Raw genomic sequence first — 144,179 nt, forward strand, 5'->3', positions numbered from 1 at the left:
AGTGTAGTCATAGCATAGTGTAGTTATAGCATAGTGTAGTTATAGCATAGTGTAGTCATAGCATAGTGTAGTTATAGCATAGTAGTCATAGCATAGTAGGCATAGCATAGTGTAGTTATAGCATAGTGTAGTTATAGCATAGTGTAGTCATAGCATAGTAGGCATAGCATAGTGTAGTCATAGAATAGTGTAGTTATAGCATAGTGTAGTCATAGCATAGTGTAGTTATAGCATAGTAGTCATAGCATAGTAGGCATAGCATAGTGTAGTCATAGCATAGTGTAGTCATAGCATAGTGTAGTTATAGCATAGTGTAGTCATAGCATAGTGTAGTTATAGCATAGTGTAGTTATAGCATAGTGTAGTCATAGCATAGTGTAGTTATAGCATAGTAGTCATAGCATAGTAGGCATAGCATAGTGTAGTTATAGCATAGTGTAGTCATAGCATAGTAGTTGTAGCATAGTGTAGTTATAGCAAAGTGTAGTCATAGCATAGTAGGCATAGCATAGTGTAGGCATAGCATAGTGTAGTCATATCATAGTAGTTATAGCATAGTGTAGTCATAGTGTAGTAGGCATAGCATAGTGTAGTCATAGCATAGTGTAGCGATATGTTTGTATAACAAATGTGAAATTCGACATAAAATACCAATTATTAGCTGGTGTATCTTCATTGTCCCACTGATCGTCTCCAGGTGACCTGGTAGGAGGGCGTCGATGCTCTCCATCTCCTCCGCTGAGATATATACGAGCTGGGTAGCGGACTGATCTTTAACAGTTCCTCAGTGTTCTCCATTTGGGAGGTCCTTGTCTTGAGGCACTATTCCAGCCGCTCGTCTTTTCACAGCTGCTCCTAACATCAGCTGGGACTTTAACATGTCCGGCTTCTAGGAAATTACACGTAACTCTCTGGAAGCCCATTTCAGAGGGAAGGGTGGAGAGATAGTAGAAATAATTTTTTAGACCTATACTGGGTTGTAGGCCCATCACCCAATGGGCAGAGCTCATGGAAGTAGGCCAGTGTTTTTGAGAGATGGGCCCAGATAACAGAGGGGTCATGCCGCATAGAAGAGCAAAGTGAAACTATCATTTGTGGTAATATCCAACACAGGTGTGGAGGGTCACCTGCTCATGAGAATCACCAAAGTGAACTGCCTGGATTTTTTATTTAACCTTTATTTAACTAGGCAAGTCAGTTAAGAACAAATTCTTATTTTCTATAACAGCTTAGGAACAGTGGGTTAACTGCCTTGTTCAAGGGGCAGAATGACAGATTTCTTACCTTGTCAGCTGTGGGATTCAATCTTGTAACCTTTTGGTTACTAGTCCAACGCTCTAACCACTAGGCTACCTGCCGCCCTGATTTCACTGGTGTATTTACACAGGTAGTTCTCTGCAAAGTCAATATGCACAATGATCTCCTCTTTCCCCAGATTCTCAGTTTGGAGTATTGGTGTCGAATGTTGTACACGCGTTTCTCCAACTTCTCTTTCAATCCTTTTGGAGAAGTCCTCCAGTGGAATCTGCAGTGTGCCACATACCTTTTCTTTTACTGTCAAATGTACAGTGAACTTCTCCATGTTTCCCTCTTTGTTTTTCCTTCTCTCTCTCTCTCTTCAGCTTTGTTTTTCCACTCAAACCACCATGTCTGCTCAGCACCATCAAAGTCAGATGTTTTAAGCTCTTTCGCTTGGCAAAGGGAGAACTCTGTTTACATGCACTCTTTCTTCAGGTTCTGACAGCACAGAGACTCAATAAGGTTCTGACAGCGCAAAGACTCAATAAGGTTCTCGCAGCACAAAGACTCAATAAGGTTCTCACAGCACAAAGACTCAATAAGGTTCTCACAGCATAAAGACTCAATAAGGTTCTCACAGCATAAAGACTCAATAAGGTTCTCACAGCACAGAGACTCAATAAGGTTCTCACAGTACAGAGACTCAATAAGGTTCTCACAGCACAGAGGCTCAATAAGGTTCTCACAGCATAAAGACTCAATAAGGTTCTCACAGTACAGAGACTCAATAAGGTTCTCACAGCACAGAGACTCAATAAGGTTCTTACAGCACAGAGGCTCAATAAGGTTCTCACAGCATAAAGACTCAATAAGGTTCTCACAGTACAGAGACTCAATAAGGTTCTCACAGCATAAAGACTCAATAAGGTTCTTACAGCACAGAGACTCAATAAGGTTCTCACAGCACAGAGACTCAATAAGGTTCTCACAGCACAGAGGCTCAATAAGGTTCTCACAGCACAAAGACTCAATAAGGTTCTCACAGCACAAAGACTCAAGGTTCTCACAGCACAAAGACTCAATAAGGTTCTCACAGCACAGAGACTCAATAAGGTTCTCACAGCACAGAGACTCAATAAGGTTCTCACAGCACAAAGACTCAATAAGGTTCTCACAGCACAAAGACTCAAGGTTCTCACAGCATAAAGACTCAATAAGGTTCTCACAGCATAAAGACTCAATAAGGTTCTCACAGCACAGAGACTCAATAAGGTTCTCACAGCACAGAGACTCAATAAGGTTCTCACAGCATAAAGACTCAATAAGGTTCTCACAGCACAGAGACTCAATAAGGTTCTCACAGCACAGAGACTCAATAAGGTTCTCACAGCACAAAGACTCAATAAGGTTCTCACAGCACAAAGACTCAATAAGGTTCTCACAGCATAAAGACTCAATAAGGTTCTCACAGCACAGAGGCTCAATAAGGTTCTCACAGCACAGAGGCTCAATAAGGTTCTCACAGCACAAACACTCAATAAGGTTCTCACAGCACAAATACTCCAGGTTCTCACAGCACAAAGACTCAATAAGGTTCTCACAGCACAGAGACTCAATAAGGTTCTCACAGCACAAAGACTCAATAAGGTTCTCACAGCACAAAGACTCAAGGTTCTCACTGCATAAAGACTCAATAAGGTTCTCACAGCATAAAGACTCAATAAGGTTCTCACAGCACAGAGACTCAATAAGGTTCTCACAGCACAGAGACTCAATAAGGTTCTCACAGCACAGAGACTCAATAAGGTTCTCACAGCACAGAGACTCAATAAGGTTCTCACAGCACAAAGACTCAATAAGGTTCTCACAGCACAAAGACTCAATAAGGTTCTCACAGCACAGAGACTCAATAAGGTTCTCACAGCACAGAGACTCAATAAGGTTCTCACAGCACAGAGACTCAATAAGGTTCTCACAGCACAAAGACTCAATAAGGTTCTCACAGCACAAAGACTCAATAAGGTTCTCACAGCACAGAGACTCAATAAGGTTCTCACAGCACAGAGACTCAATAAGGTTCTCACAGCATAAAGACTCAATAAGGTTCTCACAGCACAAAGACTCAATAAGGTTCTCACGGCACAAAGACTCAATAAGGTTCTCACAGCACAAAGACTCAAGGTTCTCACAGCATAAAGACTCAATAAGGTTCTCACAGCATAAAGACTCAATAAGGTTCTCACAGCATAAAGACTCAATAAGGTTCTCACAGCATAAAGACTCAATAAGGTTCTCACAGCACAGAGACTCAATAAGGTTCTCACAGCACAGAGACTCAATAAGGTTCTCACAGCACAGAGACTCAATAAGGTTCTCACAGCACAGAGGCTCAATAAGGTTCTCACAGCACAGAGACTCAATAAGGTTCTCACAGCACAGAGACTCAATAATATGATGCTGTAGTTTGTCCACCATGAACGGGACGTTGGCGTGTGTCCCTATCCTGGACTGTTGGCTTGACAACCCAAAAGGACATCTTTTAAAGAATTCATAGTAGGAAATTTGAATTTCTGAATATTCTCTCTTAAACTTCTGATAAAGGTTCTGAATTGTGCCATTCAAGAAGTGCTTCTGCTTTTTTTCTTCTTGTTCCTCGTTAGTGTGTCCTTTCTCCCTGTTGTTGCTCTGCTGTTGTCATCACGTTCAGTCTAGGGATTTTCTCTTCTGTGGCTGTGCTAATTCTGTTACAATGATTTTTCCTGGAGTATTGAAGACTTGATGGCCTGTTTTCATTTGCCCTCTTTGCCTTTGCTGAAAAACCAAATTCTCTGTTCGTGGCTTTGACCAGGCCATACTTTCTCAGGATATTGCCTCTGAGCATTTTTGAAGCCACTTGTTTGTCTTTGGCACTGCACATTTTTTTAATACTTTTGTTTTAACTCTGCAATGATGGCATTTTAAAACAATAAAATCCTTCTCAAGTTCTTTCGGAGTTCCCTTCATTTGCTGTTTTGTCTTTGTCTTTGGGGAATCTTGTCTCTCCATTTTGTTCATCAGTCGATCATACCTTTTTTTGTATTTCTCAGCTTTCCGTAAAGCATTATCAAGTTTGACGTTTGTCATACTAAGATCTCTGTATACTTTTGAGCGACCTCTTCCAACACTTTTCCTTCCAGCAAGTATTTGACTTCTCATTCCTGTTGCAGACAATGAGGAAGGGGTATCAGGATGTGCATCAGGGGCAGGTAAGTCAGGGGCAGGTAAGTCAGGGTCAGGTAAGTCAGGGGCAGGTAAGTCAGGGGCAGGCATGATGGCCTCATGTTCTGGCTGCAAGTCATCTGGTGACTGAGGTGGTGTGGTGCCTAATGGGTAGGTCTCCATGAGGTGGTGTGGTGCCTGATGGGTAGGTCTCCATGAGGTGGTGTGGTGCCTGATGGGTAGGTCTCATGAGGTGGTGTGGTGCCTGATAGGCAGATCTCCATCTGGTGACTGAGGTGGTGTGGTGCCTGATGGGTAGGTCTCCATCTGGTGACTGAGGTGGTGTGGTGCCTGATGGGTAGGTCTCCATGAGGTGGTGTGGTGCCTGATGGGTAGCTCTCCATCTGGTGACTGAGGTGGTGTGGTGCCTGATGGGTAGCTCTCCATCTGGTGACTGAGGTGGTGTGGTGCCTGATGGGTAGGTCTCCATGAGGTGGTGTGGTGCCTGATGGGTAGCTCTCCATCTGGTGACTGAGGTGGTGTGGTGCCTGATGGGTAGGTCTCCATCTGGTGACTGAGGTGGTGTGGTGCCTGATGGGTAGGTCGCCATCTGGTGACTGAGGTGGTGTGGTGCCTGATGGGTAGGTCTCCATCTGGTGACTGAGGTGGTGTGGTGCCTGATGGGTAGGTCGCCATCTGGTGACTGAGGTGGTGTGGTGCCTGATGGGTAGGTCTCCATCTGGTGACTGAGGTGGTGTGGTGCCTGATGGGTAGGTCTCCATTGTAACTGTTCTCTTTAAAGTCTGTCTTCTATTCCGTTGGTTGCATTTCCATTTTCATCTCTTGTTTCTTTGTTCTCGCTTTGTAAGCTCAGAGATAGATTTCACTTCTTCCTTCTCTGTTTTCTTCCAGTATCTCTCCCTGTCTTTTTGCAGATGTTCCTGGTATCGTATAGGATCATTTTTAAATTTTGTTTCTATATGTCTGTGACCTCTGTGCTGTTTTATGTGGCATCTTGTGCACACCTTGGAGCATTTTGTATTATTCATTTAAAACATGATTAAATTAGCCTAAAGTAAAAAAATAAATAAAAGTAAAGTCAAAACAAATAAGATAAAGGATTTGTGTCATTTCCACCACACTTACGTTTGTGATGGAAATGACATTTCTAAAGTTTCTGGAGAAAATTGACAGACTGCTTAGCATGCTTTGATTAGTATTACAGCTAGCATATCGTTTACACTAAATACATAAAATATACAAAAAATGTAAAACTTCTACCACAAATTAAATAAATTATAGCCTGTTTGGAAATGACTGACAATTTAAAAAAAATACACTGCTCAAAAAAAGGGAACACTTAAACAACACAATGTAACTCCAAGTCAATCACACTTCTGTGAAATCAAACTGTCCACTTAGGAAGCAACACTGATTGACAATACATTTCACATGCTGTTGTGCAAATGGAATAGACAACAGGTGCAAATTATAGGCAATTAGCAAGACACCCCCAATAAAGGAGTGGTTCTGCAGGTGGGGACCACAGACCACTTCTCAGTTCCTATGCTTCCTGGCTGATGTTTTGGTCACTTTTGAATGCTGGCGGTGCTTTCACTCTAGTGGTAGCATGAGACGGAGTCTACAACCCATACAAGTGGCTCAGGTAGTGCAGCTCATCCAGGATGGGACATCAATGCGAGCTGTGGCAAAAAGGTTTGCTGTGTCTGTCAGCGTAGTGTCCAGAGCATGGAGGCGCTACCAGGAGACAGGCCAGTACATCAGGAGACGTGGAGGAGGCCGTAGGAGGGCAACAACCCAGCAGCAGGACCGCTACCTCCGCCTTTGTGCAAGGAGGAGCAGGAGGAGCACTGCCAGAGCCCTGCAAAATGACCTCAAGCAGGCCACAAATGTGCATGTGTCTGCTCAAACGGTCAGAAACAAACTCCATGAGGGTGGTATGAGGGCCCGACGTCCACAGGTGGGGGTTGTGCTTACAGCCCAACACCGTGCAGGACGTTTGGCATTTGCCAGAGAACACCAAGATTGGCAAATTCGCCACTGAGCACATGTGACAGACGTGACAGAGTCTGGAGACGCCGTGGAGAACGTTCTGCTCCCTGCAACATCCTCCAGCATGACCGGTTTGGCGGTGGGTCAGTCATGGTGTGGGGTGGCATTTCTTTGGGGGGCCGCCAAGCCCTCCATGTGCTTGCCAGAGGTAGCCTGTCTGCCATTAGGTACCGAGATGAGATCCTCAGACCCCTTGCGAGACCATATGCTGCTGCGGTTGGCCCTGGGTTCCTCCTAATGCAAGACAATGCTAGACCTCATGTGGCTGGAGTGTGTCAGCAGTTCCTGCAAGAGGAAGGAATTGATGCTATGGACTGGTCCGCCCGTTCCCCAGACCTGAATCCAATTGAGCACATCTGGGACATCATGTCTCGCTCCATCCACCAACGCCACGTTGCATCACAGACTGTCCAGGAGTTGGCGGATGCTTTAGTCCAGGTCTGGGAGGAGATCCCTCAGGAGACCATCGGCCACCTCATCAGGAGCATGCCCAGGCGTTGTAGGGAGGTCATACAGGCACGTGGAGGCCACACACACACTACTGAGCCTCATTTTGACTTGTTTTAAGGACATTACATCAAAGTTGGATCAGCCTGTAGTATGGTTTTCCACTTTAATTTTGAGTGTGACTCCAAATCCAGACCTCCATTGGTTGATAAATTGGATTTTCATTGATTATTTTTGTGTGATTTTGTTGTCAGCACATTCAACTATGTAAAGAAAAAAGTATTTCATAATATTATTTCATTCATTCAGATCTAGGATGTGTTATTTTAGTGTTCCCTTTATTTTTTTGAGCAGTGTATATATTATTTTACCTTTATTTAACTAGGCAAGTCAGTTAAGTACAAATTCTTATTTTCAATGATGGCCTAGGAACAGTGGGTTAACTGCTTTGTTCAGGGGCAGTTAACCCAAAATATTCTCTACACAAGCAATATTTACCTCGATTTTTCTTCAACTTCTGGACATCCCATCTGGAACAACTGTCCGCAGCAGCCATGTGCTTCAGTGCCACAATATGTTTCCATGGTAACTAAATTAACATTCTCTTGAAAAAAACTTTATTGTCGAGGAATTTGTCCTCAGTGGTGGAAATGACACCACCTCCCAAAGGACAGGTTTATTTTGTGTAAAAAGCAATATAAAAGGGCATACTCACAATAAATATTGATATAGATTTGATTTTATTGACTCTTTCTGTAGTACATAACATCAGAATGACCTTCTTGATCCTAATCAGTCAGGTTTCAAGACTGGGCATTCAACTGAGACTGCTCTTCTCTGTGTCACGGAGGCTCTCCGCACTGCTAAAGCTAACTCTCTCTCCTCTGCTCTCATCCTTCTAGACCTATCTGCTGCCTTTGATACCGTGAACCATCAGATCCTCCTCTCCACCCTCTCCGAGCTGGGCATCTCCGGCACCGCGCACGCTTGGATTGCGTCCTACCTGACAGGTCGCTCCTACCAGGTGGCGTGGCGAGAATCTGTCTCCGCACCACGTGCTCTCACCACTGGTGTCCCCCAGGGCTCTGTTCTTGGCCCACTCCTATTCTCGCTATACACCAAGTCACTTGGCTCTGTCATATCCTCACATGGTCTCTCATATCATTGCTATGCAGATGACACACAATTAATCTTCTCCTTTCCCCCTTCTGACAACCAGGTGGCGAATCGCATCTCTGCATGTCTGGCAGACATATCAGTGTGGATGACGGATCACCACCTCAAGCTGAACCTCGGCAAGACGGAGCTGCTCTTCCTCCCGGGGAAGGACTGCCCGTTCCATGATCTCGCCATCACGGTTGACAACTCCCTTGTGTCCTCCTCCCAGAGTGCTAAGAGCCTTGGCGTGACCCTGGACAACACCCTGTCGTTCTCCACCAACATCAAGGCGGTGACCCGATCCTGTAGGTTCATGCTCTACAACATTCGCAGAGTACGACCCTGCCTCACACAGGAAGCGGCGCAGGTCCTAATCCAGGCACTTGTCATCTCCCGTCTGGATTATTGCAACTCGCTGTTGGCTGGGCTCCCTGCCTGTGCCATTAAACCCCTACAACTCATCCAGAACGCCGCAGCCCGTCTGGTGTTCAACCTTCCCAAGTTCTCTCACGTCACCCCGCTCCTCCGCTCTCTCCACTGGCTTCCAGTCGAAGCTCGCATCCGCTACAAGACCATGGTGCTTGCCTACGGAGCTGTGAGGGGAACGGCACCTCCGTACCTTCAGGCTCTGATCAGGCCCTACACCCAAACAAGGGCACTCCGTTCATCCACCTCTGGCCTGCTCGCCTCCCTACCTCTGAGGAAGCACAGTTCCCGCTCAGCCCAGTCAAAACTGTTCGCTGCTCTGGCACCCCAATGGTGGAACAAGCTCCCTCACGACGCCAGGACAGCGGAGTCAATCACCACCTTCCGGAGACACCTGAAACCCCACCTCTTCAAGGAATACCTGGGATAGGATAAAGTAATCCTTCTAACCCCCCCCCCTTAAAAGATTTAGATGCACTATTGTAAAGTGGTTGTTCCACTGGATATTATAGGTGAATGCACCAATTTGTAAGTCGCTCTGGATAAGAGCGTCTGCTAAATGACTAAAATGTAAATGTAAAATTATATCATGTGTAATTATTAATGTTTTCTCATAGAAAAACATAGTAGAAACTTAAAAGTCTGGGTCAGGGACAAGGGCAAAATATTGAAATTGAGGTATAAAATGCATCTGAAAAGTAGCTAAAATCCTTTACAGAGAAGTGTTTAAAAAAGTATGGGGTAATTCCAGTGTGAACTTAACATACAAATATTAGTATTTGTTTTCTTTTTTTATAAAATCCCCAAAATTGACGCGAGGACATGGAAGTGCCCGTAGTTGTTGCAGAATCACCCATTCAAGAGCATGCCGAGTCTCAACCGATAGAGGGCACAAAAACACAAAAACCTCACATGATGTAAAGTAGGGTCTAAGCTACAACATATTCATATACTCGTTTTTAGATAGTTGACGTTAAAGGTTAAACGTCATAATTATTATTTTATTTTTTTAAATCTTCAAGAAACTATATAATAGTTTGACAATCCTATTTGTAAGATTTTAAATGATCTCAACCTTTTGGATGTCTCATGGTATGGTGAAGTATGCAACATGGGTCTTCTTTGAGAACCTGTATCTCCTGAATGTTTTGGTTATTCAGGGGGGAAAAAAGTCTATCTGCTTCTCTGTCGGCAGCCCAGTCTGTCCGCTTCTCTGTCGGCAGCCCAGTCTGTCCGCTTCTCTGTCGGCAGCCCAGTCTGTCCGCTTCTCTGTCGGCAGCCCAGTCTGTCCTCTTCTCTGTCGGCAGCCCAGTCTGTCCGCTTCTCTGTCGGCAGCCCAGTCTGTCCGCTTCTCTGTCGGCAGCCCAGTCTGTCCGCTTCTCTGTCGGCAGCCCAGTCTGTCCGCTTCTCTGTCGGCAGCCCAGTCGGTCCGCTTCTCTGTCGGCAGCCCAGTCGGTCCGCTTCTCTGTCGGCAGCCCAGTCGGTCCGCTTCTCTGTCGGCAGCCCAGTCTGTCCGCTTCTCTGTCGGCAGCCCAGTCTGTCTGCTTCTCTGTCGGCAGCCCAGTCGATCCTCTTCTCTGTCGGCAGCCCAGTCTGTCTGCTTCTCTGTCGGCAGCCCAGTCTGTCCGCTTCTCTGTCGGCAGCCCAGTCTGTCCGCTTGTCTGTCGGCAGCCCAGTCTGTCTGCTTCTCTGTCGGCATCCCAGTCTGTCCTCTTCTCTGTCGGCAGCCCAGTCTGTCTGCTTCTCTGTCGGCATCCCAGTCTGTCCGGTTCTCTGTCGGCAGCCCAGTCGGTCTAATATTAGCAGGGATACTGGCCTCTCTTCTAGGCCTGGACCACTTCTATATGGCTGTCTCTCTGTCTCTCTCTCTGGCTCTCTGGCTCTCAAAGTAAGGGAGTGTTAATGAGGGATGTATGGTCTTATTTAACGACATACAGAACCAGTCAAAAGTTTAGACACAGCTACTCATTCCAGGGTTTTTCTTTATTTTTAATATTTTATACATTGTGAAGATATCAAAACTATGAAATAACACATATGGAATTATTTAGTAACCAAAAAAGTGTTAAACTAATCAACATATTTTACATTTGAGATTCTTCAAAGTAGCCACTCTTTGTCTTGATGACAGCTTTGCACACTCAAGGCATTCTCTCAACCAGCTTCATGAGGTAGTCACTGAAATGCATTACAATTAACAGGTGTGCCTTCTTAGAAGTTAGTTTGTGGAATTGATTTCCTTCATAATGCATTTGAGCAAATCAGTTGTGTTGTGACAAGGTAGGGGTGGTATACAGAAGATAGCCCTATTTAGTAAAAGACCAAGTCCATATTATGGCAAGAACAGCTCAAATAAGCAAAGAGAAATTTTAAGATGAAGGACAGTCAATCCGGAAAATGTAAAGAACTTTTAAAGTTTCTTCAAGTGCAGTCGCAAAAACCATCAAGTGCTATGATGAAACTGGCTCTCATGAGGATCGCCACAGGAAAGGAAGACCCAGAGTTACCTCTGCTGTTGAGGATAGGTTGATTAGAGTTACCAGCCTCAGAAATTGCAGCCCAAAGAAATGCTTCACAGAGTTCAATAACAGACACATCTCAACATCAACTGTTCAGAGGAGACTGTGTGAATCAGGCCTTCATGGTCGAATTGCTGGAAAGTAACCACTACTAAAGGACACCAATAAGAAGAGACTTGCTTGGGCCAAGAAACACGAGCAATGGACATTAGACCGGTGGAAATCTGTCCTTTGGTCTGATGAGTCCAAATTTGAGATTTTTGGTTCCAACCGCCGTGTCTTTGTGAGACGCAGAGTAGGTAAAAGGATGATCTCCGCATGTGTGGTTCCCACCGTGAAGCATGGAGGAGGAGGTGTGATGGTGTGGGGGTGCTTTGCTGGTGACACTGTCAGTGATTTATTTAGAATTCAAGGCACACTTAACCAGCATGGCTACCACAGCATTCTGCAGCGATACGCCATCCCATCTGGTTTGCGCTTAGTGGGGCTGTCATTTGTTTTTTAACAGGACAATGACCCAACACACCTCCAAGCTGTGTAAGGGCTATTTGACCAAGAAGTAGAGTGATGGAGTGCTGCATCAGATGACCTGGCCTCCACAATCACCCGACGTCAACCCAATTGAGATGGTTTGGGATGAGTTGGACCGCAGAGTGAAGGAAAAGCAGCTAACAAGTGCTCAGCATATGTGGGAACTCCTTCAAGACGGTTGGAAAAGTATTCCAGGTGAAGCTGGTTGAGAGAATGCCAAGAGTGTGCAAAGCTGTCACCAAGGCAAAGGGTGGCTACTTTGAAGAATCTAAAATATATTTTGATTTGTTTAACACTTTTTTGGTTACTACATGATTCCATATGTGTTATTTCATAGTTTTGATGTCTTCACTATTATTCTACAATGTAGAAAATAGTTTAAAAAAAAGAAAAACCCTTGAATGAGTAGGTGTCCAAACTTTTGACCTGTACTGTATGTATAGTTCAACCAATAACATTTTATCATAGACTGACAAGGTTCATGTCTCTGATATTTACATTTTAATCATTTAGCAGATGCTCTTATCCAGAGCGATTTACAGTAGTGAATGCATACATTTCATACTTTTTTTTTCTTCTTCTCCGTACTGGTCCCCCGTGGGAATCGAACCCACAACCCTGGCGTTGCAAACACCATGCTCTACCAACTGAGCCACACGGGGGACTTCAATCAATAGCTTTTTTATCATAGACAGACACGTTTCATGTCTCTGAAATCTTCAATCAATAACCTTTTTATTTTTTCTGCTATTGGTACCTCTATTGTCTAATCTCTCTCCTCTCCTCCTCCTCCTCCTCCTCCTTCACCTCCTCCAGGCAGCCACCAGCCTGCCCCACTGCCACCTCTCCACTGCTCCTCTCTAATCCCTGTCCTCTGCTTCTCCCTGAGGCTGGTGCTGTGGCTGGGTAGGCTAAAGGACTCATGGTGCTCTCTACCCTGGCTGCTGTTTATCTCCCTGGCCTCACACCACATCAGAGACGGGGTTCGCCATGGCCTGTGGGTGTTGTCCATTCGGCAACATGGCCCCCCATTTCCTATTGGCTGTATGCGAGCATCACAGCCACCCTGCCACACCTGTGCTCTGTGCTCATGTACCTGAATGGAACTAGAGACGTGATCTCCACCAAGCACGGCATCGCCATCGACGTCTGAGGGACAGGAAGGGCCGACACTATTGATCAGAGGGGGCTGCTGAGGGGAGGACAGCTCATAATAATGGAATGGTAACCATGTGTTTGATGTATTTGACCCCACGCCACTGATTTTGCTCCAGCATTAAGGCGCTATTGGCGCATCCCTTTTATCGTGCATTACTGTTTTACTTAATTAAAGGTGCATTACTTTTTTACTTAATTAAAGGTGCATTACTTTTTTACTTAATTAAAGGTGCATTACTTTTTTACTTAATTAAAGGTGCATTACTTTTTTACTTAATTAAAGGTGCATTACTTTTTTACTTAATTAAAGGTGCATTACTTTTTTACTTAATTAAAGGTGCATTACTTTTTTACTTAATTAAAGGTGCATTACTGTTTTACTTAATTAAAGGTGCATTACTTTTTTACTTAATTAAAGGTGCATTACTTTTTTACTTAATTAAAGGTGCATTACTGTTTTACTTAATTAAAGGTGCATTACTGTTTTACTTAATTAAAGGTGCATTACTTTTTTACTTAATTAAAGGTGCATTACTTTTTTACTTAATTAAAGGTGCATTACTGTTTTACTTAATTAAAGGTGCATTACTTTTTTACTTAATTAAAGGTGCATTACTGTTTTACTTAATTAAAGGTGCATTACTGTTTTACTTAATTAAAGGTGCATTACTTTTTTACTTAATTAAAGGTGCCAGGTCAAATTCCTGGTGTGTGTAAATGTACTCGGTAATTAAAGGTGATTCTGGTAGTCATCAAGGGCCTATAGGCTCTGGTCAAAAGGAATTCAGTATGTGGCTCAGTTGGTAGAGCATGGTGTTTGCAACGCCAGCATGGACTTCCCAAGGATCCCGTTTAGACTTTTCCATCCCACAATGCCTCAGCCTCACTCATCTCCTTCACACCATGGGAGTGATGACTTCTTTTACTTCTCCTCCACCGCCTCCCTACTGAACTGCCTCATCCTCCCTCCCCCTCCCTCCTCCCTCCCTCTCCTCCTCCCTCTACCTCCTCCCTCCCTCCCCCCCCCCCCCCCTCCCTCTCCCTCCCTCCTCCCTCCCTCTCCCTCCCCCTCCCTCCCTCCCTCTTCCCTCCCTCCCTCCCTCCCTCTTCCCTCCCCCTCCCTCCTCCCTCTCCCTCCTCCCTCCCTCTCCCTCCTCCCTCCCTCTCCTTCCACTGCTCTCCACTCATTATGTATGAAGCTGAAGGTCGTAGGGAACAGAGCAGTACATGATGAAGCTGAAGGTCCTAGGGAACAGAGCAGTACATTATGAAGCTGAAGGTCCCAGGGAACAGAGCAGTACATTATGAAGCTGAAGGTCCTAGGGAACAGAGCAGTACATTATGAAGCTGAAGGTCCTAGGGAACAGAGCAGTACGTTATGAAGCTGAAGGTCCTAGGGAACAGAGCAGTACATTATGAAGCTGAAGGTCCCAGGGAACAGAGCAGTACGTTATGAAGCTGAAGGTCCTAGGGAACAGAGCAGTACATTATGAAGCTGAAGGTCCCAGGGAACAGAGCAGTACATTATGAAGCTGAAGGTCCTAGGGAACAGAGCAGTACATTATGAAGCTGAAGGTCCTAGGGAACAGAGCAGTACATTATGAAGCTGAAGGTCCTAGGGAACAGAGCAGTACATTATGAAGCTGAAGGTCCTAGGGAACAGAGCAGTACATTATGAAGCTGAAGGTCCCAGGGAACAGAGCAGTACGTTAAGAAGCTGAAGGTCCCAGGGAACAGAGCAGTACATTATGAAGCTGAAGGTCCCAGGGAACAGAGCAGTACATTATGAAGCTGAAGGTCCCAGGGAACAGAGCAGTACGTTATGAAGCTGAAGGTCCTAGGGAACAGAGCAGTACGTGGTGACGGATCACCACCTCAAGCTGAACCTCGGCAAGACGGAGCTGCTCTTCCTCCCGGGGAAGAACTGCCCGTTCCATGATCTCGCCATCACGGTTGACAACTCCCTTGTGTCCTCCTCCCAGAGTGCTAAGAGCCTCGGCGTGACCCTGGACAACACCCTGTCGTTCTCCACTAACATCAAGGCGGTGACCCGATCCTTGTAGGTTCATGCTCTACAACATTCGCAGAGTACGACCCTGCCTCACACAGGAAGCGGCGCAGGTCCTAATCCAGGCACTTGTCATCTCCCGTCTGGATTACTGCAACTCGTTGTTGGCTGGGCTCCCTGCCTGTGCCATTAAACCCCTACAACTCATCCAGAACGCCGCAGCCCGTCTGGTGTTCAACCTTCCCAAGTTCTCTCACGTCACCCCGCTCCTCCGCTCTCTCCACTGGCTTCCAGTCGAAGCTCGCATCCGCTACAAGACCATGGTGCTTGCCTACGGAGCTGAGGGGAACGGCACCTCCGTACCTTCAGGCTCTGATCAGGCCCTACACCCAAACAAGGGCACTGCGTTCATCCACCTCTGGCCTGCTCGCCTCCCTACCTCTGAGGAAGCACAGTTCCCGCTCAGCCCAGTCAAAACTGTTCGCTGCTCTGGCACCCCAATGGTGGAACAAGCTCCCTCACGACGCCAGGACAGCGGAGTCAATCACCACCTTCCGGAGACACCTGAAACCCCACCTCTTTAAGGAATACCTGGGATAGGATAAAGTAATCCTTCTAACCCCCCCTTAAAAGATTTAGATGCACTATTGTAAAGTGGTTGTTCCACTGGATATTATAAGGTGAATGCACCAATTTGTAAGTCGCTCTGGATAAGAGCGTCTGCTAAATGACTTAAATGTAAATGTAAATGTACGTGATAAGTGTTTCTTATTGGATGAAGCCTCCTGATGCTGCCTGATATTAAGTGATGGTGTAGTACATTAGGCCATGACGTATTAACATGATATGTTTTTAGGAAAGCCTGAGGTGTGGGGAAGTCCAGGTGCATGATTGGGCCTGTTAGGGCTGTTGTTGTGTTGAGATCTGTTTAAATCCATATAGTCCAGGGATGATTAGTTTTAGAGTGACACTTTTTTAAACATTCCTTTAATAGGTTCATATTTTGTGATCATGACATTTAACTTCTAGTAGTTTCTGTCTTTCACATAATCTGTTGTTGATGAGGGAAGTGCTGCAGCCATGACCTGCAGGTGGCGTCAATGAGTCAAGTTGAATGCATTTGCCATGTGTAAGGACAAGCAGTATGAATGAATTTGCCATGTGTAAGGACAAGCAGGATGAATGAATTTGCCATGTGTAAGGAATAGCAGGATGAATGAATTTGCCATGTGTAAGGAATAGCAGGATGAATGAATTTGCCATGTGTAAGGAATAGTAGGATGAATGAATTTGCCATGTGTAAGGAATAGCAGGATGAATGAATTTGCCATGTGTAAGGAATAGCAGGATGAATGAATTTGCCATGTGTAAGGAATAGCAGGATGAATGAATTTGCCATGTGTAAGGAATAGCAGGATGAATGAATTTGCCATGTGTAAGGAATAGCAGGATGAATGAATTTGCCATGTGTAAGGAATAGCAGGATGAATGAATTAGCCATGTGTAAGGACAAGCATGATGCATGAATTTGCCATGTGTAAGGAATAGCAGGCTATTAGCAGGCTATCCTCTAAGACATTGTCTTAGGGGGGCTGTAGCAGGGTGTTGGAGCTGTAGCAGGGTGATGGAGCTGTAGCAGGGTGTGGGTGTTGGAGCTGTAGCAGGGTGTTGGAGCTGTAGCAGGGTGGTGGAGCTGTAGCAGGGTGTTGGAGCTTAACAGGGTGTTGGAGCTTAGCAGGGTGTTGGAGCTGTAGCAGGGTGATGGAGCTGTAGCAGGGTGATGGAGCTGTAGCAGGGTGACGAAGCTGTAGGAGGGTGATGAGCTGTAGCAGGGTGATGGAGCTGTAGCAGAGTGTTGGAGCTGTAGCAGGGTGTTGGAGCTGTAGCAGGGTGATGGAGCTGTAGCAGGGTGATGGAGCTGTAGCAGGGTGTGTGTGTTGGAGCTGTAGCAGGGTGATGGAGCTGTAGCAGGGTGATGGAGCTGTAGCAGTGTGTTGGAGCTGTAGCAGGGTGATGGAGCTGTAGCAGGGTGATGGAGCTGTAGCAGGGTGTTGGAGCTGTAGCAGGGTGATGGAGTTGTAGCAATGTGTTGGAGCTGTAGCAGGGTGGTGGAGCTGTAGCAGGGTGTGTGTGTTGGAGCTGTAGCAGGGAGTTGGAGCTTTAGCAGGGTGTTGGAGCTGTGGCAGGGTGTTGGAGCTGTAGCAGGGTGATGGAGCTGTAGCAGGGTGATGGAGCTGTAGCAGGGTGTGTGTGTTGGAGCTGTAGCAGGGTGATGGAGCTGTAGCAGGGTGATGGAGCTGTAGCAGGGTGTTGGAGCTGTAGCAGGGTGATGGAGCTGTAGCAGGGTGATGGAGCTGTAGCAGGGTGTTGGAGCTGTAGCAGGGTGATGGAGTTGTAGCAATGTGTTGGAGCTGTAGCAGGGTGGTGGAGCTGTAGCAGGGTGTGTGTGTTGGAGCTGTAGCAGGGAGTTGGAGCTTTAGCAGGGTGTTGGAGCTGTAGCAGGGATATGGAGCTGTAGCAGGGTGTTGGAGCTGTAGCAGGGTGTTGGAGCTGTAACAGGGTGATGGAGCTATAGCAGGGTGGTGGGGCTGTAGCAGTGTGTTGGAGCTGTAGCAGTGTGTTGGGGCTATAGCAGGGTGATGGAGCTGTAGCAGGGTGTTGGAGCTGTAGCAGGGTGTTGGGGCTGTAGCAGGGTGTTGGAGCTGTAGCAGGGTGATGGAGCTGTAGCAGGGTGATGGAGCTGTAGCAGGGTGTTGGAGTTGTAGCAGGGTGGTGGAGCTGTAGCAGGGTGTTGGAGCTGTAGCAGGGTGATGGAGCTGTAGCAGGGTGATGGAGCTGCAGCAGGGTGATGGAGCTGTAGCAGGGTGATGGAGCTGTAGCAGGGTGATGGAGCAGCAGCAGGGTGATGGAGCTTAACAGGGTGTTGGAGCTTAGCAGGGTGTTGGAGCTGTAGCAGGGTGATGGAGCTGTAGCAGGGTGACGGAGCTGTAGGAGGGTGATGAGCTGTAGCAGGGTGATGGAGCTGTAGCAGAGTGTTGGAGCTGTAGCAGGGTGTTGGAGCTGTAGCAGGGTGATGGAGCTGTAGCAGGGTGATGGAGCTGTAGCAGGGTGTGTGTGTTGGAGCTGTAGCAGGGTGATGGAGCTGTAGCAGGGTGATGGAGCTGTAGCAGTGTGTTGGAGCTGTAGCAGGGTGATGGAGCTGTAGCAGGGTGATGGAGCTGTAGCAGGGTGTTGGAGCTGTAGCAGGGTGATGGAGTTGTAGCAATGTGTTGGAGCTGTAGCAGGGTGGTGGAGCTGTAGCAGGGTGTGTGTGTTGGAGCTGTAGCAGGGAGTTGGAGCTTTAGCAGGGTGTTGGAGCTGTAGCAGGGTGTTGGAGCTGTAGCAGGGTGATGGAGCTGTAGCAGGGTGATGGAGCTGTAGCAGGGTGTGTGTGTTGGAGCTGTAGCAGGGTGATGGAGCTGTAGCAGGGTGATGGAGCTGTAGCAGTGTGTTGGAGCTGTAGCAGGGTGATGGAGCTGTAGCAGGGTGATGGAGCTGTAGCAGGGTGTTGGAGCTGTAGCAGGGTGATGGAGTTGTAGCAATGTGTTGGAGCTGTAGCAGGGTGGTGGAGCTGTAGCAGGGTGTGTGTGTTGGAGCTGTAGCAGGGAGTTGGAGCTTTAGCAGGGTGTTGGAGCTGTGGCAGGGTGTTGGAGCTGTAGCAGGGTGATGGAGCTGTAGCAGGGTGATGGAGCTGTAGCAGGGTGTGTGTGTTGGAGCTGTAGCAGGGTGATGGAGCTGTAGCAGGGTGATGGAGCTGTAGCAGGGTGTTGGAGCTGTAGCAGGGTGATGGAGCTGTAGCAGGGTGATGGAGCTGTAGCAGGGTGTTGGAGCTGTAGCAGGGTGATGGAGTTGTAGCAATGTGTTGGAGCTGTAGCAGGGTGGTGGAGCTGTAGCAGGGTGTGTGTGTTGGAGCTGTAGCAGGGAGTTGGAGCTTTAGCAGGGTGTTGGAGCTGTAGCAGGGTGATGGAGCTGTAGCAGGGTGTTGGAGCTGTAGCAGGGTGTTGGAGCTGTAACAGGGTGATGGAGCTATAGCAGGGTGGTGGGGCTGTAGCAGTGTGTTGGAGCTGTAGCAGTGTGTTGGGGCTATAGCAGGGTGATGGAGCTGTAGCAGGGTGTTGGAGCTGTAGCAGGGTGTTGGGGCTGTAGCAGGGTGTTGGAGCTGTAGCAGGGTGATGGAGCTGTAGCAGGGTGATGGAGCTGTAGCAGGGTGTTGGAGTTGTAGCAGGGTGGTGGAGCTGTAGCAGGGTGTTGGAGCTGTAGCAGGGTGATGGAGCTGTAGCAGGGTGATGGAGCTGCAGCAGGGTGATGGAGCTGTAGCAGGGTGATGGAGCTGTAGCAGGGTGATGGAGCAGCAGCAGGGTGATGGAGCTTAACAGGGTGTTGGAGCTTAGCAGGGTGTTGGAGCTGTAGCAGGGTGATGGAGCTGTAGCAGGGTGACGGAGCTGTAGGAGGGTGATGAGCTGTAGCAGGGTGATGGAGCTGTAGCAGAGTGTTGGAGCTGTAGCAGGGTGTTGGAGCTGTAGCAGGGTGATGGAGCTGTAGCAGGGTGATGGAGCTGTAGCAGGGTGTGTGTGTTGGAGCTGTAGCAGGGTGATGGAGCTGTAGCAGGGTGATGGAGCTGTAGCAGTGTGTTGGAGCTGTAGCAGGGTGATGGAGCTGTAGCAGGGTGATGGAGCTGTAGCAGGGTGTTGGAGCTGTAGCAGGGTGATGGAGTTGTAGCAATGTGTTGGAGCTGTAGCAGGGTGGTGGAGCTGTAGCAGGGTGTGTGTGTTGGAGCTGTAGCAGGGAGTTGGAGCTTTAGCAGGGTGTTGGAGCTGTAGCAGGGTGTTGGAGCTGTAGCAGGGTGATGGAGCTGTAGCAGGGTGATGGAGCTGTAGCAGGGTGTGTGTGTTGGAGCTGTAGCAGGGTGATGGAGCTGTAGCAGGGTGATGGAGCTGTAGCAGGGTGTTGGAGCTGTAGCAGGGTGATGGAGCTGTAGCAGGGTGATGGAGCTGTAGCAGGGTGTTGGAGCTGTAGCAGGGTGATGGAGTTGTAGCAATGTGTTGGAGCTGTAGCAGGGTGGTGGAGCTGTAGCAGGGTGTGTGTGTTGGAGCTGTAGCAGGGAGTTGGAGCTTTAGCAGGGTGTTGGAGCTGTAGCAGGGTGATGGAGCTGTAGCAGGGTGTTGGAGCTGTAGCAGGGTGTTGGAGCTGTAACAGGGTGATGGAGCTATAGCAGGGTGGTGGGGCTGTAGCAGTGTGTTGGAGCTGTAGCAGTGTGTTGGGGCTGTAGCAGGGTGATGGAGCTGTAGCAGGGTGTTGGAGCTGTAGCAGGGTGTTGGGGCTGTAGCAGGGTGTTGGAGCTGTAGCAGGGTGATGGAGCTGTAGCAGGGTGATGGAGCTGTAGCAGGGTGTTGGAGTTGTAGCAGGGTGTTGGAGTTGTAGCAGGGTGGTGGAGCTGTAGCAGGGTGTTGGAGCTGTAGCAGGGTGATGGAGCTGTAGCAGGGTGATGGAGCTGCAGCAGGGTGATGGAGCTGTAGCAGGGTGATGGAGCTGTAGCAGGGTGATGGAGCTGTAGCAGGGTGATGTAGCTGTAGCAGGGTGATGGAGCTGTAGCAGGGTGATGGAGCTGCAGCAGTGTGTTGGAGCTGTAGCAGGGTGTTGGAGCTGTAGCAGGGTGTTGGAGCTGTAGCAGGGTGATGGAGCTGTAGCAGGGTGTTGGAGCTGCAGCAGTGTGTTGGAGCTGTAGCAGGGTGTTGGAGCTGTAGCAGGTTGATGGAGCTGTAGCAGGTTGATGGAGCTGTAGCAGGATGATGGAGCTGTAGCAGGGTGATGGAGCTGTAGCAGGGAGTGGGTGTTGGAGCTGTAGCAGGGTGTTGGAGCTGTAGGAGGGTGGTGGAGCTGTAGCAAGGTGTTGGAGCTGTAGCAGGGTGTGGGTGGTGGTAACTGTTGACTACCTCTGAGAACATCCTGGATAGACATTCTCTCACAATTAAAAAAACGGTGAGGTATTCAGGACTATCTGTCCTCATAGCAGAATCCACATGCATGTAGAAGTGTCTAGAAACATTATATCCTTATTTAGAATAAAGGTGACTCCAAAATGACACAATACATGATTTACCATTCATTATTATTGGGTAAATGATCTAAAACACAACCAAAACAAATAACAAATGCATCCAACAGTAAAAAATGTCACTGTCCCAATTCTTTCAGAGCTCACAGTATACAGGGCCCAGGGTGTCCATGTAGGATGTAGGGGGACACCCTGGGCCATCTGCTGCATTAAGAGCTTCATATCAATGACTGGGGAACTGTGCAGTGGAACAACCTCTAAAAATACCAGAATATAATTATGAACTACATTTAGTTCTGCTGGTTAGAGATAGAACACAGAAGAAGCTTCAATAGGATCCATGCATCGCTACTAGCTCGAGAGAACCTCAAAGACACCCAGCGAGGCTTTAACTTTGTGTAAAGGCACCTTGTGTTTCCCATGACTACACAGCGATGTAAAGAACTGGGAAATGACTTCGCTGTCCTTTAGAGCAGAATTAACGCTGTGTGATGTTGATGGGACGGAGGACAACTGATGTCATGCTGGTTATAAGTGGTAGAGACCTCTCATAAATGGGTGATTATGACAGTTACTCCATCAGGTCTTCTTGCTCCAGGTGGGGCAACCACGTCACTTCTGGTGGGGGTCGGGGGGAGAAGATAATTGTTCCCAGACCAATGTAACCTCAAGCTACCCACATTAAGTTATGACATCATCCTGACACTGTCTGTGACTGGTCAGCATGGAAATGACAGGACTCCTCTTTCTCATCCGTTGGCCAATAGCAGCGGCCTTGCTGAGTGTTCCTTCTCTTCTTCTGCTGAAGTCAAGAGAATGACAACCTGTCTATAACCTCTAAATAACGTTTATAACCTCTTTATAACCTGTTTATAACCTGTCTATAATGCCGACCGGTCTATAACTTCTCAATAACCTGTCTATAACCTGTTTATAACCTGTTTATAACCTGTCTATATTGCCAACCGGTCTATAACTTCTCCATAACCTGTCTATAACCTCTTTATAACCTGTTTATAACCTGTCTATATTGCCAACCGGTCTATAACTTCTCCATAACCTGTCTATAACCTCTTTATAACCTGTTTATAACCTGTCTATATTGCCAACCGGTCTATAACTTCTCCATAACCTGTCTATAACCTCTTTATAACCTGTTTATAACCTGTCTATATTGCCAACCGGTCTATAACTTCTCCATAACCTGTCTATAACCTCTTTATAACCTGTTTATAACCTGTCTATATTGCCAACCGGTCTATAACTTCTCCATAACCTGTCTATAACCTCTTTATAACCTGTTTATAACCTGTCTATATTGCCAACCGGTCTATAACTTCTCCATAACCTGTCTATAACCTGTTTATAACCTGTTTATAACCTGTCTATATTGCCAACCGGTCTATATATCAGTAATGCTTTTTGCTTTATCAAATTGGCAAACTGTTTCTTCTTCTCCTCCTCCTTCAGCATTCCAATAGTCACAATATGAGTGAAATGAATAAAGGACCATCGTCAGGGAAAACAATGTGAACCTTGTTCAGTCAGTCAGAGGAGGAGACAGACAGATACTAATCTCTCCTTCCTTTGACTTCATGTTTACTGGTGCTGTACTGTCACTGAGGCCCACAACCAATCAGAAGAGGTTCAACTCCAGTGGGAGGAGTCAGTCAGTCGGTCCATCATGTCTGTCTGTCGGCAGGCAGCGACCAGGCCAAGCACTCACTCCAGATGGGTTGTTGGCAGGGTGGTGAGACTCCTGGGAGGTTGTGGGTAGTGTGTTGTGGACGCTGCAGACAGCTAGTGGAGGTATGGCCTGGTGGAGAGGAGGGGCCCTATAAGGGCTGAGAGGATGGGCCAACCTAGGCTGAGGAGAGAAGGGAGGAGGAGGAGGAGGGGGAGGGGGAGGGAAGTTGTAGAGAACAGGAGAGGAAGGAGGAGGGGGAGGGAAGAAGAGAGAGGATGAGGAGGGGGAGGAGGGGGAGGGAAGTTGTAGAGAACAGGAGAGGAAGGAGGAGGGGGAGGGAAGAAGAGAGAGGAGGAGGAGAGAAGAGAGGAGGAGAGAGGAGGAGAGAGGAGAGGAGGAAAGAGAGGAGGAGAGGAGAGAGGAGGAGAAAGGAGGAGAGAAGAGGACAAGAGAAAGAAAAGAGGAACAACAGAAATCACATCATAGTTAAGGTTATAGTCAAAACCATATACACAGATAGAAACATAGTTAAGGTTATAGTCAAAACAATGGCTGCTCAGGGTTGTAGTAAAAGTTATACCACAGAGTTACTGGTTCATAGTAACAGCTCTGGTGGACATTCCTGCAGTCAGCATACCAACTGCACGCTCCCTCAAGATCTGTGGCATTGTGTTGTGTGACAAAACTGCACCTTTCTTGGATCTTTTATTTCAGCTCATGAAACCAACACTTTACATGTTGCCTTTATATTGTTGTTGAGTATAGATGATGATCCCTGCTGTAGGCCACTCAGTGCTGGTTCTGTATTACTGTGCAGCACATTGGAGCAGGACAACGGTCCCTACTGCACAGGAAAACTCAACTCCTACTGTTTCACTATTTCAGCCAGAGACAACATTCCCCTTACCAACATTCCCCTAACCCCAACCACCACACCCAGCCCCAGAGGATGTCCTGCTCTGGAACCACCTAGACATTATCCAGGCTAATAAACCTGTCCTGATCTAGAACCACCTAGACATTATCCAGCATTATCCAGGCTAATAAACCTGTCCTGATCTAGAACCACCTAGACATTATGCAGCATTATCCAGGCTAACGAACCTGTCCTGCCAGCAGGATAACTCAGTTGTAGAACGCTACAGTAGAATACCACTTCAGTACAGAGCCATATTACACTACAGCAGGGCTCTACAGCAGGGCTCTACAGCAGGGCTCTACAGCAGGGCAGGACTCTACAGCAGGGCTCTACAGCAGGGCAGGACTCTACAGCAGGGCTCTACAGCAGGGCTCTACAGCAGGGCTCTGCAGCAGGGCTCTGCAGCAGGGCTCTACAGCAGGGCTCTACAGCAGGGCTCTACAGCAGGACTCTACAGCAGAGCAAGGCTCTACAGCAGGACTCTACAGCAGGGCTCTACAGCAGGTCTCTACAGCAGAGCAGGGCTCTACAGCAGGACTCTACAACAGGGCTCTACAGCAGGGCTCTACAGCAGGACTCTACAGCAGAGCAGGGCTCTACAGCAGGACTCTACAGCAGGGCTCTACAGCAGGACTCTACAGCAGGACTCTACAGCAGAGCAGAGCTCTACAGCAGGGCTCTACAGCAGAGCAGGGCTCTACAGCAGGACTCTACAGCAGGGCTCTACAGCAGGGCTCTACAGCAGGACTCTACAGCAGAGCAGGGCTCTACAGCAGGACTCTACAGCAGGGCTCTACAGCAGGACTCTACAGCAGGACTCTACAGTAGAGCAGAGCTCTATAGCAGGGCTCTACAGCAGGGCTCTATAGCAGGGCTCTACAGCAGGGCTTACAGCAGAGCAGAGCTCTACAGCAGGGCTCTACAGCAGGGCTCTATAGCAGGGCTCTACAGCAGGGCTTACAGCAGAGCAGAGCTCTACAGCAGGACTCTACAGCAGGACTCTACAGCAGGACTCTACAGCAGAGCAGAGCTCTACAGCAGGGCTCTACAGCAGGGCTCTATAGCAGGGCTCTACAGCAGGGCTTACAGCAGAGCAGAGCTCTACAGCAGGACTCTACAGCAGGGCTCTACAGCAGCCGTAGAGTAGAGAGGGTCTGTAACAACATGTAGTGACATTGATAGGGTCTGACTCACTTCAGATATGCAGGACTTCATCTTCAACATTGAGGTCAGTTCCTGTCGTGTCACATTGTCCCGCCTCCATTGCCTCACCCTAGACAACAAACATAAAGATATTTCAACATGAAGGAATTGTTCAATCAGAGAACATAGTAAACTGATTTAGACACACAGGAGGACATATCTCACCACATGAGGACAAATAGAGAGGACAACAGGGCTATGATGATGACAGCAAACAGGGACAGAAATATCACCACTCCCAGACTACCACCATCATCCTCCGAATCTAGAGGAGCGAGAGATGAGGAGAGAGAGAACAGGAGAGAGAGAACAGGAGAGAGAGATGAGGAGAGAGAGAACAGGAGAGAGAGAACAGGAGAGAGAGATGAGGAGAGAGAGAACAGGAGAGAGAGAACAGGAGAGAGAGATGAGGAGAGAGAGAACAGGAGAGAGAGATGAGGAGAGAGAGATGAGGAGAGAGAGATGAGGAGAGAGAGAACAGGAGAGAGAGATGAGGAGAGAGAGAACAGGAGAGAGAGATCAGGAGAGAGAGATGAGGAGAGAGAGATGAGGAGAGAGAGAACAGGAGAGAGAGATGAGGAGAGAGAGATGAGGAGAGAGAGAGAACAGAAGAGAGAGATCAGGAGAGAGAGAACAGAAGACAGAACAGGAGAGAGAGAGATCAGGAGAGAGAGAGAACAGAAGACAGAACAGGAGAGAGAGATGAGGAGAGAGAGAACAGGAGAGAGAGAACAGGAGAGAGAGATGAGGAGAGAGAGAGAACAGAAGAGAGAGATGAGGAGAGAGAGAGAACAGAAGACAGAACAGGAGAGAGAGAGATCAGGAGAGAGAGAGAACAGAAGAGAGAGAACAGATGCCTCACAAGTCCTCAACTGGCAGCTTCATTAAATTGTACCCGCAAAACACCAGTCTCAACGTCAGCAGTGAAGAGGCGACTCCGGGATGCTGGCCTTCTAGGCAGAGTTGCAGAGAAAAAGCCATATCTCAGACTGGCCAATAAAAAGAAAAGATTAAGATGGGCAAAAGAACACAGACACTGGACAGAGGAACTCTGCCTAGAAGGCCAGCATCCCGGAGTCGCCTCTTCACTGTTGACGTTGAGACTGGTGTTTTGAAGGGTACTATTTAATGAAGCTGCCAGTTGAGGACTTGTGAGGCGTCTGTTTCTCAAACTAGACACACTAATGTACTTGTCCTCTTGCTCAGTTGTGCACCGGGGCCTCCCACTCCTCTTTCTATTCTGGTTAGAGCCAGTTTGCGCTGTTCTTCGAAGGGAGTAGTACACAGCGTTGTACGAGATCTTCAGTTTCTTAGCAATTTCTCGCATGGAATTGCCTTCATTTCTCAGAACAAGAATAGACTGACAAGTTTCAGAAGAAAGTTATTTGTTTCTGGCCATTTTGAGCCTGTAATCAAACCCACAAATGCTGATGCTCCAGATACTCAACTAGTCTAAAGAAGGCCAGTTTTATTGCTTCTTTAATCAGAACAACAGTTTTCAGCTGTGCTAACATAATTGCAAAAGGGTTTTCTAATGATCAATTAGCATTTTAAAATGATAAACTTGGATTAGCTAACACAACGTGCCATTGGAACACAGGAGTGATGGTTGCTGATAATGGGCCTATGTAGATATTCCATTAAAAACAGCTGTTTCCAGCCACAATTGTCATTTACAACATTAACAATGTGTACACTGTATTTCTGATCAATTTTATGTTATTTTAACGGACAAAAAATGTGCTTTTCTTTCAAAAACAAGGACATTTCTAAGTGACCCTAAACTTTTGAACGGTAGTGTATATAGAGACTGATATATGCAGAGACTGATGTCCCTGTGGCTCAGTTGGTAGAGCATGGTGTTTGCAACGCCAGGGTTGTGGGTTCGATTCCCACGGGGGGCCAGTACAAAAATGCGTGAAATGAAAATCAAATGTATGAAATGTATGTATTCACTACTGTAAGTCGCTCTGGATAAGAGCGTCTGCTAAATGACTAAAATGTAAATGTAAAAATACAGAGACTGATGTATACAGAGACTGATGTATACAGAGACTGATGTATACAGAGACTGATGTATACAGAGGCTGATGTATACAGAGACTGATGTATACAGAGACTGATGTATATAGAGACTGATGTATACAGAGACTGATGTATACAGAGACTGATGTATACAGAGACTGATGTATACAGAGACTGATGTATACAGAGACTGATGTATACAGAGACTGATGTATACAGAGGCTGATGTATACAGAGGCTGATGTATACAGAGACTGATGTATACAGAGACTGATGTATACAGAGACTGATGTATACAGAGACTGATGTATACAGAAACTGATGTATACAGAGACTGATGTATACAGAGGCTGATGTATACCGAGACTGATGTATACCGAGACTGATGTATACCGAGACTGATGTATACCGAGACTGATGTATACAGAGACTGATGTATACAGAGACTGATGTATACAGAGACTGATGTATACAGAGACTGATGTATACAGAAACAGAAGATATGTTTTGTTCTGGCTTAGAAAAAGCGACTTACTCTCTGACTTGGCTGTAGAGAGCTCTGCATCTACAGGGCCGGTTTGTTCAGTTGGATCTGCTGTGCAACCTGTGGGATTCAACACATAATGCTGCTGTCTTTCACAAATATCACCGCTGACCAGGTAACCGTGTAACACCACGGAGAAACTAAAGTCTATTCAAACACTGTTCTGGGGTCTAATAAAGGTCCAGTTGTAGACCGTTTACACTGCAGTATATAGGGAATAGAGGGCCATTTGGAACAGTGTGTAGTATGATGTACTAGTGTGTAGTATGATGTACTAGTGTGTAGTATGATGTACTAGTGTGTAGTATGCAGTAGTATTCTCACCGCTCCACGGCCAGGTCTGCAGCAGGGGACTCCACTCACTCCACCGGCTGTCTGGGTTGATCTCGTCCTGGGCTCTCACCTGCAGCTGGTGGGCGTGACCTGCTAGGGCGTCGGTTATTAGCAGGGCACTGGCCTTAGACTCCACCTGGGGGGGAAAGATGGATGAAGGTAGATAAAGTGAGAGAGGTCTACACTCAGAAGATAGAGAGAGTAAAGGACTGAGTGTAGATCAAACACAGTCAGATAGGAGGACTGACTGTAGACCACAACACAGTCAGAGAGGACTGACTGTAGACCACAACACAGTCAGAGAGGACTGACTGTAGACCACAACACAGTCAGATAGGACTGACTGCAGACCACAACACAGTCAGAGAGGAGGACTGACTGTAGACCACAACACAGTCAGATAGGAGGACTGACTGTAGACCACAACACAGTCAGAGAGGACTGACTGTAGACCACAACACAGTCAGAGAGGAGGACTGACTGTAGACCACAACACAGTCAGAGAGGAGGACTGACTGTAGACCACAACACAGTCAGAGAGGAGGACTGACTGTAGACCACAACACAGTCAGAGAGGAGGACTGACTGTAGACCACAACACAGTCAGAGAGGACTGACTGTAGACCACAACACAGTCAGAGAGGAGGACTGACTGTAGACCACAACACAGTCAGAGAGGAGGACTGACTGTAGACCACAACACAGTCAGAGAGGACTGACTGTAGACCACAACACAGTCAGAGAGGAGGACTGACTGTAGACCAAAATTCAGTTTGTATTAAATCATATAATGTAGTTAGTGGGTAGGATAGTATAGGAACTAATATAATGTAATTAGTGGGTAGGATAGTATAGGAACTAATGTAATGTAATTAGTGGGTAGGATAGTATAGGAACTAATATAATGTAATTAGTGGGTAGGATAGTATAGGAACTAATATAATGTAGTTAGTGGGTAGGATAGTATAGGAACTAATATAATGTAATTAGTGGGTAGGATAGTATAGGAACTAATATAATGTAATTAGTGGGTAGGATAGTATAGGAACTAATATAATGTAATTAGTGGGTAGGATAGTATAGGAACTAATATAATGTAATTAGTGGGTAGGATAGTATAGGAACTAATATAATGTAATTAGTGGGTAGGATAGTATAGGAACTAATGTAATGTAATTAGTGGGTAGGATAGTATAGGAACTAATATAATGTAATTAGTGGGTAGGATAGTATAGGAACTAATATAATGTAATTAGTGGGTAGGATAGTATAGGAACTAATATAATGTAATTAGTGGGTAGGATAGTATAGGAACTAATATAATGTAATTAGTGGGTAGGATAGTATAGGAACTAATATAATGTAATTAGTGGGTAGGATAGTATAGGAACTAATATAATGTAATTAGTGGGTAGGATAGTATAGGAACTAATATAATGTAATTAGTGGGTAGGATAGTATAGGAACTAATATAATGTAATTAGTGGGTAGGATAGTATAGGAACTAATATAATGTAATTAGTGGGTAGGATAGTATAGGAACTAATATAATGTAATTAGTGGGTAGGATAGTATAGGAACTAATGTAATGTAATTAGTGGGTAGGATAGTATAGGAACTAATATAATGTAATTAGTGGGTAGGATAGTATAGGAACTAATATAATGTAATTAGTGGGTAGGATAGTATAGGAACTAATATAATGTAGTTAGTGGGTAGGATAGTATAGGAACTAATATAATGTAATTAGTGGGTAGGATAGTATAGGAACTAATATAATGTAATTAGTGGGTAGGATAGTATAGGAACTAATATAATGTAGTTAGTGGGTAGGATAGTATAGGAACTAATATAATGTAATTAGTGGGTAGGATAGTATAGGAACTAATATAATGTAATTAGTGGGTAGGATAGTATAGGAACTAATATAATGTAATTAGTGGGTAGGATAGTATAGGAACTAATATAATGTAGTTAGTGGGTAGGATAGTATAGGAACTAATATAATGTAATTAGTGGGTAGGATAGTATAGGAACTAATATAATGTAATTAGTGGGTAGGATAGTATAGGAACTAATATAATGTAGTTAGTGGGTAGGATAGTATAGGAACTAATGTAATGTAATTAGTGGGTAGGATAGTATAGGAACTAATATAATGTAATTAGTGGGTAGGATAGTATAGGAACTAATATAATGTAGTTAGTGGGTAGGATAGTATAGGAACTAATATAATGTAATTAGTGGGTAGGATAGTATAGGAACTAATGTAATGTAATTAGTGGGTAGGATAGTATAGGAACTAATATAATGTAATTAGTGGGTAGGATAGTATAGGAACTAATATAATGTAATTAGTGGGTAGGATAGTATAGGAACTGACTAATATAATAGAGAGATGGGGAGACAGTATGCTGAATAGAGGAACTGATGGTAGACCAGGTGAATACAGGAACTGACGGTAGACCAGGTGAATAGAGGAACTAACGGTAGACCAGGTGAATAGAGGAACTAACGGTAGACCAGGTGAATAGAGGAACTAACGGTAGACCAGGTGAATACAGGAACTGATGGTAGACCAGGTGAATAGAGGAACTAACGGTAGACCAGGTGAATAGAGGAACTAACGGTAGACCAGGTGAATAGAGGAACTAACGGTAGACCAGGTGAATAGAGGAACTAACGGTAGACCAGGTGCTGAATCCTACAGGACGGTAGCGGAGCTGGAAGCGGAGGGGGAAGGGCACAGCGTCGTGGAGCCAGGAGGCAGGGTACGTCCAGTACACCTGGAGCCTCATGGGATATCCCACCATCCCCACTGCTGTTACTGCCTCTGGGGGGTCTGGCTGCACTGTAGACACACACAGAGAGAGAGGGAGAGGGGGGGTTGAGAGAGAGAGAGAGAGAGAGGGGGGGTGAGAGAGAGAGAGATAGAGAGAGGGGGGGTGAGAGAGATAGAGGGGGGTGAGAGAGATAGAGGGGGTGAGAGAGAGAGAGGGAGTGAGAGAGAGAGAGGGGGGTGAAAGAGAGAGAGAGAGGGAGTGAGAGAGAGAGAGGGGGGTGAAAGAGAAAGAGAGAGAGAGAGAGAGAGAGAGAGAGAGAGAGAGAGAGAGAGGGGGGGGGGGGGGGTGAGAGAGAGAGGGGGGGGTGAGGAAAACACTATTAAAGGTACACAAACACACAGAAGGCAGTTGAGAATCAACAACTTACACTTGTGATGACTGAAGACACAAAATGACAAGGTTATTAAATAAGGCTAGGGTAATAAGACAGACAGACTGTCCAGATGACAGGTTAACCTACAGACACACTGTCCAGATGAGACATTGACCTACAGACACATACACACAGCGGGAAATGTGAAGGTGACCTACAGAGCTCATGGAACTTGACCTGTATGATGGTGGTCTGTGACCCCAGAGGGTTGGTCTCTGTGATGTTGATGTAGTGGTAGAGCTGCCACATGGTAGGGTCTGTTATGGTGCACTGCTGCTGGGGAGGGGACGACAAAACACACATCCTCACCTGGCTCTTATTACCCCTGGAGGGGGAGAGAGGACAGGAGAGGAGAGGAGGAAGGAGAGGGAGAGAGGACAGGACAGGACAGGAGGAAGGAGAGGGAGAGAGGACAGGACAGGACAGGAGGAAGGAGGGGGAGAGAGGACAGGAGAGGAGAGGAGGAAGGAGAGGGAGAGAGATGGTTATTCACTTGTGGTGCTGCTGGGAAGGAGACACTCCTGGAGGACAGAGAGATCAATTAATTATTGTAAGTATCAAGCTCCCTGTCAAACTGAGTCTGTAAGTATCAAGCTCCCCGTCAAACTGAGTCTGTAAGTATCAAGCTCCCCGTCAAACTGAGTCTGTAAGTATCAAGCTCCCTGTCAAACTGAGTCTGTAAGTATCAAGCTCCCCGTCAAACTGAGTCTGTAAGTATCAAGCTCCCTGTCAAACTGAGTCTGTAAGTATCAAGCTCCCCATCAAACTGAGTCTGTAAGTATCAAGCTCCCATCAAACTGAGTCTGTAAGTATCAAGCTCCCCATCAAACTGAGTCTGTAAGTATCAAGCTCCCCATCAAACTGAGTCTGTAAGTATCAAGCTCCCCATCAAACTGAGTCGGTAAGTATCAAGCTCCCCATCAAACTGAGTCTGTAAGTATCAAGCTCCCCATCAAACTGAGTCGGTAAGTATCAAGCTCCCCATCAAACTGAGTCTGTAAGTATCAAGCTCCCCGTCAAACTGAGTCTGTAAGTATCAAGCTCCCCGTCAAACTGAGTCTGTAAGTATCAAGCTCCCCGTCAAACTGAGTCTGTAAGTATCAAGCTCCCTGTCAAACTGAGTCGGTAAGTATCAAGCTCCCCGTCAAACTGAGTCTGTAAGTATCAAGCTCCCTGTCAAACTGAGTCTGTAAGTATCAAGCTCCCTGTCGAACTGAGTCTGTAAGTATCAAGCTCCCCGTCAAACTGAGTCTGTAAGTATCAAGCTCCCCGTCAAACTGAGTCTGTAAGTATCAAGCTCCCCGTCAAACTGAGTCTGTAAGTATCAAGCTCCCCGTCAAACTGAGTCGGTAAGTATCAAGCTCCCCGTCAAACTGAGTCTGTAAGTATCAAGCTCCCCGTCAAACTGAGTCTGTAAGTATCAAGCTCCCTGTCAAACTGAGTCGGTAAGTATCAAGCTCCCCGTCAAACTGAGTCTGTAAGTATCAAGCGTCTCAGGGAATGAGTGCTGATCTAGAATAAGCTCCTCCATGTTACTATGATCTGAAAGGAAAACATGATCCTACTCTGAGGGCGTTTTCACATATAGTCCTCTTTAAAATAACCCATCTCAGTTCTCTTTAAAGTGAATTCTGGGGGCGAAGCAGAAATCAGTTCTCTTTGTGTTCACACTGCATTTGAATTAGGACTCAACTCTTTTGCCAGTTTACTTCACCTATTTTGTGAACCGAGTCCTCTTTGCATTTACATTGCTATGTTTAGAAAGGAACCAAGATCTTTTTCCAAAATTCCCACAATGCACTGTGGGTTTTTACAAAGTGCAGGACAAGCCATTCCATCAGAACGCATTATTGGACAGCTAGACATGTCTACTGCCATTTTGGAAGCTATTCAATTGCATTTAGTTGAAATATGAGACATAGTAATTGTAATCAGAAGATACTATTAGCATGTACATTTGATTGGTAACAGAATACATGACCAAAAGTATGTGGACACCTGCTCATCGAACATCTCAATCCAAAATCATGTGCATTAATATGGAGTTGGTCCACCATTTGCTGCTATAACAGCCTCCACTCTTCAGGGAAGGCTTTCCACTAGATGTTGGAACATTGCTGAGGGGACTTGCTTCCATTCAGCCACAAGAGCATTAGTGAGGTCGGGCACTGATGTTGTGTGATTAGGCGTGGCTCGCAGTGTGCTTTCCAATTCATCCCAAAGGAGTTCGATGAGGTTGAGGTCAGAGCTCTGTGCAGGTCAGTCAAGTTCTTCCACACTGATCTCAACAAAGCATTTCTGTATGGACCTCACTTTGTTCAGGGGGCATTGTCATACTGAAACAGGAAAGGGCCTTCCCCAAACTGTTGCCACAACGTTGGAAGCACAGAATCATCTAGAATGTCATTGTATGCTGTAGCGTTAAGATTTCTCTTCACTGGAACTAAGGGGCCTGAACCGTGAATAACAGCCCCAGACCATTATTCCTCCTCCACCAAACTTTACAGTTGCCACTATATATTGGGGCAGGTAGCGTTCTCCTGGCATCCACCAAACCTAGATTAGTCCGTCGGACTGCCAGATGGTGACGCTTGATTCATCACTCCAGAGAACACGTTTCCTCTGCTCCAGAGTCCAATGGTGGTGAGCTTTACGCCACTCCTGCCGATGCTTGGCATTGCGCATGGTGATCTTAGGCTTGTGTGCGGCTGCTTGGCCATGGAAACCCATTACAGCAGTAGTCTAGTGTGAGGGGTTATAACATTAGTCTAGTGTGAGGGGTTATAACAGTAGTCTAGTGTGAGGGGTTATAACAGTAGTCTAGTGTGAGGGTTTATAACAGTAGTCTAGTGTGAGGGGTTATGTCAGTAGTCTAGTGTGAGGGGTTATGGCAGTAGTCTAGTGTGAGGGGTTATAACAGTAGTCTAGTGTGAGGGGTTATAACAGTAGTCTAGTGTGAGGGGTTATAACAGTAGCCTAGTGTGAGGGGTTATAACAGTAGTCTAGTGTGAGGGGTTATAACAGTAGTCTAGTGTGAGGGGTTATAACAGTAGTCTAGTGTGAGGGTTTATAACAGTAGTCTAGTGTGAGGGGTTATAACAGTAGTCTAGTGTGAGGGGTTATGTCAGTAGTCTAGTGTGAGGGGTTATGTCAGTAGTCTAGTGTGAGGGGTTATAACAGTAGTCTAGTGTGAGGGGTTATAACAGTAGTCTAGTGTGAGGGGTTATAACAGTAGTCTAGTGTGAGGGGTTATGTCAGTAGTCTAGTGTGAGGGGTTATGTCAGTAGTCTAGTGTGAGGGGTTATAACAGTAGTCTATTGTGAGGGGTTATAACAGTAGTCTAGTGTGAGGGGTTATAACAGTAGTCTAGTGTGAGGGGTTATAACAGTAGTCTAGTGTGAGGGTTTATAACAGTAGTCTAGTGTGAGGGGTTATAACAGTAGTCTAGTGTGAGGGGTTATAACAGTAGTCTAGTGTGAGGGGTTATAACAGTAGTCTAGTGTGAGGGTTTATAACAGTAGTCTAGTGTGAGGGGTTATAACAGTAGTCTAGTGTGAGGGGTTATAACAGTAGTCTAGTGTGAGGGGTTATGTCAGTAGTCTAGTGTGAGGGGTTATGTCAGTAGTCTAGTGTGAGGGGTTATAGCAGTAGTCTAGTGTGAGGGGTTATGGCAGTAGTCTAGTGTGAGGGGTTATGGCAGCAGGGGGCTCAGACCACCTCTCAGTTCGGTTCGCTTCGGGGGATCAGACCACCTCTCAGTTCGCTTCGGGGGAACAGACCACCTCTCAGTTCGGTTCGGGGGATCAGACCACCTCTCAGTTCGCTTCGGGGGATCAGACCACCTCTCAGTTCGCTTCGGGGGATCAGACCACCTCTCAGTTCGCTTCGGGGGAACAGACCACCTCTCAGTTCGCTTCGGGGGATCAGACCACCTCTCAGTTCGCTTCGGGGGATCAGACCACCTCTCAGTTCGCTTCGGGGGATCAGACCACCTCTCAGTTCGCTTCGGGGGATCAGACCACCTCTCAGTTCGCTTCGGGGGATCAGACCACCTCTCAGTTCGCTTCGGGGGATCAGACCACCTCTCAGTTCGCTTCGGGGGATCAGACCACCTCTCAGTTCGCTTCGGGGGAACAGACCACCTCTCAGTTCGCTTCGGGGGATCAGACCACCTCTCAGTTCGCTTCGGGGGATCAGACCACCTCTCAGTTCGCTTCGGGGGATCAGACCACCTCTCAGTTCGCTTCGGGGGATCAGACCACCTCTCAGTTCGCTTCGGGGGATCAGACCACCTCTCAGTTCGCTTCGGGGGATCAGACCACCTCTCAGTTCGCTTCGGGGGATCAGACCACCTCTCAGTTCGCTTCGGGGGATCAGACCACCTCTCAGTTCGCTTCGGGGGAACAGACCACCTCTCAGTTCGCTTCGGGGGATCAGACCACCTCTCAGTTCGCTTCGGGGGATCAGACCACCTCTCAGTTCGCTTCGGGGGATCAGACCACCTCTCAGTTCGCTTCGGGGGATCAGACCACCTCTCAGTTCGCTTCGGGGGAACAGACCACCTCTCAGTTCGCTTCGGGGGATCAGACCACCTCTCAGTTCGCTTCGGGGGATCAGACCACCTCTCAGTTCGCTTCGGGGGATCAGACCACCTCTCAGTTCGCTTCGGGGGATCAGACCACCTCTCAGTTCGCTTCGGGGGCTCTTTTGTTCACAAGAATTGTCTGAAAACACCCTGAGACGCTTCATACATACTTCATGATGATACTTCATGTCTCAAATGTTCTTCTGCTTGAGTTGCTGCACCTCATAGAATATTATCTCATAACTGTTGATGAGTTCCTGCACCTTGTTAAAATCAGAGTACCGGCACCTATTGCAGTTCATGTCAAGCACTGGCCTAAACATGCATTCAGATGGAAATCATAGCCAGTAGCAGAAAGTGGTTGGAAAGAGATATACACTACTGTTCAAAGGTTTGGGGTCACTTAGTTTGGAGTCACTTAGTTTGGAGTCACTTAGTTTGGAGTCACTTAGTTTGGGGTCACTTAGTTTGGAGTCACTTAGTTTGGAGTCACTTAGTTTGGAGTCACTTAGTTTGGGGTCACTTAGTTTGGGGTCACTTAGTTTGGAGTCACTTAGTTTGGAGTCACTTAGTTTGGAGTCACTTAGTTTGGAGTCACTTAGTTTGGAGTCACTTAGTTTGGAGTCACTTAGTTTGGGGTCACTTGTTTTTGAAAGAAAAGCAATTTTTTTTTGTCCATTAAAATAACATGAAATTGATCAGAAATACAGTGTAGACATTGTTAATGTTGTAAATTACTATTGTAGCTATAAAATGGCTGATTTTTAATGGAATATTTACATAGTTGTACAGAGGCCCATTATCAGCAACCATCACTCCTGTGTTCCAATGGTACGTTGTGTTTGCTAATCCAAGTTTATCATTTTAAAAGACTAATTGATCATTAGAAAACTGTTTAGCAATTATGTTAGCACAGCTGAAAACTGTTGTGCTGATTTTAAAGAAGCAATAAAACTGGCCTTCTTTAGACTAGTTGAGTATCTGGAGCATCAGCATTTGTGGGTTCGATTACAGGCTCAAAATGGCCAGAAACAAAGACCTTTCTTCTGAAACTTGTCAGACTATTCTTGTTCTGAGAAATGAAGGCTATTCCATGCAAGAAATTGTCAAGAAACTGAAGATCTCATACAACGCTGTGTACTACACAGGACCTGTGGACTTGTGGACCTGTGATTCTACACAAATGTATATTTTGAAACAATGCCGTTGTGGTCATTTTTAAGAATTGTTTGGCAACTCTGAGTGTTTAATAAAACTGATAACTGAGCGTTTTATAAACCTGATAACTGAGTGTTTTATAAATCTGATAACTGTGTGTTTTATAAACCTGATAACTGAGTGTTTTATAAACTTTATAAACCTGATAACTGTGTGTTTTATAAACCTGATAACTGAGTGTTTTATAAACCTGATAACTGAGTGTTTTATAAACCTGATAACTGAGTGTTTTATAAACCTGATAACTGAGTGTTTTATAAACCTGATAACTGTGTGTTTTATAAACCTGATAACTGAGTGTTTTATAAACTTTATAAACCTGATAACTGAGTGTTTTATAAATCTGATAACTGAGTGTTTTATAAACCTGATAACTGAGTGTTTTATAAACTTTATAAACCTGATAACTGAGTGATTTATAAACCTGATAACTCGGAGTGATTTATAAACCTGATAACTGAGTGTTTTATAAACCTGATAACTGAGTGTTTTATAAACCTGATAACTGTGTGTTTTATAAACCTGATAACTGAGTGTTTTATAAACCTGATAACTCGGAGTGTCTACATAATCTTAATTGTCTGGACTGAATGGAACTTTACACTGCCCCCATTTAAAATGTTCCCTATTTTTGCATATCTTTGATCCTGAATGTTATCAGATCCTCAACCAAAACCTGATATTAGATAAAGGGAACCGGAGTTTACAAATCATTATTTTTAAAAACATATTATATTTATTTAATTAACAAAGTTATGCAACACCCAATTTCCCCTGTGTGAAAAAGTAATGTCCCATTACACTCAATAGCAGGTTGTGCCACCTTTAGCTGCAATGATTCCAACCAAACACTTCCTGTAGTTGTTGATCAGTCTCTCACATCACTGTGGAGGAATTCTGGCCCACTCTTGCATGAAAAACTAATTTAACTCAGCTACATTTGTGGGTTTTCAAGCATAAACTGCTCGTTTCAAGTGCTGCCACAACATCTCAAATTGGGATTAGGTCTGGGCCTTTGACTAGGCCATTACAAAACGTCATATGTGTTGCTTTTTAGCCATTTTCATGTAGACTTGATTGTGTGTTTTGGATCATTGTCTTGCTGCATGACCCAGCAGGGCTTCAGCTCCCAGACGGATGGCCTGACATTCTCCTGTTGAAGTCTCTGACACAGAGCAGAATTCATGGTTCCTTCTATTAAGGAAACACCTGGATGATCCTCAAGACTTTTGTGAAGAATGTTCTATGAACAGACGAGTCAAAAGTATAATGTTTTTTTGGGACGATATGGGTTCCAGTATGCCTGGCGAAAACCAAACACTGCATTCCACAGTAAGAACCTCATACCAACGGTCAAGCATGTAAACAGTTGTGATGTATATTTGTAATGTGATCCTGCCTTGTGTGTTGCTTAATGTGAAATAAAAAATAAAATGTTGATTTTTTTTTTAAAGATACTGTTCACAGCACTCGGACTCCCGAGTGGCGCAGCGGGCTAAGGCCCTGCATCTCAGTGCTGGAGGAGTCACTACAGACCCTGGTTCAGCGGTCTAAGGTACTGCATCTCAGTGCTGGAGGAGTCACTACAGACCCTGGTTCAGCGGCTGGAGGAGTCACTACAGACCCTGGTTCAGCGGTCTAAGGTACTGCATCTCAGTGCTGGAGGAGTCACTACAGACCCTGGTTCAGCGGCTGGAGGAGTCACTACAGACCCTGGTTCAGCGGTCTAAGGCTCTGCATCTCAGTGCTGGAGGAGTCACTACAGACCCTGGTTCAGCGGCTGGAGGAGTCACTACAGACCCTGGTTCAGCGGCTGGAGGAGTCACTACAGACCCTGGTTCAGCGGTCTAAGGCTCTGCATCTCAGTGCTGGAGGAGTCACTACAGACCCTGGTTCAGCGGCTGGAGGAGTCACTACAGACCCTGGTTCAGCGGCTGGAGGCTTCACTACAGACCCTGGTTCAGCGGTCTAAGGCTCTGCATCTCAGTGCTGGAGGAGTCACTACAGACCCTGGTTCAGCGGCTGGAGGAGTCACTACAGACCCTGGTTCAGCGGCTGGAGGAGTCACTACAGACCCTGGTTCAGCGGTCTAAGGCACTGCATCTCAGTGCTGGAGGAGTCACTACAGACCCTGGTTCAGCGGTCTAAGGCACTGCATCTCAGTGCTGGAGGCGTCACTACAGACACCCTGGTTTGAATCCAGGCTGTATCCCATCCGGCCGTGATTGGGAGTCCCATAGGGCGGAGCACAATTGGCCCAGCGTCGTCTGGGTTCGGTCGGTGTAGGCCGTCATTGTAAATAAGAATTTGTTCTTAAATGACTTGCCTGGTTAAAAAAATAAATAATAAGATTTGGAAAAAGTCCCATGTAAGAGAAATAAAAAGCTTGGCTCCCTGCTCATCAGTCTCTTCATTCATAATTTGATAATGACTATAGGCTTTCTATTAATAATATATCAGACTATTCTCAATTCAATCATGTAATCTTTGTTTTTAAGTTTACATCTATAAAGGCCTATGCGTGTTCTGCAGTTAGTTCCACTGATATCCTGTCTGTGATCCAGTAAAACAGAGGCCTGTTGTGACCTGTCCAACGGCATGGCACTACGTTCTAGTTCAGAGCTATAGCCTACGGTTTATTGTGTGTGTGTGTGTGTTGTGTAGGCTGTGAGTCGCTTGTGAAATGCAACAGGCATGAATTTACATTGTAAATAAATGGTCTGTGAAATCAGGTGTTACTGGTGTAATTCTATGTTTTAATTATGATTTTAGCGCTTCAATTTCTGCCCACCAAACGTTTTGCAGGCCCATCCACCAACGGGTTTCTGGCTACGCTACCCAAGCTTACCTATAGGAGGTGTGGTACAGGGCTGGTAGGTGGGTCTTCACAGACTCCACCCATGAACACAATACTAGGCTGTGATTGGGCACAAGACAGGAAATGCTGAGCAGCCCGGGAGGATCTGAGGAAAAAGAGATGAGAAATAATTAATCACATGATCAACACCACAAGAAATACATCTCAAAGCTGTATTTCTGTATGTTGATGCTGTATTTCTGTATTTCTGTATGTTGATGCTGTATTTCTGTATGTTGATGCTGTATTTCTGTATGTTGATGCTGTATTTCTGTATGTTGATGCTGTATTTCTGTATGTTGATGCTGTATCTCTGTATGTTGATGCTGTATCTCTGTATGTTGATGCTGTATGTTGATGCTGTATCTCTGTATGTTGATGCTGTATTTCTGTATGTTGATGCTGTATCTCCGTATGTTGATGCTGTATCTCTGTATGTTGATGCTGTATTTCTGTATGTTGATGCTGTATGTTGATGCTGTATCTCTGTATGTTGATGCTGTATTTCTGTATGTTGATGCTGTATTTCTGTATGTTGATGCTGTATTTCTGTATTTCTGTATGTTGATGCTGTATGTCTGTATGTTGATGCTGTATGTTGATGCTGTATTTCTGTATGTTGATGCTGTATGTCTGTATGTTGATGCTGTATCTCTGTATGTTGATGCTGTATTTCTGTATGTTGATGCTGTATTTCTGTATTTCTGTATGTTGATGCTGTATGTTGATGCTGTATTTCTGTATGTTGATGCTGTATCTCTGTATGTTGATGCTGTATCTCTGTATTTCTATATGTTGATGCTGTATCTCTGTATTTCTGTATGTTGATGCTGTATCTCTGTATGTTGATGCTGTATCTCTGTATTTCTGTATGTTGATGCTGTATGTTGATGCTGTATGTTGATGCTGTATTTCTGGATGTATTTGCTGTATTTCTGTATGTTGATGCTGTATTTCTGTATGTTGATGCTGTATTTCTGTATGTTGATGCTGTATTTCTGTATGTTGATGCTGTATTTCTGTATGTTGATGCTGTATGTTGATGCTGTATTTCTGTATGTTGATGCTGTATCTCTGTATGTTGATGCTGTATTTCTGTATGTTGATGCTGTATTTCTGCATGTTGATGCTGTATTTCTGCATGTTGATGCTGTATCTCTGTATGTTGATGCTGTATTTCTGTATGTTGATGCTGTATTTCTGTATTTCTGTATGTTGATGCTGTATTTCTGTATTTCTGTATTTCTGTATGTTGATGCTGTATTTCTGTATGTTGATGCTGTATCTCTGTATGTTGATGCTGTATTTCTGTATGTTGATGCTGTATCTCTGTATGTTGATGCTGTATCTCTGTATGTTGATGCTGTATCTCTGTATGTTGATGCTGTATTTCTGTATGTTGATGCTGTATGTTGATGCTGTATTTCTGTATGTTGATGCTGTATTTCTGTATGTTGATGCTGTATTTCTGTATGTTGATGCTGTATTTATGTATGTTGATGCTGTATTTCTGTATGTTGATGCTGTATTTCTGTATGTTGATGCTGTATGTTGATGCTGTATCTCTGTATGTTGATGCTGTATTTCTGTATGTTGATGCTGTATGTTGATGCTGTATTTCTGCATGGTGATGCTGTATCTCTGTATGTTGATGCTGTATTTCTGTGTGTTGATGCTGTATCTCTGTATGTGTGAGAGATTCAGTCTTTCTGAGGATAGATGTACCTGTGAAAGATACACAACAATACAATAAACATATTATAATGAGGGGATTCCTCACAGCTCAATCTGTTAGAGCAATATCTAATAATAGGAGAAGCTTTTCCTCTCTGGTCCCACCCCTCTCAGGGATAGAGGGGGGAGGATAGAGGGGGAGGAGAGAGGGGAGGAAGGAGAGGGGGAGGATAGAGGGGTGAGGAAAGAGGGGGAGGATAGAGGGGGGAGGAAAAAGGGGGGAGGATAGAGGGGGGAGGATAGAGGGGGGAGGATAGAGGGGAGAGGAAGGAGAGGGGGGAGGATAGAGGGGAGAGGAAGGAGAGGGGGGAGGATAGAGGGGGGAGGATAGAGGGGGAGGATAGAGGGGGGAGGATAGAGGGGAGAGGAAGGAGAGGGGGGAGGATAGAGGGGAGAGGAAGGAGAGGGGGGAGGATAGAGGGGAGAGGAAGGAGAGGGGGGAGGATAGAGGGGAGAGGAAGGAGAGGGGGGGAGGATAGAGGGGGAGAGGATAGAGGGGGAGGATAGAGGGGAGAGGATAGAGGGGGAGGATAGAGGTGAGAGGATAGAGGGGGGAGGATAGAGGGGAGAGGATAGAGGGGAGAGGGGGGAGGATAGAAGGGGGAGGATAGAGGGGAGAGGAAGGAGAGGGGGGAGGATAGAGGGGAGAGGATAGAGGGGGGAGGATAGAGGGGGAGGATAGAGGGGGAGGATAGAGGGGAGAGGATAGAGGGGGAGGATAGAGGGGGAGGATAGAGGGGGAGGATAGAGGGGAGAGGATAGAGGGGAGAGGATAGAGGGGGAGGATAGAGGGGAGAGGAAGGAGAGGGGGGAGGATAGAGGGGGGAGGATAGAGGGGGAGGATAGAGGGGGGAGGATAGAGGGGAGAGGAAGGAGAGGGGGGAGGATAGAGGGGAGAGGAAGGAGAGGGGGGAGGATAGAGGGGGGAGGATAGAGGGGGAGGATAGAGGGGGGAGGATAGAGGGGAGAGGATAGAGGGGAGAGGAAGGAGAGGGGGGAGGATAGAGGGGGAGGATAGAGGGGAGAGGATAGAGGGGGGAGGATAGAGGGGAGAGGAAGGAGAGGGGGGGAGGATAGAGGGGGAGGATAGAGGGGAGAGGATAGAGGGGGAGGATAGAGGGGAGAGGATAGAGGGGTGAGGATAGAGGGGAGAGGAAGGAGAGGGGGGAGGATAGAGGGGAGAGGAAGGAGAGGGGGGAGGATAGAGGGGAGAGGAAGGAGAGGGGGGAGGATAGAGGGGAGAGGATAGAGGGGTGAGGATAGAGGGGAGAGGAAGGAGAGGGGGGAGGATAGAGGGGAGAGGAAGGAGAGGGGGGAGGATAGAGGGGGAGGATAGAGGGGAGAGGAAGGAGAGGGGGGAGGATAGAGGGGAGAGGATAGAGGGGGAGGATAGAGGGGGGAGGATAGAGGGGAGAGGATAGAGGGGAGAGGGGGGAGGATAGAAGGGGGAGGATAGAGGGGAGAGGAAGGAGAGGGGGGAGGATAGAGGGGGAGGATAGAGGGGGAGGATAGAGGGGAGAGGATAGAGGGGAGAGGATAGAGGGGAGAGGAAGGAGAGGGGGGAGGATAGAGAGGAGAGGATAGAGGGGGGAGGATAGAGGGGGAAGATAGAGGGGGAGGATAGAGGGGGAGGATAGAGCGGAGAGGATAGAGGGGAGAGGGGGGAGGATAGAAGGGGGAGGATAGAGGGGAGAGGAAGGAGAGGGGGGGAGGATAGAGGGGAGAGGATAGAGGGGAGAGGATAGAGGGGGAGGATAGAGGGGAGAGGATAGAGGGGGGAGGATAGAGGGGGAGGATAGAGGGGGGAGGATAGAGGGGGAGGATAGAGGGGAGAGGAAGGAGAGGGGGGAGGATAGAGGGGGGAGGATAGAGGGGAGAGGAAGGAGAGGGGGGAGGATAGAGGGGAGAGGAAGGAGAGGGGGGAGGATAGAGGGGGGAGGATAGAGGGGGAGGATAGAGGGGGGAGGATAGAGGGGAGAGGAAGGAGAGGGGGGAGGATAGAGGGGAGAGGAAGGAGAGGGGGGAGGATAGAGGGGGGAGGATAGAGGGGGAGGATAGAGGGGGGAGGATAGATGGGAGAGGATAGAGGGGAGAGGAAGGAGAGGGGGAGGATAGAGGGGGGAGGATAGAGGGGAGAGGATAGAGGGGGGAGGATAGAGGGGAGAGGAAGGAGAGGGGGGGAGGATAGAGGGGGAGGCTGGAGGGGAGAGGATAGAGGGGGAGGATAGAGGGGAGAGGATAGAGGGGTGAGGATAGAGGGGAGAGGAAGGAGAGGGGGGAGGATAGAGGGGAGAGGAAGGAGAGGGGGGAGGATAGAGGGGAGAGGAAGGAGAGGGGGGAGGATAGAGGGGAGAGGAAGGAGAGGGGGGAGGATAGAGGGGGAGAGGATAGAGGGGGAGGATAGAGGGGAGAGGATAGAGGGGGAGGATAGAGGTGAGAGGATAGAGGGGGGAGGATAGAGGGGAGAGGATAGAGGGGAGAGGGGGGAGGATAGAAGGGGGAGGATAGAGGGGAGAGGAAGGAGAGGGGGGAGGATAGAGGGGAGAGGATAGAGGGGGGAGGATAGAGGGGGAGGATAGAGGGGGAGGATAGAGGGGAGAGGATAGAGGGGGAGGATAGAGGGGGAGGATAGAGGGGGAGGATAGAGGGGAGAGGATAGAGGGGAGAGGATAGAGGGGGAGGATAGAGGGGAGAGGAAGGAGAGGGGGGAGGATAGAGGGGGGAGGATAGAGGGGGAGGATAGAGGGGGGAGGATAGAGGGGAGAGGAAGGAGAGGGGGGAGGATAGAGGGGAGAGGAAGGAGAGGGGGGAGGATAGAGGGGGGAGGATAGAGGGGGAGGATAGAGGGGGGAGGATAGAGGGGAGAGGATAGAGGGGAGAGGAAGGAGAGGGGGGAGGATAGAGGGGGAGGATAGAGGGGAGAGGATAGAGGGGGGAGGATAGAGGGGAGAGGAAGGAGAGGGGGGAGGATAGAGGGGGAGGATAGAGGGGAGAGGATAGAGGGGGAGGATAGAGGGGAGAGGATAGAGGGGTGAGGATAGAGGGGAGAGGAAGGAGAGGGGGGAGGATAGAGGGGAGAGGAAGGAGAGGGGGGAGGATAGAGGGGAGAGGAAGGAGAGGGGGGAGGATAGAGGGGAGAGGAAGGAGAGGGGGGGAGGATAGAGGGGGAGAGGATAGAGGGGGAGGATAGAGGGGAGAGGATAGAGGGGTGAGGATAGAGGGGGAGGATAGAGGGGAGAGGATAGAGGGGTGAGGATAGAGGGGAGAGGAAGGAGAGGGGGGAGGATAGAGGGGAGAGGAAGGAGAGGGGGGAGGATAGAGGGGGAGGATAGAGGGGAGAGGAAGGAGAGGGGGGAGGATAGAGGGGAGAGGATAGAGGGGGAGGATAGAGGGGGGAGGATAGAGGGGAGAGGATAGAGGGGAGAGGGGGGAGGATAGAAGGGGGAGGATAGAGGGGAGAGGAAGGAGAGGGGGGGAGGATAGAGGGGGAGGATAGAGGGGGAGGATAGAGGGGAGAGGATAGAGGGGAGAGGATAGAGGGGAGAGGAAGGAGAGGGGGGAGGATAGAGAGGAGAGGATAGAGGGGGGAGGATAGAGGGGGAAGATAGAGGGGGAGGATAGAGGGGGAGGATAGAGCGGAGAGGATAGAGGGGAGAGGGGGGAGGATAGAAGGGGGAGGATAGAGGGGAGAGGAAGGAGAGGGGGGGAGGATAGAGGGGAGAGGATAGAGGGGAGAGGATAGAGGGGGAGGATAGAGGGGAGAGGATAGAGGGGGGAGGATAGAGGGGGGAGGATAGAGGGGGAGGATAGAGGGGAGAGGAAGGAGAGGGGGAGGATAGAGGGGAGAGGATAGAGGGGAGAGGGGGAGGATAGAAGGGGGAGGATAGAGGGGAGAGGAAGGAGAGGGAGGGAGGATAGAGGGGAGAGGATAGAGGGGGAGGATAGAGGGGGAGGGGAGAGGGGAGAGGATAGAGGGGGAGGATAGAGGGGAGAGGAAGGAGAGGGGGGAGGATAGAGGGGAGAGGAAGGAGAGGGGGGAGGATAGAGGGGAGAGGATAGAGGGGGGAGGATAGAGGGGGAGGATAGAGGGGGAGGATAGAGGTGAGAGGATAGAGGGGGGAGGATAGAGGGGAGAGGATAGAGGGGAGAGGGGGGAGGATAGAAGGGGAGGATAGAGGGGAGAGGAAGGAGAGGGGGGAGGATAGAGGGGAGAGGATAGAGGGGGGAGGATAGAGGGGGAGGATAGAGGGGGAGGATAGAGGGGAGAGGATAGAGGGGGAGGATAGAGGGGGAGGATAGAGGGGGAGGATAGAGGGGAGAGGATAGAGGGGGAGGATAGAGGGGAGAGGAAGGAGAGGGGGGAGGATAGAGGGGGGAGGATAGAGGGGGTTGATAGAGGGGGAGGATAGAGGGGGGAGGAAGGAGAGGGGGGAGGATAGAGGGGAGAGTGAGAGGAAGGGAAGCCTTACATCCTAGCCGGAGTCTGGTGGTCTGGATGAGGAGTCCCTGTTCGTCATGGCAGCTGTAGTTACCCTCGGCGGCGAGTTCTGCGTGCACGAGGACCAGACGACCGTCTGATGTCACTCGGTGCTGCCATGGCAACACGGAACTCCTGTTCAGACGCCACTCCACGGACGTCCTAAAGAGACATTATGACATCACTGTGTTTACTGGCGGTCAGACAACCACACACCAACACAGACACGCACACAAATACACAAAGGTTCAGTCAGACACACAAATAGACAAAGATACAGTCACAGTTACTAACAGTCAGAGAAAATAAACAGCCGCACACTAACTCCACAGGGCCAGTCAAAAGGCAGGGACTGAGCATTACTCTAAGTCAAAGGGTACTGTAACATTAGCTCCAGGGGAGAGGACAATATCTCCTAAATTAAACTGACTCCCCGGTGTCATGCATTGGGAACATACTGATACAGACTGACTCCTAGTGTGTCGTACGTGTCCAGCTCTGATACAGACTGACTCCTAGTGTGTCGTACGTGTCCAGCTCTAATACAGACTGACTCCTAGTGTGTCGTACCTGTCCAGCTCTGACTGACTCCTAGTGTGTCGTACCTGTCCAGCTCTGACTGACTCCTAGTGTGTCGTACATGTCCAGCTCTAATACAGACTGACTCCTAGTGTGTCGTACGTGTCCAGCTCTAATACAGACTGACTCCTAGTGTGTCGTACCTGTCCAGCTCTGATACAGACTGACTCCTAGTGTGTCGTACGAGTCCAGCTCTGATACAGACTGACTCCTAGTGTGTCGTACCTGTCCAGCTCTGACTGACTCCTAGTGTGTCGTACATGTCCAGCTCTAATACAGACTGACTCCTAGTGTGTCGTACCTGTCAGCTCTGACTGACTCCTAGTGTGTCGTACGTGTCCAGCTCTGACTGACTCCCAGTGTGTCGTACGTGTCAGCTCTGACTGACTCCCAGTGTGTCGTACGTGTCCAGCTCTGATACAGACTGACTCCTAGTGTGTCGTACATGTCCAGCTCTAATACAGACTGACTCCTAGTGTGTCGTACATGTCCAGGTCTAATACAGACTGACTCCTAGTGTGTCGTACGTGTCCAGCTCTGACTGACTCCCAGTGTGTCGTACGTGTCCAGCTCTGATACAGACTGACTCCTAGTGTGTCGTACATGTCCAGCTCTAATACAGACTGACTCCTAGTGTGTCGTACATGTCCAGGTCTAATACAGACTGACTCCTAGTGTGTCGTACCTGTCCAGCTCTGACTGACTCCTAGTGTGTCGTACATGTCCAGCTCTAATACAGACTGACTCCTAGTGTGTCGTACGTGTCAGCTCTGACTGACTCCCAGTGTGTCGTACGTGTCCAGCTCTAATACAGACTGACTCCTAGTGTGTCGTACCTGTCAGCTCTGACTGACTCCTAGTGTGTCGTACGTGTCCAGCTCTGACTGACTCCCAGTGTGTCGTACGTGTCCAGCTCTGATACAGACTGACTCCTAGTGTGTCGTACATGTCCAGCTCTAATACAGACTGACTCCTAGTGTGTCGTACATGTCCAGGTCTAATACAGACTGACTCCTAGTGTGTCGTACGTGTCCAGCTCTGACTGACTCCCAGTGTGTCGTACGTGTCCAGCTCTGATACAGACTGACTCCTAGTGTGTCGTACATGTCCAGCTCTAATACAGACTGACTCCTAGTGTGTCGTACATGTCCAGGTCTAATACAGACTGACTCCTAGTGTGTCGTACCTGTCCAGCTCTGACTGACTCCTAGTGTGTCGTACATGTCCAGCTCTAATACAGACTGACTCCTAGTGTGTCGTACGTGTCAGCTCTGACTGACTCCCAGTGTGTCGTACGTGTCCAGCTCTGATACAGACTGACTCCTAGTGTGTCGTACATGTCCAGCTCTAATACAGACTGACTCCTAGTGTGTCGTACATGTCCAGGTCTAATACAGACTGACTCCCAGTGTGTCGTACGTGTCCAGCTCTGATACAGACTGACTCCTAGTGTGTCGTACATGTCCAGCTCTAATACAGACTGACTCCTAGTGTGTCGTACATGTCCAGGTCTAATACAGACTGACTCCCAGTGTGTCGTACCTGTCCAGCTCTGATACAGACTGACTCCCAGTGTGTCGTACCTGTCCAGACCCTCTAGAGAACATAGTGATACAGACTGACTCCTAGTGTACCATACCTGTCCAGTGCATCTCTACACAGCAGCGTGACGTTTGACCCAAGCCTCCCGTACTGAACATCTGAAACGAGACAGGAGAGAGAGACAGGAGAGACAGGAGAGAGAGAGACAGGAGAGAGACAGAAGAGAGAGACAGGAGAGAGAGAGACAGGAGAGAGAGACAGGAGAGAGAGAGACAGGAGAGAGAGACAGGAGAGAGAGAGACAGGAGAGAGAGAGACAGGAGAGAGAGAGACAGGAGAGACAGGAGAGAGAGGGAGACAGGAGAGAGAGACAGGAGAGAGAGAGACAGGAGAGAGACAGAAGAGAGAGACAGGAGAGAGAGAGACAGGAGAGAGAGAGACAGGAGAGAGAGAGACAGGCGAGACAGGAGAGAGAGAGACAGGAGAGACAGGAGAGACAGGAGAGAGAGACAGGAGAGAGAGAGACAGACGAGACAGGAGAGAGAGAGACAGGAGAGAGAGACAGGAGAGAGAGAGGAGAGACAGGAGAGAGAGAGACAGGAGAGAGAGACAGGAGAGAGAGACAGGAGAGAGAGACAGGAGAGAGAGAGACAGGAGAGAGAGACAGGAGAGAGAGAGACAGGAGAGAGAGAGGAGAGAGAGACAGGAGAGAGAGAGGAGAGACAGGAGAGAGAGACAGGAGAGAGAGACAGGAGAGAGAGACAGGAGAGAGAGACAGGAGAGAGAGACAGGAGAGAGAGAGACAGGAGAGAGACAGAAGAGAGAGACAGGAGAGAGAGAGACAGGAGAGAGAGAGACAGGAGAGAGAGAGACAGGCGAGACAGGAGAGAGAGAGACAGGAGAGACAGGAGAGACAGGAGAGAGAGACAGGAGAGAGAGAGACAGACGAGACAGGAGAGAGAGAGACAGGAGAGAGAGAGGAGAGAGAGACAGGAGAGAGAGAGGAGAGACAGGAGAGAGAGAGACAGGAGAGAGAGACAGGAGAGAGAGACAGGAGAGAGAGACAGGAGAGAGAGAGACAGGAGAGAGAGAGACAGGAGAGAGAGACAGGAGAGAGAGAGGAGAGAGAGACAGGAGAGAGAGAGGAGAGACAGGAGAGAGAGACAGGAGAGAGAGACAGGAGAGAGAGACAGGAGAGAGAGACAGGAGAGAGAGACGTTAGATGTTGTGTCTGCAGTGTGTAGCTACTGTTAGCAGTGCTGTAAACAGTTAGTTTTCCGATCATACGTCTTCAGTCTAGTCAGGATTTGCAAGCAACAGAACTACTGTTTGCAGCCTTATATACAGGGCCTTCAGAAAAGGATTCATACCCCTTGACTTATTCCACATTTTGTTGTGTTACAGCCTGAATTTAAAATGGATTAAATATGTTTTTTTTTCTTGCCCATCTACACACAATACCCCATAATGACAAAGTAAAGCAAATGTCTAAAAACATTGAAAATGAAATACAGAAATATCTAATTTACATACAATAAATATTCACACCGAAGTCAATACTTTGTAGAAGCACCTTTGGCACCAACTACATGTTTTAATCATCTTGGGTATGTCTGTTTCAGCTTTGCAGTTCTTGATTTGGGGATTTTTTTCTCATTCTTCTTTGTAGATTTTCTCAAGCTCTGTTAAGTTAGATGGAGAGCGGTGGTGAACAGCAATCTTCAAGTCTTTCCACATATTTTCAATAAGTCTAGGCTTTGGCTGGGCCACTCACGCACTTTCACATTCTTGTTCTGAAGCCATTCCAGCATTGCTTTGGCTGTATGCTTGGGGTCATTGTTCTGTTGGAATGTAAATATTCACCCCAGTCTAAGGTCGTTTGCACTCTGAAGCAAGTTCTCATCAAGGATTTGCCTGTATTTGGTTCCATTCATTGTTCCCACTATCCTTACCAGTCTCCCAGTCCCTGATACTGCCACCACCATGCTTCACGGTAGGGATGGTGTTAGACGGGTTTTCCAACAGTCTTGAAGCTGTGCCTGGTTTTCTCCAGATGTAGCGCTTTGCATATTTTCTCATCTTTTGCCTTATGATCTCAGTCTTTCATGTGGCTTTTTGCAAACTCCAGGCGTGCTGTCATGTGCCTTTTTCTCAGGAGAGGCTTCCATCTGGCCACTCTCTCATAAAGTCCATATTGGTGAAGTGCTGTGATCCTTCTGGCAGGTTCTCCCATCTCAGCCAAGGAACTCTGTAATTTTGTCAGAGTGGTCATTGGGTTCTTGGTCACCTCCCTGACCAAGGTTCTTCTTGGTCTGGGCCGTTCCGTAGATGGAGAGCACTGTGATCTTGGAAACTTTCAACACACAAGAAATTGTTTAATATCCTTCCCCAGGTACTGTATATGCCTCATCACAATTCTATCATGGAGCTATAAGGACAGTTCCATGGACTTCATGGTACAGTTTCTGCTCTGACATGCACTGTCAACTGGACCTTATATAGACAGGTGTGTTTCTTTCTAAATCATGTCCAAACAATTGAATTGGCCACAGGTGGACTCCGATCAAGTTGTAGTGACACCTCAAGGATGATCAAAGGAAATTGGATGCACCTGAGCTCAAATTGAAGTGTCATAGCAAAAAGGTGTGAATACTTACAGTACCAGTCAAAGGGTTTGTCTTTATTTTGTATTATTTTCTACATTGTGGAATAATAGTGAAGACATCAAAACTATTAAATAACACATATGGAATCATGTAGTAACCAAAAAACGTGTTAGAGAAATCAAAATATAGTTTATATTTGAGATTCTTCAAACTAGCCACCCTTTGCCTTGATGAGGAATGCTTTTCCAACAGTCTTGAAGGAGTTCTCACATATGCTGAGCACTTGTTGGCTGCTTTTCCTTCACTCTGTGGTCCAACTCATCCCAAGCCATCTCAATTGGGTTGAGGTCGGGGGATTGTGGAGGCCAAGTCATCTGATGCAGCACTCCATCACTCTCCTTCTTGGTCAAATAGCCCTTACACAGCCTGGAGGTGTGTTGGGTCATTGTCCTGTTGAAAAACAAATGATAATCCCACTAAGCGCAAACCAGATGGGATGGTGTATCGCTGCAGAATGCTGTGGTAGCCAGGCTGGTTAAGTGTGCCTTAAATTCTAAATAAATCAACGACAGTGTCACCAGCAAAGCACCCCCCACACCATCACACCTCCTCCTCCATGCTTCACGGTGGAACCACACATGCAGAGATCATCCTTTCACCTACTCTGCGTCTCACAAAGACACGGCTCTTGGAAGCAAGAATCTCAAATTTGGACTCATCAGACCAAAGGACAGATTTCCACCGGTCTAATGTCCATTGCTCGTGTTTCTTGGCCCAAGCAAGTTTCTTCTTCCTATTGGTGTCCTTTAGTTGTGGTTTCTTTGCAGCAATTCGACCATGAAGGCCTGATTCACCCAGTCTCCTCTGAACAGTTGATGTTGAGATGTGTTTGTTACTTGAACTCTGTGAAGCATTTATTTGGGCTGCAATTTCTGAGGCTGATAACTAATGAATTTATCCTCTGCAGCAGAGGTAACTCTGGGTCTTCCTTTCCTGTGGTGGTCCACATGAGAGCCAGTTTCATCATAGCACTTGATGGTTTTTGCGACTGCACTTGAAGAAACTTTCAAAGTTCTTGACATTTTCTGGATTGACTGACCTTCACTGACCAGTAATGATGGACTGTTGTTTCTCTTTGCTTATTTGAGCTGTTCTTGCCATAATATGGACTTGGTCTTTTACCAAATAGGGCTATCTTCTGTATACCACCCCTACCTTGTCACAACACAACTGATTGGCTCAAACACATTAAGAAGGAAAGAAATTCCACAAAATAACTTTTAACAAGGCACACCTCTTAATTTATATGCACTCCAGGTAACTACCTCATGAAGCTGGTTGAGAGAATGCCAAGAGTGTGCAAAGCTGTCACCAAGGCAAAGGGTGACTACTTTAAAGAATATCAAATATAAAATATATTTTGATTTGTTTAACACTTTTTTGGTTACTACATGATTCCATGTGTAATTTCATAGTTTTTATGTCTTCACTAATTATTGTACAATTTAGAAAATATTACAAATATAGAAATACCCTGGAATGAGTAGGGTAGTAACAGAAGTAACAGTAGAAACAGTAGTAACAGCAGTAACAGTAACAGCAGTAACAGTAGTAACAGTAGTAACAGTAACAGTATTAACAGTAGTAACAGTAACAGTAGTAACAGCAGTAACAGTAACAGCAGTAACAGTAACAGCAGTAACAGTAACAGTAGTAACAGTAACAGTAGTAACAGTAACAGTAGTAACAGTAACAGTAGTAACAGTAGTAACAGTAACAGTAGTAACAGTAACAGTAGTAACAGTAAAAGTAACAGTAACAGTAGTAACAGTAACAGTAGTAACAGTAACAGCAGGAGCAGTAGTAACAACAGTAACAGTAACAGTAGTAACAACAGTAACAGTAACAGTAACAGTAGTAACAGTAGTAACAGTAACAGTAACAGTAGTAACAGTAGTAACAGTAACAGTAACAGTAGTAACAACAGTAACAGTAACAGTAACAGTAACAGTAACAGTAGTAACAGTAGTAACAGTAACAGTAGTAACAACAGTAACAGTAGTAACAACAGTAACAGTAGTAACGGTAGTAACGACAGTAACAGTAGTAACATTAGTAACAGTAGTAACAGTAGTAACCATAGTAACCATAGTAACAGTAGTAACATTAGTAACAGTAGTAACCGTAGTAACCGAAGTAACAGTAGTAACATCAGTAACAGTAGTAACAGTAGCAACAGTAGTAACAGTAGTAACAGCAGTAACAGTAACAGCAGTAACAGCAGTAACAGTAGTAACAGTAACATCAGTAACAGTAGTAACAGCAGTAACAGTAACAGTAGTAACATCAGTAACAGTAGTAACAGTAGCAACAGTAACAGTAGTAACAGTAACAGTAGTAACAGTAACAGTAGTAACAGTAGTAACAGTAACAGTAACCGTAGTAACAGTAACCATAGTAACAGTAACAGTAGTAACATCAGTAACAGTAACAGCAGTAACATCAGTAACAGCAGTAACAGTAGTAACAGTAACAGTAGTAACAGTAACAGTAGTAACAGCAGTAACAACAGTACAAGCCGTAACAGTAGTAACAGTAACAACAGTAACAGCAGTAACAGTAACAACAGTAACAGCAGTAACAGTAACAACAGTAACAGCAGTAACAGTAACAGCAGTAACAGTAACAACAGTAACAGCAGTAACAGTAACAGCAGTAACAGTAACAACAGTAACAGCAGTAACAGTAACAACAGTAACAGCAGTAACAGCAGTAACAGTAACAGTAGTAACAGTAGTAACAGTAGTAACAGTAGTAACATTAACAGTAGTAACAGTAGTAACAGTAACAGTAGTAACAGTAACAGTAGTAACAGTAGTAACAGTAACAGTAGCAACATCAGTAACAGTAGTAACAGTAGTAACAGTAACAGCAGTAACAGCAGTAACAGTAGTAACAGTAGTAACAGTAACAGCAGTAACAGCAGTAACAGTAACAGTAGTAACAGTAGTAACAGTAGTAACATTAACAGTAGTAACAGTAGTAACAGTAACAGTAGTAACAGTAGTAACAGTAACAGTAGTAACAGTAGTAACAGTAACAGTAGTAACATCAGTAACAGTAGTAACAGTAGTAACAGTAACAGTAGCAACATCAGTAACAGTAGTAACAGTAGTAACAGTAACAGCAGTAACAGCAGTAACAGTAGTAACAGTAACAGTAGTAACAGCAGTAACAGTAGTAACAGTAGTAACAGTAACAGTAGTAACAGTAGTAACAGTAACAGTAGTACCAGTAGTAACAGTAACAGTAGTAACAGCAGTAACAGTAACAACAGTAACAGTAGTAACAGTAACAGTAGCAACATCAGTAACAGTAGTAACAGTAGTAACAGTAACAGCAGTAACAGCAGTAACAGTAACAGCAGTAACAGTAGTAACAGTAGTAACAGTAACAGTAGTAACAGCAGTAACAGTAGTAACAGTAGTAACAGTAACAGTAGTAACAGTAACAGTAGTAACAGCAGTAACAGTAGTAACAGTAGTAACAGTAACAGTAGTAACAGTAGTAACAGTAGTAACAGCAGTAACAGTAGTAACAGTAGTAACAGCAGTAACAGTAACAGTAACAGTAGTAACAGCAGTAACAGTAACAGTAACAGCAGTAACAGTAGCAACAGTAGCAACAGTAGTAACAGTAGTAACAGTAGTAACAGTAGCAACAGTAGTAACAGTAGTAACAGCAGTAACAGTAACAACAGTAACAGTAGTAACAGTAACAGCAGTAACAGTAACAGCAGTAACATCAGTAACAGTAGTAACAGTAACAGCAGTAACAGTAACAGTAGTAACAGCAGTAACAGCAGTAACAGTAACAGCAGTAACAGCAGTAACAGTAACAGCAGTAACAGCAGTAACAGTAGTAACAGTAACAGCAGTAACAGTAACAGTAGTAACAGCAGTAACAGTAGTAACAGTAACAGCAGTAACAGTAACAGTAGTAACAGTAACAGCAGTAACAGCAGTAACAGTAACAACAGTAACAGTAGTAACAGTAACAGCAGTAACAGTAACAGCAGTAACAGCAGTAACAGCAGTAACAGTAGTAACAGTAGTAACAGTAACAGCAGTAACAGTAGTAACAGTAACAGTAGTAACAGCAGTAACAGTAGTAACAGTAACAGCAGTAACAGCAGTAACAGTAGTAACAGTAACAGCAGTAACAGCAGTAGTAACAGTAACAGCAGTAACAGTAGTAACAGTAACAGCAGTAACAGTAGTAACAGTAACAACAGTAACAGTAGTAACAGCAGTAACAGTAACAGTAGTAACAGCAGTAACAGTAGTAACAGTAGTAACAGTAACAGCAGTAACAGTAGTAACAGTAACAGCAGTAACAGTAGTAACAGTAACAGCAGTAACAGTAGTAACAGTAGTAACAGTAACAGTAGTAACAGCAGTAACAGTAGTAACAGTAGTAACAGTAACAGTAGTAACAGTAGTAACAGTAACAGTAACAGTAGTAACAACAGTAACAGTAACAGTAGTAACAACAGTAACAGTAACAGTAACAGTAACAGTAGTAACAGTAGTAACAGTAACAGTAGTAACAACAGTAACAGTAGTAACAACAGTAACAGTAGTAACGGTAGTAACGGCAGTAACAGTAGTAACATTAGTAACAGTAGTAACAGTAGTAACCATAGTAACCATAGTAACAGTAGTAACATTAGTAACAGTAGTAACCGTAGTAACCGAAGTAACAGTAGTAACAGTAGTAACAGTAGTAACAGTAGTAACAGCAGTAACAGTAACAGCAGTAACAGCAGTAACAGTAACAGCAGTAACAGCAGTAACAGTAGTAACAGTAACATCAGTAACAGTAGTAACATCAGTAACAGTAACAGTAGTAACATCAGTAACAGTAGTAACAGTAGCAACAGTAACAGTAGTAACAGTAACAGTAGTAACAGTAACAGTAGTAACAGTAGTAACAGTAACAGTAACCGTAGTAACAGTAACCATAGTAACAGTAACAGTAGTAACATCAGTAACAGTAACAGCAGTAACATCAGTAACAGCATTAACAGTAGTAACAGTAACAGTAGTAACAGTAACAGTAGTAACAGCAGTAACAACAGTACAAGCCGTAACAGTAGTAACAGTAGTAACAGTAACAGCAGTAACAGTAACAACAGTAACAGCAGTAACAGCAGTAACAGTAACAGTAGTAACAGTAGTAACAGTAGTAACAGTAGTAACATTAACAGTAGTAACAGTAACAGTAACAGTAGTAACAGTACTAACAGTAACAGTAGTACCAGTAGTAACAGTAACAGTAGCAACATCAGTAACAGTAACAGTAGTAACAGCAGTAACAGTAGTAACAGTAGTAACAGTAGTAACAGTAACAGTAGTAACAGCAGTAACAGTAGTAACAGTAGTAACAGCAGTAACATCAGTAACAGTAACAGCAGTAACAGTAGTAACAGTAACAGCAGTAACAGCAGTAACAGTAACAGCAGTAACAGTAGTAACAGTAACAGCAGTAACAGTAACAGCAGTAACAGTAACAGCAGTAACAGCAGTAACAGTAACAGCAGTAACAGTAGTAACAGTAACAGCAGTAACAGTAGTAACAGTAGTAACAGTAACAGCAGTAACAGCAGTAACAGTAGTAACAGTAACAGTAGTAACATCAGTAACAGTAACAGCAGTAACAGCAGTAACAGTAGTAACAGTAGTAACAGTAGTAACAGTAGTAACAGTAACAGTAGTAACAGCAGTAACAGTAGTAACAGTAGTAACAGCAGTAACATCAGTAACAGTAACAGCAGTAACAGTAGTAACAGTAACAGCAGTAACAGCAGTAACAGCAGTAACAGTAACAGCAGTAACAGTAACAGCAGTAACAGCAGTAACAGTAGTAACAGTAGTAACAGTAACAGCAGTAACAGTAGTAACAGTAACAGCAGTAACAGTAGTAACAGTAACAGCAGTAACAGTAACAACAGTAACAGTAACAGCAGTAACAGCAGTAACAGCAGTAACAGTAACAGCAGTAACAGTAACAGCAGTAACAGCAGTAACAGTAGTAACAGTAGTAACAGTAACAGCAGTAACAGTAGTAACAGTAACAGCAGTAACAGTAGTAACAGTAACAGCAGTAACAGCAGTAACAGTAGTAACAGTAACAGCAGTAACAGTAGTAACAGTAGTAACAGTAGTAACAGTAACAGCAGTAACAGCAGTAACAGTAGTAACAGTAGTAACAGCAGTAACAGTAGTAACAGTAGTAACAGTAACAGCAGTAACAGTAGTAACAGTAACAGCAGTAACAGTAGTAACAGTAACAGCAGTAACAGTAGTAACAGTAACAGCAGTAACAGTAGTAACAGTAACAGCAGTAACAGTAGCAACAGTAGTAACAGTAACAGTAGTAACAGTAGTAACAGTAACAGCAGTAACAGCAGTAACAGTAGTAACAGTAGTAACAGCAGTAACAGTAGTAACAGTAGTAACAGTAACAGCAGTAACAGTAGTAACAGTAACAGCAGTAACAGTAACAGTAGTAACAGCAGTAACAGTAGTAACAGTAGTAACAGTAACATCAGTAACAGTAGTAACAGTAACATCAGTAACAGTAACATCAGTAACAGTAGTAACAGTAACATCAGTAACAGCAGTAACAGCAGTAACATTCTTAACGTCAGTAACAGCAGTAACAGCAGTGACAACAGTAACAGTACTATAATTTACTGTTTATATTTTGGACACCTTTTACTTTTACTTCACTACATTCCTGAAGAAAATAATGTACTTTTTATTCCATACATTTTCCCTGACAACCAAAAGTACTAGTTACATTTTGAACACATCAAGACAACATCCCTGGTCGTCCCTACTGCCTCTGATCTGGAGGACTCACTAAACAGAGAACATCCCTGGTCGTCCCTACTTCCTCTGATCTGGAGGACTCACTAAACAGAGAACATCCCTGGTCCTCCCTACTGCCTCTGATCTGGAGGACTCACTAAACAGAGAACATCCCTGGTCCTCCCTACTGCCTCTGATCTGGAGGACTCACTAAACAGAGAACATCCCTGGTCGTCCCTACTGCCTCTGATCTGGAGGACTCACTAAACAGAGAACATCCCTGGTCATCCCTACTGCCTCTGATCTGGAGGACTCACTAAACAGAGAACATCCCTGGTCATCTCTACTGCCTCTGATCTGGAGGACTCACTAAACAGAGAACATCCCTGGTCATCCCTACTGCCTCTGATCTGGAGGACAAATGCTTCATTTGTAAATGATGTCTGAGTGTGTGGAGTGTGTCCCTGGCTATCTGTAATGATGTCTGAGTGTGTGTGTGCCCCTGGCTATCTGTAATGATGTCTGAGTGTGTGGAGTGTTCCCCTGGCTATCTGTAATGATGTCTGAGTGTTGGAGTGTGCCCCTGGCTATCTGTAATGATGTCTGAGTGTGTGTGTGCCCCTGGCTATCTGTAATGATGTCTGAGTGTGTGTGTGCCCCTGGCTATCTGTAATGATGTCTGAGTGTGTGTGTGCCCCTGGCTATCTGTAATGATGTCTGAGTGTGTGTGTGTCCCTGGCTATCTGTAATGATGTCTGAGTGTGTGGAGTGTCCCTGGCTATCTGTAATGATGTCTGAGTGTGTGTGTGTCCCTGGCTATCTGTAATGATGTCTGAGTGTTGGAGTGTTCCCCTGGCTATCTGTAATGATGTCTGAGTGTTGGAGTGTTCCCCTGGCTATCTGTAATGATGTCTGAGTGTGTGTGTGTCCCTGGCTATCTGTAATGATGTCTGAGTGTGTGGAGTGTCCCTGGCTATCTGTAATGATGTCTGAGTGTGTGTGTGTCCCTGGCTATCTGTAATGATGTCTGAGTGTTGGTGTGTGCCCCTGGCTATCTGTAATGATGTCTGAGTGTGTGGAGTGTTCCCCTGGCTATCTGTAAATGATGTCTGAGTGTTGGAGTGTTCCCCTGGCTATCTGTAATGATGTCTGAGTGTGAGTGTGTCCCTGGCTATCTGTAATGATGTCTGAGTGTGTGTGTGCCCCTGGCTATCTGTAATGATGTCTGAGTTTTGGAGTGTTCCCCTGGCTATCTGTAATGATGTCTGAGTGTTGGAGTGTTCCCCTGGCTATCTGTAATGATGTCTGAGTGTTGGAGTGTTCCCCTGGCTATCTGTAATGATGTCTGAGTGTTGGAGTGTGTCCCTGGCTATCTGTAATGATGTCTGAGTGTTGGAGTGTGTCCCTGGCTATCTGTAATGATGTCTGAGTGTTGGAGTGTTCCCCTGGCTATCTGTAATGATGTCTGAGTGTTGGAGTGTTCCCCTGGCTATCTGTAATGATGTCTGAGTGTTGGAGTGTTCCCCTGGCTATCTGTAATGATGTCTGAGTGTTGGAGTGTTCCCCTGGCTATCTGTAATGATGTCTGAGTGTTGGAGTGTTCCCCTGGCTATCTGTAAATGATGTCTGAGTGTTGGAGTGTGCCCCTGGCTATCTGTAAATGATGTCTGAGTGTTGGAGTGTTCCCCTGGCTATCTGTAATGATGTCTGAGTGTTGGAGTGTGCCCCTGGCTATCTGTAAATGATGTCTGAGTGTTGGAGTGTTCCCCTGGCTATCTGTAATGATGTCTGAGTGTTGGAGTGTTCCCCTGGCTATCTGTAATGATGTCTGAGTGTTGGAGTGTGTCCCTGGCTATCTGTAATGATGTCTGAGTGTTGGAGTGTGTCCCTGGCTATCTGTAATGATGTCTGAGTGTTGGAGTGTTCCCCTGGCTATCTGTAATGATGTCTGAGTGTTGGAGTGTTCCCCTGGCTATCTGTAATGATGTCTGAGTGTTGGAGTGTTCCCCTGGCTATCTGTAATGATGTCTGAGTGTTGGAGTGTACCCCTGGCTATCTGTAAATAAACAGGAAAACAGGCCATCTGGAGCTTAATAAGGGTTCATTGCTAACCTGTAGCCCCAACAGGTTAATAAGGAATGTGAAATAATTTATACTTTTACTTTTGATACTTCTGTTTATTTAAAACCAAATACTTTTAGACTTTTTACTCAAGTAATATTTTACTGGGTGACTTTCACTTTTACTCAAGTTTGACAATTGGGTACTTTTTCCACCACTGCCCACTCACATGCACACACTCCTTCTCTCTCTCTCTCCTCTCTGGACTGTAGAGGGCCTGCGGTACCTAGGGGAAGCAGTCCGCATTCACCGTCTGCAGAACAGCATTCACCGCAAACCCACAACGTTCTTCACATTTCTGCCTCAACTCCAAGCCAGCGGGATCTCTGCCATATGAATACAGGAGGGAGTGTGTGTGTTTGTGTGTCTGTGTGTGTTTGTGTGCGTGTGTTTGTGTGTGTGTGTGTGTGTGTGTGTGTGTGTGTGTGTGTGTGTGTGTGTGTGTGTGTGTCTCTGTGTGTGTGTGTGTGTGTGTGTGTGTGTGTGTGTGTGTGTGTGTGTGTGTGTGTGTGTGTGTGTGTGTGTGTGTGTGTGTGTGTGTGTGTGTGTGTGTGTGTGTGTATTCTTATCCTGTAATCTGCTGGCTGGGTAAAATAGAACACTGTATAAGAATGTAATAATAAATACTAGAATCAATATATTAAAAAATATATATTTAATCCATTTTGAATTCAGGCTGTAACACAACAAAATGTGGAACAAGTTAAGGGGTATGAATCCTTTCTGAAGGTACTGTAGGTAGCTGGGCCTGTTACTCAGAACAGAACACAGTAGGGCTGATGGGTTGAGTTGATCCAACTGGACCAGTCTGTTACTCAGAACAGAACACAGTAGGGCTGATGGGTTGAGTTGATCCAATTGGACCAGTCTGTTACTCAGAACAGAACACAGTAGGGCTGATGGGTTGAGTTGATCCAATTGGACCAGTCTGTTACTCAGAACATAACACAGTAGGGCTGATGGGTTGAGTTGATCCAATTGGACCAGTCTGTTACTCAGACTGCAGTGCGTTGTATTTTTAAAATAAAACAAGTGCGCAATTTTATGCTAAGCAGCATCAAATCAAATGTATTTATATAGCCCTTCATACATCAGCTGATATCTCAAAGTGCTGTACAGAAACCCAACCTAAAACCCCAAACAGCAAGCAATGCAGGTGTAGAAGCACGGTATGAGCCTTTCACAGAGTCACGTTGCTAAGCAGGATGAGCCTTTCACAGAGTCACGTTGCTAAGCAGTATGAGCCTTTCACAGAGTCACGTTGCTAAGCAGGATGAGCCCTTCACAGAGTCACGTTGCTAAGCAGGATGAGCCCTTCACAGAGTCACGTTGCTAAGCAGTATGAGCCTTTCACAGAGTCACGTTGCTAAGCAGTATGAGCCCTTCACAGAGTCACGTTGCTAAGCAGTATGAGCCTTTCACAGAGTCACGTTGCTAAGCAGGATGAGCCCTTCACAGAGTCACGTTGCTAAGCAGGATGAGCCCTTCACAGAGTCACGTTGCTAAGCAGTATGAGCCCTTCACAGAGTCACGTTGCTAAGCAGTATGAGCCTTTCACAGAGTCACGTTGCTAAGCAGTATGAGCCTTTCACAGAGTCACGTTGCTAAGCAGGATGAGCCCTTCACAGAGTCACGTTGCTAAGCAGGATGAGCCTTTCACAGAGTCACGTTGCTAAGCAGTATGAGCCTTTCACAGAGTCACGTTGCTAAGCAGGATGAGCCCTTCACAGAGTCACGTTGCTAAGCAGTATGAGCCTTTCACAGAGTCACGTTGCTAAGCAGGATGAGCCTTTCACAGAGTCACGTTGTTTACATCCATGTTAGTTTCGATTATGGGGTCATGGGTTAGAGGTTGGGGTCCGGAGTTAAGGTTACCCTCATCGGTCTATATCTCGGATTGGGTGTTGATGGTAGACAGGGCAGGATGGGTAATAGCGATGGGTAGTGGTTAGGGTAGGGGTCAAGGGTCAGACTTTAGGGTTACCTTCATTGGTCCATATCTCTGATTGGGTGTTCACGGAGGAGGAGCAAAGGAGGAGGAGTAGACCAATGACTATCAGACCACAGGGACAGGACATGAGACCGGGCATCTGGGGAGAGACAGAGAGACAATCTGAGGACAGGACACGAGACTGGGCATCTGGGGAGAGACAGAGAGACAACCTGAGGACAGGACAAGAGTCCAGATGGCTATCGTTATCGCATCTCAACAGTCCAGATGGACTATATCATTATCTCATTTCACTAATGACACTTTAATAGGAGAGGAAGCCGAGGTTAGTGTCTGAGTGTTACAGAGACACACACAGAGAGAGAGAGAGAGAGAGAGAGAGAGAGAGAGAGAGAGAGAGGAGAGAGAGAGACTAGAGGTCGACCGATTAATCGGAATGGCCGATTAATTAGGGCCGATTTCAAGTTTTCATAACAATCGATAATCGGTATTTTTGGCCACCGATTTGCCCATTTTTTTTTTTTACCTTTATTTAACTGGGCAAGTCAGTTAAAGAACACATTCTTATTTTCAATGACGGCCTAGGAACACTGCCTTGTTCAGGGGCAGAACGACAGATTTTTACCTTGTCAGCTTGGGGATGCAACCTTACGTTAACTAGCCCAACGCTCTAACCACCTGCTTTACGTTGCCAAGGTAAGTTGCTAGCTAGCATTAAACTTATAAAAAACAATCAATCAATCATAAACACTAGTTAACTACACATGGTTGATGATATTACTAGTTTATCTAGCCTGTCAAATCAAAATCAAATTTATTTATATAGCCCTTCGTACATCAGCTGATATCTCAAAGTGCTGTACAGAAACCCAGCCTAAAACCCCAAACAGCAAGCAATGCATGTGAAAGAAGCACTGTCCTGCTTTGCATATAATCGATGTGGCGCGCGTTCGCGAAAAAGGACTGTCTTTGCTCCGACGTGTACCTAACCATAAACATCAATGTCTTTCTTAAAATCAATACACAAGTAAATATTTTTAAACCTGCATATTTAGTTAATATTGCCTGCTAACATGAATTTCTTTTAACTAGGGAAAATGTGTCACTTCTCTTGCAACAGAGTCAGGGTATATGCAGCAGTTTGGGCCGCCTGGCTTGTTGGCGAACTGTGAAGACACTTTCTTCCTAACAAAGACAGCCGACTTCGCCAAACGGGGGATGATTTATCAAAAGCGCATTTGCGAAAAAAAGCACAATCGTTGCACGACTGTACCTAACCATAAACATCAACGCCTTTCTTAAAATCAGTACACAGAAGTATATATTTTTAAACCTGCATATTTAGCTAAAAGAAATCCAGGTTAGCAGGCAATATTAACCAGGTGAAATTGTGTCAGTTCTCTTGCGTTCTCTTGCACGCAGAATCAGAATCTGTCTCGTTGCGAACTAATTTGCCAGAATTTTACGGAACTATGAAATAACATTGTAGGTTGTGCGATGTAACAGGAATATTTAGACTTATGGATGCCACTCCGTTAGATAAAATACGGAACGGTTCCGTATGTCACTGAAAGAATAAACATTTTGTTTTCGAGATGATAGTATCCGGATTTGACCATATTAATGACCTAAGGTTTATTATATTATAGTTAAGTCTATGATTTGATATTTGATAGAGCAGTCTGACTGAGCGGTGGTAGGCAGCAGCAGGCTCGTAATAGTCAAAGGTATATGGTTTAGAGAGAAATAGTCGACGCGTCATAATTCCTATAATAACTTGCGGCTGAACTTGACAGGGGTTCCTTCATTATTTTACCGTTCATGTCTTCCATAGAGAACGTCTTGATCTACTTCAAATAAGGTCTGTGTTTTGTGCTTAAACCGCCTCGGCGTTCTGATACCCGTGTAAATCTCACTAGGTAACGTTTGTCAACATATTTTCTTAAATCCACTCTACAAAAAAAATGATCTTCGCTTATATTGATCAGAGTTATATCCTATGGATATCTACACAGTTATAAACCTGGCAAGGTGGTGTAAGCCTAAACCAAACACAGCCCTTATTTTAAGTTAATAAAAAAATATCCTATGGAATAAATGAAAGAACCGCTTTTCAGATTTTGCTAGAAGGTGTCATGGGATTTATGACACTTTGATAGTCAATTCTTACCGTTATTAAAATAGGATTTCCTGCATATAGAAATTACAGTTTTTGTTTTCAGCATTCATCACAGGTAACTTAAACTCTATTTTTATTATTCAAACAGTTGAGAGTATTTGTCTCCTAAGCAGACTCTTCAGTATCGTTGTCACTTCAGAGCTGTGTGTGTGTGTGTATATATATATATATATATAAAAAAAAAATCATAATAATAAATCGGCCGATTAATCGGGATCAACGTTTTCGGTCCTCCAATAATCGGTATCAGTATCGGCGTTGAAAAATCATAATCGGTCGACATCTAAGAGAGACAGAGACACACAGAGACACACAGAGAGACACAGAGAGACAGAGAGAGACAGAGAGACACAGAGAGACACAGAGACAGAGAGACACACAGAGAGAGACAGAGAGACAGAGACAGAGACAGAGAGACACAGAGACAGAGAGACACAGAGACAGAGAGACACACAGAGAGAGAGAGAGAGAGAGAGAGACAGAGAGAGACACAGAGACACAGAGACACAGAGACAGAGAGACACACAGAGAGAGAGAAGAGACACAGAGACACAGAGACAGAGAGAGAGAGACACACAGAGAGACAGAGAGAGACACAGAGACACAGAGACAGAGAGAGAGACACACACAGAGCGAGAGAGAGAGACACACAGAGAGAGAGAGAGACAGAGAGACACAGAGACAGAGACAGAGAGAGAGAGAGAAAGAGAGAGAAAGCTTCTTCCACTTTCCCCAACGCACAAGTGGTTATCTCCACCCTGCCACCATACAGCGGGTGAATGAAAGCATTTCCAGGGACTGTGCCTCAAAACCTAATGTCTCCCTGGTCCACCACTCCACCCTGGACTTGAACAGCCTTTATGACCAGGTCCACCTGCAATGCCCAACGCAGGAGATGAGAAGCCCCATCCTGAAACAGGCCCAAGCCCCATCCTGAAACAGGCCCAAGCCCCATCCTGAAACAGGCCCAAGCCCCATCCTGAAACAGGCCCAACCCCCATCCTGAAACAGGCCCAACCCCCATCCTGAAACAGGCCCAACCCCCATCCTGAAACAGGCCCAACCCCCATCCTGAAACAGGCCCAACCCCCACTATTACACCCGCCCAACCCCCATCCTGAAACAGGCCCAAGCCCCATCCTGAAACAGGCCCAACCCCCATCCTGAAACAGGCCCAACCCCCATCCTGAAACAGGCCCAACCCCCATCCTGAAACAGGCCCAACCCCCACTATTACACCCGCCCAACCCCCATCCTGAAACAGGCCCAAGCCCCATCCTGCCACCTAAGAGGTATGTATCAGATGCTCAACATGATCTGCTCACACCTACTGTAATGGTCCGATCCTGTAATGTTCTGGCTAGAAATGAATAAGGAAATGATCTCAACAGAGAAATATTTATTCATTTGTGCTACCTAAAGTGCATTCGGAAAGTATTCAGACCCCTTGACTTTTTCCACATTTTGTTACATTACAGCCTTATTCTAAAATTGATTAAATCAATGCATTTCCTCATCAATCTACACACAACACCCCTATAATGACATCACAATACCCCATAATGACATCACAATAGATTTTACATTTACATTTTAGTCCTTTAGCAGACGCTCTTATCCAGAGTGACTTATAGTAGTGAATGCATACATTTCATTTCATGCATTATTATTTTTTTGTTTTTGTACTGGCCCCCGTGGGAATTGAACCCACAACCCTGGCGTTGCAAACACCATGCTCTACCAACTGAGCCACAGGGAAGACCTGCAATACCCCATAATGACATCACAATACCCCATAATGTCAAAGCAAAAACAGGCTTTTAGAATTTTAGCAAATGTATAAACAAAAACAGAAATACCTTATTTACATAAGTATTCAAACCCTATTTTATGAGACTCGAAACTTAGCTCAAGTGCATCCTGTTTCCATTGATCATCCTTGAGATGTTTCTACAACTTGATTGGAGTCCACCTGTGGTAAATGCAATTGATTGGACATAATTTGGAAAGGCACACACCTGTCTATATAAGGTCCCACAGTTGACAGTGCATGTCAGAGCAAAAACCAAGCCAGGAGGTCGAAGGAATTGTCCGCAGTGCTCTGAGACAGGATTGTGTCGAGGCACAGATCTGGCGAAGGATACCAAAACCTTTCAGCAGCTTTGAAGGTCCCCAAGAACACAGTGGCCTCCATCATTCTTAAATGGAAGAAGTTAGGAACCAACAAGACTTTTCCTACAGCTGAATGCTCAGCCAAACAGAGCAATCAGGGGAGAAGGATCTTGGTTAGGGAGGTGACCAAGAACCCGATGGTCACTCTGACAGAGCTGCAGAGTTCCTCTGTGGAGAACCTTCCAGAAGAACAACAATCTCTGCAGCACTACACCAATCAGGTCTTTATGGTCGAGTGGCCAGACTGAAGCCACTCCTCAGTAAAAGGCACATGACAGCCCGCTTGGAGTTTGCCAAAAGGCACCTAAAGGACTCTCAGACCATGAGAAACAAGATTCCCTGGTCTGATGAAACCAAGATTGAACTCTTTGGCCTGAATGCCAAGTGTTACGTCTGGAGGAAACCTGGCACCATCCCTATGGTGGTGAAGCATGGTGGTGGCAGCATCATGATGTGGGGATGTTTTTCAGGGACTGGGAGGCTAGTCAGGATCGAGGAAAAGATGAACGGAGCAAAGTATAGAGAGATCTTTGATGAAAACTTGCTCCAGAGCGCTCAGGACCTCAGACTGGGGCGAAGGTTTACCTTCCAACAGGACAACGACCCTAAGCACACAGCCAAGACAACGCAGGAGTGGCTTCGGGACAAGTCTCTGAATGTCCTTGAGTGGCCCATCCAGAGCCTGGACTTGAACCCGATCGAACATCTCTGGAGAGACCTGAAAATAGCTGTGCAGCGAAGCTCCCCATCCAACCTGACAGAGCTTGAGAGGATCTGCAGAGAAGAATGGGAGAAACTCCCCAAATACAGGTGTGCCAAGCTTGTAGCGTCATACCCAAGAAGACTCAAGGCTGTAATCACTGCTAAAGGTGCTTCAACAAAGTACTGAGTAAAGGGTCTGAATACTTATGTAAATGTGATATTTCAGTTTTTATTTTTAATACATTTGAAAAAAATGTCTAAAAACAATGTTTATGCTTTGTCATTGTGGGGTATTGTGATGTCACACCCTGATCTGTGTCGCCCTTCTTCCCCATTATCCCCTGTGTACTTAACCCTGTGTTCTCTGTTTGTCTGTTACCAGTTCGTCTTGTTTGTTCCAGTCAACCAGCTTTTTGCATCTCAGATCCTGATTTTTCCAGTCTCTCTTTTTCTCTCCCTCCGGGTATTGACCCTTCCCTGTCCTGACTCAGAGCCCGCCTGCCTGACCACTCTGCCTGCCCATGAGTATTGAACCATTGTTAATTCAACGTGGTCTGCATCTAGGTCTTACCTTCATACCTGATAGATGAGGGGAAAAAAAACAATTTAATCCATTTTAGAATAAGGCTGTAATGTAACAAAATGTGGAAAAAGTTAAGGGGTTTGAATACTTTCCACATTTTTTATTTATTTCACCTTTATTTAACCAGGTAGGCAAGTTGAGAACAAGTTCTCATTTACAATTGCGACCTGGCCAAGATAAAGCAAAGCAGTTCGACAACATACAAAAACACAGAGTTACACATGGAGTAAAACAACATACAATCAATGATGCAGTAGAATAAAAAAAATAAAAAAAATAAGACTATATACAATGTGAGCAAATGATGTGAGATAAGGGAGGTAAAGGCAAAAAAATGCCATGGTGGCAAAGTAAATAAAGTATAGCAAGAAAAACACTGGAATGGTAGATTTGTAGTTTGAAGAAAGTTCAGAGATAAAATATAAATAATATGGTGCAAAGGAGCAAAATAAATAAAATAAATAAATACAGTAGGGGAAGAGGTAGTAGTTTGGGCTAAATTATAGATGGGCTATGTACAGGTGCAGTGATCTGTGAGCTGCTCTGACAGCTGGTGCTTAAAGCTAGTGAGGGAGATAAGTGTTTCCAGTTTCAGAGATTTCTGTAGTTCGTTCCAGTCATTGGCAGCAGAGAACTGGAAGGAGAGACGACCAAAGGAGGAGTTGGCTTTAGGGGTGACCAGAGAGATATACCTGCTGGAGCGCGTGCTACAGGTGGGTGCTGCTATGGTGACCAGTGAGCGGAGATAAGGGGGGACTTTACCTAGCAGGGTCTTGTAGATGACCTGGAGCCAATGTGTTTGGCGACGATTATGAAGCGAAGGCCAGCCAACGAGAGCGTACAGGTCGCAGTGGTGGGTAGTATATGGGGCTTTGGTGACAAAACAGATGGCACTGTGATAGACTGCATCCAGCTTGTTGAGTAGGGTATTGGAAGCTATTTTGTAAATGACATCGCCGAAGTCGAGGATTGGTAGGATGGTCAGTTTTACGAGGGTATGTTTGGCAGCATGAGTGAAGGATGCTTTGTTGCGAAATAGGAAGCCAATTCGAGATTTCACTTTGGATTGGAGATGATTGATGTGAGTCTGGAAGGAGAGTTTACAGTCTAACCAGACACCTAGGTATTTGTAGTTGTCCACAAATTCTAAGTTAGAACCGTCCAGAGATGTGATGCTGGACAGGCGGGCAGGTGCAGGCAGCGATCGGTTGAAGAGCATGCATTTAGTTTTACTTGTGTTTAGGAGCAGTTGGAGACCACGGAAGGAGAGTTGAATGGCATTGAAGCTCGTCTGGAGGGTTGTTAACACAGTGTCCAAAGAAGGGCCAGAAGTGTACAGAATGGTGTCGTCTGCGTAGAGGTGGATCAGAGATTCACCAGCAGCAAGAGCGACATCATTTATGTATACAGAGAAAAGAGTTGGCCCAAGAATTGAACCCTGTGGTACCCCCATAGAGACTGCCAGAGGTCCAGACAGTAGGCCCTCCGATTTGACACACTGAACTCTGTCAGAGAAGTAGTTGGTGAACCAGGCGACGCAATCGTTTGAGAAACCAAGGCTACTGAGTCTGCCGATGAGGATGTGGTGATTAACAGAGTCAAAAGCTTTGGCCAGGTCAATGAATACGGCAGCACAGTATTGTTTCTTATCGATGGCGGTTACGATGGCTGAGGTGCACCCATGACCAGCTCTGAAACCAGATTGCATAGCGGAGAGGGTGCGGTGGGATTCGAAATGGTCGGTAATCTGTTTGTTGACTTGGCTTTCGAAGACCTTAGAAAGGCAGGGTAGGATAGATATAGGTCTGTAGCAATTTGGGTCAAGAGTGTCACCTCCTTTGAAGAGGGGGATGACAGCAGCTGCTTTCCAATCTATGGGAATCTCAGCCGACACGAAAGAGAGGTTGAACAGGCTAGTAATAGGGGTTGCAATAATTTCGGCAGATCATTTTAGAAAGAAAGGGTCCAGATTGTCAAGCCCAGCTGATTTGTAGGGGTCCAGATTTTGCAGCTCTTTCAGAACATCAGCTGAATGGATTTGCACTGCAAATGCAAATGCAATTGCAAATGCACTGTATATATCAACAAATTGGCTAGGGCATTAGAACAGTCTACAGCACCTGTCCTCACCCTACTAGAATCTGAAGTCAAAAGTTTGACTGTTTGCTGATCTGGTGCTTCTGTCCCCAATCAAGGAGGGCCTACAGTAGCACCTAGATCTTATGCACAGACCTGGGCCCTGACAGTGAACCTCAGTAAGACAAAAATAATGGTGTTCCAAAAAAGGTCCAGTTGCCAGGACCACAAATACAAATTCCATCTATACACAGTTGCCCTAGAGCACACAAAATACTACACCTACCTCGGCCTAAACATCAGCACCACAGGATATTTCCACAACGCTGTAAACAATCTGAGAGACATGGCAAGAAGGGCCTTTTACGCCATCAAAAGGAACAAAGAGTTCGACATCCCAATTAGGATCTGGCTAAAAATACTTGAATCAGTTATAGAACCCGTTGGCCTTTATGGTTGTGAGGTCTGGGGTCCGCTCACCAACCAAGAATTCACTAAATGGGACAAACACCAAATTGAGACTCTGCAAAAACATCCTCTGTGTACAACGTAAAACACCAAATAATGCATGCAGAGCAAAATTAGACCGATAACCGCTAATTATCAAAATCCAGAAAAAGAGCTGTTAAATTCTACAACCACCTAAAAGGAAGCGATTCCCAAACCTTCCATAACAAAGCCATCACCTACAGAGAGATGAACCTGGAGAAGAGTCCCCTAAGCAAGCTGGTCCTGGGGCTCTGTTCACAAACACAAACAGACCCCACAGAGCCCCAGGACAGCAACACAATTAGACCCAAACAAATCATGAGAAAACTAAAAGATAATTACTTGACACATTGAAAAGAATTAACAAAAAAACTGAGCAAACTAGAATGCTATTTGGCCCTAAACAGAGAGACACAGTGGCAGAATACCTGACCACTGTGACTGACCCAAACTTAAGGAAAGCTTTGGCTAGGTACAACCTCAGTGAGCATAGCCTTGCTATTGAGAAAGGCCACCGTTGGCAGATCTGGCTCTCAAGAGAAGACACACTGGCCATAACATGAGGTGGTAACTGAGCTGCACTTCCTAACCTGCTACAAATGTATGACCATATTAGAGACATATATTTCCCGCAGATTACACTGATCCACAAAGAATTTGAAAACAAATGCGATTCTGATAAACTCCCATATCTACTGGGTGAAATACCACAGTGGGACATCACAGCAGCAAGATGTGACCTGTTGCCACAAGAAAAGGGCAACCAGTGAAGCACAAACACCATTGTAAATATAACCCATATATATTTATTTTCCCTTTTGTACTTTTTGCATATCATTACAACACTGTATATAGACATAATATGACATTTGAAATGTCTTTATTGTTTTTGAACTTCTGTGAGTGTAAAGTTTACTGTTCATTTTTATTGTTTATTTAACTTTTGTTTATTATCTATTGGACTCACTTTGGCAATGTAAATATATATGTTAAACATGCCAGAAAAGCCATTTGAACTGAATTGAATATGATTGTCTCGTATAAATAATAAATAAATAAATACAAATCATTATTTGGGCATCTTACCTAAGAAATGCTGACCTATTGACCACCAGCCAATAGACCACCAGCCAATAGACCACCAGCTACCAGCCAATAGACTACCAGCTACCAGCCAATAGACCACCAGCCAATAGACCACCAGTCAATAGAGTTACACTAATATATACTCACTGTTCAGATAGAGACTGGCTAACTAGTACTAATATATACTCACTGTTCAGATAGAGACTGGCTAACTAGTACTAATATATACTCACTGTTCAGATAGACTGGCTAACTAGTACTAATATATACTCACTGTTCAGATAGAGACTGGCTAACTAGTACTAATATATACTCACTGTTCAGATAGAGACTGGCTAACTAGTACTAATATATACTCACTGTTCAGATAGAGACTGGCTAATTAGTACTAATATATACTCACTGTTCAGATAGAGACTGGCTAACTAGTACTAATATATACTCACTGTTCAGATAGAGACTGGCTAACTAGTACTAATATATACTCACTGTTCAGATAGAGACTGGCTAATTAGTACTAATATATCCTCAATGAAAGGCGTTCTGTGACTCAGGAGAGGCGATCTGACTCAGGAGAGGCGTTCTGACTCAGGAGAGGCGTTCTGTGACTCAGGAGAGGCGTTCTGACTCAGGAGAGGCGTTCTGACTCAGGAGAGGCGATCTGACTCAGGAGAGGCGTTCTGACTCAGGAGAGGCGTTCTGACTCAGGAGAGGCGATCTGACTCAGGAGAGGCGATCTGACTCAGGAGAGGCGATCTGACTCAGGAGAGGCGTTCTGACTCAGGAGGAGAGAGTGGAGCTGAGAAGCTGGTACACATTCACTGCTTTACCAGGGAATAGACAGACAGACGGACAGACTTTAAATACAGGGCAGGACAGAGGTTGCAATATGTATGTATTGGGTTCTGCTTTGTTTAGTCCTGCACACAGACACACTGTACTTTACCACAGCTTTGATATTTAAAATATATTATTGTAAGTCCTAAAGATAAAGATCAACATACATCATTACCATCAAGGACAAAACTACACAAATCAATGAAACGCAATGACGTACCATAAACTGTGCGACTAATAGTCAATGTTATGCAATCAATCCCTGTACCTACAGTATAAAAGCCAGCTCAGCTGTTCTTTACAACCTCAGGCAAACAGACACACTGTATCACAGCTTTGGTGTTTTTAGAGTAACACACATTATTAGACTTGGCCTACTTGGACTTGGACAACTATTACCATCAAGGACAAAGCAGCACAAATCAGTGTCATGCAGTCAATCCTGCACCTAAAATTAGAATGTCCCAATCTGTTCTTTACACCCACAGAGCAAACAGAACATGAAGGTAAGCTGAAGTCTAAAAACAACACTGAGGGAAAGCAGGTCTCCTCTAACAGAACGTGAAGCAGATACATTAAGTACCTGTTATTCATATTTTCCATCATTTCATAATTCATAAACATAATTTGTTTCGTGTCAAAAATACGGTGTTGCTATGTCAAATGGTTTTGTTGTACAGTGGGCAAGAAAAAGTATGTGAACCCTTTGGAATTACCTGGATTTCTGAATAAATTGGTCATAAAATTTGATCTGATCTTCATCTTAGTCACAACAATAGACTAACATAGTGTGCTTAAACTAATAACACACACATTATTGTATTTTTCTTGTCTATATTGACTACATCGTTTAAACATTCACAGTGTAGGTTAGAAAAGGTATGTGAACCTCCTAGGCTAATGACTTCTCCGAAAGCTAATTGGAGTCAGGAGTCAGCTAACCTGGAGTCCAATCAATGAGACAAGATTGGAGATGTTGGTAAGAGCTGCCTTGCCCTATAAAACACTCACAAAATGTGAGTTTGCTATTCACAAGAAACATTGCCTGATGTGAACCCTTCCTCGAACAAAAGAGATCTCAGAAGACCTAAGATCAAGAACTGTTGACTTTCATAAAGCTGGAAAGGGTTGAAAAGTATTTCTAAAAGCTTTGATGTTCATCAGTCCACGGTAAGACAAATTGTCTATAAATGGAGGAAGCTCAGCACTGTTGCTACTCTCCCTAGGAGGGGCCGTCCTGCAAAGATGACTCAATGAGGTTAAGAAGAATCCTAGTGTCAGCTAAAGACTTACAGAAATCTCTGGAACATGCTAACATCTCTGTTGACGAGTCTACGATACGTAAACACTAAACAAGAATGGTGTTCATGGGAGGACACCACGGAAGAAGCCACTGCTGTCCAAAAAAACCATTACTGCAAGTCTGAAGTTCACAAAAGAGCATCTGGATGTTCCACAGCACTACTGGTTAAATATTACGTGGACAGATGAAACTACAGTTGAGTTGTTTGGAAGGAAAACACAACACTATGTGTGGAGAAAAAAAGGCACAGCACACCAACATCAAAACCTCATCCCAACTGTAAAGTATGGTGGAGGGAGCATCATGGTTTGGGGCTGCTTTGCTGTCTCAGGACCTGGACAGCTTGCTATCATCGACGGAAAAATGAATTCCCAAGTTTATCAAGACATTTTGCAGGAGAACGTTAGGCTATCTGTCCGCCAATTGAAGCTCAACAGAAGTTGGGTGATGCAACAGGACAACGACCCAAAACACAACAGCAGAATGGCTTCAACAGAAGAATATACACCTTCTGGAGTGGCCCAGTCCTGACCTGAACCCGATTGAGATGCTGTGGCATGACCTCAAGAGAGCAGTTCACACCAGACATACAAAGAATATTGCTGAACTGAAACAGTTTAGTAAAGAGGAATGGTCCAAAATTCCTCCTGACCGTTGTGCAGGTCTGATCCTCAACAACAGAAAACGTTGGGTTGAGGTTATTTCTGCCAAAGAAGGGTCAACCAGTTATTAAATCCAAGGGTTCACATACTTTTCCCACCCTGCACTGTGAATGTTTACACGGTGGGTTCAATAAAGACCTGAAAACGTATAATTGTTTGTGTGTTGTTAGTTTAAGCAGACTGTGTTTGTCTATCGTTGTGATCTAGATGAAGATCAGATCAAATTTTATGACCGATTTACGCAGAAATCCGGGTATTTCCAAAGGGTTCAGATACTTTTTCTTGCCACTGTATTTCAGTCTTCTGTGATGTACATAAAGTGTAATATTGGGATGCAAACTACAAATGTAATACATTTCAACTTTATATCTGTCATGGTACAGCTGTCTTTCTGTTAAACCCATAACCATGTGTGTGAGGCGGATACTTTTGTTTCAAAGTAGATTGATTTAAGATTACCCAGAAACACTCTGTGGGACCCTGATTTAGCCCACGAAAAGGTTCTAAGGAAGCTTCCATGAACAAGTGTTGGAACACTTCCAACTACATTGATGATTTTCATTGGCTGATACAGAATTTGTTATAAGGAATAATCACTACCACCTGGTGAGGTTAGCATAGCGATAAATGTGCCAGGTTATGTAATGGGAACAGCTAACATGTAGCTTTTCATCACGTACAACTATGTGAACAATTTTATTTGGCTGATGATTAAACTTAACCTTGAAAACAAACTTTTTTTTTTTATGTTCACAAGTATGGCCCACATGTCCCTAATGGCACCATATTTTCTACATAGTCCATGGGGCCCTGGTCAAAAGTAGTGCACTACATAGGAAATAGGGTGCAATTCCGGACGTATTGATTGATTGACGGTGTTCCACCACGTCCGCAGTGGAGCTGCTGATTTTTAGCAGAAAAAAGGTAAGAAGCCTGGCTCTAGTCTGTACTACTGATGGCTCTATAGTAGCCTGGCTCTAGTCTGTACTACTGATGGCTCTATAGTAGCCTGGCTCTAGTCTGTACTACTGATGGCTCTATAGTAGCCTGGCTCTAGTCTGTACTACTGATGGCTCTATAGTAGCCTGGCTCTAGTCTGTACTTTAGATGGCTCTATAGTAGCCTGGCTCTAGTCTGTACTACTGATGGCTCTATAGTAGCCTGGCTCTAGTCTGTACTTTAGATGGCTCTATAGTAGCCTGGCTCTAGTCTGTACTACTGATAGCTCTATAGTAGCCTGGCTCTAGTCTGTACTACTGAATGCTCTATAGTAGCCTGGCTCTAGTCTGTACTACTGATGGCTCTATAGTAGCCTGGCTCTAGCCTACACTTCTGATGGCTCTATAGTGGCCTGGCTCTAGTCTGTACTACTGATAGCTCTATAGTAGCCTGGTTCTAGTCTGTACTACTGATGGCTCTATAGTAGCCCGGCTCTAGTCTGTAGTACTGATGGCTATAGTCTGTACTTCTGATGGCTCTATAGTAGCCTGGCTCTAGTCTGTACTACTGATGGCTCTATAGTAGCCCGGCTCTAGTCTGTAGTACTGATGGCTCTAGTCTGTACTTTAGATGGCTCTATAGTAGCCTGGCTCTAGTCTTTACTACTGATGGCTCTAGTCTGTACTACTGATGGCTCTAGTCTGTACGACTGATGGCTCTAGTCTACACTGATGGCTGTATAGTAGCCTGGTTGCAGTCTGTACTACTGATGGCTGTATAGTAGCCTGGTTGTAGTCTGTACTACTGATGGCTCTATAGTAGCCTGGCTCTAGTCTGTACTACTGATGACTCTATAGTAGCCCGGCTATAGTCTGTACTACTGATGGCTCTAGTCTGTACTTTAGATGGCTCTATAGTAGCCTGGCTCTAGTCTGTACTACTGATAGCTCTATAGTAGCCTGGCTCTAGTCTGTACTACTGATGGCTCTATAGTAGCCTGGCTCTAGTCTGTACTTTAGATGGCTCTATAGTAGCCTGGCTCTAGTCTGTACTACTGATAGCTCTATAGTAGCCTGGCTCTAGTCTGTACTACTGATGGTTCTATAGTAGCCTGGCTCTGGTCTGTACTCCTGATGGCTCTAGTCTGTACTCCTGATGGCTCTAGTCTGTGCTCCTGATGGCTCTATAGTAGCCTGGCTCTAGTCTGTACTACTGATGGCTCTAGTCTGTACTACTGATAGCTCTATAGTAGCCTGGTTCTAGTCTGTACTTCTGATGGCTCTATAGTAGCCTGGCTCTAGTCTGTACTACTGATAGCTCTATAGTAGCCTGGCTCTACTGTACTACTGATGGCTCTATAGTAGCCTGGCTCTAGTCTGTACTACTGATGGCTCTATAGTAGCCTGGCTCTAGTCTGTACTACTGATGGCTCTAGTCTGTGTTCCTGATGACTCTAGTCTGTGCTACTGATGGCTCTAGTCTGTGCTCCTGATGGCTCTAGTCTGTACTCTTGATGGCTCTAGTCTGTACTCCTGATGGCTCTAGTCTGTACTCCTGATGGCTATATAGTAGCCTGGCTCTAGTCTGTACTACTGATGGCTCTATAGTAGCCTGGCTCTAGTCTGTACTACTGATGGCTCTATAGTACCCTGGTTCTAGTCTATACTTCTGATGGCGCTATAGTGACCTGGCTCTAGTCTGTACTACTGATGGCTCTATAGTAGCCTGGTTCTAGTCTGTACTTCTGATGGCTCTATAGTAGCCTGGCTCTAGTCTGTACTACTGATGGCTCTATTGTAGCCTGGCTCTAGTCTGTACTACTGATGGCTCTATTGTAGCCCGGCTATAGTCTGTACTACTGATGGCTCTAGTCTGTACTTTAGATGGCTCTATAGTAGCCTGGCTCTAGTCTGTACTACTGATAGCTCTATAGTAGCCTGGCTCTAGTCTGTACTACTGATGGCTCTATAGTAGCCTGGCTCTAGTCTGTACTCCTGATGGCTCTAGTCTGTGCTCCTGATGGCTCTATAGTAGCCTGGCTCTAGTCTGTACTACTGATGGCTCTAGTCTGTACTCCTGATGGCTCTATAGTAGCCTGGCTCTAGTCTGTACTACTGACGGCTCTATAGTAGCCTGGCTCTACTGTACTACTGATGGCTCTATAGTAGCCTGGTTCTAGTCTGTACTACTGATGGCTCTATAGTAGCCTGGTTCTTGTCTGTACTACTGACGGCTCTATAGTAGCCTGGCTCTAGTCTGTACTACTGATGGCTGTATGGTATCCTGGCTATAGTCTGTACTCCTGATGGCTCTATAGTAGCCTGGCTCTAGTCTGTACTCCTGATGGCTCTATAGTAGCCTGGCTCTACTGTACTACTGATGGCTCTATAGTAGCCTGGCTCTAGTCTGTACTACTGATGGCTCTAGTCTGTACTACTGATGGCTCTAGTCTGTACTACTGATGGCTCTAGTCTGTACGACTGATGGCTCTAGTCTACACTACTGATGGCTGTATAGTAGCCTGGTTGTAGCCTGTACTACTGATGGCTCTATTGTAGTTTGGTTCTAGTCTGTACTACTTATGGCTCTATAGTAGCCTGGTTGTAGTCTGTACTACTGATGGCTCTATAGTAGTTTGGTTCTAGTCTGTACTACTGATGGCTGTATAGTAGCCTGGTTGTAGTCTGTACTACTGATGGCTCTATAGTAGCCTGGTTGTAGTCTGTACTACTGATGGCTCTATAGTAGTTTGGTTCCAGAATAGTATCCACCTCACACACATGGTTATGGGCTTAACAGAAAGACAGCTGTACCATGACAGATATAGAGTTGAAATGTATTGAATTTGGAGTTTGCATCCCAATATTACACTAGTAGTCCAGGTGATCAAACTAACACCAGACCATATAACTGGGCAGCAGTCCACACACACTCTACACACACAGACACACTCTACACACACAGAGACACAAACATACACACACTCTACACAGACACTCTACACAGACACTCTACACAGACACACACACACACACACACACACACACACATTGTAATGTTAAGGTACTGTGAATTTTATACTGATGTGGTATAAGAGAGTAATAATGTATTATTGTAATAATGTAATAATTATTGATGAATTTCTAACCCTGTTTGGACCCCAGGAAGAGTAGCTGCTTTGGCAGCAGCTAATGGGGATCCTAATTAATACTAAATACTATATAAACAAAAGTATGAAAGCAACACGTAAAGTGTTGGTCCCATGTTTCAAGAGCTGAAATAAAAGATCCCAGAAATGTTCTATACGCACAGAAAGCTTGTCTACAATTTAGTGAAAAATGTGTTGCCATCCCTGTTAGTGAGCGTTTCTCCTTTGCCAAGATAATCCATCCACCTGACAGGTGTGGCATATCAAGAAGCTGATTAAACAGCATGATCATTACAGAGGTGCACCTTGTGCTGGGGAGAGTAAAATGCCGCTCTAAAATGTGCAGTTTTGTCACACAACACAATGCCACAGACGTCTGAAGTTTTGAGGGAGCGTGAAATTGGCATGCTGACTGCAGGAATGTCCACCAGAGCTGTTGCCAGATAATTTAATGTTAATTTCTCTACCATAAGCCTCCTCCAATGTCATTTTAGAGAATTTGGCAGTACGTCCAAACACAGACCACATGTAACCACTCCAGCCCAGGACCTCCACATCCGGCTCCTTCACCTGTGGGATCGTCTGAGACCAGCCACCCGGACAGCTGATGAAACTGAGGAGTATTTCTGTCTGCGATAAAACCCTTTTGTGGGGAAAAACGAATTCTGATTGGCTGGACCTGGCTCCCAAGTGGGTGGGCCTATTCCTTCCCAGGCCCAGTCATGTGAAATCCATAGATTAGGGCCAAATGCATTTACTTAAATTGACTGATTTCCTTATATGAACTGTAACTCAATAAAATCGTTAAAATTGTTGCACGTTGCGTTTATATTTTTGTTCAATACCTGTCAACACCTCACCTTGCGAGGATAATGGCGCTGAGCCTTTTAAAAAATGAAATAATGAGTTGGAAAACTTTGCGTGGGTTCTTTCAACATTCCTCCATACAGAATCCTTTCACCATTCCTCCATACAGAATCCGTTCACCATTCCTCCATACAGAATCCGTTCACCATTCCTCCATACAGAATCCGTTCACCATTCCTCCGTACAGAATCCGTTCACCATTCCTCCATACAGAATCCGTTCACCATTCCTCCATACAGAATCCGTTCACCATTCCGCCATACAGAATCCGTTCACCATTCCTCCATACAGAATCCGTTCACCATTCCGCCATACAGAATCCGTTCACCATTCCTACATACAGAATCCGTTCACCATTCCTCGATACAGAATCCGTTCAACATTCCTCCATACAGAATCCGTTCACCATTCCTACATACAGAATCCGTTCACCATTCCTCCATACAGAATCTGTATGGAGAATCCGTTCACCATTCCTCGATACAGAATCCGTTCACCATTCTTCCATACAGAATCCTTTCACCATTCCTCCATACAGAATCCGTTCAGTTGATTGTGGAAGTCTAATAGCCCCGTAACATCAAAGATCCACCAGCATATTTTACAGTAGGCGTGGGCTTATTTTCTGCTCGTTCTCATTTGGACTCATGTCATGTGACCATGGCACCGGTTCCAATCCAAGTGAGTTTATCAAACTCTAGGCGTTCACATTAGTTGGATGACATGAAAATAGAGCTCATTGGCCACTCACACACCAGTGGTGGGTTTGGCGTCAACATGAAAACGCGTGAGCCCCTCACCCCTACTGTAAAATATGCTGGTGGACGTTCATGATGTTCTGGGGCTATTCTACTGCCACTGGTCCTGAGGTCCTTGTTAAGGTCAACAGCATCATGAACTTTACCCAGTACCGGGATATTTTTAGCCAAAAACCTTTTGTCTCCAAGACTTGAAACCCATTGAAAACCTGTGGTTTGAATTGAAGAAGGCAGTCCATAAGCACAGATGATGTTATCAAATGGAGGAATGGTTATCCAGTTATCCTCGAAAAGTGAGGTATTGAAAACAGAGGTGTCAGTCATTTTTAACCTTACCCTTTTGAGATAACTAAATCTCTTTCTCTGAGCAATTGTATTAGTATAAAATAATAACATTTCCAAATGTTTTTGGAGCATACAATATAGCTCAATATTTTCATTATTTATTTTATACAGTCATTTTTGTTAATCTATATCAATGGTGTTAATCATTTCGGGCAACACGCTGTATATCTGATGTTTAATGATTTACAATATGATTTATAAGGGATACAATAGCGTTTCGACTTGCTAAAAGTTATTATAAACAATAACAACGATGCATTTGAAAAATAAAAGTTTTCATCTTTCTTTACAATTTCAGTTGGGTTTAAACCCTTAAAAACACAACATTGCAGGGAGCAATAGTGTGGCTGGATAATTATTGAATACATTTTATCACGATTAAAACTTCAGGATTAGCAGATCGCCTGGAGCTTGGAAAATTCATTATTTCACAATCAATACATTACAATCGGCAAAACTTATCCAAACAGACAAGGTTGAGAAATTAATTTCCTTCTGTGGAAATGGATGAAGCCCAGTGGAAATATCGAGATGTCTCGTCTCCTACACAGGCTACACAGTCCGAAAAGTTTTAAATCACTACACTCAGCCGTCCAAATTCATCATCTGTGTCTAGACTTCTAACTTTCGCACCATAAATAGACATTCATTCGAATAGGATAAACCTTACCTTTAATATCTTCAAAAGTTAAACGGGCATTTTCGAGTGATCGTGATCCATGGCTTCGACTTTGTCGAGTTTTACCTTGCGAACCGTAGACAGTCTTCTCCTGGACAAGCGGAGCCGTGAGACGGTGCCTTCAGCGCTGCGGAGCGGATCCCATTGGAGGAACGGAGCGTCAATAAGGAAGAGGCCGATACGGTACTTCCTGTGTAAAGGGATTGGGGGGCAGGACCCCGGTGTGTGTGTGTGTGTGTGTGTGTGTGTGTGTGTGTGTGTGTGTGTGTGTGTGTGTGTGTGTGTGTGTGTGTGTGTGTGTGTGTGTGTGTGTGTGTGTGTGTGTGTGTGTTTATAAAGAGATTAGGGGGGGCAGAACCTGGAGCAGATTTAACTCTTTAATGTGGCATGAGAAAGACACGGCTCACCTGTTCTATAAATAACCATGGGTAGTAATAGGCCCATAGTCTATCAGCTGTAAAGAGATAGGGCTCTACAGTAGTTTACTATAGATTACAATGCAATATAGTATAATATAATACATTATAATATAATAGAGAATAAGATAATATAGTATTATAGAACAGAGTATATTACAGCACATTTACATAACATTTACGTCATTTAGCAGACGCTCTTATCCAGAGCGACTTAGAAATTGGTGCATTCACCTTATGATATCCAGTGGAACAACCACTTTACAATAGTGCATCTAAATCTTTTAAGGGGGGGGGGGGGTTAGAAGGATTACTATATCCTATCCTAGGTATTCCTTGAAGAGGTGGGGTTTCAGGTGTCTCCGGAAGGTGGTGATTGACTCCGCTGTCCTGGCGTCGTGAGGGAGCTTGTTCCACCATTGGGGTGCCAGAGCAGCGAACAGTTTTGACTGGGCTGAGTGGGAACTGTGCTTCCGCAGAGGTAGGGGGGCCAGCAGGCCAGAGGTGGATGAACGCAGTGCCCTTCTTTGGGTGTAGGGACTGATCAGAGTATAATAGTGTATAATAGAATAGAGTATATTGCAATAGATTATAATAAAATAGAGTATAATAGAATATAGTATAATAGAACAGAGTATAATAGATTATAGTATATTATAATCGAGTATAATAGATTATAGTATAATATAATAGAGTATAATAGATTATAGTATATTATAATAGAGTATAATAGAATAGAGTATAATATAATATAGTATAATTGAATAAAGTTTAATAGAATAGAGTAAAATAGAGTATAGTATAACAGAATAGTGTAGAATAGAATAAAGTATAATATAATACAGTATAATAAAATCTAATATAATATAATAGAGTATAATAGAATATAGTATAATATAATAGAGTATAATAGAATATAGTATATTGGAATAGATTATAATAGAATAGCATAGAATAGAGTATAATAGGTTATAGTATAATAGAATAAAGTATAATAAAATATAGTATAATAGAAGAGAATATAGTCTAATATAATAGAGTAGAATAGAATATAGTATAATATAGTATAATAGAATATAGCATAATATAATAGATTATAATACAATATAGTATAATATAATAGAGTACAATAGAATAGAGTACAATAGAATAGCGTAGAATAGAGTATAATAGAATATAGTATAACAGAATACAGTATAGTAAGGCCTCCTAAGTGGCGTGGCAGTCTAAGGCACTGCATAGGCTACACAGTCCGCAGTGCTAGAGGCGTCACCACAAACCCGGGTTCGGTCCCGGGCTGTATCTCAACCGGCCTTGATCGGGAGTCCCATAGGGTGGAGCACAATTGGCCCAGCTTCTTCCAGGTTAAGGGAGGGTTTGGCCAGGGGGGCTTTACTTGGCTCATCACGCTCTGGCTCTGGCTCATCACACTCTGGCGTGACTCACCTCGGTCATCAGGTGAACGGTGTTTCCTCCTCCACCTAACCCCAGAGTTGCTGCTCCTCCACCTAACCCCAGAGTTACTGCTCCACCACCTAACCCCAGAGTTACAGCTCCTCCACCTAACCCCAGAGTTACTGCTCCTCCACCTAACCCCAGAGTTACTGCTCCTCCACCTAACCCCAGAGTTACTGCTCCTCCACCTAACCCCAGAGTTACCCCTCCTCCACCTAACCCCAGAGTTACTGCTCCACCACCTAACCCCAGAGTTACTGCTCCTCCACCTAACCCCAGAGTTACTGCTCCTCCACCTAACCCCAGAGTTACAGCTCCTCCACCTAACCCCAGAGTTACCCCTCCTCCACCTAACCCCAGAGTTACTGCTCCTTCACCTAACCCCAGAGTTACCCCTCCTCCACCTAACCCCAGAGTTACTGCTCCTTCACCTAACCCCAGAGTTACTGCTCCTCCACCTAACCTCAGAGTTACCCCTCCTCCACCTAACCCCAGAGTTACTGCTCCTTCACCTAACCCCAGAGTTACCCCTCCTCCACCTAACCCCAGAGTTACTGCTCCTTCACCTAAGCCCAGAGTTACCCCTCCTCCACCTAACCCCAGAGTTACTGCTCCTTCACCTAACCCCAGAGTTACTGCTCCTCCACCTAACCCCAGAGTTACCCCTCCTCCACCTAACCCCAGAGTTACTGCTCCTCCACCTAACCCCAGAGTTACCCCTCCTCCACCTAACCCCAGAGTTACTGCTCCTTCACCTAACCCCAGAGTTACTGCTCCTTTACCTAACCCCAGAGTTACTGCTCCTCCACCTAACCCCAGAGTTGCTGCTCCTCCACCTAACCCCAGAGTTACTGCTCCTCCACCTAACCCCAGAGTTACTGCTCCTCCACCTAACCCCAGAGTCACCCCTCCTTCACCTAACCCCAGAGTCATTGCTCTTTCACTCAATGCCAGAGTCGCTCTCTCTCCACTCTCTCTCCCCATTCGAGAGTCATAGTTACTGCCGCCGTTTACACGCGCTTCATTGAATTTCTTCACTTTGACTTTGATGAGCACCCCCGGCGAGACGGGGCTTGTCTCCTTTGAATGTCAGCCATTTGACATTCGGTTGAGCCGCATGGCGGAGGAGACTCTTTTCCGGCTTTCAGACTGGCCGTCTGTCGACCTACTAGTCATCGATGTGCTACGCACTACTTACTTGGAGAAGAGACCCAAAAACAGACCCTGTGTAACGGCTGTCTACGGAAGAAGTGGACCAAAATGCGGCGGAGTTAGGGTTCGTCATTTTTAATGTTACGAACACTATGCAATTAACAAAACAACAAAACTGACAGCCAACACAGTCCTGTCAGGTGCAACAACAGTGACAAGCACAATTACCCACACCACACAACGGAAACGTAGGCAACTTATGTGTGACTCCCAATCAACCACAACCCTCTACAGCTGTGCTTGATTGGAAGTCACACGGCCAAAATTAAATGAAACAATAAAACACTTACTCCCTTCTGCCACGTCCTGACCCAACTACACCCTCTACTGGTCAGGACGTGACAGTACCCCCCCCTCAAGGTGCAGACCCCGGGATGCACCTAAAAAAAGGAAAACACAAAAAAAATCCCCAACAAAAAGGAACACCTAAACAATAAGGGAGGGAAGGGAGGGTGGCTGCCGTCACCGACGGCACTGTGCTACACCCTCCCTCCCCAACCCACCTATCCTGGAGGTGGCTCAGGTGCAGGACGTGGACCTCGCTCCACCTTCGGCGTCGCCCACTCTGTTGGCGCCGATCGCTGCGCCGGGCAGACGGGCCACTCGGGCTGACCCTGGCAGACGGACCACTCGGGCTGGGTCGGAAGGCATGCGGGCCACTCGGGCTGGGCCGGAAGGCATGCGGGCCACTCGGGCTGGGCCGGAAGGCATGCGGGCCACTCGGGCTGGGCCGGAAGGCATGCGGGCCACTCGGGCTGGGCCGGAAGGCATGCGGGCCACTCGGGCTGGGCCGGAAGGCATGCGGGCCACTCGGGCTGGGCCGGAAGGCATGCGGGCCACTCGGGCTGGGCCGGAAGGCATGCGGACCACTCGGGCTGGGCCGGAGGGCAGGAGGACCACTCGGGCTGGACCGGAGGGCAGGAGGACCACTCGGGCTGGACCGGAGGGCAGGAGGACCACTCGGGCTGATCCTGACAGGCCGGGCACCCTGGCAGATCAGGGCAGGCGGGCACCTCTGGCAGAACCGGGCAGTCCGGCCACTCTGGCAATACAGGGCAGTCCGGCCACTCTGGCAGAACAGGGCAGTCCGGCCACTCTGGCAGAACAGGGCAGTCCGGCCACTCTGGCAGAACAGGGCAGTCCGGCCACTCTGGCAGAACAGGGCAGTCCGGCCACTCCGGCAGAACAGGGCAGTCCGGCCACTCCGGCAGAACAGGGCAGTCCGGCCACTCCGGCAGAACAGGGCAGTCCGGCCACTCCGGCAGAGCAGGGCAGTCCGGCCACTCTGGCAGAACAGGGCAGTCCGGCCACTCTGGCAGTTCAGGGCAGTCCGGCCACTCTGGCAGTTCAGGGCAGTCTGGCCACTCTGGCAGCTCCTGACTAGTGGGTGGCTCTGGCGGCTCCTGACTGGCGGGCGGCTCTGGCAACTCCTGACTGACGGGCGGCTCTGGCGACTCCTGACTGACGGGCGGCTCTGGCGACTCCTGACTGACGGGCGGCTCTGGCGACTCCTGACTGACAGGCGGCTCTGGCGACTCCTGACTGACGGGCGGCTCTGGCGACTCCTGACTGACGGGCGGCTCTGGCGACTCCTGACTGACAGGCGGCTCTGGCGACTCTTGACTGACGGGCAGCTCTGGCGACTCTTGACTGATGGGCAGCCCTGGCGACGTCGGACTGGGATGACGCACTTGAAGCCTGGTGCGTGGTGCTGGTACTGGACGTACCAGACTGGGAACACGTACCTCCAGGCTAGTGCGGGGAGCGGGAACAGGACGAGTCGGACTGGGCTGACGCACTTCCGGGTCCGCACGAGAGACAGGAACTGGAAACACCGGGCTATGGAGGCGCACAGGCGGTCTTGATCTTACCTCCTGCACAACCCGTCCTGGCTGGATGGAACTAGTAGCCCTGTACAAGCGGGGTGCTTGTACAGGGCGGACTGGGCTGTGCAGGGGCCTGATGGTAGCCGTGCGTAGAGTGGGAGTTGGGTAGCCTGGTCCTCGGAGGCGTACCGGCGACCAGATGCGCTGGATGCCCACACTAGCACGGCACCTGCGAGGGGCTGGAATAACGCGCACCGGACTGTGCATGCGTATGGGTGAGATAGTGCGCTCTCAGCGAAACATGGCGCCCTCCACCTCATACGCTCCTCCATATAACCACGGGTAGCTGGCTTCTGGCTCTTCCTTGGCCTAGCCAAACTACCCTTGTGCCCCCCCCAAAAAAAATATTGGGGGTGCCTCTTGTGCTTCAACGCCAGTCGTGTTCCTCGGAAACGTTCCCGGTCCTTACCAGCCATTCTCCATGGGCCCTCTCCGGCCATAACTTGCTCCCATGTCCATCTCTCCCGTTTGTCCAATTCAAAATCCCTCTGCTCCTTCCTCTGCTGCTTGGTCCTTGTTTGGTGGGAGATTCTGTCACGGATTTCGTCGTCGTCAGACGATATGGCGAAATCATCGTCGGAAAAGGAGGACCAATATGCAGCAGAATTGTGTTTGTTCATTTTGAACATTTATTAGACTCAAAATGAACATACAAAATAACAAAACAAACTCACGATATAGACAGTCTTCTCAGGCTCACATACGCTAGACAAGAAACAATCTCCCACAAATGACAAACACAAACACACCCTAATATATGGGACTCTCAATCAAAGGCAAAGAGAAAACACTTGCCTTCAATTGAGAGTCCCAACCCCAATTAATCAACCATAGAAACACACTCACTAGACTCCACATAGAAATACATAAACATAGACCATAAACCAAAAACCCGGAAATACTAAATCAAACGCCCTTTTACCAAAACACCACCCCGAACCACAAAAAACAAATACCCTCTGCCACGTCCTGACCAAACTACAATGACAATTAACCCTTATACTGGCCAGGACGTGACATGCCGACTTCACTTACAGAACTCTCCCTGGGGAGCTCCCTAACACATCGAACCCTTCTCCACTTCGGCCTTCAAATTTCTCGTTTGAATATTTGCTACTACCACCAAGATCACCCAACGCCAGAGTCACTCTTTCTCCTCTCCCTCCCCTCTCTCTCTCCCCTCCCCTCTCTCTCCCCTCCCTCTCACATCCATAGAGGGTGGAAGCAGACTGAAGACATTGAGGGTGACAGCAGACTGAAGACATTGAGGGTGACAGCAGACTGAAGACATTGAGGGTTACCTACGCCAGATATTCTCACCATCACACACATACGTACTACATAAGTATCTGTATTTAATTTTACAATTGATATTGTTCACAACTTTTACTTTTACTTCACTACATTCCTAAAGAAAATAATGTACTTTTTACTCCATACATTTTCCATGACACCCAAAAGTACTCGTTACATTGTGTATGCTTAGCAGGACAGGAAAATAGTCCAATTCACCCACTTATCAAGAGAACACGTGGTCATCCCTAATGCCTCTGATCTGGCAGAATCATTAAACACACATGTTTTGTTTGTAAATGATGTCTGAGTGTTGGAGTGTGCCCCTGGCTATCCATAAATAAATAAAAATCAAGAAAATGGCGATGTCTGGTTTGCTTAATATAAGGAATTTTTAATTATTCATACTTTTAGTTTTGATACTTACAGTGCATTCGGAAATTATTCAGACCCTTTTACAAATGTATTAAAAATAAAAACGGAAATTACATTTACATCAGTATTCAGACCCTTTACTCAGTACTTTGCTGAAGCACTTTTGGTAACGATTACAGCCTCAAGTCTTCTTGGGTATAGTGCTATGAATTTGGAAAACACCTGTATTTGGGGAGTTTCTCCCAGATCCTCTCAAGTTCTGTCAGATTGGATGGGGAGCGTACAGCTATTTTCAGTTCTCTCCAGAGATGTTAGATCGGGTTTAAGTCCAGGCTCTGGCTTGGCCACTCAAAGACATTCAGAGACTTTTCCCGAAGCCACTCCTGCATTGTCTTGGCTGTGTGCTTAGGGTCGTTTTCCACTGAAAAACACCTCCAGATGTAATGCTTGGCATTCAGGGCAAATAGTTCAATCTTGGTTTCATCAGACCAGAGAATCTTGTTTCTGATGGTCCTTTAAGTGCCTTTTGGCAAACTCCAAGCGGGCTGTCATGTGCTTCTACTGGCCAATCTACCATAAAGGCCTGGTTGGTGGAGTGGTGCAGAGATGGTTGTCCTTCTGGAAGTTTCTCCCATCTCCACAGAGGAACTTTGGAGCTCTGTCAGCTCTTGTCTGATCTTGATCACTACCCTGACCAAAGCCCTTCTCCCCCAATTGCTCAGTTAGGGCCTGGTGGCCAGCTCTAGGAAGAGTCTTGGTGGTTCCAAACTTCTTCTTCCATTTAAGAATGATGGAGGCCACTGTGTTCTTGGGGACCTTCAATGCTGCAGAAATGTTTTGGTACCCTTCCCCAGATCTGTGCCTCAACGCAATCCTGTCTCGGAGCACTATTGACAATTTCTTTGACCTCATGGCTTGGTTTTCGCTCTGACAACTGTGGGTCCTTATATAGACAGGTGTGTGCTTTTCCAAATCATGTCCAATCAATTGAATTTACCACAGGTGGACTCCAATCAAGTTGTAGAAACATCTCAAGGATGAACACTGGAAACAGGATGCACCTGAGCTCAATTGTTTGTCTCATAGCAAAGGGTCTGAATACTGATGTAAATGTGATCTTTCAGTTTTTTATGTTTAGTAAATTTGCAAACATTTTTAAACATCTGTTTTGCTTTGAAATTATAAGGTATTGTTTGTAGATTGATGAGGGGAAAACATTTATTTAATACATTTTAGAATAAGGCTGTGATGTAACAAAATGTGGGAAAATGGATGTGGTCTGAATACTTTCCGAATGCACTGTAATTCTATTTTAGCAACTACATTTACTTTTGATAGTTCACTATATTTAAAACCAAATACTTTTAGACTTTTACTCAAGTAGTATTTTACTGGGTGACTTTCACTTTTATATGAGTCATTTTCTAATCTGGTATCTTAATAGAAGGTATTTTGCCTTTTGGTAGGCCGTCATTGTAAATAAGAATTTGTTCTTAACTGACTTGCCTAGTTAAATAAAGGTTAAATAAAATACAATCTAAATACTCAAGTATGACAAGTGGGTACTTTTTCCAACACTACACTACACTACACTACACACACACACACACACACACACACACACACACACACACACACACACACACACACACACACACACACACACACACACACACACACACACACACACACACACACACACACACACACACAGAGCGTCTTAAAAGGCGTTTTAACACCAGATTTGTTGTGTGTGTCTGCAGAACACGCCTGGTTAAATTTGGACATAAACATTGTTTAGGGCAGAGAAGTCTCACTGTCTAATTTATTCTGCTTCCTGGGTAACAGCTTTGTTTAGGGGAGAGAAGTCTCACTGTCTAATTTATTCTGCTTCCTGGGTAACAGCTTTGTTTAGGGGAGAGAAGTCTCACTGTCTAATTTATTCTGCTTCCTGTGAGAACTGACTGGAATAACATTCAGGATGATATTCCTCTCCTCTGGGTCTCTGGGTTGTAGAGACATTTTCTGTGTCCTTAATGGCACCACACTCCCTATGTAGTGCACTACTTTTGACCAGGGAACATGGTCCCATTTGGAATGTACCACTCTGACTGTTCTAGACAGGGAACATGGTCCCATTTGGGATGTACCACTCTGACTGTTCTAGACAGGGAACATGGTTCCATTTGGAATGTACCACTCTGACTGTTCTAGACAGGGAACATGGTTCCATTTGGAATGTACCACTCTGACTGTTCTAGACAGGGAACATGGTTCCATTTGGAATGTACCACTCTGACTGTTCCAGACAGGGAACATGGTTCCATTTGGAATGTACCACTCTGACTGTTCTAGACAGGGAACATGGTTCCATTTGGAATGTACCACTCTGACTGTTCCAGACAGGGAACATGGTTCCATTTGGAATGTACCACTCTGACTGTTCCAGACAGGGAACATGGTTCCATTTGGAATGTACCACTCTGACTGTTCCAGACAGGGATTTTACTGTATGTTATTTCAAACAGCATCTTCTTAGCCTGGTTCTGAGACACTCTACTCAGATGGAAAATATGAACAATAATGCTAGCTGGCAGTTGTGGTGTCAGCTTCTCTGGACAACACAACAACAATAAGACATAATAAAATATAAGAATACCAACATAAATGGTAGTAGAATAGAATAAACAGTTTAGCATCAAGATAATGCAGGAAGGCACAATTTATGGTCCAATATTTCCATGTGTTTTGGGGAAGGGAGTATTTAGAAATCGTAATAAGATTCTGGTAGAGGCTGTTGTGGTGTGTGTGTGTGTGTGTGTGTGTGTGTGTGTGTGTGTGTGTGTGTGTGTGTGTGTGTGTGTGTGTGTGTGTGTGTGTGTGTGTGTGTGTGTGTGTGTGTGTGTGTGTGTGGTGTGTGTAGCATGAATTCTTTGTTAGGTGTGTTGTTGGTGCGTGTGTGTATGTTGATTAAAAAAATACAGATTATTTCAAGGGAGCGAAAGTTTATTTGTTCGAGGTGAATAGGACTTGACTTGCTGGTAATGTGATTATTTTCCACATCAGGATGACAATTCGAGAGTGAGAGAGTGAGAGAGAGAGAGTGAGCCTTGAGAGAGAAAGAGAGAGAGAGAGCCTTGAGAGAGAAAGAGAGAGAGAGAGTCTTGAGAGAGAGAGTGAGAGAGAGAGTGAGCCTTGAGAGAGAAAGAGAGAGAGAGAGCCTTGAGAGAGAAAGAGAGAGAGAGTGAGAGAGAGAGAGAGAGAGCCTTGAGAAAGAGAGAGAGAGTGAGAGAGAGAGCCTTGAGAGAGAGAGTCTTGAGAGAGCGAGAGAGCTAGTGAGAGAGTGAGCCTTGAGAGAGAGAGAGAGAGAGAGAGCCTTGAGAGAGAAAGAGAGAGAGAGAGCCTTGAGAGAGAAAGAGAGAGAGAGAGTCTTGAGAGAGAGAGTGTGTGAGAGAGAGAGAGAGAGTGAGAGAGAGAGTCTTGAGAGAGCGAGAGAGAGAGAGCTAGTGAGAGAGAGAGTGAGAGAGAGAGTGAGAGAGAGAGCCTTGAGAGAGCAAGAAAGAGAGAGAGCCAGACAGAGAGAGTGAGTGAGTGAGTGAGTGAGTGAGTGAGTGAGTGAGTGAGTGAGTGAGTGAGTGAGTGAGTGAGTGAGTGAGTGAGTGAGAGAGAGAGAGAGAACCTTGAGAAAGAGAGAGAGAACCTTGAGAGAGAGAGAGAACCTTGAGAGAGAGAGAGATAGAGAGAGACAGAGAGAGTGAGAGAGTGAGTGAGTGAGTGAGTGAGTGAGTGAGTGAGTGAGTGAGTGAGTGAGTGAGAGAGAGAGAGAAAGAGAGAAAGAAAGAAAGAGAGAAAGAGAGAGAGAGAGACTCCCTCTATTGATGAGCTGTCAGCTACATAGTTAGCTGCTCAGAAAGGTCAAGGATATTATGAGACAGGGATGAGGAGATGAGGGAGACAGCCTTAGCAATCAGCATAATAGAACCTATTCAACAGTCACAATGACTACAAACTCTACCCATCTGGGACTCCAGGCAGACTAGAGCAAACGCTGAACCTGAGGGGAAGAGGCCTGGAGCAGACATCCATAGCAATGCAGTATTGATTCTTGTGAATACACTGTCTCCACATGAACCTCCCTTACTCTGCAAACATAAAGTCAAAATGACAGCAGATTATTTTAGCTGCAACTCAGAGCTCCCACATCACATTGCTCTGCAGTGTGGATGAATGTTAGAGAGACAGAGGTATTACAGGAAGCTAGACTATGACCCAGTACATTCACATCCCCTCTATGACCCAGTACATTCACATCCCCTCTATGACCCAGTACATTCACATCCCCTCCTTCCCCTCTATGACCCAGTACATTAACATCCCCTCTATGACCCAGTACATTCACATCCCCTCTATGACCCAGTACATTCACATCCCCTCCTTCCCCTCTATGACCCAGTACATTCACATCCCCTCTATGACCCAGTACATTCACATCCCCTCTATGACCCTGTACATTCACATCCCCTCTATGACCCAGTACATTCACATCCCCTCCTTCCCCTCTATGACCCAGTACATTCACATCCCCTCTATGACCCAGTACATTCACATCCCCTCTATGACCCTGTACATTCACATCCCCTCTATGACCCAGTACATTCACATCCCCTCCTTCCCCTCTATGACCCAGTACATTCACATCCCCTCCTTCCCCTCTATGACCCAGTACATTCACATCCCCTCTATGACCCACTACATTCACATCCCCTCTATGACCCAGTACATTCACATCCCCTCCTTCCCCTCTATGACCCAGTACATTCACATCCCCTCCATGACCCAGTACATTCACATCCCCTCTATGACCCACTACATTCACATCCCCTCTATGACCCAGTACATTCACATCCCTTCTATGACCCAGTACATTCACATCCCCTCTATGACCCAGTACATTCACATCCCTTCTATGACCCAGTACATTCCCTCCTTCCCCTCTATGACCCAGTACATTCACATCCCCTCTATGACCCAGTACATTCACATCCCCTCTATGACCCAGTACATTCACATCCCCTCTATGACCCAGTACATTCACATCCCCTCTATGACCCAGTACATTCACATCCCCTCTATGACCCAGTACATTCACATCCCCTCTATGACCCAGTACATTCACATCCCCTCCATAACCCAGTACATTCACATCCCCTCCTTCCCCTCTATGACCCAGTACATTCACATCCCCTCTATAACCCAGTACATTCACATCCCCTCCTTCCCCTCTATGACCCAGTACATTCACATCCCCTCTATGACCCAGTACATTCACATCCCCTCCTTCCCCTCTATGACCCAGTACATTCACATCCCCTCTATGACCCAGTACATTCACATCCCCTCTATGACCCACTACATTCACATCCCTTCTATGACCCAGTACATTCACATCCCTTCTATGACCCAGTACATTCACATCCCCTCTATGACCCAGTACATTCACATCCCTTCTATGACCCAGTACATTCACATCCCCTCTATGACCCAGTACATTCACATCCCCTCTATGACCCAGTACATTCACATCCCCTCTATGACCCAGTACATTCACATCCCCTCTATGACCCAGTACATTCACATCCCCTCTATGACCCAGTACATTCACATCCCCTCCTTCCCCTCTATGACCCAGTACATTCACATCCCTTCTATGACCCAGTACATTCACATCCCCTCTATGACCCAGTACATTCACATCCCCTCTATGACCCAGTACATTCACATCCCCTCCTTCCCCTCTATGACCCAGTACATTCACATCCCCTCTATGACCCAGTACATTCACATCCCCTCTATGACCCAGTACATTCACATCCCCTCTATGACCCAGTACATTCACATCCCTTCTATGACCCAGTACATTCACATCCCCTCCTTCCCCTCTATGACCCAGTACATTCACATCCCCTCTATGACCCAGTACATTCACATCCCCTCTATGACCCAGTACATTCACATCCCTTCTATGACCCAGTACATTCACATCCCCTCTATGACCCACTACATTCACATCCCTTCTATGACCCAGTACATTCACATCCCCTCTATGACCCAGTACATTCACATCCCCTCTATGACCCAGTACATTCACATCCCCTCTATGACCCAGTACATTCACATCCCTTCTATGACCCAGTACATTCACATCCCCTCTATGACCCAGTACATTCACATCCCCTCTATGACCCAGTACATTCACATCCCTTCTATGACCCAGTACATTCACATCCCCTCTATGACCCAGTACATTCACATCCCCTCTATGACCCAGTACATTCACATCCCCTCTATGACCCAGTACATTCACATCCCCTCTATGACCCAGTACATTCACATCCCCTCTATGACCCAGTACATTCACATCCCCTCTATGACCCAGTACATTCACATCCCTTCTATGACCCAGTACATTCACATCCCCTCTATGACCCAGTACATTCACATCCCCTCCTTCCCCTCTATGACCCAGTACATTCACATCCCCTCTATGACCCAGTACATTCACATCCCCTCTATGACCCAGTACATTCACATCCCCTCTATGACCCAGTACATTCACATCCCCTCTATGACCCAGTACATTCACATCCCCTCTATGACCCAGTACATTCACATCCCCTCTATGACCCAGTACATTCACATCCCCTCTATGACCCAGTACATTCACATCCCTTCTATGACCCAGTACATTCACATCCCCTCTATGACCCAGTACATTCACATCCCCTCTATGACCCAGTACATTCACATCCCCTCTATGACCCAGTACATTCACATCCCTTCTATGACCCAGTACATTCACATCCCCTCTATGACCCAGTACATTCACATCCCCTCTATGACCCAGTACATTCACATCCCCTCTATGACCCAGTACATTCACATCCCCTCTATGACCCAGTACATTCACATCCCCTCTATGACCCAGTACATTCACATCCCCTCTATGACCCAGTACATTCACATCCCCTCCTTCCCCTCTATGACCCAGTACATTCACATCCCCTCTATGACCCAGTACATTCACATCCCCTCTATGACCCTGTACATTCACATCCCCTCTATGACCCAGTACATTCACATCCCCTCCTTCCCCTCTATGACCCAGTACATTCACATCCCCTCTATGACCCAGTACATTCACATCCCCTCTATGACCCAGTACATTCACATCCCCTCTATGACCCAGTACATTCACATCCCCTCTATGACCCAGTACATTCACATCCCCTCTATGACCCAGTACATTCACATCCCCTCTATGACCCAGTACATTCACATCCCCTCTATGACCCAGTACATTCACCTGTCTGATTTAACTGCATTAGGTACAATATATAATACATAGTAATTAATATATTTCACATGCATATCATGTGAATGTAGTGAGTACTGTAATTGAGTACTGATAATTGCAGTTATTTTCAACATATCACTTTACATATGACTATTTTGAGTATTGAGTATATTGAGTATTGAGTATCATGAGTATGAGTATCTTGAGTATTGAGTATCATGAGTATCTTGAGTATTGAGTATCTTGAGTATTGAGTATCTTGACTATTGAGTATCTAGAGTATCTAGAGTATTGAGTATCTTGACTATTGAGTATCTAGAGTATCTAGAGTATTGAGTATCTTGATCATTTAGTATTTTGAGTATTGAGTATCTTGATCATTTAGTATCTTGAGTATTGAGTATCTTGATCATTTAGTGTCTTGAGTATTGAGTATCTTGAGTATTGAGTATCTTGCGTATTGAGTATCTTGCGTATCTTGAGTATTGAGTATCTTGAGTATTGAGTATCTTGCGTATTGAGTATCTTGCGTATCTTGAGTATTGAGTATCTTGAGTATTGAGTATCTTGCGTATTGAGTATCTTGCATATCTTGAGTATTGAGTATCTTGAGTATCTTGAGTATTAAGTGTCTTGATCATTTAGTATCTTGAGTATTGAGTATCTTGATCATTTAGTGTCTTGAGTATTGAGTATCTTGATCATTTAGTGTCTTGAGTATTGAGTATCTTGATCATTTAGTGTCTTGAGTATTGAGTATCTTGATCATTTAGTGTCTTGAGTATTGAGTATCTTGATCATTTAGTGTCTTGAGTATTGAGTATCTTGAGTATTGAGTATCTTGCGTATTGAGTATCTTGCGTATCTTGAGTATCTTGATCATTTAGTATCTTGAGTATTGAGTATCCTGAGTATTGAGTATTTTACAGTCTGCGTGGGTCTGGAAATGATTGATTCCCCCCTCCAGATTGGAGAAGCTGGGTAGCACACAGGAGGACATTTTTCTCTAATTTCCTTTTGAATTTCTAGCCAAATGTAAAATGTTCCTGTTTAGATTAATTTAATAGAGTGAGTTAGGTCTGTTCTATACCAAATTAGCATACCCCCTGAGTCCCTTCCCTGTTTCACACCTGGTAGTTTGGTGGATGGGACTACCAGCTCTCTGTAACCTAGAGGACAACCAGTGGGTCCGTCTCCTCTACACCACCCACCTGGTAGTGTGGTGGATGGGGCTACCAGCTCTCTGTAACCTAGAGGGCAACCAGTGGGTCCGTCTCCTCTATACCACCCACCTGGTAGTGTGGTGGATGGGACTACCAGCTCTATGCGACCTAGAGGGAAACCAGTGGGTCCATCACCTCTATACCATGTTTCTTGTAGGATGACAATGTCTGTTTTTCTGATTTCTTTGATGAAGTCCAGGTTCCTGCTCTTTAGGCCAAAAGCAGATGACCTCAGGCCTTGGATATTCCAGGATGAGATAGTGAAGGCTTTGTGTTCCATAAAGCATCCAATGTTGTTAGTGGTGTGGTTTGGGCTTCTCTCTTTCCACTCCTTCTCTCTCTCTCTCTCTCTCTCTTTCCTGCCTCTCTCTTTACTCTCCCTCTCCGTCTCTCTCTTTCCTCTCCTTCTCTCTCTCTTTCCTCTCTTTCTCTCTCTCTTTCCTCTCCGTCTCTCTCTCTCTCTCTCTCATCTCCGTTTCTCATCTCCGTCTCTCTCTTTCCAGCCTCCCTCTCTTTCTCCTCCGCCTGTCTCTCTCTTTGCACTCCATCTCCCTCGCTCTCTTTCCTCGCCATCTCTCTCTCGCTCTTTCCTGCCTCTCTCTCTTTTATCTCTGCCTGTCTGTGACTGGACAGGGTCAGTCTGGGCGTCCAATACTCTGATGTGATTGGTTGGGAAAGAGACCAGAGTATAACTGAGTGTTCTATTCCATTGATCTTCTACAGACTCCTTTCCTCACTCCTGGACTAAAAAGTACCAAGTCTTGAATCCTACTACACCGGATCTGACGCTCATCGGATGTGGCAGGGCTTGAAAACTATTACGGACGACAAAGGGAAATCCAGCAGCGAGCTGTCCAGAGACACGAGCCTACCAGACGAGCCAAATGCTTTTCATGCTCACTTCGAGGCAAGCAACACTGAAGCATGCATGAGAGCACCAGCTGTTCCTAACGACTATGTGATCACGCTCTCTGTAGCCGATGTGAGCAAGATCTTTAAACAGGTCAACATTCAGAAAGCTGCGGGGCCAGACGGATTACCAGGATGTGTATTCAAAGCATGAGGGGACCAACTGGCAAGTGTCTTCACAGACATTTTCAAGCTCTCCCTGACCAAGTCTGTAATACCTATGTTTCAAACAGACCACCATAGTCCCTGTGCCCAAGAAAGCGAAGGTAACCTGCGTAAATTATTAACGCCCCGTAGCACTCACGTTGGTAGCCATGAAGTGCTTTGAAAGGCTGGTCATGGCTCACATCAACACCCCACTCCACACTTCCCTTTCCCACCTGGACAAAAGGAACACCTAAGCTAAGGACCCTGGGACTAAACATCTCCCTCTGCAACTGTATCCTTGACTTCCTGACGGGCCGCCCCAAGGAGGTAAAGGTAGGCAACAACACATTTGCCACGCTGAACCTCAACATTGGGACCCCTCAGGGGTGCATGCTTAGTCCCCTCCTGTACTTCCTGTTCACCCACGACTGCGTGGCAAGCATGACTCCAACACAATCATGAAGTTTGCTGACGACACAACAGTGGTAGGCCTGATCACTGACAATGATGAGACAGCCTTTAGGGAGGAGGTCAGAGACCTGGCAGTGTGGTGCCAGGAAAACAACCTCTCCCTCAACGTGAGCAAGACAAAGGAGCTGATCGTGGACTACAGGAAAAGGCGGGCCGAACAGGCCCCTATTAACATCAACAGGGCTGTAGTGGAGCGGGTTGAGAGTTTCAAGGTCCTTAGTGTCCACATCACCAACAAACTATCCTGGTCCAAACACACCAAGACAGTCGTTAACAGAGCACGACAACACCATTTCCCCCTCAGGAGACAGAAAAGATTTGGCATGGGTCCCCAGATCTTCAAAAAGTTCTACAGCTGCACCATCGAGAGCATCCTGACCGGTTGCATCACCACCTGGTATGGCAACTGCTCGACCTCTGACCGCAAGGTGCTACAGAGGGTAGTGCGTACGGCCCAGTACATCACTAGGGCCAAGCTTCCTGCCATCCAGGACCTCTATACCAGGCGGTGTCAGAGGCAGGCCCAAAGAATTGTCAAAGACTCCATCCACCCTAGTCATAGACTGTTCTCTGCTACATCATGGCAAGCGATACCGGTGCACCAAGTCAAGGCCCAAAAGGCTACTGAACAGCTTCTACCCCCATGCCATCAGACTCCTGAACAGCTTCTACCCCCAAGCCATCAGACTGCTGAACAGCTTCTACCCCCAAGCCATCAGACTGCTGAACAGCTTCTACCCCCAAGCCATCAGACTGCTGAACAGCTTCTACCCCCAAGCCATCAGACTGCTGAACAGCTTCTACCCCCAAGCCATAAGACTCCTGAACAGCTTCTACCCCCAAGCCATCAGACTGCTGAACAGCTTCTACCCCCAAGCCATCAGGCTGCTGAACAGCTTCTACCCCCAAGCCACCAGACTGCTGAACAGCTTCTACCCCCAAGCCACCAGACTGCTGAACAGCTTCTACCCCCAAGCCACCAGACTGCTGAACAGCTTCTACCCCCAAGCCATAAGACTCCTGAACAGCTTCTACCCCCAAGCCACCAGACTCCTGAACAGCTTCTACCCCCAAGCCATCAGACTCCTGAACAGCTTCTACCCCCAAGCCATCAGACTGCTGAACAGCTTCTACCCCCAAGCCATCAGACTGCTGAACAGCTTCTACCCCCAAGCCATAAGACTCCTGAACAGCTTCTACCCCCAAGCCATCAGACTGCTGAACAGCTTCTACCCCCAAGCCATCAGACTGCTGAACAGCTTCTACCCCCAAGCCACCAGACTGCTGAACAGCTTCTACCCCCAAGCCATCAGACTGCTGAACAGCTTCTACCCCCAAGCCATCAGACTGCTGAACAGCTTCTACCCCCAAGCCATCAGGCTGCTGAACAGCTTCTACCCCCAAGCCACCAGACTGCTGAACAGCTTCTACCCCTAAGCCACCAGACTGCTGAACAGCTTCTACCCCCAAGCCACCAGACTGCTGAACAGCTTCTACCCCCAAGCCATAAGACTCCTGAACAGCTTCTACCCCCAAGCCACCAGACTGCTGAACAGCTTCTACCCCCAAGCCATAAGACTCCTGAACAGCTTCTACCCCCAAGCCATCAGACTGCTGAACAGCTTCTACCCCCAAGCCATCAGACTGCTGAACAGCTTCTACCCCCAAGCCACCAGACTGCTGAACAGCTTCTACCCCCAAGCCATCAGACTGCTGAACAGCTTCTACCCCCAAGCCATCAGACTGCTGAACAGCTTCTACCCCCAAGCCATCAGACTGCTGAACAATTATCAAATGGCCACCGAAACTATTTATATTGTAATTTTCTTGTGTTAGTTTTTTATTTTTTTTTTTTTTTTTTTACTTTAGTTTATTTAGTAAGTATTTTCTTTACTCTATTTCTTGAACTGTGTTGGTGGTTAAAAGGGCTTGTAAGTAAGCAGTTCACGGTAAGATCCATACCTTTTGTATTCAGCACATATGACAAATACAATTTGATTTGATTTGAACATCATCTGGAGGGGCTTCCTCTCTCTCTCTGTCTGACAAACTATTAAGGGATCACTTTTGATATTAAAATACGGATAAAAAAAACAGGGATGGCTTTTGTAATGAGCATAGCTCAAACAGCACTGCCATAGCCATATGCGTACATGTTGCACAGCTAGGGAATGTGTTATGCAGTTACCGACAGAAAGAAAGGACAGAGAGATGCTACTCATTGTGAAATGGTCACATTTAATGAACAACCTCTCATTATATATATATATATATATATATATATATATATATATATATATATATATATATATATATATATATAAATAACCCAGGAACAGGTTACAAGAATCTAAAGCTAATACATACACTTTTTTTTCGTTTTAAAGATACATATCACAGTTTTTACAAAATATAATCATGGAGAATTAAGCCGTTCTGAATGTCTGAAAAAACAAACTAAGATCCTGTGTGTGTGTGTGTGTGTGTAGATCCTGTGTGTGTGTGTGTAGATCCTGTGTGTGTGTGTGTAGATCCTGTGTGTGTGTGTAGTTCCTGTGTGTGTGTGTAGATCCTGTGTGTGTGTGTGTGCAGATCCTGTGTGTGTGTGTGTAGATCCTGTGTGTGTGTGTGTAGATCCTGTGTGTGTGTGTGTGTGTAGATCCTGTGTGTGTAGTTCCTGTGTGTGTAGTTCCTGTGTGTGTGTGTAGATCCTGTGTGTGTGTGTGTAGTTCCTGTGTGTGTGTGTGTAGATCCTGTGTGTGTGTGTGTAGATCCTGTGTGTGTAGATCCTGTGTGTGTGTGTAGATCCTGTGTGTCTGTGTAGATCCTGTGTGTGTGTGTGTGTGTCTGTGTAGATCCTGTGTGTGTGTGTAGATCCTGTGTGTGTGTGTGTGTGTAGATCCTGTGTGTGTGTGTAGTTCCTGTGTGTGTGTAGATCCTGTGTGTGTAGATCCTGTGTGTGTGTGTAGATCCTGTGTGTGTGTGTGTGTGTGTGTGTGTGTGTGTGTGTGTGTGTGTGTGTGTGTAGAGCCTGTGTGTGTGTAGATCCTGTGTGTGTGTGTAGATCCTATGTGTGTGTGTGTAGATCCTGTGTGTGTGTAGATCCTGTGTGTGTGTGTGTGTGTGTGTAGATCCTATGTGTGTGTGTGTAGATCCTGTGTGTGTGTGTAGATCCTATGTGTGTGTGTGTAGATCCTGTGTGTGTGTGTGTGTAGATCCTGTGTGTGTATTTTATTATTCAATATTAAACATGTAATAAAGCACAACAGTATTCCTTGTAATAATATGAACTTGTGATATTGGCTATTAAAATGTAATCTGCAAAAACACATTTTGAAAAGGCAATGGAACTCTAAATTAATCTCCTGTCTTTCTACAGTTTATCGTCCACCTGCCAGAGGACCGAGGGCCTAGTCGAGACCTTGGAATTGAATGGTCCTATCTGCATTGTTGTGAAAACTGAGTTATTGAAATATTTTTGTTCTGTACAATGTCTACCTATATAGTACTGTAAATATGTTGGTAAAGACTTCACGTTAAAATTGACCGTTCAAACCAATGAGGTTTCGGGAACGTTAAAGCCAATTATCTCAGAATCATCTTTTTTTTTTGCAGATAGACCCTTATCATTTTATAGTCACGTATTGTATGGCAATCTACTTCCTCAATAGTAAAGTCCCAAACAAATGACGATGATGGAGAAGAATTGCTCTCAAATCCACAGTGTTGTAACAGCTCTACTCTCTTGGTGATCTCTGGGTGCAGTAGAAAGCTAAACAAACCAATGACGGCTATAGAATTCTTATTCAGGATTTCTCCAAAGTGTGTTTTAGTTCTTTGTTATGTTATTGTTTATGTCATGTATTGTTGTTTATATCGTGACGTCATTCATGTTGGTTGTCGGACGTCAGATTCAAGGGAATTTTCTGGGTTCCATCCCTTCTACACAGGCACAGGCTTAAGGAAGCTGAGGATTGTGGGAAACCTTCTCCAAGACAAGTCTTTGGCATGATGAGTTAGCTGTATGTCACCACAAATGATGACAAAGGGGATCTTGGGATCTCTTACAGGTGTCTCAAAATTCACTGAATAATGAATGAAAAAGTTTTTTATTTTATTTATTTCTTTTACTTGGAGAATGGAATCAGTCCGCTGTGCTGCTGAGAAGAAGTCTTATCGGTCTCAGATCCACTAACACGCCTGGATCTCCATGGAGACACAGTCCTGCTTCTGTGTCGTCCAATCAATGATGACTGCTTCTGTGCCGTCCAATCAATGATGTCTGCTTCTGTGTCGTCCAATCAATGATGTCTGCTTCTGTGCAACACTGTAGTACCTGCTGTTGTTGTTGTTGTTGTTGTGAGTAGATTAAGTTATTTATTCTTTTTTCCTGTAGAAAACGTTCCTTTTTAACTTTGACTTAATCACATCTTCTCTTTCTATTTAACGTTGTGTGAAACTTGAATTAAATGATCAATGCAGGATGTCCATGAACATGTGCAAAATAGACATAGAAGACTCCTCAATGTCTTCATATCTGTGAGAGAGAGAGAGAGAGAGAGAGAGAGAGAGAGAGAGAGAGAGAGAGAGAACAGAGTTAGAAACAGGGGAGTAGCATACAGAGCAATAGAACAGTATTTATCTGTCTGTCTGTCTGATTCAAACCAACACTGGTGTTCAGATTGGTTACTGACATGAACCAACCTGACCCTCCTCTACATTACCACAGTCTACCTAACTCCCAGTGGTGTTCCAGTGTAGATCAGAGTCTACCAGAGTCTACCAGAGTCTACCTAACTACCACGGGCCAACACTGAGTCTGATAAGGCCTGTCACATGGGCCAACACTGAGTGAACAAAACATTAGGAACACCTGCTCTTTCCATGACATACTGACCAGGTGAATCCAGGTGAAAGCTATTATTCCTTATTGATGTCACTTGTTAAGTCCACTTCAAATAGTGTAGTTGAAGGGGAGGAGACAGGTTAAAGATGGATTTTCAAGCCTTGAGACATGGATTGTGTGTGTGCCATTCAGAGGGTGAATGGGCAAGACAAAATGTTTAAGTGCCTTTGAACGGGGTTTGGTAGTAGGTGCCAGGCGCACCGGTTTGAGTCAATAACTGCAACACTTCCGGGGTTTTCACACTGAACAGGTTCCTGTGTGTATCCAGAATGGTCCATCACCCAAAGGACATCCAGCCAACTTGACACAACTGTGGGAAGCATTGGAGTCAAAATTGGCCAGCATCCCTGTGGAATGCTTTCAACACCTTGTAGTCCATGTCTCGACGAATTGAGGCTGTTCTGAGGGCAAAATGGGGTGCAACTCAATTTAATGTTTTGTTCACGCAGTGTATAGTTGGCTGCGTAGAGTCAATGAGCCATAGAATAACAACGCAGGCTGTCTGCAGTGTGCTGAGTTAGACAGGGGCACTAGACATCTAGCCACTGTCTGTAACAACCCCTATAATCACCAGCAGTGGGTGTTCAATACAGACGGACAAATCAAATCGGCCACATCTACATGGTTAGCAGATGTTATTGTGAGTGTAGCGAATCCGACAGTGCAGCAGTGTCTAACAGGTAATATCTAACAATTCCACGACAAAACCTAATACACACAATCTAGTAAAGGAATGGGATGAGAATATATAAATATAAAATATATGGATGAGCAGTGACAGAGCGGCTCAGATGCAACAGATAGTAAAGAATAGCTAGTGTAGGATACAGTATACAGTTGTGGCCAAACGTTTTGAGAATGACACAAATATTAATTTCCACAAAGCTTGCTGCTTCAGTTTCTTTAGATATTTTTGTCAGATGTTACTATGGAATACTGAAGTATAATTACAAGCATTTCATAAGTGTCAAAGGCTTTTATTGACATTTACATGAATTTGATGCAAAGAGTCAATATTTGCAGTGTTGACCCTTCTTTTTCAAGACCTCTGCAATCCGCCCTGGCATGCTGTCAATTAACTTCTGGGCCACATCCTGACTGATGGCAGCCCACTCTTGCATAATCAATGCTTGGAGTTTGTCAGACTTTGTGGGTTTTTGTTTGTCCACACGCCTCTTGAGGATTGACCACAAGTTCTCAATGGGATTAAGGTCTGAGGAGTTTCCTGGCCAAGGACCCAAAATATCGATGTTTTGTTCCCCGAGCCACTTAGTTATCACTTTTGCCTTATGGCAAGGTGCTCCATCATGCTGGAAAAGGCATTGTTCGTCCCCAAACTGTTCCTGGATGGTTGGGAGAAGTTGCTCTCGGAGGATGTGATGGTACCATTCTTTATTCATGGCTGTGTTCTTAAGCAAAATTGTGAGTGAGCCCACTCCCTTGGCTGAGAAGCAACCCCACACATGAATGGTCTCAGGATGCTTTACTGTTGGCATGACACAGGACTGATGGTAGCGCTCACCTTGTCTTCTCCGGACAAGCTTTTTTCCGGATGCCCCAAACAATCGGAAAGGGGATTCATCAGAGAAAATGAGTTTTCCCCAGTCCTCAGCAGTCCAATCCCTGTACCTTTTGCAGAATATCAGTCTGTCCCTGATGTTTTTCCTGGAGAGAAGTGTCTTCTTTGCTGCCCTTCTTGACACCAGGCCATCCTCCAAAAGTTTTAGCCATGACTGTATACATATGAGATAAGTAATGCAAGATATGTAAACATTATTAAAGTGGCATTATTAAAGTGACTAGTGTTCCATTTATTAAAGTGGCCAATGATATCAAGTCTGTAGGTAGGCAGCAGCCCCTCTGTGTTAGTGATGGCTGTTTAATGATCTGATGGCCTTGAGATAGAAGCTGTTTTTCAGTCTCTTGGTCCCAGCTTTGATGCACCTGTACTGACCTCGCCTTCTGGATGGAAGCGTGGTGAACAGGCAGTGGCTCGGGTGGTTGTTGTCCTTGATGATCTTTTTGGCCTTCCTGTGACATCGGGTGTTGTAGGTGTCCTGGAGGGCAGGGAGTTTGCCCCCAGTGATGCATTGTGCAGACCGCACCACCCTCTGCAGAGCCCTGTGATTGTGGGCGGTGCAGTTGCCGTACCAGGCGGTGATATAGCCCGTCAAGATGCTCTCAATTGTGCACTTGTAAAAGTTAGTGAGGGTTTTTGGTGACAAGTCACATTTTTTCAGCCTCCTGAGGTTGAAGAGGCGCTGTTGCGTCTTCTTCACCCCACTGTCTGTGTGGGTGGACCATTTCAGTTTGTCGGTGATGTGTACACCGAGGAACTTAAAACTTTCCACCTTCTCCACTGCTTTCCCGTCGATGTGGATATGGCTCCCTTTGCTGTGTCCTGAAGTCCACAATCATCTCTTTTGTTTTGCTGACATTAAGTGAGTATAATTAAGTAAATAAATTAAGTATTTTCCTGACACCACATTCCGAGGGCCCTCACCTCCTCCCTGTAGGCTGTCTCGTCATTGTCGGTAATCAAGCCTACCACTGTTGTGTCATCTGCAAACTTGATGCTTGTGTTGGAGGTGTGCATGGCCACGCAGTCGTGGGTGAACAGGGAGTACAGGAGAGGGCTGAGAACGCACCCTTGTGTGACCCCAGTGTTGAGGATCAGCAGAGTGGAGATGTTGTTTCCTACCCTCACCACCTTGGGGGCGGCCCGTCAGGATGTCCAGGACACAGTTGCAGAGGGCGGGGTCAAGACGCAGGGACTCAAGCTTAATGAGGAGTTTGAAGGGTACTATGGTGTTGAATGCTGAGCTGTTGTCAATGAACAGCATTCTTATATAGCTATTCCTCTTGTCCAGAGGGGATAGGGCAGTGTGCAGGCGATTGCATCGTCTGTGGACCTTTTGAGGCGGTAAGCAAATTGAAGTGGGTTTAAGTAGAGTGGAGTAGAGTGGAGGTGATATGATCCTTGACTAGTTTCTCAAAGCACTTCATGATGACAGAAGTGAGTGCTACGGGGTGATAGTCATTTAGTTCAGTTACCTTGGCTTGGTGGTGGTGGCCATCTTGAAGCATGTGGGCACAGCAGACTGGGATAGGGATTGATTGAATATGTCCGTAAACACACAAGCCAGCTGGTCTGCGCATGCTCTGAGGACGCGGCTAGGGATGCCGTCTGGGCCGGCAGCCTTGTGAGGGTTAACACTAAAATGTTTTACTCACGTTGGTCATGGAGAAGGAGAGCCCACAGTCTTTGGTAGCCGCGTTGGTGGCACTGTATTGTCCTCAAAGCGCACAAAGAAGTTGTTTAATTTGTCTGGAAGCAAGACGTCGATGTCAGCAACGGGACTGGTTTTCTTTTTGTAATCTGTGATTGTCTGTAGAACCTGCCCCATACGTCTCGTGTCTGAGCCGTTGAATTGCGATGCAACTTTGTCTCTATACTGATGCTTTGCTTGTTTGAGGGAATAACTACACTGTTTGTATTCAGCCATATTTCCAGTCACCTTGCCATGGTTAAATGCAGTGGTTTATGCTTTCAGTTTTGTGTGAATGCTGCCATCAATCCACGGTTTCTGGTTCGGGAAGGTTTTCATTGTCACAGTGGGTAAAACATATCCTATATACTTCCTTATAAACTCACTCACCGAGTCAGCGTATACATCAATGTTGTTCTCTGAGGCTACCCGGAACATATCCCAGTCCAGGTGATCGAAGCAATCTTGAAGCGTGGAATCCGATTGGTCAGACCAGTGTTGGATAGACCTAAGCACGGGCGCTTCCTGTTTAAGTTTCTGCATATAGGAGGGGAGCAACAAGGTTTGCCAAAAGGAGGGCGAGGGATTGTATGCATTGCGGAAGTTAGAGTAGTAATGGTCGAGCGTGTTACACGCAATCGATATGCTGATAGAATTTACGTAGCCTTGTAAATTTACCTTGGTTAAAAACCCCAGCTACAATAAATGCAGTCTCAGGATATATGGTTACCAGTTTGCATAAAGTCCAGTGAAGTTCCTTGATGGCCGTCTTGGTATCTGCTTGCGGGGTGATATAGACAGCTGTGATTATAATCGAGGAGAATTCTCTTGGGAGATAATACGGTCAGCATTTGATTGTGAGGAATTCTAGGTCAGGTGAACAAAAGGACTTGAGGTCCTGTATGTTGCTACAATTACACCATGAGTCATGAAACATACACCCCTGACTTTCTTCTTACCGGAGACATGTTTATACCTGTCGGCGCGATGCACCGAAAATCCCGTTGGCTGTACTGACTCCGACATGTCCCATGTCTCCGTGAAACAGAGTATGTTACCTTCCCGGATATCTCTTTGGAAAGCAACTCTTGCCCTGATTTCGTCGACTTTGTTAGCTAGAGACTGGACATTAGCGGGTAATATACTGGGAAGCGGTGGGTGGTGAGTGTGCATCCGAAGCCTCACTAGAAGACCGCTCCGGCACCCTCTCCGCTGTTTTGGGTTGGAATCAGTTCAAATGCCCAGGGAGGTGTAGACAAAGGATCCGCTTTGGGAAAATCTTTGGGAAAGTCTTATTTAAGCATCAGCTGTCCGAGCAGCTTACCGATCACTGTAATCTGTAAATAGCACACCCAACTACCTCATCCCCATATTGTTACTTATCCTCTTGCTCTTTTGCACCCTAGTATCTCTACTTGCACATCATCATCTGCACATGTGTTAATGATAAATTGTAATTATTTCGCCTCTATGGCCTTTTATTGCCTTATACCTCCCTACTCATCTACATTTGCACACACTGTACATAGATGTATCTATTGTGTTAATGACTGTACATTTGTTTATGTGTAACTCTGTGTTGTTGGTTTTTGTTGCACTGCTTTGCTTTATCTTGGCCAGGTCGCAGTTGTAAATGAGAACTTGTTCTCAACTGGCCTACCTGGTTAAACAAAGGCGAAATAATATATATATATATATATATATGTATTCCTGGTTGTATTCCTGGTTGTAGTGCTGGTAAGTTGACGTCTCTCTGATATCCAATAGTTCTTCCTGGCTGTATGTAATAACACAGCACTTAAGGTTTTATGGGCTAACAATGTAAGAAATAATACACTGCTCAAAAAAATAAAGGGAACACTTAAACAACACAATGTAACTCCAAGTGAATTACACTTCTATGAAATCAAACTGTCCACTTAGGAAGCAACACTGATTGACAATAAATTTCACATGCTGTTGTGCAAATGGAATAGACAACAGGAGGAAATTATAGGCAATTAGCAAGACACCCCCAATAAAGGAGTGGTTCTGCAGGTGGTAACCACAGACCACTTCTCAGTTCCTATGCTTCTTGGCTGATGTTTTGGTCACTTTTGAATGCTGGCGGTGCTTTCACTCTAGTGGTAGCATGAGACGAAGTCTACAACCCACACAAGTGGCTCAGGTAGTGCAGCTCATCCAGGATGGCACATCAATGCGAGCTGTGGCAAGAAGGTTTGCTGTGTCTGTCAGCGTAGTGTCCAGAGCATGGAGGCGCTACCAGGAGACAGGCCAGTACATCAGGAGATGTGGAGGAGGCCGTAGGAGGGCAACAACCCAGCAGCAGGACCGCTACCTCCGCCTTTGTGCAAGGAGGAGCACTGCCAGAGCCCTGCAAAATGACCTCCAGCAGGCCACAAATGTGCATGTGTCTGCTCAAACGGTCAGAAACAGAGTCCATGAGGGTGGTATGAGGGCCCGACGTCCACAGGTGGGGGTTGTGCTTACAGCCCAACACCGTGCAGGACGTTTGGCATTTGCCAGAGAACACCAAGATTGGCAAATTCGCCACTGAGCACATGTGACAGACGTGACAGAGTCTGGAGACGCCGTGGAGAACGTTCTGCTGCCTGCAACATCCTCCAGCATGACCGGTTTGGCGGTGGGTCAGTCATGGTGTGGGGTGGCATTTCTTTGGGGGGCCGCACAGCCCTCCATGTGCTCGCCAGAGGTAGCCTGACTGCCATTAGGTACCGAGATGAGATCCTCAGTCCCCTTGTGACACCATATGCTGGTGCGGTTGGCCCTGGGTTCCTCCAAGACAATGCTAGACCTCATGTGGCTGGAGTGTGTCAGCAGTTCCTGCAAGAAGAAGGCATTGATGCTATGGACTGGCCCGCCCGTTCCCCAGACCTGAATCCAATTGAGCACATCTGGGACATCATGTCTCGCTCCATTCACCAACGCCACGTTGCACCACAGACTGTCCAGGACTTGGCGGATGCTTTAGTCCAGGTCTGGGAGGAGATCCCTCAGGAGACCATCCGCCACCTCATCAGGAGCATGCCCAGGCATTGTAGGGAGGTCATACAGGCACGTGGAGGCCACACACACTACTGAGCCTCATTTTGACTTGTTTTAAGGACATTACATCAAAGTTGGATCAGCCTGTAGTGTGGTTTTCCACTTTAATTTTGAGTGTGACTCCAAATCCAAACCTCCATGGGTTGATAAATTGGATTTCCATTGATTCTTTTTGTGTGATTTTGTTGTCAGCACATTCAACTATGTAAAGAAAAAAGTATTTAATAAGATTATTTCATTCATTCAGATCTAGGATGTGTTATTTTAGTGTTCCCTTTATTTTTTTGAGCAGTGTACATGAAAAAGCAAAATACAGCACAGTTATCTAAGGACTAGAAGCGAAGCATTGAAATCCTACATGAAAAGCATCTTAAAAAAGTTTGTCTTCAGCAGGGATATAAAGAGGCCCTGAATTTGCAGGCCTGATCTCCTCTGGCAGACCATTCCACATTCTATGGGTTCTAATGGCAAATGTCTAGTCTCCTTTCACTTTCAATCTAGACTTTGAAATGGTCAACAGTGGCCTGCCACAGGATCTAAGGCTGCGTCCTGGCTTGTAGGGAGACTAATGGTCAACAGTGCCCTGCAGGAGGATCTCAGGCTGTGTCCTGGCTCGTCGGGAGATGAATGGTCAGAGATATAGGATGGGGCTAAACCAAGTCTAGTCTTAAATGTGATTATTACAACGTTAAAATCTATTCTAAATGTGACTGGTAGCCAGTGTAGAGAAGCTAAAACATGTATGATATTGTTACATTTCCTGGTGCCTGTTAGAAGCTGAGCTGCAGCATTTTGAACTAACTGTAGACGATGGAGTGATTGTTGACTGAGAAAGGTTACAGTAATCTAGACGTGAGGAAATAAAAACGTCCATTTCTCCAGATCAGTGACAGATATAATACTTTATTTATTAGATGCTAAATAGGCGTCCGTTTGAGACGCAGCGCCTGAAAGGTAGCTGACAGGTGAGTACTATTAAACCCTGCAGGACATTGCCTTATCATCTCATTACGCATGGAGCAATTTACACTCAAAACGAACCTGAGTTGCATCCCAAATAGAACCTTGCCTTTGTTATTGTGTCTTTATGGATAGAAGTCACTTTCACATGCATAAAGACATATTATGTTGTCTTACTCCTCTTGAGGAAATAGGCGCAGCAAATTGCCCTGAGGCGGTAGGAGGGAATATCTTTTACAGTTTGATGGATCAACCAATCATACGTGGACCATTATGGATCAGCCAATCGACTCGCTTCCTGTGGTGTTTGTTTTGAACTGTTAGTTGGACGGATGTTTTCCTACTGTATCGTCTCCTCTTCATCCTCCTCCTCCTCATCCTCCCCCTGTACTTTACTGGGCGACTCTGGTTCATCGTTCCCAGGACGGTGAAACACCAAAACATCACACAGAGAAGAGCCAAACTGATCTGTTAATGTTCTGTCATTGTCTCAATCGCCCCTCGTTTTCCAGTGTCCCTCGGTAAGGGAATGGCCCTCGTTTTCCAGTGTCCCTCGGTGAGGGAACGCCCCTCGTTTTCCAGTGTCCCTCGGTGAGGGAATGGCCCTCGTTTTCCAGTGTCCCTCGGTGAGGGAATGGCCCTCGTTTTCCAGTGTCCGTCGGTGAGGGACTGGCCCTCGTTTTCCAGTGTCCCTCGGTAAGGGAATGGCCCTCGTTTTCCAGTGTCCCTCGGTGAGGGAATGGCCCTCGTTTTCCAGTGTCCCTCGGTGAGGGAATGGCCCTCGTTTTCCAGTGTCCCTCGGTGAATGAATGGCCCTCGTTTTCCAGTGTCCGTCGGTGAGGGACTGGCCCTCATTTTCCAGTGTCCGTCGGTGAGGGACTGGCCCTCGTTTTCCAGTGTCCCTCGGTGAGGGACTGGCCCTCGTTTTCCAGTGTCCCTCGGTAAGGGAATGGCCCTCGTTTTCCAGTGTCCCTCGGTGAGGGAACGGCCCTCGTTTTCCAGTGTCCCTCGGTGAGGGAACGCCCCTCGTTTCCAGTGTCCCTCGGTAAGGGAATGGCCCTCGTTTTCCAGTGTCCCTCGGTGAGGGACTGGCCCTCGTTTTCCAGTGTCCCTCGGTGAGGCCCTCATTTTCCAGAGAGGGAAAGGCACTCAAATGTAGAACTTTTCATGGTGTCTTGCTTTTTGTCCTTGCCCAATGTTATTTGTTAAGTTTTTCGCTTCTGACATTTGTATCTGCTCCTCCATGCACCTGTCTGGTAAGGTTGATCGTCACCTCCCCAAAAAAGCTTCTCCCAAGCGGGTGTGACACCTACTCCCATTGCATGCTCCACTGCTGCATGGATCCCACCCAGTGATCTGCTCCCCGTCTGCCTTGCCCTGTCTCCCCCTGTCTGGTACAGGTACCCCAGCCACACTCCCCTGTGCTTTCACTCGCCTCCAACATACACGCACAGCCTGCAGACTTTGGACTGATGTGAATTTTATGTAGGCTAATTAACTTGTTCTACAGCTGCACCATCGACAGCATCCTGACCGGTTGCATCACCACCTGGTATGGCAACTGCTCGGCCTCTGACTGCAAGGCACTACAGAGGGTAGTGTGTACGGCCCAGTACATCACTGGGGACAATTGTCAAAGACTCCAGCCACCCTAGTCATAAACTGTTCTCTCTGCTACTGCACGGGAAGCGGTACCGGAGCGACAAGTCTAGGTCCAAAAGGCTTCTAAACAGCTTCTACCTCCAAGCCATTAGACTCCTGAACAGCTAATCAAAGGGCTACCCAGACCCCTCTTTTACGCTGCTGCTACTCTGTTTATTATCAATGCATAGTCACTTTAACTCCACCTACCTGTGGATATTACCTCAATTACCCTGAATAGCCGGTGCCCCTGCACATTGACTCTGTACCGGTACCCCCTGTATATAGCCTCCACATTGACTCTGTACCGGTACCCCCTGTATATAGCCTCCACATTGACTCTGTACCGGTACCCCCTGTATATAGTCTCCACATTGACTCTGTACCGGTACCCCCTGTATATAGCCACCACATTGACTCTGTACCGGTACCCCCTGTATATAGCCTCCACATTGACTCTGTACCGGTACCCCCTGTATATAGTCTCCCCATTGACTCTGTACCGGTACCCCCTGTATATAGCCACCACATTGACTCTGTAGCGGTACCCCCTGTATATAGCCTCCACATTGACTCTGTACCGGTACCCCCTGTATATAGCCTCCACATTGACTCTGTACCGGTACCCCCTGTATATAGCCTCCACATTGACTCTGTACCGGTACCCCCTGTATATAGCCTCCACATTGACTCTGTACCGGTACCCCCTGTATATAGCCTCCACATTGACTCTGTACCGGTACCCCCTGTATATAGCCACCACATTGACTCTGTACCGGTACCCCCTGTATATAGCCTCCACATTGACTCTGTACCGGTACCCCCTGTATACAGCCTCCACATTGTACCGGTATCACCTGTATATAGCCTCCACATTGACTCTGTACCGTAATACCCTGTATATAGCCTCCACATTGACTCTGTACCGTAATACCCTGTATATAGCCTCCACATTGACTCTGTACCGGTACCCCCTGTATATAGCCTCCACATTGACTCTGTACCGGTACCCCCTGTATATAGCCTCCACATTGACTCTGTACCGGTACCCCCTGTATATAGCCTCCACATTGACTCTGTACCGTAATACCCTGTATATAGCCTCCACATTGACTCTGTACCGTAATACCCTATATATAGTCTCGTGTGTTATTTTTCTGCTGCTCTTTAATTATTTGTTACTTATTTTTTTTATTATTTACTTATCTATTTTTTTTACTTAACACTTATTTTTAATAAAACTGCATTGTTGGTTAAGGGCTTGTAAGTAATAACTTCACTGTGAGGTCTACTACACCTGTTGTATCCAGCATTTCACTGTAAGGTCTACTACACCTGTTGTATTCAGCATTTCACTGTAAGGTCTACTACACCTGTTGTATTCAGCATTTCACTGTGAGGTCTACTACACCTGTTGTATTCAGCATTTCACTGTGAGGTCTACTACATCTGTTGTATTCAGCATTTCACTGTAAGGTCTACTACACCTGTTGTATTCAGCGCATGTGACAAATACAATTTGATTAGAGACGCTTATTATGTGAGTTTACTCAGAAACGCTTTAATTTAACTAGTATAAACCTACTATTTATTAAGTTAACTAGTATAAACCTACTATTTATTAAGTTAACTAGTATAAACCTACTATTTATTAAGTTAACTAGTATAAACCTACTATTTATTTAGTTAACTAGTATAAACCTACTATTTATTTAGTTAACTAGTATAAACCTACTATTTATTTAGTTAACTAGTATAAACCTACTATTTATTAATTTAACTAGTATAAACCTACTATTTATTAATTAAAAAACAGCCCCAGACTATTATTCCTTGTTCATTAAACTTCAGTCGGCCATATGCATTTGGGCAGGTAGTGTTCTCCTGGCATAAGCCAAACCCAGATGAATCTGTCAGACTGCCAGATGGTGAAGCGTGATTCATCAGTCCAGAGAACGAATTTCATGAAGCTCCCGACAAACAGTTATTGTGCTGACGTTGCTTCCAGAGGCAGTTAGGAACTCGATGGTGAGTTTTACAGCTGAGGACAGACGATTTTTACGCGTTACGCACATCAGCACTCAGGGGTCCAGTTCTGTGAGCTTGTGTGGCCTACCACTTCGCGGCTGAGTCGTTGTTGCTCCTAGATGTTTCCACTTCATAATAACAGCACTTACAGTTGACTGGGGGCAGCTCAAACAGGGCAGACGAACTGACTTGTTGGAAAGGTGGCATCCTATAATGGTGCCACGTTGAAAGTCACTGAGCTCTTCAGTAAAGGCCATTCTACTGCCAATGTTTGTCTATGGAGAATGCATGGCTGTGTGCTCGATTGTATACGCCTGTCAGCAACGGGTGTGGCTGAAAAAGCTGAATCCACTAATTTGAAGGGGTGTCCACATACTGCTGTATATATAGTGTATGATTTCTGGTGTAATATTGATGTGTGTCATATAGACAGGAGAAAGGTGAACAGCTGTTCTCCTGTCCTCAGAGCAGATGGCACATTTACTGTTAAACACATCAGTATGCCTCAGTAATCAGTAGGCCTGGCTACCTTCAACATGGATATTAGACAAGAAGAAATGAGGAGCAGAGGAGCCAGGCTAAAGCACACGGGCCAGAGCCACCACCAACCAGAGGTACACCCTCTGGACAACACCCTGTCGTTCTCCACTAACATCAAGGCGGTGACCCGATCCTGTAGGTTCATGCTCTACAACATTCGCAGAGTACGACCCTGCCTCACACAGGAAGCGGCGCAGGTCCTAATCCAGGCACTTGTCATCTCCCGTCTGGATTACTGCAACTCGCTGTTGGCTGGGCTCCCTGCCTGTGCCATTAAACCCCTACAACTCATCCAGAACGCCGCAGCCCGTCTGGTGTTCAACCTTCCCAAGTTCTCTCACGTCACCCCGCTCCTCCGCTCTCTCCACTGGCTTCCAGTTGAAGCTCGCATCCGCTACAAGACCATGGTGATTGCCTACGGAGCTGTGAAGGGAACGGCACCTCCATACCTTCAGGCTCTGATCAGGCCCTACACCCAAACAAGGGCACTGCGTTCATCCACCACTGGCCTGCTGGCCCCCCTACCTCTGAGGAAGCACAGTTCCCGCTCAGCCCAGTCAAAACTGTTCGCTGCTCTGGCACCCCTATGGTGGACCAAGCTCCCTCACGACGCCAGGACAGCGGAGTCAATCACCACCTTCCGGAGACACCTGAAACCCCACCTCTTCAAGGAATACCTGGGATAGGATAAAGTAATCCTTCTAACCCTCACTCCCCCCCAAAAAGATTTAGATGCACTATTGTAAAGTGGTTGTTCCAGTGGATATCATAAGGTGAATGCACCATTTTGTAAGTTGCTCTGGATAAGAGCGTCTGCTAAATGACTTAAATGTAATGTAAATGTAAGGTACCATGCTAAAGCACACGGGCCAGAACCACCACCAACCAGAGGAGCCAGGCTAAAGCACACGGGTCAGAACCACCACCAACCAGAGGAGCCAGGCTAAAGCACACGGGTCAGAACCACCACCAACCAGAGGAGCCAGGCTAAAGCACACGGGCCAGAACCACCACCAACCAGAGGTACCATGCTAAAGCACACGGGCCAGAACCACCACCAACCAGAGGTACCGGGCCAGAGCCACCACCAACCAGAGGAGCCATGCTAAAGCACACGGGCCAGAACCACCACCAACCAGAGGTACCGGGCCAGAGCCACCACCAACCAGAGGAGCCATGCTAAAGCACACGGGTCAGAACCACCACCAACCAGAGGTACCATGCTAAAGCACACGGGTCAGAGCCACCACCAACCAGAGGAGCCATGCTAAAGCACACGGGTCAGAACCACCACCAACCAGAGGTGCAGCCCAATCAGGTGACATCATATACGTTCCAAGTCTTTTTGCTAATGAAAGGTACCATAACTGATATTGGACTGAGTATTCAGTACAAGCTGACGCAGCTTTTAGTTTCCTCTGCCGGAAATGTGGGTCCAGCATGTCTGCGTCATCAGATTCAACCAATAAAGGGTTCAGTGAATAGAAGCATTCATTAGAAACAGGTAAAGGACTGAACAAACATGCCACCTCAAAATAACACTTAACATGTCAGGCAGTGTGGAGGGAGAGAGAAATACTTAGACAGCGCAGAAAATATCCACATCGTTTAACATGGATCAGCCTGCTCTTCGTAGATGTTGTCTGGGCTCTATTGTTGACATGACTGAACGTTTAGCAATTAATCAACTCCCTCTAAGAGGAGATGACCATGCATTCTAAAGCATTGGTATTTTATTAGGATCCCCATTAGCTGCTGAAATTTACAGAGGAAGAGGAAGACAGTGGACTGTACTACAGCAGGACAGAGGGGGACAGTGAACTGTTCTACAGCAGGACAGAGGAAGAGGAAGACAGTGGACTGTTCTACAGCAGGACAGAGGAAGACAGTGGACTGTTCTACAGCAGGACAGAGGAAGACAGTGGAATGTTCTACAGCAGGACAGAGGAAGACAGTGGACTGTTCCACAGCAGGACAGAGGAAGACAGTGGACTGTTCTACAGCAGGACAGAGGAAGACAGTGGACTGTTCTACAGCAGGACAGAGGAAGAGGAAGGCAGTGGACTGTTCTACAGCAGGACAGAGGAAGAGGAAGACAGTGGACTGTTCTACAGCAGGACAGAGGAAGAGGAAGGCAGTGAACTGTTCTACAGCAGGACAGAGGAAGAGGAAGACAGTGGACTGTTCTACAGCAGGACAGAGGAAGACAGTGGACTGTTCTTGTTTGAGTATACCCTCCAAAAGGTCCCAGAGCCCCTCCAGCCAGGCACCACTCTGACCATCAGTCCCCATAGCCCCTCCAGCCCCTCCAGCCCCATCCAGCCAGGCGCCGCTCTGAGTATACCCTCCAAAAGGTCCTAGAGTTGGCCCAGATTGCACCAACCATTCACCATAACGCAACCTGCATGAGCCACGACATCCAGAACGACTTAATAAAAGTGACAGAGCAGATTACTGAGTGACAGAGCAGATGACTGAGTGACAGAGCAGATGACTGAGTGACAGAGCAGATTACTGAGTGACAGAGCAGATGACTGAGTGACAGAGCAGATGACTGAGTGACAGAGCAGATTACTGAGTGACAGAGCAGATTTCTGAGTGACAGAGCAGATTACTGAGTGACAGAGCAGATTACTGAGTGACAGAGCAGATTACTGAGTGACAGAGCAGATTACTTAGTGACAGAGCATATTGTCAGGGAAGGAATAGTGGAATTGTTATATTAAAGGGGACAGAATGAGAGATCCCACAGGCTGCGCAAACATTTCAATCCTCCTTTGGTTTGTTGATGGAAACTATGACATAAAACACTGCCTTCTGACCATTACCACTGCAGATGCAGGTGATGCCAACACTCTCACAACTGACCTGGGCTGAGAACTCCCTACTGACCTGGGCTGAGAACTCCCAACTGACCTGGGCTGAGAACTCCCTACTGACCTGGGCTGAGAACTCCCTACTGACCTGGGCTGAGAACTCCCTACTGACCTGGGCTGAGAACTCCCTACTGACCTGGGCTGAGAACTCCCTACTGACCTGGGCTGAGAACTCACAACTGACCTGGGCTGAGAACTCCCTACTGACCTGGGCTGAGAACTCCCTACTGACCTGGGCTGAGAACTCCCTACTGACCTGGGCTGAGAACTCCCTACTGACCTGGGCTGAGAACTCATAAAATCCTGAGTCAAGTCTACGACGGCGCCTCTGTGATGTCGGAGAAGCACGGGGGAGTGCAGAAACTCCTACGGCAGAAATTGGGTAGACACATTCCTTATGTTCAATCCTTTAACTACCAGCTTCATCTGTTGGTGGTCCATTTCCTCTGAGGAGGTCATCTGAGAATTTTTCAACATTATTAACCTTCTTTACAAATCCGTAAGAAAGCCCACTATTGGAGTTCATTTCCAAGGGGGAGACACTGAAACACATGCTCGACCGGCACTGGACAGGTCACCTGGCCACTGTAAAGTCATCCTCAAATCCTCCAAGGAACATATCCCAGTTGCTGACACACATTGAAAACACACAAGGTCTTTTCCCGGCAGATGTGAGAGTCGAGGCAGGGGGGTTGCTGCGCGTAATATCAAAGCCCAGCTTCAGGGGTATAGCCCTCATAGTAAACAACATCCTATTACTTTCAGACCAAACAAAGTGTTCCAGTCAAAAGAGAAGCATCTCCTGACAGCCGTCCAACTGGTGAACATCAGAGGGTGTTGCCGGTCTCCACACAGACAGAGTTTTCTGGAGCTATGGAATCAGTGTTGATGCAGCAGGCCCAGGGCCAATCAAGAGGAGCAGCAGGGCCAATCAAGAGGAGCAGCAGGGCCAATCAAGAGGAGCAGCAGGGCCAATCAAGAGGAGACGCAGGCCTAGGGCCAATCAAGAGGAGACACACAACCAACAAAGATGTACAAGACTATGTGGTTGAAGAATCAACGGGAGCAGGACACAACCATGATGAAGAGGAGACAGAGCAATGGAGACTGTTCTATAGTGCCATAGATACAGTACGTGCAGAGATGAACGGGTGCTTTGGAGAGCGCGGCAGCGTACTCATGGAATCGCTTGGCTCACTGGATCCAGAGGGCAACACGTTTCTGGATGAAACAAAGTCAAGCCCCTCTTGGAGTTGACCAACACAGAGCTTTTAGATGCTGAGTATGCTGTTGCCCGCCAGTTCCTCCAAATGGATGGGTTACCTTGATGGCCCCAGCTGCTGGTACCCTGTCCAGCAACACACACTATCCCAACATCAGTAGCATCGCAATGGACACAGCTAACACTGTTGGACAGGGTTGGCTCTGCACACAGTCCAGTTCGTCTTCAGCCAGACTGGAAGACTTTCCATCAGTACCACAGGGTTTAGTGCCTCCCAGCTTGGAGAACCTATCTTGTACCTCTCTGAACTCAGGGCAGGCAGAGAGGCCCTGCCACTATTCTACGTAACGGGAGCAGCGTTGTGTGCCGAGCTGGTTCCTGAGCTGGGGCACTGACCAGAGAGAACGGTTTCTGTAGAACCTTTTGGGGAAAGCTGTGCAAGAGGGAAAGTGTGTACACTCATTCAAATCGTTCTTCTTAGGGCTAGGCCCCTTTTGTCTCCAATTCCTGTCTGAATGACGTGCCCAAAGTAACTGCCTGTAGCTCAGGCCCTGAAGCAAGGATATGCCTATAATTGGTACCATTGGAAGAAAAACACTTTGAAGTTTGTAGAAATGTTAAAATACTGTAGGAGAATAACACAATAGATATGGTAGGAGAAAATCCAAAGAAAAACCAACCAGAATCTTTTGTTGTTGAGAGAGACCATCCTCTTAGAAATGCAAGAGAAAGGTCATATGCAATTCCTATGTCTTCCACAGGGTGTCAGCAGTCTATGTTCAAGGTTTCAGGTTTGTAACTTCAAAAACAAATAAGAAATAACAGTTTTAGTAGAAGGACATAGTCTTGGAAATTCATGTTTGCACGCGTCATGAAGACAGGACGCACCTGCTAAAATCGGTTTCCTATCAAACATACTTCTTTCCAAAAGAAATATTATAGTTTGATTACATTTGAGGGTATCTGAGGAGTAAATAGAAATGTATTTTGACTTGTTGAAACAAAGTTTAGGGGTAGATTTTCAGATTCCTTTCTCTGCAAGTTGAACGAGTGGATTACTCAAATCGATGGCGCCAACTAAACTGTCTTTTTGGGATATAAAGAAGGATTTTATCTAACAAAACGACACTTCATGTTATAGCTGGGACCCTTTTGATGACAAATCAGAGGAAGATTTTAAAAAAGTAAGTGAATATTTAATCGTTATATGTGAATGTATGAAACCTGTGCCGGTGGAAAAATATTTTGATGTGGGGCGCTGTCCTCAAACAATCGCATGTTATGTTTCCGCTGTAATGCCTACTGTAAATCGGACAGGGCAGTTTGATTAACAAGAAGGGGAAGCATGTGTGGAGACAGTGAAATACAAGGTGACAGGTAGTCTAGTGGTTAAGAGCGTTGGGCCAGTAAACAAAAGGTTGCTGGTTCGAATCGCTGTGCCAACCAAGTGAAAAATATGTTGATGTGCTCTTGAGCAAGGCACTTAACCCTAATTGCTCCTGTAAGTCACTTTGGATAAGAGCATGTGCTAAAATGTACATTTCCACACCTGTAGGTGAGGGGAATGGACACTGAAAATTCTTCTGACCACCTTCCACAAGACCCTGGAGGCAATGTCAAGTGTCCTGGTAGAAGTATGTTTAATGTTTGGAGCCTCCACTGTCATAGAAGAAGGCTGCTTTAATGTTCCTTAAAATACTTTAAAAAAATTACTTTCAAATGAGAGTTAACAAGAAAATACCAGAAAAAAAATCTGTACACTGTATCCATTTTTTTTCCTTTATAGTTTGTTACCCTAAACATAATCCACCTACACCTTTTTTTTTCTCTTCGAAACCTTGTTTGTTTTTGTCAGCAAATAGACATTGATCGTTGATCAAACATTGATCTTACCCTACAGTATGTCTCTACATGATGCAATGTATAAAACCAGGCATTTACTGGAAGCTACACTGAAGTACAGTTACAGATTGAAGTGTTTAAATTGTAGTTTGTCATCATTGATGATGGTGAAAAAAAATGGAGGACAAGAACGAAAGGAAAACATGATTAAAATACCAATATGTTTTTACCTCATCAATAGACTATTAGATTATAGTCTGTACTGTGTTAAACAGGAGGCTGTGTTATAGTCTGTACTGTGTTAAACAGTTAGCTGTGTTATAGTCTGTACTGTGTTAAACAGGAGGCTGTGTTATAGCCTGTACTGTGTTAAACAGTTAGCTGTGTTATAGTCTGTACTGTGTTAAACAGTTAGCTGTGTTATAGTCTGTACTGTGTTAAACAGGAGGCTGTGTTATAGTCTGTACTAATACATTACAACGGAACGATTTGACTAGTGGAGTGTTAGCTAGCTACATAGTTGTCTTTGTCATAGTTTGATAATTGTGTAGTTTAGAGTAATCATCGAGGTTAGCTAGCCAGCTATTTTCGTCCCCCGCGACGCCATTTTTCCAAACCTAGCCAACTATTACCGACGAGCAGCATTGTAGAAACTAAATACATTACAAAAGGAACGTCTTGATTAGTGTTATGTTAGCTCGCTACATAGTTGCTTTTGTATCATGATAAGGTGTAGTACTGAAACTATCGAGGTTACCTAGCCAGCTACACGTTCAAACAAAGTCAACAATGCAGCCACTGCTAGCTAGCCTACTCCACCAGCCAGCAGTACTGTATCATTTGTCATTTTAGTCATTAAGATTTTTGCAACGTAAGCTTAACTTTCTGAACATTCGAGACGTGTAGTCCACTTGTCATTCCAACCTCCTTTGCATTAGCGTAGCCTCTTCTGTAGCCTGTCAACTATGTGTCTGTCTATCCCTGTTCTCTCCCCTCTGCACAGGCCACACAAACGCTTCACACCGCATGGCCGCTGCCACTCTAACCTGGTGGTCCCAGCGCGAACAACCCAGGTGGAGTTCCAGGTCTCCGGCAGCCTCTGGAACTGCCGGTCTGCGGCCAACAAGGCAGAGTTCATCTCAGCCTATGCTGCCCTCCAGTCCCTCGACTTCTTGGCACTGACGGAAACATGGATTACCACAGATAACACTGCTACTCCTACTGCTCTGTCCTCGTCTGCCCACGTGTTCTCGCATACCCCGAGAGCATCTGGCCAGCGGGGTGGTGGCACTGGAATCCTCATCTCTCCCAAGTGGACATTCTCTCTTTCTCCCCTTACCCATCTGTCTATCTCCTCATTTGAATTCCATGCTGTCACAGTTACCAGCCCTTTCAAGCTTAACATCCTTATCATTTATCGCCCTCCAGGTTCCCTTGGAGAGTTCATCAATGAGCTTGACGTCTTGATAAGTTCCTTTCCTGAGGATGGCTCACCTCTCACAGTTCTGGGTGACTTTAACCTCCCCACGTCTACCTTTGACTCATTCCTCTCTGCCTCCTTCTTTCCACTCCTCTCCTCTTTTGACCTCACCCTCTCACCTTCCCCCCCTACTCACAAGGCAGGCAATATGCTTGGCCTCATCTTTACTAGATGCTGTTCTTCCACTAATCTCATTGCAACTCCCTTCCAAGTCTCCGACCACTACCTTGTATCCTTTTCCCTCTCGCTCTCATCCAACACTTCTCACTCTGCCCCTACTCGGATGGTATTGCGCCGTCCCAACCTTCGCTCTCTCTCTCCCGCTACTCTCTCCTCTTCCATCCTATCATCTCTTCCCTCTACTCAAACCTTCTCCAACCTATCCCCTGATTCTGCCTCCTCAACCCTCCTCTCATCCCTTTCTGCATCCTTTGATTCTCTATGTCCCCTATCCTCCAGGCCGGCTCGGTCCTCCCCTCCTGCTCCGTGGCTCGACGACTCATTGCGAGCTCTCAGAACAGGGCTCCGGGCAGCCGAGCGGAAATGGAGGAAAACTCACCTCCCTGCGGACCTGGCATACTTTCACTCCCTCCTCTCTACATTTTCCTCTTCTGTCTCTGCTGCTAAAGCCACTTTCTACCACTCTAAATTCCAAGCATCTGCCTCTAACCCTAGGAAGCTCTTTGCCACCTTCTCCTCCCTCCTGAATCCTCCTCCCCCCCCCCCCCCCCCCCCCCCCCCTCCTCCCTCTCTGCGGATGACTTCGTCAACCATTTTGAAAAGAAGGTCGACGACATCCGATCCTCGTTTGCTAAGTCAAACGACACCGCTGGTCCTGCTCACACTGCCCTACCCTATGCTTTGACCTCTTTCTCCCCTCTCTCTTCAGATGAAATCTCGCGTCTTGTGACGGCCGGCCGCCCAACAACCTGCCCGCTTGACCCTATCCCCTCCTCTCTTCTCCAGACCATTTCCGGAGACCTTCTCCCTTACCTCACCTCGCTCATCAACTCATCCTTGACCGCTGGCTACGTTCCTTCCGTCTTCAAGAGAGCGAGAGTTGCACCCCTTCTGAAAAAACCTACACTCGATCCCTCTGATGTCAACAACTACAGACCAGTATCCCTTCTTTCTTTTCTCTCCAAAACTCTTGAACGTGCCGTCCTTGGCCAGCTCTCCTGCTATCTCTCTCAGAATGACCTTCTTGATCCAAATCAGTCAGGTTTCAAGACTGGTCATTCAATTGAGACTGCTCTTCTCTGTGTCACGGAGGCTCTCCGCACTGCTAAAGCTAACTCTCTCTCCTCTGCTCTCATCCTCCTAGACCTATCTGCTGCCTTTGATACTGTGAACCATCAGATCCTCCTCTCCACCCTCTCCGAGTTGGGCATCTCCGGCGCGGCCCACGCTTGGATTGCGTCCTACCTGACAGGTCGCTCCTACCAGGTGGCGTGGCGAGAATCTGTCTCCGCACCACGTGCTCTCACCACTGGTGTCCCCCAGGGCTCTGTTCTAGGCCCTCTCCTATTCTCGCTATACACCAAGTCACTTGGCTCTGTCATATCCTCACATGGTCTCTCCTATCATTGCTATGCAGACGACACACATTTAATCTCCTCCTTTCCCCCTTCTGATAACCAGGTGGCGAATCGCATCTCTGCATGTCTGGCAGACATATCAGTGTGGATGACGGATCACCACCTCAAGCTGAACCTCGGCAAGATGGAGCTGCTCTTCCTCCCGGGGAAGGACTGCCCGTTCCATGATCTCGCCATCACGGTTGACAACTCCATTGTGTCCTCCTCCCAGAGTGCTAAGAACCTTGGCGTGACCCTGGACAACACCCTGTCGTTCTCCACTAACATCAAGGCGGTGACCCGATCCTGTAGGTTCATGCTCTACAACATTTGCAGAGTACGACCCTGCCTCACACAGTAAGCGGCGCAGGTCCTAATCCAGGCACTTGTCATCTCCCGTCTGGATTACTGCAACTCGCTGTTGGCTGGGCTCCCTGCCTGTGCCATTAAACCCCTACAACTCATCCAGAACGCCGCAGCCCGTCTGGTGTTCAACCTTCCCAAGTTCTCTCACGTCACCCCGCTCCTCCACTCTCTCCACTGGCTTCCAGTTGAAGCTCGCATCCGCTACAAGACCATGGTGCTTGCCTACAGAGCTGTGAGGGGAACGGCACCTCCGTACCTTCAGGTTCTGATCAGGCCCTACACCCAAACAAGGGCACTGCGTTCATCCACCTCTGGCCTGCTCGCCTCCCTACCTCTGAGGAAGCACAGTTCCCGCTCAGCCCAGTCAAAACTGTTCGCTGCTCTGGCACCCCAATGGTGGAACAAGCTCCCTCACGACGCCAGGACAGCGGAGTCAATCACCACCTTCCGGAGACACCTGAAACCCCACCTCTTTAAGGAATACCTGGGATAGGATTATGAGTTTGTATGATACTTCTTTCACCTTATTAGATACAATATTTACCAGACAACAACGAAACTTTGTTCCAGTTCACCTGTCCTCGGGCTGCATTCCAGTACATTTTAACAGAGGGAATAGTAACATATTGGCATCGTTTCCTTATATACATGTTATTACATTTATAGTTTAAAATGACAATCCCTTCTAATTGTATTGAGGCTACAAAATCCTCAACAGTTGCACTTGGGAGTATTGTTATATTCTCCTAAAAGAAGAATAGCACCTTTAGGGACGGCTCTAACAACAATTTGATACGCCTTAGGAGTGAATGTAACATTGTGTGTTCTAATAAATTCTGGATAATCATATAGTTGTCCATCATTGTTCAGTAATTGTTTAACCCAGATAATGTTGTTGTCAAACCAGTTCTGGAAAAACAAAGACTTGTTTTTGTCTTTATTTTTTATTTTTTATTTTTATTTTTTTTATTACCTATTATTCCAGATTGTATACCTATGAGGGGAAACATTGTGTTTGTACATGAGGTTCCAAGTTAGAAGTAATTGTTTATGAAAGTTACCAAGCTTAATAGGGATTTTACCCAAATCAAAGTTGCATTTGAGTAAGAATTCTAGACCACCAATTTGTTGGAATATTAAATTAGGGATTATATTCCAGATGCAATCCTTATTTCTTAAATCGTCTTGCATCCATTTAATTTTAAATATTATATTAGAGGTTTTAAAATCCAGAGCATTCAACCCTCCGTCACCTTGGGTGCTACATATTACCGCTTTTCTTTAATGTGGTTTATTCCTCCATATGAAGTTAAATAATTTCGTATCAACCATTTTAGTTACTGATATCAGTAACTAAAATGTAAGTAAACATTACGGATCATCCAAGGCAAGGGAGGAATAAACTAATCTGGACAGACCTTCAGATTTTGATAAAAGTACACATCCAGATAAAGAAAGATCTCTTAATAACCAGGAGTTAAAATCTCTTTCCAATTTTCTCTACAACAGGAGAGACATTTAAGTTGGCCCTTTCTTTCTGATCTTTGCTAACTTTAATACCAAGATATGTGATCACATCTTTTACAGGGATATTACATACTGAGTTTAAGTCACATCTTTTCTATGCAAATAATTCACATTTCCTAATATTCAGAGATAAACCTGATACATGTATGAAGGCATAAATCACTCCATAGCTTTCTTGACTTCATTATATGATCTTTCAAAAAAATGGTGATGTCGTCAGCCAATTGTGAACATTTTATCTCTTTGTCTTGTATCTGAACACCCCTAAAACTATCCTTATTTATATGAAGTGCCATAACTCGTGTGACCAATAAAAATAAGAAAGGAGAAATTGGACATCCTTGTTTAATTCCACGTCTAATGTCAAATCTTTGTGAAGTTCCATGGGATAATTTAACAGAGCTGTTACTATTATTGTAAAGTGTCTTAATTACATTTTGAAAATGTTGACCAAAACCAAAAAAAATCGAAGTCTCAAAAAGAAAATAATGTTCAACTGTATCAAATGCCTTGTAAGAGTCTACAAATAAAATAAAGCTATCTTCCATAATGTGCTCATTGTAGTCTATCAAGTCCAATACTAGTCGAATATTATTACATACATACATACATACATACATACATACATACATACATACATACATACATACATACATACATACATACATACATACATGTCTGCCCTTCATAAAACCAGACTGGGTATCGTCAATGATTTGGTCAAGACCTTTTGAAGTCTTTCTGCAAAGATGGATGCAAGTATCTTTCCATCATTGTTCATTAATGTGATTTGGTCTCCAATTTTCTAACATCATAGAATCTTTGTTTGGTTTGGGGATTACAGAAATGAGGCCTTGTGTCATAGAAACAGGCAGGACCCCTAAATCAATTGCCTCCTTAAAAACATTAAATATAAATTCAATAATATCCTCCTGAAAATATTTATAGAATTCACTGATAATGCCATCATTCCCTGGAGATTTGTTCTCTTTTAACTTGCTGATACATTTTTTTTATTTCATTAATAGAAATAATTTCATCACAAGACTTTTGGAAGTCTTCATCTATGAATTTTGCATCGTCTTTGACAGAGTCTAGAAAGGCAGATATGTCACTAGAAGGACAGGCATTACTGGTATAAAGGTCACCATAGAATTCTGAAACATATTTTGAAATATCTTCGGGGTTTTCATTTTCTTTGCCATCTATATTGAGCTTATGAATAGATGTAAATTCAGAATTATTTCTTTCTAAATTGTAAAAAGTATTTTGTATTTTTTTTTCACCTTCCTCCAACCATCTCCTTCTTGATCTTGCAAATGCCCCTTTTGCTCTCTCTTCATACATTCAGTACATTTCTAGTTGTAAAGAGAATAACTGACCCTTTCCTTCTTCATCAAGGTCCTCCATAGAGATTAGAGAAAGTATTTCCTTAACAAGTTTATCTTCCCTTAATCTTTTAAGTTCAGCAATTTCTTTACCTCTCTTCATGGCTGTTTGTCTTATTTCATACTTCATTAATTCCCAATATTTCCCATAAGACTTAAATAGTTGGGCTTTCCCCCAATTGTCTTGTATAATATCTTTGGCATCCATCTTGAAATTCTCATCTTCCAACAGTCTACTATTGAGTTTCCAATAACTCTGATTCAGTTTAACTTCAGACTCATTAATATTTAAAGATAAGAATATAACTTTATGATCAGTAAGAATTGATGGTTCAGTTGATACCTTGACTACAGAATTATCTAATGAATTAGACATCAACCAGAAGTCATTTCTTGACTGTCTGGACATGTCCTTGTTACGCCAAGTGAATTCCTTTTTATCAGGATATTTAGATCTCCAAATATCGACTAATCCAAGACCAAGACATAGGTTATTAAACTCAGGATTAACTATGCAGGATCTGTTAGGAGGGGGATATCTGTCAATCATCACATGAGATACAGAATTAAAATCTCCACCTAAGATAATTTTGATATCCTGAAATACACCTATAACTCTATGAATTTCTTCTTCAAATTCTTGAAATAATATCCTGTTGTTTGGTTTGTTGTTGAATGCATAAATATTCCCTAATAAAAACATTTCACTGTTGAAATTTACTGTTAAAATTAACCAACATCCAGAGTGGTGAGTCTCACTACTGATGACCTTCCCTTTAAATGCACCTCTTAAAACTGCTACACCTGCAGAGTGGTGAGTCTTACTACTGATGACCGTCCCTTTAAATGCACCTCTTAAAACTGCTACACCTGCAGAGTGGTTGTTGCCATATGATAACCAGATATCGTTACCCCATTGTTTTTCCAAAAAGATAGAGCGGAAGAACAAGCATGAGTCTCTTGTAAAAAGTCAAAGTCTGCATTAAACCGTTTGCAATACAGGAAAATAGCCTTACGCTTGAGTAAATGACAAATACCCCTGACATTAATTGAACAAAGAGATAAAGACATAAACTTCAACCAACAACCTTGTTATGCTAATATGAGCTTTTCCTAAGGATATATAACTCAAAAGGATTTCCATCCCATTATTAACCTCTCCAACAAAAACACAAACAAATATTGGTCATAAAGTTACCAAAGTATTGTTACTCCCACAAGGGGGAGACATTGTGTAGACTTTACAATAAGCAGTTATTCTCCCATAGTTAGTGTTTAGTTGACCAGTTCTCAGGTCAGCCTTTTCTCATTCAAGTGTTTGTGTACATTTTTATAATAAAAGGCTGCTTTTCACCTGGTAATCAGTTTTTTGGCCTGACAGTTCTGTCCGAGTTAGACTCTGGCTCTCACTCAAATGTTCTTTCCCATCGATGATCACTCTTGTGCCGATAAAAAAAAAATGCAGTTTTCCCTGCCACCATCGGCCACAGTTTCTCTCGTCACTTTGTCTGCTGAGGTCAGATCCTCTGTGAACCTCCATTTCTGTTTGATGAGGAATTCACAATTCTTTGCTTGCCTCCAAAGAAGATCCCGTGTAGATCTGTTGGTGAACCGGATGATGGTTGTCCTCGGTCTCTTGTCTTGATCCTTAAGTCTTCCCAAACGATGGACGATGTCTACATTTTCCTGAAGTTTGGCTTTTGATTTGGGAATGACAGCTCCACAGATGTCAACAACTCTGCATTTGATGTCCTCACAGGCCTGCTCTGGAATTCCATGGAGCCTCAGGTTCCACCTGCGCTGGTGTCTCTCCTCATTCACCTTTTGCCTCAGGTTCCACCTGCGCTGGTGTCTCTCCACCTCATTCACCTTTTGCCTCAGGTTCCACCTGCGCTGGTGTCTCTCCACCTCATTCACCTTTTGCCTCAGGTTCCACCTGCGCTGGTATCTCTCCACCTCATTCACCTTTTGCCTCAGGTTCCACCTGCGCTGGTATCTCTCCTCATTCACCTTTTGCCTCAGGTTCCACCTGCGCTGGTATCTCTCCTCATTCACCTTTTGCCTCAGGTTCCACCTGCGCTGGTATCTCTCCACCTCATTCACCTTTTGCCTCAGGTTCCACCTGCGCTGGTATCTCTCCTCATTCACCTTTTGCCTCAGGTTCCACCTGCGCTGGTATCTCTCCTCATTCACCTTTTGCCTCAGGTTCCACCTGCGCTGGTATCTCTCCTCATTCACCTTTTGCCTCAGGTTCCACCTGCGCTGGTATCTCTCCTCATTCACCTTTTGCCTCAGGTTCCACCTGCGCTGGTGTCTCTCCACCTCATTCACCTTTTGCCTCAGGTTCCACCTGCGCTGGTATCTCTCCTCATTCACCTTTTGCCTCAGGTTCCACCTGCGCTGGTATCTCTCCTCATTCACCTTTTGCCTCAGGTTCCACCTGCGCTGGTATCTCTCCTCATTCACCTTTTGCCTCAGGTTCCACCTGCGCTGGTATCTCTCCTCATTCACCTTTTGCCTCAGGTTCCACCTGCGCTGGTATCTCTCCACCTCATTCACCTTTTGCCTCAGGTTCCACCTGCGCTGGTATCTCTCCTCATTCACCTTTTGCCTCAGGTTCCACCTGCGCTGGTATCTCTCCTCATTCACCTTTTGCCTCAGGTTCCACCTGCGCTGGTATCTCTCCACCTCATTCACCTTTTGCCTCAGGTTCCACCTGCGCTGGTATCTCTCCTCATTCACCTTTTGCCTCAGGTTCCACCTGCGCTGGTATCTCTCCTCATTCACCTTTTGCCTCAGGTTCCACCTGCGCTGGTATCTCTCCACCTCATTCACCTTTTGCCTCAGGTTCCACCTGCGCTGGTATCTCTCCTCATTCACCTTTTGCCTCAGGTTCCACCTGCGCTGGTATCTCTCCACCTCATTCACCTTTTGCCTCAGGTTCCACCTGCGCTGGTGTCTCTCCACCTCATTCACCTTTTGCCTCAGGTTCCACCTGCGCTGGTATCTCTCCTCATTCACCTTTTGCCTCAGGTTCCACCTGCGCTGGTATCTCTCCACCTTCCTGGCAGATAACTTCCACTTTCTTCATGTCACTTTTGAGGGTTTTCACTTCTCCAAAGATAAAGTCAACAGATTTTTTAATGGCCTCAATTTTCATCGTATTCTCCCTAACCATGACCTCCAAGCCATTTGCCCTTTCATCTATCTTTGCTGTCAAAAGCATAACAATATTGTTTTTCATCTCAAGAAGTGACATACCCTCTTGGCCTCTCATCTTTTCCCCCTGGGGCTTGACTGGAGTGCCGGGGTCATAAGGTAAAGGCCTGAGCTGGGGACTGGAGGGGCGCAAGATGTGAGCATTGTTGTCCGTGCTCACCACATTTTCATCACCAATTGCAGTATTTCCCCCTACAGTTACATTCTGAAGAGGAGTACCCAAAATCATACCATCTTTTGTGGTTAATTGTCCATCTGACGATCTCTCCATTTCTTTCCTTTTGGTTCTGGTCGTGGCAGTTTCCATGTACGTTCGACAAGCTAGTTTTTGAGCTAGCTAGCTTATCTGGCTATCTAGTGTTGTCGCAAACTTTGTTTTAGAGGTGAATAACTTGCAGAAAGTAATCAATTACTTTGGTAAATAAACTAAACCATATTCATACAGGGTTTTATGACCGTAGAAATAATCCAATGGTCATAACTGGGTAAGGAAATCCAATAATTCCTTCAGCTACCAAAATACATTATCTGCACTGACCGCCATCTTGCAGCCATGTAGCCATGCAGCCATGTAGCCATGCAGCCATGTAGCCACCAGCCATGCAGCCATGCAGCCATGTAGCCATGTAGCCATGCAGCCATGTAGCCACCAGCCATGCAGCCATGTAGCCATGCAGCCATGCAGCCATGCAGCCATATAGCCATCCAGCCATATAGCCATGTAGCCATGCAGCCATATAGCCATGCAGCCATGTAGCCATGCAGCCATGCAGCCATGCAGCCATGCAGCCATGCAGCCATGCAACCTAGGCTTCACAGATCAATGACTGAGTTAAACTCAAAATATGCTATTCTATGCTTTTGAAAATACATTTTATTCATTTTTTTAAAGTTTTCAGGACCTGCCTAAAGAAATGAATAATGGATGTGTCTGTGATGAGGTTTATATTCAATGGATTTATCGTGGCAGATGCCCAACCACAGTCCTCAGTGGTGGTGCCGTCATGCTCACGGGAGGTAGAAAAGTATTTTTCCTGCAAGAATAAGGTAAAAATGTGGCTGTTTTTTTACATGCAACATACCGACATGCCTATGTGAACTATGTTGTTCCATAGAGGTAATTATATTCTGGACGCTTCCCAATCGACTTAATGTCGGAATTCATCTTGCCTTGGTCTGCAAATGCCATCAAAGATTTGCATTAGTCTGTTATAAAAGGCCATATCAATATGAAGTGTTGTCAGTAAAAGAAATAGGATTTTTATTGAAATCTATTCGCTGTTTCATGTAGTAGACCATGTATGATAGAAAGCTGCTGAAGTTAGAGATCAATATACCGTCAACGAGGACGTTAATGAGGAAGTCTACTGATCGCCAGCAGGCCACGTCAACAAGTGGAACATACCATTATTCAGGCCTACATTGTGCATTTTCTTACGGGTTTGAAATGCTTTATAACAATGGGTATTTGAATTCCAACACCACCCGTTGTATAATTTGTATTTTTACATCTCAATAACGAAGGCTGTGAGCACCAAACTGAAAAATTAAATGGGGCCCATCCATGGAAATGCCCGTCCAACTGATTTGTTCTGGCGCCGGGTCATCTACTCACCACATCAGGGCCAGAGTTAGGGCCCCTTGCAGCAGACAGCACTGTAGTGTAGTGTTTAGTGTGGAGTGTATATGTACTCACCACATCAGGGCCAGAGTTAGGGCCCCTTGCAGCAGACAGGAGGACCAGAGGAGGGGTGAGAGGAGGTGTAGGGACGATGAAGCTCTGCCCACTGGGACACCTGCCCTATGGGGCTCTGCTGAGGGAGGGGGCGGGGAGGGGGTGGTCTCTGGAACACAGCCAATCACAACAGAGCCAAATATAACATAACAAGTCAGATACACATATCCAATCAGAACATAGCAGGTTAAAACACAGCCAATAAGAAGCCAACAGAAGATGGCAGGACATGTCTGACCATAGTGCAATGTCAGAACAGAACATGGAAACATCTATATAGGTCCATACAGTGTATCTACAGCCACAATGCACTTGTCAACATATCCAATAACTCAATAAAGACAGCAGGGCATGCCAAGACATCTTCTACCAGAGCAGAACATGCCAAGACAGCTTCTACCAGAGCAGAACATCTTCTAGCAGAGCAGAACATGCCAAGACATCTTCTACCAGAGCATCTTCTAGCAGAGCAGAACATCTTCTACCAGAGCAGAACATGACAGGACATCTTCTACCAGAGCAGAACATCTTCGACCAGAGCAGAACATCTTCGACCAGAGCAGAGCATCTTCGACCAGAGCATATTCGACCAGAGCAGAACATCTTCGACCAGAACATCTTCGACCAGAACATCTTCGACCAGAGCAGAACATCTTCGACCAGAGCAGAACATCTTCGACCAGAGCAGAACATCTTCGACCAGAGCAGAACATCTTCGACCAGAGCAGAACATCTTCGACCAGAGCATGACTGTTACGAATACAGGTATCCTGTGTGTGTTTCTTTTCTCTCCTTCTCCCCTCCTCACAGGTGGCAATCATCACTCCCCAATCAGTCATCAATCTGAAGACACACCTCCTCCTCTTTCCATTACCCAATCAGTCATCAATCTGAAGACACACCTCCTCCTGTTTCCATTACCCAATCACATCCCCTTTCCCTTGGTTTAAAAACCCATTCAGTTGTTTTCCCTAGGTCTCTCTCTCTCCCTCCCTCTCTCTCTCTCTCTGTCCTCTCTCTCTCTCTCTGTCCTCTCTCTCTCTCTCTCTCTCTCTCTGTCCTCTCTCTCTCTCTCTCCCCCTCTCCCTCTCTCCCCCTCTCCCCCTCTCCCTCTCTCTCTCTCCCTCTTTCCCCCTCTCCCTCTTTCCCTCTCTCTCTCTCTCTCTCTCTCTCTCTCTCTCTCCCTCTCTCCCTCTCTCTTTGTAGCTAGATCTCTCTTTTGTTTTTGCAACTACATGGCACCTTGTCCATCCCACCTGTGAGTATTGTTTTGTTATGGTGTTTGACTGTTTGTTGGTGGGAAAAGGGGATACCAAGACAAGTCGCCCATGGGCATACATTAGCCGTAGGTAAACTTTGTCTAATACCCTAGTTAGAACTGGGCGGACCACCCACTGTATTTTATTGGTTAGTTAGTTAGCTGGTCTTAAAGCAGGTAGCTTAGGGGTGTTTTTGGATACGTATTATTTCTTTCCTTGGGTCCAGCTCGGCCCCTTTTCCCGCCCCCCATTACCGTGTGTTTAAACCATAAACCTTAAGTGTTTGACGGTAGATTTAAGTTGTCTGTGGTTTTTGTTCTCACTGTTCCTTTTCACTGTTATAATTTGCATGAGTTATGTTACGGGTCTCATTTCCATCCCCCCTAGACTGCAGGGCCAAAGGGATTCGTAACAATGACAGAACATCTTCTACCAGAGCAGAACATGACAGGACATCTTCTACCAGAGCAGAACATCTTCAACCTCTTCAAGATGTTAGGATCTCTTGGCGTAAAGGCTAAGGTGATGGGTTGACAGTAGCTGGACCAGGGTTTGAGTCCCAGTCAGGGCTACCCCCCCCCCCCAAATATCATACAATACCTAAAATCAAATGTTATTTGTCACGTGCTTGGTAAACAAGTGTAAATGCTTATTTAAGGGCTGTCCCAGCGATACAGAGAGACTAACAGTAAAATGCTTATTGACGGGCCCTTCCCAACAATGCAGAGAGAAAGACATTGAGAAATCATCGAAAAATAACAATGAACAAATCCACAATGAGTAACAATAAGTCGATGTGCAGGGGTACGAGGTAATAGAGGTAGATAAGTCGATGTGCAGGGGTACGAGGTAACTGAGGTAGATACACTTCATGGCCAAAATCATGGGCATTAATATTGAGTTGGTCCCCCCTTTGCTGCTACAACAGCCTCCACTCTTCTGGGAAGTCATTAATATTGAGTTGGTCCCCCCTTTGCTGCTACAACAGCCTCCACTCTTCAGGGAAGGCATTAATATGGAGTTGGTCCCCTCTTTGCTGCTACAACAGCCTCCACTCTTCAGGGAAGGCTGTTATAGCAGGTCAGGGCTCTGTGCAGGCCAGTCAAGTTCTTCCACACCGAGCTCGACAAACCATTTCTCTCCGGACCTCGCTTTGTGCACAGGGACATTGTCATGATGAAACAATGGCTGTGTGCTCGCTTTTATAAACCTGTCAGTAATGGGTTTGGCTGAAATAGCCGAATCCAATAATTTGAAGGGGTGTCCACATATTTTTGTATATACAGTGCATAATGACAGACAGTATTATTAAGTACAGTATGATATACTATAATGATTACAGTAGTTCATGACAGACTACAGTGCATTCAGAAAGTATTCAGACCCCTTGACTTTTCCCCCCATTTTGTTATATTACAACCTTATTATAAAATTGATTAAATAGTTTTTTCCCTCATTAATAGTTTTTTCCCTTATTTCCATCAATCTATACACAATACCACATAATGACAAAGCAAAAACAGGTTTATAGTGTTTTCAAATTCATAAAAAAATGTAAAACTGAAATATGACATTTACATAAGTATTCAGACCCTTTACTCAGTACTTTGTTTAAGCACCTTTGGCTGCAATTACAGCCTTGAGTCTTCTTGGGTATGACGCTACAAGCTTGGCACACCTGTATTTGGGAAGTTTCTCCCATTCTTCTCTGCAGATCCTCTCAAGCTCTGTCAGGTTGGATGGGGAGCGTCGCTGCACAGCTATTTTCAGGTCTCCCCAGAGATGTTCGATCGGGTTCAAGTCCGGGCTCTGGCTTGGCCACTCAAGGATATTGATAGACTTGTCCCGAAGCCACTCCTGCATTGTTTTGGCTGTGTGCTTAGGGTCATTGTCCTGTTGGAAGGTGAACCTTCACCCCAGTCTGAGGTCCTGAGCGCTCTGGAGCAGGTTTTCATCAAGTTTCTCTCTGTACTTTGCTCTGTTCATCTTTCCCTCGATCCTGACTAGTCTCCCAGTCCCTGCCTCTGAATAAAAATCCCACAGAATGATGCTGCCACCATTATACTTCACTGTAGGGGTGGTGCCAGGTTTCCTCTAGACGTGGTGCTTGGCATTCAGGCCAAGAGTTCAATCTTGGTTTCATCAGACGAGAGAATCTTGTTTCTCATGGTCTGAGAGTCCTTTAGATGCCGTTTGGCAAACTCCAAGCGGGCTGTCACATTCCGTTTACTGAGGAGGGGCTTTTGTCTGGCCACTGTACCATAAAGGCCTGATTGGTGGATTGCTGCAGAGACGGTTGTCCTTCTGGAAGGTTCTCCCATCTCCTCAGAGTAACTCTGGAGCTCTGTCAGAGTGACTATCGGGTTCTTGGTCACCTTCTTGACCAAGGCCCTTCTCCCCCGATTGCTCAGTTAGGGCCTTGCGGCCAACTCTAGGAAGAGTCTTGGTGGTTCCAAACTTTTTTTAGAATGATGAGGGCACTGTGTTCTTGGGGACCTTCAATGCTGCAGAAATGTTATGGTACCCTTCTGTGCGTCGACACAAACCTGTCTTGTAGCTCTACGGACAATTCCTTCAACCTTATGGCTTGGTTTTTGCTCTGACATGCACTGTCAACTTATATAGACAGGTGTGTGCCTTTCCAAATCGTGTCCAATCAATTGAATTTACCACAGATACTGTAGACTCCAATCAAGTCAAAGAAACATTTCAAGGATGATCACTGGAAACAAGATGCACCCGAGCTCAATTTCGAGTCTCATAGCAAAGAGTCTGAATACTTATGTTAATAAGGTATTTCCGTTTTTTTATTTGAATACATTTGCAAAAATGTATAAAACTTGTTTTTGCTTCGTCGTTATGGGATATTGTGTGTAGAATGATTTAATCCATTTTAGAATAAGGCTGTGATGTCACAAAATGAGGAAAAACTGAAGGGGTTGGAATACTTTCAGCTCTGTAGAGGTAAAGCAACAGGACAGATAATAAACAGTAACAGCAGCGAATGTGCAACAAGAGTCAATGCAGACAAACTATTTAGCAGTCTTATGGCATGGGGTTAGATGCTGTTCAGGGTCCTGTTGGTTCCAGCCTTGCTGTAGGGTAGCAGAGAGGACTGTCTGTGACTTGGGTGGCTGGAGTCTCTGACAATTTTTAGGGCCTTCCTCTGACACTGCCTGGTATAGAGGTCCTGGATGGCAGGCAGCTTGGCCCCAGTGATGTACTGGGCCGTACGCATTACCCTCTGTAGCACCTTGCGATTGGATGCCAAGCTGTTGCCATACCAAGCGGGGATGCAGCCAGTTAAGATGCTCTCAATGGTGCAGAGAACGTTTTGAGGATCTGAGGGCCCATGCCAACCTACTTCTCCAGCCACAATACACCTGTCAAGATATTTCTAAAAGGATCGATGAATATTTACTAGAGCCAGTTATCAGAAAACTGGCCTAAATGTGAATATGACCAATTAAAATCTCCAAGATGTCCTGACCAGTAAAGGGGTTATTTGTTCTTATTAGTTTGGTCAGGACGTGGCAGGGGGTATTTGTGTTATGTGGTTCAGGGTGTGTTTGTGTATGTGTTCGTGTAGAGGGGGTATTTGGTTATATGGTTCGGGGTGGTTGTGTATGTAGAGGGGTATTTGATTTATTAGTCCAGGGTTTTGGTTATTGTTTTATGTTAGTTTATTTCTATGTTCAGTCTAGTCGTTTGTATTTCTATGTTTAGCTAATTGGTGTTGGGGCCTTCAGTTGGAGGCAGCTGTCTATCGTTGCCTCTGATTGAAGGTCCTATAAATTAGGAATGTGTTTGTCATGGGGTTTTGTGGGAGATTGTTTCTTGTTTTGCTATGTGCCTGACGAGACTTTCTAGTTCGTTTGTTTTTCTTTCTTCACTAATAAAAAGATGAGTATACATTTTCCCGCTGCGTTTTGGTCTACACCCTACGACACCCGTGACACAAGAACTGTCAACATAGTTGTTATACATGCAGTTAGGAAGTGAACTGGTACCGAGTACTCATTCATACTACTGCTTCCCTGTTAAAAACTTCTTAGGGATCGGCATCCCGTCAACGGGACAGTTGTAAATCATGCAGCGCCTTGTGTCACGATCGCAGATTTTTAGAGAAACAACAAATGCCGGTACATATAAGTGTCTTATATCGGCTGAAAGTTTAAATTCTTGTTAATATAACTGCACTGTCCAATTTACAGTAGCTATTACTGCGAGAAATGACATGCTATTGTTTGAGGAGAGCTCCTAACAACAAAACACTTTTTTTCACCGCGATAGATTTGATAAAATCACCTCTGAAGGTGAAATGTGTACTTACATTCTGAAATCTTGCTCTGATTTATCATCCAAAGGGTCCCAGAGATAACATGAAGTGTCGTTTTTGTTAGATAAAATCATTTTTAATGTCCTAAAAAGGTCCATATAGCATGCGCAATTGATTTTTGTTTTTCCACTCGTTCAATTTCCATTCGTATTTATTCCTCAGAGATCCTAGAACATATCCAGACTTCACTATATCATTAGGGGTGTAGTATATCCTATAGGACACCAAATGTGGTCCGAGAGCGACGCCTTCATGGCACGCCGATGACGCGGGCGGTCTTCACTTGATCGATTGTAACTTTGTCAAATAAGCACCAATCGGGGTCAAACAAGCTTGCTAGATAGCCAATGAGCTGGGCTTTACAGGAGTATCGGGAAATCCCGTATCTGTCACAAAATGTAGCTACTAACCTTGTGCGACAGCAAGCCTTTTCCTTTTGGACAAAAAATATAAAAATATGGAGAGTCATGAAGTTATGAAAACTGGGTGTTTTGCAAATGTTGAACTTATAATATGGCAACTAATACTGGAAAAGCTAAATCAAAGTCCAAGTATACTGATTTGATGATATTCTTTCAGAAAATGTAATGTGAATGTCTCCTTCACGATTTGCCCAAATGTACCTGGGTGACTTCACACTAAATGTCATGTAGTTTGCTCTTATTATCCATCTGCTGCCATCTTGTGGATACCATCAGAATTACAACCAGAGTGATGGCTAGAACTGGGACCTTTCTGTTGCATTTCAAAGATGGTGGTGGAAAAAAGAAACGGTTGTTTTTGTCTTGGTATTTTCTCCTACCTTCTATTGTGTTGTATTCTCCTACATTCCTTTCACATTTCCACAAACTTCAAAGTGTTTCCTTTCAAATGGTACCATGAATATGCATATCCTTCCTTCAGGACCTGAGCTACAGACAGTTAAATTTGGGTATGTCATTTTAGGGGAAAATTGAAAAAAGTGGGCTATACCGATATGGGCCTTAATAATGATGATCCACCTCTTCGAATATAGATATAATAATCTATTGAGCTCACAAGCAACGAATTAATCTACTATGGTGGGAGATTATAATACGTTTTTAAGTTCCTCAATGGACCATAAAGGAAATCACACTACAAACGATCACCCTCAAGCACTTAAGGAGATCACAAAGATCAAAGATACATTAGAACTAGTGGATAGTGTGCATGGAGGCTGAAAAACCCTGAGCTAGTGAGATATACATGGAGGAGGTTTAATATCCTGACCTAGTGAGATATACATGGAGGAGGTTTAATATCCTGACCTAGTGAGATATACATGGAGGAGGTTTAATATCCTGAGCTAGTGAGATATACATGGAGGAGGTTTAATATCCTGACCTAGTGAGATATACATGGAGGAGGTTTAATATCCTGAGCTAGTGAGATATACATGGAGGAGGTTTAATATCCTGACCTAGTGGGATATACATGGAGGAGGCTTAATCAAGCTAGCCGTCTTGATTACTTCCTGGTCTCGTTCTTGCTGCCATCAAACGTTAAAAAGGAGTTAATGGGAGACCGAATCCGATCGGACAAACATCTGATTGGCCTCCATATAAAAGTCTTACAGAATTTCCACGTGGACGGGGATATTGGAAATTTAATCAAAGCCTATTGGATGACAATTTCTTTTTAACTAAGACAAAATATTTCAAAAGTTTGGACACACCTACTCATTCAAGGATTTTTCTTTATTTTATATGTTGTAGAATACTAGTGAAGACATCAAAACAACAATGAAATAGATGTTCTGCAATGAAATAACATAATCATGTAGTAAACAAACACTTTTAAATAAATGAAAATATATTTTAGATTTTAGATTCTTCAAAGTAGCCATCCTTTTCCTTGATGACAACGTTGCACACTCTTGGCATTCTCTCAACCAGCTTCATGAGGTAGTCACCTGGAATGCATTTCAATTAACAGGTGTGCCTTGTTAAAAGTTAATTTGTGGAATTCCATTCCTTCTTAATGCGTTTGAGCCAATCACTTGTGTTGTGACAAGGTAAGGGGGTATACAGAAGTTAGCCCTATTTGGTAAAAGACCAAGTCATAATATAGCAAGAACAACTCAAATAAGCAAAGAGAAATCACAGTCCATCGTTACTTTAAGACATGAAGGTCAGTCAATCAGGAACATTTCAAGAACTTTGAAAGTTTCTCCAAGTGAAGTCGCAAAAAACCATCAAGCGCTATGATGAAACTGGCTCTCATGAGGACCGCCACAGGAAAGGAAGACCCAGAGTTCCCTCTGCTGCAGAGGACGAGTTCATTAGAGTTAACTGCACCTCAGATCGCAGCCCAAATGCTTCACAGAGTTCAAGTAACAGACACATATCAATATCAACTGTTCAGAGGAGACAACGTGAATCAGGCCTTCATGGCCGAATTGCAGCAAACAAACCACCAGTAAAGGACACCAGTAATAAGAAGATACTTATTTTTTGCTTAAAACATGATTCCATGTGTGTTATTTCATAGTTTTGATGTCTTCACTATTATTTTACAATGTAGAAAATAATAAAAATAAAGAAAAACCTTGGAATGTGACTGTATGTCACAAATGCAGCTATCCAAAATATATGGGAATGTCTGCTCAATCCAAATTTACAACCAACTGATTGTAGCAATACCACAAAAATGGAGGAAGCAGGTGGAAAAGGGAGAAGGTAGGGAATGTGTTTGCCTGCCCTATATGAATGATACAAATTGGCTGAAAGGAACTGGCATAAATAGAAAAATATTCCACTTTCATTTGAGGACAAAATGTTGACAGCTGCGCCATACAGTTTGCAAAAAAAAATGGGAAGCTATTTTTGATGTACCGATTCCATGACATGTGGTTTATGAAATGGTACAAAAAAACAACACTTGCTTCAACTTTAAATTATTTACTAAATTCTTGCCCCCAACAGAATGCTGTACTGTATATATGGGGCATTAAACAATCTCAGCTCTGTAGATTTAGCTGCAAAGAGACAGAATCAACAGATCATTTATTCTGGTATTGCCCCTATGTAGTGTGTTTCTGGTAACAGGTTCAGGAATGGTAAAAAAAATTATCAAAACATTCACTTAAAATGAACCTTACAAATAGTTAATTGGGGGATTTGGAAAGACTGAGAGTGGCTGATTAAAGAGCTTTGTTTGTTAAAGTACTATTGTTATGTGATTTCTTTATGTAAAAGTACCATGTATGTAAAATGTATGTAGCAGAAAAGCTGAAAAAAATATATATATCTCCTCCGAAGAGGGTAAACAAAAAAGCTGGAGCAGGAACCAGCTAGATACCTCCTCAGCACCACCAGGTCAGCTAGTTCAGGGCTACAGCAACATTTATAAACGTCTGGAGGTTCCTGAGGAGAGGTTTGAGAACCACTGGGTGTGCTGTAATGGCTACATACTGAGGAAGGGCCCTTGCTTGGTGGTGGATATGTTTGGGTTAGGGTTGGGGTCAGGCTTCAGGTACGTACCGAGGAGCAGTTCTTGCTCGGTGGTGGAGGGGATCTGTTTGGGTTCGTCCATCCAGGGGGTGGCGTACACCGCGACGCTCCAGTCACTCCAGGTTCCGATCTCCATGTCCTTAGTCGCCACCTGAATGATGTACTCCTTCCCTGCGTACGCATCCGTTATGGTGTGGGCCGTACTGTCTGACAACTCCACCTGAAACACACCAATCAGAGAGAAGCACCAGTCAGCCAATCAGAAAGAAGAGGTAGAACCACAGGAAGTGTGATATTATCGATAAAAAAAAAAGTGATGTTAATAAATGACACAACAACAAACTAACAATACTGAGGATCACTGCTGATGTGGACCACCAGGTCAGTATTAGTAGACGGAGAAAACAAAGCTCCTTTAGGGAAACACTATTACACCGGAAATAACCAATTCTACACCTGTCTGGGAGAAGGAAACAACATGTAGTTTTAACGCTCTGCTCTGCTCTCAGGCTGCTACTCTCATCCCGTCACCACTTCCCCTGACGAACAGCCTGACCACCTGAACCAAAGGTTTTTCATTTATCAAATAATGGGGAAATGTGGGAATTGAGGATTAAAACCAAACAACAGCAAACAATACATATTGAGTGTCACTGAATACGGCAAGGAAAGGAATGCCAATGTTACAACCTAAAGAGAAGAAGAACAGAGAAAGGAAGAACTTCAGAGCTGTTACATTGAGGGAGAGCTCCTTTAAGGGTCCACTGCAGCCATGTCAATCTCAATAACAAAAACAACATCTTCCTTAGTTGTATAGACACTGAGTGGACAAAACATTAGGAACACCTGCTCTTTCCATGACATTACGACCCTATTAGTGCCATAATATCATACCGTTCGGACGCCACAGATGAGTTTGTGAGAAGGCATATTTTTTTATTTTTGTTTTCTTGGTCTGACAAACAACACTCTAGCTCTGTCATCTTTCACCGCAAATGTGGAAGTGTGACATAGGCGGATGCAGTGGATTGAGACGATTCCAATATAAACCAGATATCTCTATCTAAACTGATGTATTTATACAAAACCAGATATCTCTATCTAAATTGAAGTATTTATATAAAACCAGATATCTCTATCTTAAATTGATGTATTTATACAAAACCAGATATCTCTATCTAAACTGATGTATTTATATATAACTAGATATCTCTATCTTAAATTGATGTATTTATACAAAACCAGATATCTCTATCTAAACTGATGTATTTATATATAACTAGATATCTCTATCTTAAATTGATGTATTTATACAAAACCAGATATCTCTATCTTAAATTGATGTATTTATATAAAACCAGATATCTCTATCTTAAATTGATGCAATTTTATCTGGATTTTTTTATTAAGTTAATTAATTCGATTTGCACAGGGGCGTGGACAAGGACTTCAGGGGGTTTTAATGTCAGCATCATCTCCTTTCCTATAAAGTAGATGTGATACCCTGGTCATGCATGACCCTGGGCCCTAATAGTCTGAATCTGACCTATCAGAGCAACTACAGACACTTACGGCACACACACACACACACACACCAGCCAGTCGCCGCTTTGACCCACAGCCTCTCCAGCCAGGCGCCGCTCTGACCCACAGCCCCTCCAGCCAGGCGCCGCTCTGACCCACAGCCCCTCCAGCCAGGCGCCGCTCTGACCCACAGCCCCTCCAGCCAGGCACCGCTCTGACCCACAGCCCCTCCAGCCAGGCACCGCTCTGACCCACAGCCCCTCCAGCCAGGCACCGCTCTGACCCACAGCCCCTCCAGCCAGGCACCGCTCTGACCCACAGCCCCTCCAGCCAGGTGCCGCTCTGACCCACAGCCCCTCCAGCCAGGCGCCGCTCTGACCCACAGCCCCTACAGCCATGCGCCGCTCTGACTCACAGCCCCTCCAGCCAGGTGCCGCTCTGACCCACAGCCCCTCCAGCCAGGTGCCGCTCTGACCCACAGCCCCTCCAGCCAGGCGCCGCTCTGACTGACAGTCCCCACATCCCCTCCAGCCCCATCCAGCCAGGCGCCACTCTAACCCATATCCCCCACAGCCCCTCCAGCCAGGCGCCGCTCTGACCCATATCCCCCACCACCCCTCCAGCCAGGTGCCGCTCCAACTCACATCCCCCAGGGGTTGAACATTTCAGTGAAGACATTTGACAGTTGGTCCGTTCATGCTTGAGTATACGTCCTGGTAATCCGTCTGGCCCTGCGGCCATATGAATGTTGACCTGTTTAAAGGTCTTGCTCACATTGGCTACGGAAAGAGTGATCCCACAGTCATCCGGAACAGCTGGTGGTCTCACACATTGTTCAGTGTTGCTTGCCTCGAAGTGAGCATAGAAGGCATTTAGCTCATCTGGTAGGCTTATGTCACTGGGCAGCTTTTGACTGGGTTTCCCTTTGCAAGCGCTGCCATATTTGAAGAGTGTCAGAGCCAGTGTAGAAGGATTCGATATTATTACACCCAACTATGTACACTGAACAAAAATATTAACGCAACATGTAAGGGTTGGTCCCATGAGCTGAAATAAAAGATCCCAGAAATTTTCCATACACACAAAAAGCTTATTTCTCTCAAATTGTGTGGACAATTTTATTTACATCCCTGTTAGTGAGCTTTTCTAATTTGCGGAGATAATTCATCCACCTGACAGGAGTGGCATATCAAGAAGCTGATTAAACAGCATGATCATTATATAATGATCAAGGCCACCCTACAATGTGCAGTTTTGTCACACAACACAATGTCACAGATTCTCTAGTTTTGAGGGAGTATGCAATTGGCATGCTGACTGCAGGAATGTCCACCAAAGCTGTTGCCAGATAATTTTAATTTCTCTACCATAAGCCCCCTTCAACACCGTTTTAGTGAATTTTGCAATATGTCCAACCGGCCTCATAACCGCAGATCATGTGTAATCATGCCAGCCCAGGACCTGCTCATCCGGCTTCTTATTCTGCGGGATCGTCTGAGACCAGCCACCCGGACAGCTGATGAAACTGAGGAGTATTTCTCTCTGTAATAAAGCCCTTTTGTGGGGATATACTAATTCTGATTGGCTGGGCCTCGCTCCCCAGTGGGTGTGCCTATTCCATCCCAGGCCGACCAAATGGCTCCGCCCATACCCAATCATGTGAAATCCATTGATTAAGGTCTAATTCATTTATTGACTGATTTCCTTATATGAACATTGACTCAGTAAAATCTTTGAAATTGTTGCATTTTGCATTTATATTTTTGTTCAATATAGTTCATGAGTGGGTGGAAGGCATTTTCTTATATCACCTAGTTCATGACTTCGAATATCAATAATTCAGTATACTGTCCAGGAAGAAATGTGAGCCCTGTCCTCTGTAATATAGCAAGCTCAATCAATACATACACTAACATTCTGCAAACACATTAAACCAGTGATGGAGGGAATCTGACCTCTGATCAGGGCATCATGGCAGAACTCAGCATAGATTATTAACATGATTAACATGATTCATCTATTCATGATTCGTTTATGCATTGGTATTGAGAGGAAATGTTTATGCATTGGTATTGAGAGGAAATGTTTATGCATTTGTATTGAGTGGAAATGTTTATGCATTGGTATTGAGAGGAAATGTTTATGCATTTGTATTGAGTGGAAATGTTTATGCATTTGTATTGAGAGGAAATGTTTATGCATTGGTATTGAGAGGAAATGTTTATGCATTTGTATTGAGTGGAAATGTTTATGCATTGGTATTGAGAGGAAATGTTTATGCATTGGTATTGAGAGGAAATGTTTATGCATTGGTATTGAGAGGAAATGTTTATGCATTTGTATTGAGTGGAAATGTTTATGCATTGGTATTGAGAGGAAATGTTTATGCATTGGTATTGAGTGGAAATGTTTATGCATTGGTATTGAGTGGAAATGTTTATGCATTGGTATTGAGAGGAAATGTTTATGCATTGATATTGCGAGGAAATGTGTATGCATTGGTATTGAGAGGAAATGTTTATGCATTGGTATTGAGAGGAAATGTTTATGCATTGGTATTGAGAGGAAATGTTTATGCATTGATATTGCGAGGAAATGTGTATGCATTGGTATTGAGAGGAAATGTTTATGCATTGGTATTGAGAGGAAATGTTTATGCATTGGTATTGAGAGGAAATGTTTATGCATTGGTATTGAGAGGAAATGTTTATGCATTGGTATTGAGTGGAAATGTTTATGCATTGGTATTGAGAGGAAATGTTTATGCATTGGTATTGAGAGGAAATGTTTATGCATTTGTATTGAGTGGAAATGTTTATGCATTGGTATTGAGAGGAAATGTTTATGCATTGGTATTGAGTGGAAATGTTTATGCATTGGTATTGAGTGGAAATGTTTATGCATTGGTATTGAGAGGAAATGTTTATGCATTGATATTGCGAGGAAATGTGTATGCATTGGTATTGAGAGGAAATGTTTATGCATTGGTATTGAGAGGAAATGTTTATGCATTGGTATTGAGAGGAAATGTTTATGCATTGGTATTGAGAGGAA

General features: G+C 45.3%; 2 protein-coding genes and 2 non-coding genes across 5 annotated transcripts in view; 1 reads left to right on the forward strand and 3 right to left on the reverse strand.

The window, feature by feature from the left end:
• Nucleotides 1-12,180: 12,180 nt before the first annotated feature.
• trnaa-ugc (transfer RNA alanine (anticodon UGC)) lies at nt 12,181-12,256 on the reverse strand. Its single transcript has one exon. It is a non-coding gene; the product is annotated as a tRNA-Ala (tRNA).
• Nucleotides 12,257-20,886: 8,630 nt separating this feature from the next.
• Nucleotides 20,887-80,312, reverse strand: LOC106572564 (interleukin-11 receptor subunit alpha). Its single transcript, XM_014146861.3, has 12 exons — nt 80,139-80,312; nt 61,356-61,461; nt 47,868-47,928; nt 45,642-45,811; nt 39,430-39,544; nt 30,937-31,103; nt 30,247-30,413; nt 27,554-27,698; nt 27,221-27,289; nt 24,826-24,925; nt 24,652-24,730; nt 20,887-22,718 (listed from the first exon to the last, which is right to left on the reverse strand). The coding sequence occupies exons 2-12, from the start codon at nt 61,459-61,461 to the stop codon at nt 22,518-22,520; spliced, it is 1,380 nt and encodes a 459-aa protein (XP_014002336.1). The 5' UTR covers nt 80,139-80,312; the 3' UTR covers nt 20,887-22,517.
• trnaa-ugc (transfer RNA alanine (anticodon UGC)) lies at nt 26,492-26,564 on the forward strand. The gene has a single exon. It is a non-coding gene; the product is annotated as a tRNA-Ala (tRNA).
• Nucleotides 80,313-99,199: 18,887 nt separating the features above from the next.
• Nucleotides 99,200-144,179, reverse strand: part of LOC106572571 (ciliary neurotrophic factor receptor subunit alpha) — a 329,676-nt gene continuing 284,696 nt past the window's right edge. For both annotated transcript variants that reach the window (XM_045694243.2, XM_082957103.1), the window contains 3 exons: nt 139,632-139,821; nt 130,492-130,639; nt 99,200-101,425 (listed from right to left, as the gene is read on the reverse strand). In XM_045694243.2, the coding sequence (XP_045550199.2) occupies nt 101,425; nt 130,492-130,639; nt 139,632-139,821 (339 nt within the window). In that variant the 3' untranslated portion in view covers nt 99,200-101,424. The remainder of the gene's footprint in view (nt 101,426-130,491; nt 130,640-139,631; nt 139,822-144,179) is intronic.

The sequence above is a fragment of the Salmo salar genome, chromosome 01 (assembly GCF_965601325.2).
Source record: "Salmo salar chromosome 01, fSalSal1, whole genome shotgun sequence".
Taxonomy (NCBI): Eukaryota; Metazoa; Chordata; class Actinopteri; order Salmoniformes; family Salmonidae; genus Salmo; species Salmo salar.

Bases quoted from the DNA above. Each gene is read 5' to 3' on its own strand.
- LOC106572564 (XM_014146861.3), bottom strand. From the start codon at position 61,461: ATGCCCGGTCTCATGTCCTGTCCCTGTGGTCTGATAGTCATTGGTCTA. The intron at 45,812-47,867 runs GTATGGTACACT...ATGTCTCTTTAG, and splicing joins TGTAGAGATGCACTGGACAG to GACGTCCGTGGAGTGGCGTC. The intron at 27,699-30,246 runs GTTAGTTCCTCT...TTTCCCCCCCAG, and splicing joins GATTCAGCACCTGGTCTACC to GTGGAGTCTAAGGCCAGTGC.